This window comes from Panthera leo, chromosome B1 (assembly GCF_018350215.1).
Source record: "Panthera leo isolate Ple1 chromosome B1, P.leo_Ple1_pat1.1, whole genome shotgun sequence".
Classification (NCBI taxonomy): Eukaryota; Metazoa; Chordata; class Mammalia; order Carnivora; family Felidae; genus Panthera; species Panthera leo.
The window spans coordinates 116,889,948-117,021,428 of record NC_056682.1 but is presented as its reverse complement, the minus strand read 5'-3'; the positions used below and the strand labels follow the sequence as shown (position 1 = coordinate 117,021,428).

The window sequence follows — 131,481 nt, the reverse complement described above, 5'->3', positions numbered from 1 at the left end:
TCTGTTCAAGCTTTCTATTTCCTCCTGATAGAGTTTTGGAAGAGTGTGGGTGTTTAGGAATTTGTCCATTTCTTCCAGGTTGTCCAATTTGTTGGCATATAATTTTTCATAGTATTCCCTCATAATTGTTTGTATCTCTGAGGGATTGGTTGTAATAATTCCATTTTCATTCATGATTTTATCTATTTGGGTCATCTCCCTTTTCTTTTTGAGAAGCCTGGCTAGAGGTTTGTCAATTTTGTTTATTTTTTCAAATAACCAACTCTTGGTTTCGTTGATCTGCTCTACAGTTGGTTTAGATTCTATATTGTTTATTTCTGCTCTGATCTTTATTATTTCTCTTCTTCTGCTGGGTTTAGGCTGCCTTTGCTGTTCTGCTTCTATTTCCTTTAGGTGTGCTGTTAGATTTTGTACTTGGGATTTTTCTTGTTTCTTGAGATAGGCCTGGATTGCAATGTATTTTCCTCTCAGGACTGCATTCACTGCGTCCCAAAGCATTTGGATTGTTGTATTTTCATTTTCGTTTGTTTCCATATACTTTTTAATTTCTTCTCTAATTGCCTGGTTGACCCACTCATTCGTTAGTAGGGTGTTCTTTAACCTCCATGCTTTTGGAGGTTTTCCAGACTTTTTCCTGTGGTTGATTTCAAGCTTCATAGCATTGTGGTCTGAAAGTATGCATGGTATGATTTCAATTCTTGTATACTTATGAAGGGCTGTTTTGTGACCCAGTATGTGATCTATCTTGGAGAATGTTCCATGTGCACTCGAGAAGAAAGTATATTCTGTTGCTTTGGGATGCAGAGTTCTAAATATATCTGTCAAGTCCATCTGATCCAATGTGTCATTCAGGGCCCTTGTTTCTTTATTGACCATGTGTCTAGATGATCTATCCATTTCTGTAAGTGGAGTGTTAAAGTCCCCTGCAATTACCACATTCTTATCAATAAGGTTGCTTATGTTTGTGAGTAATTGTTTTATATATTTGGGGGCTCCTGTATTCGGCATATAGACATTTATAATTGTTAGCTCTTCCTGATGGATAGACCCTGTAATTATTATATAATGCCCTTCTTCATCTCTTGTTACAGCCTTTAATTTAAAGTCTAGTTTGTCTGATATATGTATGGCTACTCCAGCTTTCTTTTGGCTTCCAGTAGCATGATAAATAGTTCTCCATCCCTCACTCTCAATCTAAAGGTGTCCTCAGATCTAAAATGAGTCTCTTGTAGACAGCAAATAGATGGGTCTTGTTTTTTTATCCATTCTGATAGCCTACGTCTTTTGGTTGGCGCATTTAATCCATTTACATTCAGTGTTATTATAGAAAGATACAGGTTTAGAGTCATTGTGATGTCTGTATGTTTTATGCTTGTAGTGATGTCTCTGGTACTTTGTCTCACAGGATCCCCCTTAGGATCTCTTGTAGGGCTGGTTTCGTGGTGACAAATTCCTTCAGTTTTTGTTTGTTTGGGAAGACCTTTATCTCTCCTTCTATTCTAAATGACAGACTTGCTGGATAAAGATTCTCGGCTGCATATTTTTTCTGTTCAATACATTGAAGATCTCGTACCAATCCTTTCTGGCCTGCCAAGTTTCAAAAGAGAGATCAGTCACGAGTCTTATAGGTCTCCCTTTATAAGTTAGGGCACGTTTATCCCTTGCTGCTTTCAGAATTTTCTCTTTTTCCTTGTATTTTGCCAGTTTGACTATGATATGTCATGCAGAAGATCGATTCAAGTTACGTCTGAAGGGAGTTCTCTGTGCCTCTTGGATTTCAATGCCTTTTTCCTTCCCCAGATCAGGGAAGTTCTCAGCTATAATTTCTTCAAGTACCCCTTCAGCACCTTTCCCTCTCTCTTCCTCCTCTGGGATACCAATTATGTGTATATTATTTCTTTTTAGTGTGTCACTTAGTTCTCTAATTTTCCCCTCATACTCCTGGATTTTTTTAATCTTTTTCTCAGCTTCCTCTTTTTCCATAACTTTATCTTCTAGTTCACCTATTCTCTCCTCTGCCTCTTCAATCCGAGCCGTCGTCGTTTCCATTTTGTTTTGCATTTCGTTTAAAGTGTTTTTCAGCTCCTCGTGACTGTTCCTTAGTCCCTTGATCTCTGTAGCAAGAGATTCTCTGCTGTCCTCTATACTGTTTTCAAGCCCAGTGATTAATTTTATGACTATTATTCTAAATTCACTTTCTGTTATATTATTTAAATCCTTTTTGATAAGTTCATTAGCTATTGTTATTTCCTGGAGATTCTTCTGAGGGGAATTCTTCCGTTTGGTCATTTTGGATAGTCCCTGGAGTGGTGAGGACCTGCAGGGCACTTCCCCTGTGCTGGGGTGTATAACTGGAATTGGTGGGCGGGGCCGCAGTCAGACCTGATGTCTGCCCCAGCCCACCGCTGGGGCCACAGTCAGACTGGTGTGTGCCTTCTCTTCCCCTCTCCTAGTGGCGGGATTCACTGTGGGGTGGCGTGGCCCATCTGGGCTACTTGCACACTGCCAGTCTTGTGGTGCTGGGGATCTGGCGTATTAGCTGGGGTGGGTAGGCAACGTGCACGGGGGCAGGAGGGGCAGGCTTAGCTCGCTTCTCCTTAGGTGATCCACTTCAGGAGGGGCCCTGTGGCAGCGGGAGGGAGTCAGACCCACTGCTGGAGGGGTGGCTCCGCAGAAGCACGGCGTTGGGGTTTGCGCGGAGCAAGCAAGTTCCCTGGCAGGAACTGGTTCTCTTTGGGATTTTGGCTGGGGGATGGGCAAGGGAGATGGCTCTGGCGAGTGCCTTTGTTCCCCGCCAAACTGAGCTCGGTCGCCCAGGGCTCAGGAAGTCTCCCTCCCTTTGTCCTCCAGGCTTCCCGCTTTCGGAGCATAGCTGTTAACTTATGACCTCCCAGATGCTAAGCAAGTCCCACTTGCTGTCAGAACACACTTGGTCCAGCCCCTCCGCTTTTGTGAGCCAGACTTGGGGTCTCTGCTTGGCCGGCGGGCCGCCCCTCCGCCCCGGCTCCCTCCCGCCAGTCTGTGGAGCGCGCACTGCCTCTCCGCCCTTCCTACCCTCTTCTGTGGGCCTCTCGTCTGTGCTTGGCTCCGGAGACTCCGTTCTGCTAGTTTCTGGTGGTTTTCTGGGTTAGTTAGGCAGGTGTAGGTGGAATCTAAGTGATCAGCAGGATGCGCGGTGAGCCCAGCATCCTCCTAAGCCGCCATCTTCCCACAAGTCTCTATTTCTTTTCAAATGAAAAAAGGCTTGGCCCAGTATCAAGTACTTGGAGTTTGCCTAATAAATTCCTATTTGTTGAATGAGGGTATCACCCCTGCCACTTATTTGTGATGTGTCAGCAACATTACATTTTCATGGCATCATTATAGTAAAATAGAAAAAATGAAATCTAATGAAATAAAAAAGTGTATTTTCCATAATTCCAGGTGTCAGAGGTAGGCAGAATAAACTGAAGAGAATGTTCCCCATTAAAGAAGGAGTCAAACTGATAGGAATAGTTTATGTTTTTCAGAGATCTAAAAATCATTAGAAAGGTCTTTTGTCAGGGGCATGGACATTTAGAAGGAGGCAGAGCCTGACAAGTGAGGTAAGAAAACTGATCAGAGTATGTGATGTGATCTCTCCTAATAGCCCTTCAAGTTTTCAATAGTGCTACTTAATCCACAAAATCATAACATATAGGATTTTTTTCATGGACAATAAAATGAAATGATGAAGATCTTCCTATTGGCTGGTGTAGGCTAGACTATTATGGCAAACATATGCTAGGATTGGTGATAAATAGGAGTGACCATTAGAAATAAATATGGGAAGTAACAGAAATTTTGTGGAAAAGTCTGTATATAGAATAACAGATATTGAGGGTTTGGATCAAACTTCCTAATTCTTCAGGAACCAGAGCCCCAACTGACATCTGGGTTATACATTAATTTCATTTTCCAAATGGGTACAAATGCATCCCTGGTTCTCTATTTAAAAATGTGATGACTTATAAGGAGCTAATATATCAAAAATATATACAAAAGCCATGATGTTGTAATTCTACCAACACCAATTACAATGGAAACAGTTCTATTGAGTAAGGCAGAGTTCCTAATGACAAGCCTCCTCTATCCACTGACTAAAAAAGATGTCGCCTTACCTTGGTAAGTGAGACAGCATTTGCTTTTATACCTACCCCAAAATACTAACTAAAATTTTTTAAAAAATCAACTCTGGATATCCGCCTTTTAAATTTTTATCATACCAATAACAACTGAACCAAAGCTGTCAATAAGAGAAACCATAAAAGAACCGCTTACATAGGTCATCATTATTTTGAGGAGTGGAGAGATTGAAGCAAAAGATGTTCACCCGTCTAATTACTGGGCAGTTTCCAACTTGGACAAGTTCACATTCAAAAGGAGATCTAACATAATTCCCTTTGGTATTAGCCCTGTCTCATACTTCTAACCACTCTTTTTTATCAGGAGCCACTTATCAGAACATCTAAGATTGTCCATCTCAGGATGCACTTGACTTCTCAGTGAAATCACTACTTGAACAAAGTGTAAAATCATAGAAGTGGCTGGGAGGTGACAAGCCAGAATTTTGTTTAACGGACTTATGAGGACATTAGCTTTTAAAACTTTTTTCCCCCTGGAATATAAAAGACAACACATTTACTGTAGAAAGTTAAGCAATGTACAGGAATGAGTAAGAAGGCTTAAATGTCAACCCAAACATACCAGAGATAACCATTGTTGGTATCAGTAAGTGAATACCCTTTTAAGCATCTCTTTATGCAAAGACATAATTGTAAAATTATATATAAATAAGTTCAAATTCATGCGAGCTACTTTCTCCCTTTATTGGTCTGCTCAGGCTACTATGACAAAATATCGCAGACTGGGTGGCTCAAACAACAGAAATTTATTTTCTCACAGGCATGGAAGCTAGTAGAAGTCCAAGATCAAGGGGAGAGCAAGGCCGGCTTCAGGGGAGATCTCGCTTTCTGGATTGTAGCCTACTGCCTTCTCACTGTGCCCTCACATGGCTTTTCCTCTATGCATGCCAAGAGAGCTCTGGTGTGTGTTCCACTTCCTAAAGAACACTAGTCCTATCAGGTTAGGGAGCAACCCTAATTACCTCGTTTAATTTTAATTATCCCCATAAAGGCCCTGTCTCCAAATATAGTCACATTGGGGGGTTAAGGCTTCAACATATGAATTTTGGGAAGACACTATTCAGTCTATAACATGCCCATAGTAATTTTAAAAATGTTTAAATTCACATCAATAAATATAGATTTATATGATCATTTTAATGGTTTCCTAATATTTCCTTTTTTGGATGCACTATCATTCAAACAATTACATATTTGTGTTTGTTCTTTTTGTCGATGTTGTAAAAACTGCTGCAATGAAAACACATGTATGTGTACGTATGTTTGCACCCTTCCAACAATTATCTTACAATAAATTTCAGGTAAAAGTCCCATGGTGGAAATTGAGGCTTAGGAAATCGGTACCGAAGATGCTGCTATTCTGGCTATTGTCATTGGTGTGAATAATACAATCTTCTGTTTCTGACCCAGGTGTTTGTGAAATGTGACAGCCTAACTTGTTGGTTTTGCCAATAATATAAAATCTCAGATGCTTGCCCACTCTTGACCCATTGTTACCACAAGTTTTGAGAGCACCCATTATCCTTGCCAAGGTAGGGTGTTCTCTACCTCAAAAACCTCTTATGGGTAATAGTTTTAAAACAATAGAATCTTGTTTTATTTCTAATTTTTATGGGTTTATTGGGCATTCCTATCACTCTTGGTAAATACTCATTTTTCTATTATGTGTCATGTGTTTGTATAAAATTGAAAGAATTCCTCGCCCATGAGGGATATTGGCATTTTGTCTGAGAGGCTGAGAGAAACTAGTGTATACATATTTAAATGTGTGTTTTATTTTTAAATCAAATCTAAACATCTTTTGTTTGGGGGGTTTTCATCTGTGTCATGTCCTCCCCTCTTCCAAATACGTGAACATTGACTTCTGCCTGTGTAGAAATTCAAGTGAGCCACAGATTAGCAAGAAGTGTGCCCAACACACACGCAGACACACACACACTTTGTGATTTATTCATCAAATTTGGTGAAAGTGAGGTGGCTGTACAAAGCAGAAGCAAAGGTTTCATATCTCAATTATAGGTCGTTGGCCCACACCCCAATATGTTAATGATAGGGAGCCCAGTGACACTATTCTGTCTATGCTGGGGCTACCACGCTATGCCACAGTCCTTTTATACTTGGAACTTACATCCCGATTCAGGAAGACTTACTAAACAATTCCTGAACTTAATTAAATTTACCAAGACCCAGCTCTCTTGCACCAAAATTCAGTTTAGCCACATTTTCATTCATTCTAATCCTCTTTCACAGACTTAAACTAGCCTCATACTTTTACTTGTCCAGGAAATTTTAATTATTTTAAATGCTTATTTATTTTGAGAGTGAGAATGTGGGGTAGGAGCAGAGAGAGAGAGGGAGGGAGAGAGAATCCCAAGCAGACTTCACACAGCCAGAGCACAGCCCAATGTGGGGCTTGAACTCACGAACTGTGAGATCATGACCTGAACCAAAATCAAGAGTCAGACACTTAACCAAAGGAGCCACCCAAGCACTCACATCCAGAAAATTTTAGATTCATTTTTCAAACTTCTCCATTTCACTCCCAACCCCTAATGCCATGAAGATTTTAATTATGATTGCATTAAATATACTATTTTAAGAAAAAAATAGCATCTGAATCAATTGTGTATGGCTATGCATATTTTTTCAAGAATCCTTTCATGCCCCTTACATTTTACAATTTTCTCCATATTATCCTATAAATGTCTGGATAACTTTGATATTTATTTATTTTTTTATTGTTGACTCCTAATTTAAGTGGTTCTGGGTCAAGATGGTAACATAGGAGGCTCCTGAACTTACCTCCTCCCATGAACACACCAAATCTACAGCTATATATAGAACAAATACCTGTAAAAGAAATCTAGAAACTAAATGAAAGACTCCTACATATTGGTAAATAAGCAAACACTCACATTAAAATAGGTTAGGAGAGTGACACACAATCTCTTCATAAACCTCACCTCTAGTGCAGCAACACACATCCAGGAGGAAGGTCACTACTCCCAGCTTCTCCCTGAGGAGTGAAGTGTTTGGACCTCACATCTGGTACCCAGTGTTTCAGACTTTTCATCGAGAGAAGGACCCCCAAAATATCTAGCTTTGAAAGTCAGTGGGACTTGAGTCAATGAGGTCCACAAGGTTACTGTAAAGTAGTCCTTAACAAGCTCACATGGACTCACTCTGGCTATCTCCCCAGGGCACAAGGCAGAGGCAACAGTCTAAAGTGGGCCTAGTCATTCTATGAAAGAGGCCTATTTGCTTACCTCATAAGCTTTGGTCTGAGGGGCCGGCTTCTACTTTAGCACACATTAGGGGCAGCTTTAATAATCTCCACAGACCATGGAGGTTGGCAGTTGCCATTTTCATGCTCTCCCTCTACCTGGTTGCCAGTATCTCCTGAAAATGAACTTGTACACATGACTGGCACCCTGATTTTTGTGGCTGCCACCAAGAGGATGCATCCCTTTGTTGCCTGGATCTGATGGCCAGCAGGGTTTAAGTTCAAAGTTTTAACAGGACAGTAGCAAATAAATAAACCAACAAAGTTTCTAACTGACTATCCCCCCCCCACCCCCCCCACACCCCCAGGGCTCAGTGCAGAAGGAACAGACGGAAACACTCATTCTCCCAGTCTCCCCTGAAAGAGGTATACTTGCTTATTTTAAAAGTCCTGCCTGCGAGTCTGGCTTCCAATCAGCATGAATCTAGGCACTGATCGAGATCCTCCACCTTGGGACACTGACAGGTCTTGGCACACCCTCAGCTACTGGGAGCCACTAAAAACAAAGAAGCCTAGGGGCACCTGGGTGGCTCAGTCAGTTAAGCGTCCAGCTTCAGCAGTCATGATCTCACAGTTTGTGAGTTCAAGGCTTGCATTGGGCTCTGTGCTGGCAGCTCAGGCCTGGAGCCTGCTTCAGATTCTGTGTCTCCCTCTCACTCTGTCCCTCCCCTGTTCATGCTTTCTCTCTGTCTCTCAAAGATAGATAAATATGTAAAAAAAAATTTTAAACAAAGAAGCCTGCTTGGACAGTCAAAATATTTGAGGGACAACTAAGAGCTCGGGCTGGGTTGAACAGTAAGATTCATCTCCTACACAAAATAACTTTTTGAAGACTAGGAGAGGTGATTGCTTTATGAAATGCATAGAGACCAACACAAAGAGTCAAAGAACATGAAGAGATAGAGAAGTATGTTCCAAATAAATGAGCAAGATAAAACTACAGAAAAAGACCTTAATAAAATGGAGAGGAGTGATTTTTCTAAAAAAGGGTTCAAAACAATGTTCACAACGAAGTCAAGAGAACAATGTGTGAACAAAGTGAGAGTTTCAACAAAGAAAACATGAGAAAGTACTAAACAAAAATCACAGATCTAAGAATATAAAGACAACTGAAAAATTTAATAGAGGGGTTCAATAACAGACTAGATGAAGCAGAAGAAAAGACTGGTGAACTCAAAGAAAGGGTAGTGGAATTCATCTAATCAGAGAAGCAAAAAGGAAAAATAATGAAGAAACAAATGAAGATAGCTTAAGAGACTCATGGGATACCATCAAATCAGACCAATATTCACATTATAGAGCTCCCAGAAAAAGAAGAAGAAAGAGTAAAAAACTCATTCGAAGGAAAAATAGAAGAAAACTTCCCTAACCTGTAGGAGGCAGTGACCTCAGTTCTGGGAATCCTAGAGTTCCAAATAACCCGAACCTAAAGAGATCCACACAAAGACACATTTTAATTAAATTGTCAAAAGTTAAAGACAACAAGAGAATCTTAAAAGTGGCAAGGGAAAATCAACTTGTTATGTACAAGGAAACCCTCATAGGACTATCAGCAGATTTTTCTAGCAGAAAAATTATTCAGCAGAACCAAAGTATGGAGAGAAAACAATTACCAACCAAGAATAGTCTACCTGGAAATTTGTTCTATAGAATTGGATAAAGAGTTTTTCATACAAATAGAAGCTGAGAGAATTCATCACCAGTAGACCAGTCTTACAAGAAATGTTAAAGGGATCTCTACAAGATGAAACGATAGGGCACCAATTAATAACAGGAAAATATCTGAAAGTATAAATCTTAACAATAAAGGTAAATATATACTTAAAGTTAGAATACTCTAATGTAATGGTGGTGAGTTAATTACTTATAAATTTAGTATGAAGGGTAAAATACAGAAGTAGTAAGAATAGCAATTTTTTAATGCATAAACAAAATAAAAAGGTAATGAAAATCAAAAACATAAAAAGATGGGAAAGGAGAGAAAAATGTAGAAATTTAGAATGTATTCAAACTTAAGCTGTTATCAACTTCAAATAGACATATAAATATGTTTTATGTAAGTTTCATGATAACCACAAAGCAAAAACTTATGATAGATACACAAAAGATAACAAGTAAGGGATCTAAGCATACCATTAGAGAAAAATCATCAAATCACCAAGGAAGAGAGCAAGAGAAAAAAATGAATTACAAGAAACAAACTGGCAATACTTACATACTTATTAATAATTATGTTAAATTATTAATTCCCTAATCAAAACAGAGTGAATGAATGGGTTAAAAAGCAGGACCCAACTATATGCTGCCTACAAGAGACATTTCAGCTCAAAGGACACAGACTGGAAGTGAAAGGATGAAAAAACATTTTCCATGCAAATGGAAGCCAAAAGAAAGCAGTAAGGGGGTGGTTATGCTTACATCAGACAATATAGGCCTTGAACACTGTAATAAGAGAGAAAAAATAGTATTATATAATGATAAAGGGGTCAATCCCACAATAGAATCAATCCCAGGAGAGGATATAAAAATGTAAATATGTATTTGCCCACCAGAGGAGCACCTATATACATATAAAAAAAATATCAACAGACCTAAAGGAAGAAATAGATAGTAATACAGTAATATAGGGGACTTCAACACACCACTTTCATCAATGGATAGATCATCCAGACTGAAAAGCAATAGGGAAACATCAGACTTAAATGCTACATTAGACTGGGGCGCCCAGGTGGCTCAGTCGGTTGAGCATCCGACTTCGGCTCAGGTCATGATCTCACGGTCCGTGAGTTCGAGCCCCACGTCAGGCTCTGTGCTGACAGCTCAGAGCCTGGAGCCTGCTTCGGATTCTGTGTCTCCCTCTCTCTCTGCCCCTCCCCGACTCATGCTCTGTCTCTCTCTGTCTCAGAAATAAATAAACATTAAAAAAAAAAATTTAAATGCTACATTAGACCAAATGGACTTAATAGACATTTCCAGAACATTCCATCCAAAAGCAGATGAATATACATTCATCTCAAGTGCACATGGAACATTCTCTAAGATATCTTCGGCTCAAAACAAGTCTCAATAAATAAGAAGACTAAAACCATACCAACCATCTTTTCTAATCATGATGGTATAAAACTAGAAATCAATTACAAGGGGAAAAAAAAGGAAAATTCTCACAAATAAATGAACACTACAAAGCATGTTCCTGAACAACCAATGGAGCAAAGAAACCAAAAGAGAAATAAAAAAAAAAAAATCTTGAGATACTTGGAAATATACCAAAATTTGTGGGATTCAGCAAAAGCAGCTCTAAGAGGAAAGTTCATAATAATAAATACCTACACTAAGAAAGAAAAAAAAAGATCTCAAATGAACAATCTAACTTTATACCACAAGGAGGTAGAAAAATAACAAATGAAGCCCAAAGTTAATAGAAAGGAAATCTCAAATAACAGAGGGAAAATAAACAAAGTAGAGACTTAAAAAGACAATAGACAAGATGAAACTAAGAGCTGATTTTTGAAAAACTAAATAAAATGGACAAACCTTTAATTAGACTCACCAAGGAAAAAAGAGGACTCAAATACATATATTACAAAAGGAAAGAGATTACAACTGATACCACAACAAGGGATTGATTGTAAGAGACTACTATAAACAATTTTATGCCAAAAATTGGACAACCTAGAAGTAGATAAATTTCTAGAAACATACACCTACAAAAACAGAATCATAAAGAAATAGAAAATCTGAACAGACCAATTACTAGTAAAGAGATTGAATCCGTAATGAAAAACCTCCCAACAAATAAAAGTCCAAGAACAGATGCCTTCACAGGTGAATTCTACCAAACATGAAGAATTAACACCAATTGTTCCCAAAATCTTAAGGAAAAAAAAAAAAATAGAAAGTCATTTTACAAGGCATTATTCGGATTCCAAAACCAGACAAGGACACTACAAGAAAAGGAAACTGCAGGCCCAAACACTTGAGGCAAAAGTCCTCAACAATGTATTAGCTAGCTGAATTCAATAATATATTGAAAAGATCACACAAGCACGACCACGTGGGATTTCTTCCAGGGATGCAAATTAATCAAGGTGTAGCACAATGTGTATTAACAAATGAAAGATGGTCTCTTCAACAAATGGTGCTGAGAAAACTAGAAAGCTACATGTAAAATAATAAAATTGGACCCCTTTCTTACACTATACACCAAAATAAATTCAATATGGATTAAAAAGACATATATGTGAGACCTGAAATAATGAAATTCCTAGAAGAAAATATAGGCAACAATTTGATATTGGTTATAGAAACATTTTTATAGATGTCTCCTCAACTAGGGGAAACAAAAGCAAAATTAAACTATTGGGACTACACCAAAATGAAAAATTTTTGTATAGTTGAATCCTTCAACAAAACCAAAAGGCAACCCACTGAACAGAAGATATTTGCAAATAATATATCTGATAAGGGCTTAATATTCAAAATACATGTGGAATTGTACTACTCAACACACAAACATACACACACACAACCCCAAATAATCCAATTAAAAAATGGGCAAAAGACCTTAATAGACATGTTCCCAAAGAAGATATACAATGGCAGACACATGAGAAGATTCTCAACGTCATTAATCAACAAGGAAATGTAAATCAAAATCACAATGAGATATCACTTCACATCTGTCAGAATGGCTAAAATAAAAAAAGACAAGAAATACGTGTTGGTGAAGATGTTAAAAAAAAAAAAAAAAAGGAACGCTCATGCACTGTTGGTGGGAATGCAAATTGGTACAGCCACTGTGGAAAACAGTATGGAGGTCCCTCAAAAAATTAAAGAAATACCATATCATCCAGTAATTCCACTACTGGATATAAACCCAAAGAAAATGAACAAACTAATTTGAAAAGATATATTCCCCTCTATATTTATTGCATCATTACGTACAATAGCTAAGATATGGAAACAACCCAGTGTCCATTCATAGATGAATGGTTAAGGAAGGCATGGTAAATATATACAATGGAATATTACTCAGCCATAGAAAAGATTGAGATCTTGCCATTTGCAATAACATAGATAAACCTGGAGGGCATAATGCTAAGTGAAATAAGTCAGACTAAGAAAAGCAAATAGCATATGATTTCACTTATATGTTGAATTTAAGAAAGAAAACAAAGAAAAACAGATTCTTAAATACAGAGAACAAACTGATGATTACCAAAGGGAAGGTATGCTGGGGGGATGGATAAAATAGATAAAAGGGGTTAAGAACACACTCATTGTGAGGTGCCTGGGTGGCTCAGTTGGTTGAGTGTCTGACTTCGGCTCAGGTCATGATCTCGTGGTTGGTGAGTTCGAGCCCTGCACCAGGCTCTGTGCTGGCAGCTCAGAGCCTGGAGCCTGCTTCGGATTCTGTGTCTCCCTCTCTCTGCCCCTTCCCACTCATGCTCTGTCTCTGTTTCTCAAAAGTGAATAAACATTAAATAAATAAATAATTTTTTAAAAAAAGAGTACATTCATTGTGATGAGCACTGAGTAACATATAGAATTATTGAATCATTATATTATATATCTGAAACTAATACACCATTGCATGTTAATTGTACTTTGATTAAAAAACTCAGGCAACTGTCAATCGATGCAGAAAAGGCCTTTGACAAAATCCAGCACGCTTTCTTAATAAAAACCCTCGAGAAAGTCGGGATAGAAGGAACATACTTAAAGATCATAAAAGCCATTTATGAAAAGCCCACAGCTAACATCATCCTCAATGGGGAAAAACTGAGAGCTTTTTCCCTGAGATCAGGAACACGACAGGGATGCCCACTCTCACCGCTATTGTTTAACATAGTGTTGGAAGTTCTAGCATCAGCAATCAGACAACAAAAGGAAGTCAAAGGCATCCAACTTAGCAAAGATGAAGTCAAGCTTTCACTTTTTGCAGATGACATGATATTATACATGGAAAATCCGATAGACTCCACCAAAAGTCTGCTAGAACTGATACATGAATTCAGCAAAGTTGCAGGATACAAAATCAATGTACAGAAATCAGTTGCATTCTTATACACTAACAATGAAGCAACAGGAAGACATATAAAGAAACTGATCCCATTCACAATTGCACCAAGAAGCATAAAATACCTAGGAGTAAACCTAACCAAAGATGCAAAAGATCTGTATGCTGAAAACTATAGAAAGCTTATGAAGGTAATTGAAGAAGATATAAAGAAATGGAAAGACATTCCTGCTCATGGATTGGAAGAATAAATATTGTCAAAATGTCAATACTACCCAAAGCTATCTACACATTCAATGCAATCCCAATCAAAATTGCACCAGCATTCTTCTTGAAACTAGAACAAGCAATTCTAAAATTCATATGGAACCACAAAAGGCCCCGAATAGCCAAAGTAATTCTGAAGAAGAAGACCAAAGCAGGAGGCATCACAATCCCAGACTTTAGCCTCTACTACAAAGCTGTCATCATCAAGACAGCATGGTATTGGCACAAAAACAGACACATAGACCAATGGAATAGAATAGAAACCCCAGAACTAGACCCACAAACGTATGGCCAACTAATCTTTGACAAAGCAGGAAAGAACATCCAATGGAAAAAAGACAGTCTCTTTAACAAATGGTGCTGGGAGAACTGGACAGCAACATGCAGAAGGTTGAAACTAGACCACTTTCTCACACCATTCACAAAAATAAACTCAAAATGGAGAAAGGACCTGAATGTGAGACAGGAAACCATCAAAACCCTCGAGGAGAAAGCAGGAAAAGACCTCTCTGACCTCAGCCGTAGCAATCTCTTACTCGACACATCCCCAAAGGCAAGGGAATTAAAAGCAAAAATGAATTACTGGGACCTTATGAAGATTAAAAGCTTCTGCACAGCAAAGGAAACAACCAACAAAACTAAAAGGCAACCAACGGAATGGGAAAAGATCTTTGCAAATGACATATCGGACAAAGGGCTAGTATCCAAAATCTATAAAGAGCTCACCAAACTCCACACCCGAAAAACAAATAACCCAGTGAAGAAATGGGCAGAAAACATGAATAGACACTTCTCTAAAGAAGACATCCGGATGGCCAACAGGCACATGAAAAGATGCTCAACGTCACTCTTTATCAGGGAAATACAAATCAAAACCACACTCAGATATCACCTCATGTCAGTCAGAGTGGCCAAAATGAACAAATCAGGAGACTATAGATGCTGGAGAGGATGTGGAGAAACGGGAACCCTCTTGCATTGTTGGTGTGAATGCAAACTGGTGCAGCCACTCTGGAAAACAGTGTGGAGGTTCCTCAGAAAATTAAAAATAGACCTACCCTATGACCCAGCAATAGCACTGCTAGGAATTTACCCAAGGGATACAGGAGTACTGATGCATAGGGGCACTTGTACCCCAATGTTTATAGCAGCACTCTCAACAATAGCCAAATTATGGAAAGAGCCTAAATATCCATCAACTGACGAATGGATAAAGAAATTGTGGTTTATATACACAATGGAGTACTACGTGGCAATGAGAAAGAATGAAATATGGCCTTTTGTCGCAACATGGATGGAACTGGAGAGTGTGATGCTAAGTGAAATAAGCCATACAGAGAAAGACAGATACCATATGTTTTCACTCTTATGTGGATCCTGAGAAACTTAACAGAAACCCATGGGGGAGGGGAAGGAAAAAAAAAAAAGAGGTTAGAGTGGGAGAGAGTCAAAGCATAAGAGACTGTTAAAAACTGAGAACAAACTGAGGGTTGATGGGGGGTGGGAGGGGGGGAGGGTGGGTGATGGGTATTGAGGGCACCTTTTGGGATGAGCACTGGGTGCTGTATGGAAACCAATTTGACAATAAATTTCATATATTGGAAAAAAAAGTAAAAAAATAAATAAATAAATGTCATGGACAGAATAAAAAAAAAAAAAACTCAGGCAACAACAGATGTTGGAGAGGATGTGGAGAAAGAGGATCTCTTTTGCGTTGTTGGTGGGAATGCAAGCTGGTGCAGCCACTCTGGAAAACAGTATGAAGGTTCCTCAAAAAACTAAAAATAGAAGTACCCTAGACCCAGCAATTGCACTACTAGGCATTTATCCACAGGATACAGGAGTGCTGTTTCGAAGGGACATATGCACACCCATTTCTATGGCAGCACTATCAACAATAGCCAAAGTATGTCCATTGATGGCTGAATGGATAAAGAAGATGTGGTATATATATACACACACATACAATGAGTATTACTTGGCAATCAAAAAGAATGAAATCTTGCCATTTGCAACTACGTGGATGGAATTAGGTGGTATTATGCTAAATGAAATTAGCCAGTCAGAGAAAGACAAAAATCATATGACTTCACTCATATGAGGACAGGATTTCTCAGTTGGTGAGTTTGAGCCCTACATCAGGCTCTGTGCTGACAGCATGGAGCCTGGAGCCTGGAGCCTGTTTCAGATTCTCTGTCTCCCTCTCTGTCTGCCCCTCCCCTGCTCATGCTCTCACTCTCTCAAAAATAAATAAAACATTAAAAAATTAAAAGTTAAAAAAAAAAGTTGCCAAGAGAGTAGATCTTAAACGTTCTCATCACAAGAAAATAATTGTAACTATGTGTGGTGATGGATGTTAATTAAACTTATTATGGTAATCATATCATAATATATACATATATCAAATCATTATGTTGTATACCTCAAACTAATACAGTGTAATATGCCAATTATATCTCAATTTAACAAATAAGTTAAAAAACGATTATTCATTACATTTTCCAACTAATTATGGTTGATGTAGACAAAAGCTGTTGGCTTTTATATATTTTATAGCCAGTCTTTTAACTTATCTTCTATTGGTACTAATAGTTTTTCAGTTGATTAGTTTCAAATAATAGTCCTACATCTTTAGTCTTCTTACATAACTGCAGTTAGGGCAACCAGATAAAATAAAGGACTAAAAATCATTTGCTCAGTTAAACAACAGATAACTCTCAATTATCTCCCATCCAATATTTTAGAAATATCAATACTAAAAAATTACCTTTGTTTTTCTAAAATTCACATTTAACTGGATACTCTTTACTTTCATTTGCTACATCTAACCAATATAGTTGCATTGCTAGCACAAGAATCATGCCAAATCATAGTGATTATAGCATTGATGGACTTTTTCTGATTTTCCTAGGAATACTCTATAGTATTTCTCTAAGTACTTTAATGATTGCTGATTTTATAAACTCAGCAGGGGTAGGGACCACTCACAAATCTGTAAACTCAGTCCCAGGACAAAGCCTGCCATGTAGTAGCTGTTCAATAGATTCTCGCTCAATGAATGATACGCCTTATTATGTTAGCAAAGTTTGATAAAGACAAAATTAAATAGCTTAAACTTTATTCCTTTGTAAAACTATGTAGGAATGCTTAACTTGAGTGGTAAACAAGATATAAATGCATAATCAGATGTGAAGAAATATAAGAAATCAATAACAATTAGGAGTTTAGGCTCCACAGTCAAACTGTCTATGTTTACATATCACCTCCATTTTTTACTGACTGCCTGATTCTGGGCAAGTTTCCTCTGAACCTCAATTGGCATGTCTATAAAATAAGAACAATAACAGCATCTACGTCATAGAGTTAATAGGAGGACAGGTCAGGCACATTCATAGTAAATAATTAGTACAATGCCTGGCAAAGAGCATTGTAGTAAACGCTACCTACTCACGTAAGCTGTTATAGCTACTCATTATTGAATACTCAGCAAGGGCTAACACTCTTCTAATTTTTTTACATGTTATTTCATTTTAAATAACAAAAATAGCAACTTTCCTTTAGTAATTCATTCTCCGAAAAAAAAAAAAAAAAGGAAATGTTTAAACTTTTTCAGAAGTCTGTAAGTTGGAAATAAGACTTACAAAAGAGAAGCCCAGTGATTTTCCAATTGTGTTTCTGGAACCAGCAGCATCAGTATTACCATGTGTATCTATTTTCTACTCGATTGCCATTATAACAAATTATCACAAATTTAATGGTCAAAATAACAGAAATTTATTATCTCACAGTTTCTGAAGGTCTGGTGTCGACATAGTGTGGCTCAGCTGGTTCTCTGTTTAGTCTCACAAGGCCAAAATCAAGGTGTCATCAGGACGGTACTTCTTTCTAGAAGTTCTGGGAATGAATCCACTTTCCAGCTCATTCAAGTCATTGCCAGAATTCAGTTCCATGTAAGATGGAGGTCTCTGTTTCCTTAGGTGTTTGGGGCTGTTCTCCGTTTCCAGAAGCCAACCACATCCTTGGCTTGCAGCCCCCTTCCTTCTTCCTCAAAGCAAGCAAGGATGGTGCGAATGTTTCTCATGCTTGAACTTTCTCTGACCTCCCCTTTCACTTTTAAGGGCTCATGTGACTACCTTGGGTCCGCCCAGATAAACCAAGATAATCTCCTATTTTACAGTCAGTTGATTAGCAACCTGGATCCCATCTGCAAAGACCATTCCCAGCAGTTCCCAGACTGGTATTTGATTGAATAACCAGGGGATGGGATTCCTGGTGGGACATCTTTAGAGTTGTGCCACCCCACCTGGGAACTTTTAGAAATTCAAATTCTCTGGCTCCAACCCAGCCTTATTGAATCAGGAACTCTCAGAGTGAGATCCACCAATCTGGGTTTTAACAAGCCCTTCAGCTGCTTCTGATTCATGCGCACCAACATTTGAGAACCATTGAGATAAGTGGAAGGGTTAAAGCATATGGTTTGATTTCAAATCTTAAAGCCAAGAAAATCTGTTCTCAATTTTAAAGTGAATCTCTGGAACTTACTTTAATAAATTATTTTAGAATACATGGCCGTATTAATTATATCACCTACTACTGATTCCAGTTTTATTCAATAGTGATGGATCTCAATTTAAGTTTTAATGGATACAAATGAAATTTTTATTTCCCCAAACAAAAAAAATTGTTTGCGTATACCTGCTTATAAGAGTGTGATTTATGGAGGGAAGTCCTTAAGCATGAGGATAATACATAATTAAGAACACATGATGAACCCCATACAGGAGCCTAGCAACCCCTTTACTATTTCTTCTTAACTTCTTCTGAAATATCAGTTCCAATTCTCAGATGAAATGAGATTGATGCAGAAGAAATGGGGTGCAAGGGGCAAAAGGAGGAAAAAACACAAAATGCTCTCTCTAGAAAAATGAGTCTCCAAGTTGGTTTCTCAATTGGCCAGATTGCATGTACAGTTTGCAAATGTAGGCCACAGAGGAATTACTTCCTAGAATATGCTAAACAAACCCTTTTATCCAATATAACTATATTAAAGTTATATTAAATGCTGTAAAGACATTTTTAAATGAAAGAAGAAGAATGTGGCATAAAACATCTTTGCAAATGAAATGGCAAAAGATTGACTCACTGCTCTAGCCTATCATATAATACACTTGCCTAAATTTTAATGACTCATCTTCACTTAATTTTGCTTATTGTCTATAATATTTGGGGTGTGCAGTCACAGTATGTATTAAACTTGACATATAAATCATTATAGAATGTTTCCTTGAACTTCTTTCCGTACACCTTGAAAAATCTACCAAAACTTCAGTGGACTCTAAACATAAAATTGTTTTCTTTTACCATATCTCACACCATAGGTCCAGGTTCTGAATCAAGGTCAAAAGCCACCACATTAGCCTTCTAAGTCCATGATTGTAGTTGAGCTACTCTGTTATACTTGCCGGAGACTGAAGGTTTGTTTAACCCCAAGATTTGTAATATTAATCCCTAATGCCCAATATCATGGTCTTAGAAGGTGGAGACTTTGGGAAGTACTAGGTCACAAGGGTAGAGCCCTCACAAATTGGATTTGTATCCTCATAAAAGAGACCCCCAAACGTGAAAGCACTGAGAAGACAGTCATCTACGAAACAGGACTCTGGCTCTCATCAGACACTGAATTTGCTGGTACCTTGATCTCAGCCTTCCCAGCCTCCAGGTCTCTGAAATAAATTTCTGTTGTTTACAGGCACCCCGTCTGTGGCATTCTGTTAGAACACCCTGAATGGACTAAGACAAAAATGTTTTGTTTTGCTCATGTTTCAGTTTCTTAAATGCCCAAGACAATTCTCCACCACCAGCTCCCAAATCTCAAGAAAGCATTCATGTAAAACTCCCCGCAGAATCAACTCTAACTGAGGGCATACATAGTGAGGACTTTGGGAATGAGGGGTCAGAAATATTATGAAATTGTCTAAACACACAATGGAACTTTTAAAAATATCCCCACTAAAAGCAATCTTCCAGCTGAACTTGTCACTTGGAGGGGGAGATTAGTTAAAATTATATAAAATGGTCGTTCCTGCTAACCTTTTCCTCTCCCTTGTGTGTTTCTGAAGCAGAAACAGTTACAATTCTATTTCAAGCTTAAAAAACTAAAAAGGCTCAACCTCATCCTCCTGGCATTGGACCTGGTTTATCACGTCCCCCCGCAGGCGTTTACGCAGGAGTATTGCCGTTAATGTGGCATGTCAGTAAATTGAGACTCTCAGAGTTAAGGGTTAATCAAAATAATTGAGGTGATAGCAGTTAACCCTCAGGAGAATCGGAGTCCTCATCAGGAACTGGCTGTACATGAGAGGGGAAGAAGAAAAAAAAATGTGAAAGCCACGGCTCTTTGAGTAGAAACCTCCAGGTCCCAGCTGGCGCACGGGCTCAATTATCGGCTTTTAGCTTAGTGGAAAGTCAAGCCTCCCCAAGCCCACTGGTGCTCCAGGCATTTTATTGGCTCATTAAATATAGGATTTTGCTTCTCAGCTCCAGCCAAATGTGATGTGCTATCCAAACAGAAAGTATGAAGACAACTGCAGTAGCTGCCATGTGCCCCTCCTTTTCACTTCTCTGCGCTTCTTTTTTTCCACCCACCTCCCATACACATTATTTGATTTATTTTTTTGGTCATTACTTTTTTAAGTTTATTTATTTATTTATTTTGAGAGAGAGAGAGAGAGAGCCAGTGAGGAAGCCAGGGACAGGTAGAGGGAAAGGAGAGAATCCCAAGCAGACTCATTGCTGTCAGCACAGAGCCCCAGGCGGGGTTCCAACTCACGAACCTTGAGATAATGACCTGGGCTGGAAACCAAGAATCAGACATGTAAGGGACTGAGCCACCCAAGCGCCCCCGAATCACTTTATTACCGTCCCAGGATTCATATACATGTAAACAGCAAGAGGGCTCCACTACAGATTCTGTTCATTCGTAAAGATGCAAACCTCATTCAGTCACTCAGTAGGTATGCTGTCAGGGTGCATGTGCGATTAAGTCACTCAAATATATTCCCTACCCCAAATGGTTCACAAAGTTGAAAAGGACAGTGAGGAAAATAGACACTGGGGACTTCAATGTTACTAAATAAATATCACTGAAGCAAACTCAAATGTCTAAAAGTCAGAAATCATCCATGAACATGAGAAAACTATGGAGAGCTGCTTCATGAGATTTGGAAAAGTCAAAAAAGAGGTTTGCCTCAACTACTCATCCTAATAAAGAATGACATATTCTCTAGATTAATCTCATATATAACGAAAGTTTGGCTCATTTTGGAGTGGTGACCTGTTCTACGCATGCCTAGGGTTGGACTTTTAACGCTCAAAATAAGTCAATATAATGGGAGTGGGGAACACTGAAGAAAAACGTACTGAAATTCCTGGAGACGATCCCAGCCGACCCTGGAGGGTCCTTCTTTGCACACTTCCAGATTCTTCCTTTCTCTTTGTGAAGTAAGCAGCTTAGAAAAACTGAAGAAATATATCTAAAAACAATCTGCCACACCATTTGCCACGCACATAATCCTCCCAGATTATTTTTAAAACTAATAAATATTAAAACCATCCAACGGATATAAATGAAGTTGTGGTAACATTGAATGCATTCATATGGTATGGCTGGCATCCTAAAGTAGTGAAACACTTAACTGATGACACCCCGAGAGCAATCTGGTAACATGTATTAAGAACCAAAAATATGTTTATACCTTTTGGCCGAGGGATCCCACCTCGAAGAATTTATGAAAATGAATAAATAAATAGAAGAAAGAGGCATACACTGAAATTTATGTAAAAAAACAAACTACCAAGCCCTGTCTGGCTCTGTGCAAAATACTCACCCCACAGAGATGAATGGGAAATTGCCTTCAGTTGCAAACATCAACCCCTTCAGGGTCTAGTGGGGGAAGACAGGGACATAAAAACTTGCAATATGATGGAAAAAATAACCTGAGATATGTTCTAGGTATAGTAGTTACACAGAGGAGGTAGGAGAAGAAATAAAGGGGCATTTATTCCACACATATTGTGTTGTGCTAATTCTGAGCATAGGCAGTAAGTGAAACAGATAGTCCTTGCAGTTTTAAAGGTGATTCGGTCGCTAGTGTGGAACATGAGTTGGGTCAGACCAGGTGTGGGCAGTAAGACCAAATGAGAGTTTACTGTAATAGCTCAGATGAGAAATAAAAACTTGAACCAGGTGAGTGTCAGAGGGGACAGAGAGAACACCAATTCAAAAGGTCTAGTACAGGGGCGCTTGGGTGGCTCAGTCAGTTAAGTGTCTGACTTTGGCTCAGGTCATGATCTCATGGTTAGTGAGTTCAAGCCCCCTGTTGGGCTCTATGCTGACAGCTCGGAGCCTGGAGCCTGTTTAGGACTCTGTGTCTCCCTCTCTCTTTGCCCTTCCCCAGCTCACACTCCCTATCTCTCTGTCAAAAATAAATGAACATTAAAAAAAATTTTTTTAAAGGTCTGGTACAGTAGGCCTTTGACATTCACAAGGGATTTGTCCTTATAAATCCCAGATCTGATGATCATGTCAGTGTCTATAGAAGTGCCTGGCTTTCTCCCAAATAACTTTCCATTTCCATTTAGAGCTTCCTATGCTGTACCTGTCTAAAGACCATAAATTTAATAATTTTAATTTTTCATTAAATCTTTCTTTTCCACTTGAGTAGTTTTGCACTTAAACTGGAAAGCCCATTGAAATTCTTTCACAATGATAAAGTTGGTTATGGTGCTGATCTGAACCACTGCCAAATATGACATGCCACTCACTAATCTATCCAAATGATTTTCTTACATTGTCTGCCTTCTCTTCATTTCTGTCATTAGCAATAAGTAGTTAAGTATTAAGTTCTATATGGAATAATGTTTCACAGGAAGTAAAGTTTTGTTTTTGTCACTGTAAATGCTGGGACAAATGACAACCACAAGCAAGAGGCAGGATGGTTTGGAGGAACAGCTCAGAGCAGTTGTTTGCTTCTACATTTTAGCCTGACATTTAATTCGGCTTCAGGATGTAAGGAAATAATGCTTGTAAAGCACTTGGTAGAGTATCTGGTATAGAGGAAGCATTCAGAACGTGTCAGCAATATAATGTAATTCAAGTCATGCAATTGATTAATTTTGCAGCTAATGAATATCAACCCTCCTCCTCAGGCCAAAAGGACTTTAAGTACAATTTCAGAATACATAGAAATCTACAAAAGAAAGGGCTACTCAGGTATCAAAAAGCATATGCTAAAAACTACATATACCGGTACCCTAGGATGCCAAGATCATCACTAAGTGAAAAAAAGTGCAAGCTGGAGATACATATATGGCACGATCTTATCTATGTAATATAAATATACATTTATATATATAATATATATTGTATGTATATATATGTAATATAAATATAAATATAAATATATATATATTCAGGAAAATATCAAATTCTACAACTCAAAGTATTTCTTTTTAAAAAAAAATTTTTTTTAACGTTTTTATTTATTTTTGAGACAGAGAGAGACACAGCATGAACGGGGGAGGGGCGGAGAGAGAGGGGAACACAGAATCGGAAGCAGGCTCCAGGCTCTGAGCCATCAGCCCAGAGCCCGAAGCGGGGCTCGAACTCGTGGACCGCAAGATCGTGACCTGAGCTGAAGTCGGACGCCCAACCGACTAAGCCACCCAGGCGCCCCAAGTATTTCTTTTTATTTTCAAAATAAAGTGATGAAAAACTTCGCAATTGTTATAGGGAAAATACTCATGTGTTACTTCCAGGATAACATGGTTTATATTGCCTGACAACATTTTTGGAGTCTTTGAAGCTCTCACGCTGAGCGTGGCTAAGGACGATGGAAAGTGATGTCTCAGTTGTTGTTGAGGGGTTTTACGTTCATACGCCATGAATACGTGTATTCTCAGAGTGTTGTTTTTCTTCTTTTTTAATCTTTTAAGAGTTCACATGTCTGTAAAATGTCATTTAATGCCACTGAGATTCATGCAAATTGAAGTTTTTACCTCCGGTGTAAAAAATAGAGGTTATCACCTACCATGAAAAAATCTGAATGGGTCATCTCTCTGAGGGACTTCTTCACCAGAGGGAAAGTATCAGCACGGCATCACCAATCTGTAAGAGCCAAGTCTGACCCCCCCACCCCAGTAAGATGGAGAATGATTTGGGGCAAGAATGCCTTGAAATGCAAGTGAATATAACTCACCGTTGACAGACTAAGGTCCTGCTACTGTAAGTGGCTTCTAATCAGCAACACAAGCTTCACTGTGGAGCTTAGACTCAGGCTCTATCCCAGACCAACTAGATCAGAATCTACATTTCATCAAGATCACCGGAGGACTTTAAGTGCATTAGAGTTTGAGAATAATGAAGCTTGATTTGGTGGCTTGTTGGGGCACTGTCATTAAAATTTTTCATTAAAAAAATACTTGATACATTAATTTTTTATTATTTACATTACTACAATATGGCTAGTCTAACTACTTGAATATATACCTCTGATGCTCCTGATTTCCTGACAGAAAATTCATTTGTATTTTTTAAAAATGACTCACTAACCATCACTTAATTGAGGGAAGAGATTACTCTAAATGATTTACTTAAAAAAGAGCCCAAGAATAGTGCAAACCACGAGATCACAGGTTTCCTGGGAGGCAGAATCGATCTAATTGGGTGAAACTAGATATGGAGGCAAATGGAAGAGGAATTACTAGGAGTAACTCCTGGGTTTCTGGCTTAAGCATGTGGGTGGAGGCTGAAACCCAGTCATGAATGGAAGGTGTAAGTTTGGAAGGAAGAAACCATGAGTTCAATTTTGGGATATGCTGATGCCTGTGGATCTTCCAACTGGAGATGCCTATAAAGCAGCTAGATACACAGGTGAGGCTCAGGGAAGAAGTTGGAGTTGACAAGATAGTGGCCCACTGGTGCAAGGCCTAGGGCAGTCTCGTCCAGCATCAGGATTAAGGTCTGGTTCCTTCCCTCCATCTATTCTCAACCCTAGCCATTTAGTAACAAGGGCACCTCTGATGTTCTCCAGAACGTCCATGCAATCCTGAACATGTCGGTGAGATGTGATGTACCCACCATGAAACCCTATGTCTTTACTCCCCAGCGGTGGGTGAGGGTCTTCGAAGTCCACTTGATCAAGGCCATTGAGGCAGGTTTCAGGAAGTCTGCACCAGAGGTGGCCTGGGTCCAAGAAGGACAGATATAGGTTCCCGATATTATCCAGACTGAAGACTGGACTCCTAGCCCAAGTTCTCCAGCCTAAACCCAGAGGTAGCCATAGCCACTTCAGTGACGTGCTCAAGATGTGCATTCCTTTTCATAACTTGTGGGCCATGGTTTTCTATGAGATACTCCCTGACAACTGCACTGGCACCCTTGCTTCTAAAATAAATATTGACCTTAGTGAAACCTAAAGTGACCTAAAGTGGAACTTAGCCTCGCGGGGTCAAGTCTGGAAAGTTGCAAGTGAGAACAGACAGAAATGTATTAGGTAATGTCTCCTGCTATGTACTCATTAAAAAATCTTTCAGAGAAAAATTAACTTTTTGCCTTTACTTACATTTTTTTTTTTTGGTTTTTAAAACCTGACAGTCCAGCAAGTGAAGGCATTTCTTTAATTTGGTACAATAATACACTCAAATCATCTCAAAGAGAAACTACCCAGCGTGTTTGGGTTATTGAATTTTTCAAAAAGTTACCTGCTATAACAGTACCAATTATGGACACAAGTTTATTGGGATACTATTTCTTTTATAGACAGCACCACCTTGAGACAACCCAACTGCTGCATGTGCAGGAGAAAAAGTGCATTCATACCTATTTCATAATGTTTCTTTAATTAAGGGATATTTAAATTCTAAAAATAGACAGTCGATTTAAGCAGGAATGAAACAGCACATCTTGGGTCGTAGTTTGTGTTTGGTTCAGCTGAGCTTGGCTTTTTAGGGGACTGACTGCTTCTTTCTCCTTGGATGATACTTTCTCATAGCCCAAGAAGAGGGGCTTGTAAAGAGTAAATACTATTTCAATGTTAAAACAAGGTGCTTGCATTTGGACCCAATGTCTTGCTTCTGGTATTCTATAATCTCATCAAAATCAATGAAGGAAGAAAATGCTATTTAACAAAAAAACTTAGTCAAGAGTCTCATGTCTTTAATATAAATGTGAGGAAAATGTCCATATAATTTAGTCATTCTGATTGGTAGCTTTTCAAATAGCTATCTACTATCAGTAAACATATATGGGAATTTCAAGTGAGACACAGATGAACGGCAGGATGTGAGTGTTTGCTGGGTTGGCAGAACTTGATCAGAGAAACATCAGCTACTGAGGTAGCTCCTCCTCGTAGTGGCGACTTTGTTCAAGAAAGACATTTTTCATAAACCTCACACGACAATGTTTCTGTGAGCTTCCTTCTCTGATGACAAGTACAGGAAAATATGATTTCAAAGATTAAGTGGATGAGATTTTACGGTGCTTGCCTGTCAGCAGTTATCTCACGGGCTCCATTTATTAAGCTACGTGCCAGGCACTATTCTAGATACTTCACTACATTATCTCATTGGATCCTTACATTATCCCTAGAAAGTTAAGTTTCAGTTATAGAGAAGCCTATCATTTTCTCTTTGCTTCCACACCTTTATTATTATGTTCCAGGAAGGGGTTGACCTTCATATGACAAGATCCTGATCCACCAGGTCACAATTGACTAGACCAGAGGTGGACACCTGACACCAGGTGGTCTGTGCCAATCAAATGCATATTGGTAGGAATTTGCAGTTGTATATGGATAAAACCAGCTTAATCTCCGCTGAACATTAGAACCAATAAATGTCCTACCAGGGAGGCCATGTTGAGTACATTTGCAAGTCTTTGGGGGAAATGAAGAATGATACAAAGACCATTTGGTCTTAATTGACTCAGAAGTCACATTGAAGCCAGACTGCATTTAAGTTCCTAGATTCATTTGCTTATGAAGCACGCCAACTTCCTATCCTTGGGGGTTCATAAGACACCCCATATCCTTACAATTATTTCTCCTTTCTTCTTAAATTACTTTGAGTAGATTTCATTCAATACAACACAGTGGTCTCAAAGAGAGTATTCTTACCCCACTTTGATGATGAGGAAAAAGACTCAGAGAGTTTAAGCACATTGCCCACAATCGTGCAGATGGTAACAAGCAGAATTCAAGCCCAAGTCTGTAGGACTCTTAAGTCTGTGCTTTTCACCACTAGATTAATTCAGATCTCAAAATTTCAGCATACATTGAGGACTGTTAAAGCCGTCTAAATCTACTAAACTAGAGGCTTTGTGATTTTCAGAAGTTATTGCTGTGTCTTCTTGAAGTTTAATATGCAAAACAAATGTTCATTGGAAACAGACAGGCATAGAGTGTCCATATTTTTATCTACATCATTAAGTCAAGGGAAGTGAAACTTCCTGCTTTCTAGCTGAGTTGGCCTTCTTTCAAGGACCCCAATTCTAATTGCTTTTGCAGAATGTGCATACCTCCAGTAAGTTAGACCCATCTTCTCCCATGAACAAATTTCATTTTCTTCTGGTCAATTTTCTATGCACAATTTATCATCACTAGACCATCCTTATTGTTTATCTTCATGGATTGTTTCCCGAAAGAAACTGGCATATATATTTTTTCTCTTTGTAACTAGCCATGAACCCAGTTACTCATATAACTTCTGAACAGCCCAGCTTCAGAATCTAGCTATTAGCCCTCCTTTATGGAGAAAGAAAGCTCACTTAAGTGATCCTATTACCCTTTCTGAGCTCTCTTGGCTCTTATCCTAGGATGTGAGGCCTCACCAATCTATCACCCCATATAACTGCTTGGCTCACAAGAATCTGGACGTGGGCCACTCTGATTCAGTGATTTTGTACATGGTTTAGGTTAAGATGTTTTTATTGTAGTTCAAGCAAAAAACCATCACTTGCTATAAATCCATCAACTTTCGTTACTTTAAATTTGTTACACTCATAATACTATAGCATCAACAAGAATTTTAAAAAAGTATCCAGATGCCCACCATGCTAATAAATCACCTTCCTCAGTTCGTCTACATTCTTTTGTGTTCTGTTTGCATAAATATACACTTTTTGCCCACTTTTAACCATAACAGATGCTTCTTTGTATTTATCTTCCCTTCACCCAACTTGTCAGGAAGCACTTTTCTGTACTGCTAATATTTAAAATTATCATTTGAATGGCCACATCCACCAATGTTAGATGTTAAACACTTCACGCTTCCAGTTACTTCTTTAAATAATTCTAAATCTGGTAACTACCTAGCTTTTTAGGTGACAGGTTCACCGTCATTCTCCTTACCATGAGCATTGTCAGGCATTGACCATATGCGAACAGAAGCCAAAATGGCAACAGGGGAGTTGATCCCAGGATACTCAGTTAATCATTTGCCTGGAAGGGGGTAAATATGGGACTATCACTTCATTGGCAGTAATCTTGGCAGAAGATTTTGAGAGTTTCCTTCATAATTAACTTAGAGTCCAAAAGCAACAGAAAAAGAAGCTGGGGAATCATGGCACTGATGCCTTTTGTCCTAAGGGCAACGCAGTTCAGGAGTGGGTATGCATTTCTAATTGAAATTCATATTTTCCATGAGCATTTAAAGTTGTGTGCCTCCAGCTTCTGTCCAAATACATCCCAAATATGTTACAGAGAAATCTAGGAAGGTTTCTCCCTTCTGATCACAGCTAAGACTCAGAAGGACTTGAGGTGTCTCTAGTACTATCAGTGGACATTTTAGTTTTTTTCATCTAGACCCTCAGTCAGTGCTTCTAGAAAGCCTGTGTGCCTCTTTTGGCTAGTAGAAAAGACACAGTGATTTAGGCCTAGAGAAATGTAAATCTAGGCAAGAAAAAAAACCTAGTGTTTATCCTAAAATACACACACACACACACACACACACACACACACACACACACTTTTCAAAACAAATCAATTCATTTCCTTATCAAACACAAATACTTGGATCCACATAATAATAACAAAAAGGGGTAGGGCAGGGAATAAGAAGTATCCTCTGTTTCTTAATGTGTGTTTGCTGATCATCACTCAGCTTTACCTCCATAAGGGGATTCACTCTCATTTTACATCAAGACTCAGTGTTTAAAAAGCTAAACAATTTGCTACTTTGTTAGTCTGTTGCTGCAAGCTGCAATGTGCTCAATTAACCTGTTCTTTCTTCATCTTCAGAGAAGCTTGTCTCTGATCAGCTCCATTCTTCTGAGTCATACTTCTTTCTGACCTGGAGCCACTACATTCACTGAAGGTCTCCATTCTTGTCTTCCTGAAGCAGCCTGAAATGCCCCTCTTTCCTTGCCTTTTGGTAGTGGCCACGATGATGTCCCTTCCAGCTGTTTCTGAGCTGGTTCCTAAGCTCAAGACTAAGTGACTCAGCCTGGATCAGTAACCTTGCAATTAAAAGATCAGACTATTTGAGCCATAACCAATGTGGATTTAATGCAGTCAATCCCTTTACCCAACAATTCTAATTTAATATAGACACACAGAACATGTGTACTAAGAAGACATAAAGGAGGAGACACTATTTGCCAAGTTCCAAAAAGTTTTAGAAAGACATCTCATTACAAGTGATCTGTTGACAATGGTAGATATGTTTAAAGTTACCAGTGGCAACATCAAAAGGTTAATTTTAATAAAGAGCTTTAATTAAAAGTAAAAACTAAGTTCAGTGGGCTCTCCCCCACCTCATTCTCCCTGACGACTCCAGCATTCGCACGGCTGGCCACCTACCCCTCCAGCCTGGCCACGGGCCCCATGGCACCCACCACACTGGCTTAGTTTTGCTCTCATTCTCACACACGTCTTCTGTTCCCTTCCCGGTTTCTTCCCATTCCTTCAGGAGGTTCAACACTCCAAATACTTGCAATTATCACCGACACATGGCTTCTTGGTATTAGTTGGGAGTTGCAAGTAATCTAACCTGAACCAGCATAAAAATTTTAAAGATATTTAACTAAAGGTTACAAACTGAGCGAACAAGAACGAACTGAGCCTTAGGAACACCTCGGATCAGGGACTTAAAACACATAGCCTTTATTACCTATTTTGTCTTCTTTTTCTGTACGTCATTTTCATTTTCCGCCATGCAGTCTGAATTTACATTTCTTTTGTTACACAGAACAGGAAGACTGGGCTGTAATGTCTTAGTCTCAATTCCAAATCTCTAAGGAAACATAATGATTGGCTCAGCTTGAGGGTAGGTCTTGAATAAATCTATTTTAGCAGGGATTCCATCATAGAAAGGCCTGGGTGCTTGCTTGGATGGGTCAACTATGACTGAGTGGTCATAAGAACATGGTATCTCTAATCGTCACCTCCGGACTTAAGCTCCTACCTGAACACATAAAGAATTGCTGGATATTGTCACGTGCTAACACTTCAAATTTCACAAGCCCGAAAGGGACCTCATCATTCCTCACCCAAACAATATGCCACCCTTGCCCCCACCCTCTCTCTTCATCAGTGAAGAGCACCAGTATTCTTCCCACGTCCGTGGCCAAAACCTTGAATCATCCTGTCCCATCTCTATCTCTTTCCTCTCTGGTACAGACATCTGTCCACATAATAGTAATAGCTAATATTGAGTGGACATTTACTGTGTGCATACATTATTGCATTTAATTCTCAAAGCAACCCACAAGATAGATACTATTGATAAAACTATTTTACAAAGAAAGGAGACTGAGGCTCAAAAGAAAAAAATTAAACAACTTGCCCAAGATCAGACAGCTACTAAGTAATGGTGCTAACAAACAAATTTAAATTAGTTAGACTTCAGAATCAAAGCTTTTAACAACCATGCCATACTATCTCATTGCTTCTGAAACATGCTTGTTACTTAATATTTCTGATATCTCATACCCTACAGATCCCTCTCCAATCACCTTGTGCATCTACACAAATAGCTTTGGCACTTCCATTCCCCTACACCTGGGAGCCTGGAGTCAAATATGAGATGCCCAGACCATCAGCAGTTACAGTGTTCTGTTCCTTGACAGTTGCATGTTAAAATCTCTAATAGCTGTTCAAAGTTTGTTTTAATTTTTTTTAAGCAGTTAAATGTATTACTTGTTCTATCTTCCCTTTAAACCATTTATTCCTCTTATCCTCCATGTTTTTCATGACTTACCAGGAACCTTACAAAAATCCCAAAGCATAAAATGCTTTAGTTGGACATTATTGATTGCTGACCTATGTGACAGATTTTACCTTTTCCTTGACTGGCTGTCCCTCACTTTGAGACTCCTACTACTATTTCTAAGAAAATCTTTTCCCACAATGTGCCTTAATTTTCGAGAATAATACTTTTCTGGAAATTCAACTCAGTCAAACCTCACAAACTCTTTGCCGGAGTCCATTTTCTCTTGGGACGTGGCGGTATTGAACTCCTGTCATGCACAACCTTCTGTGGGCCTATGTTGAACTTCCACTGGTTATGGTCAGTGGTTGTAGTGGTTATGGTAGGCAGACTTTAAAATGGTGCCCAATGATCCTTGCCTCCTAGTATCTACTCTCTTGTTTAATCCTCTTCCTCAAGTGTAGGCTGAACCCAGTGACTTGCTTCTAACCAATAGGATACGGCATGGTGATGTGATGTCACTTCCATGATTAGGTTACAAAAGACTGTGACAACCAGCTTGCTGGAGCACTATGTCCTTCCTGGTTTATACATGGAAGAATTAAGCTGCCATGTTGGAGAGGCCCCCATGGCAGGGGACTGAACGTGGCCTCCAAACAATAGGCAGCAAGCACCTCCTAACAATCACGTGAGCTTAGAAGCAAATCCTTCCCCAGTCCTTAAGATGACCCTGAACTAGAGGACCCAGTTAAGCCCTGTGTGTTCCTGACCCACAGAAGCTGTGAGATGTGTGTTGTTACAGTCTACTAAATGTTGTGATAGTTTATTATGCAGAAACAGATTAGTAAGGTAACAACAGGGCTATTTTTGTTCATTCTCAGAGTGTTTGCAGCCAACGGCTCTCAGTTTGCTTTGCCAGAAACAGAGGAAGAATCAAAATGCAAATCTGAGGCTGTTTTTCCCCTGTCATGCTCCACCATTCAGGAAATGGGAGAAGGCACACCCCGAACACAGTCACGGGACACCTCAATCTAAAAGTAATCTCATGATTGTTATCTCATGTGAGTCTTTCAATATGACTTCTTGCCATGGTCACTCAGCTAACATTCTTTCTCCACCAACTTTTTGATGTAATATTCTTTTGCCGAAGTCCTACACGCTGACAATTTAAATTTCAAAGTGTAAAAATAGAGCATTTACTTCAGAGGTCTTGAATAAGTAAGAGTAGCAGGAAAGATTCTTTTTAAAATATGAAATGATTCTAATATTAATCCCAGAGTTAGTGCAAATCAGGCTGCCACATCACCAAATTACCAGTTGCAGTGAAGAAATTAAAGTTATCAACCCCTTCTTATGATGTTGTCACAACATTGGTGTTAATGACCATATTCTCTGTGACAGTAAAGAGCAAAAAACGGTAGCCCCTCCCTCAGGTAGGGGCTGAACGTGAAGTTATTGTACTCCTCTTTGCACCAAGTACAGGAAGATAATTGTTTTTGTGAATTATTTTCCTGAGAGCAGAATTTTTACGCTGATTCTGTCATCAAAGGTTTATGTCCTATTAAAGCAATAGTCAGATTTCTGTTTGTGGAGAAAATAAACACAGATTCATTGTTTCTCCCTTTTTTAGTCCAAGAGGTACCTACACCACACGTATGGGTACACACACCAAAACAGTCAAATACATGTTGTAATAACATAATAATATGCTATAATAACATATAGCAATATATGTTATAATAATGTTTGCCCATTCAAGTGGAGGAAAGGGGGGTAAGAAGCCAAATTCCATTTGCATGTACAAAGTATCTCCTTTCTCAAAGAAATTGGTACTCATCTAAACTGAAATTGCATTCTAAGCCGGCCACTTTCATATGCATGTCAGTATCAGCAAATAATTGTTTGTCACAGCCCTCTAACTGTCCAACCCTGAGGCTAGCCCTTCACATTCCTCACATAATATGTTTCTTGTAATAAATTGCAAAGAGCTTTCATGGGGTGGACAATTGGTTAGAAGGGATGAATCTGCACCAGAGAGTATTTGGCCAACATCAATTCCAGCTCCCACGCCACCTGTTTTCTCTGGAATTCTGTCTGTTTTAAATCTTTCATTCAACGCACACTGGAAAAAAGCAGGAAGGAGTGGCAAACCTGATTTGTTGCACTTTTTGTTTTAGGCCATGGGAAAACATCCACCCAAACAGATGCTAATATAAAGACAGTATTTTTGGTGGCGCGGCCGGTTACTCTTCCTGCCATTTGCTCAAAGTACTGACACATTGTGAAAAACCTAAGACGGGCCCACAGTTTCATGGCCCAGTGTAAACGTTAAGGGGAAAATAGCCATAGATTTGCATTCACCTCTTTCCTGTTCCTAGTATGGCATACTGGGAGCTACTGGCCAGAAACATGCCAAAGATGAGCAAAGAGCTTATTGTCAGACTCATACAGAAAAATTAAACATAATTTTGCCTGAAAAAGTGGCTGTGAGTCAATCACAAGTGCTATTTTCCAATTTTCAATAACAATTTGGGCCGTGCTAAAAATCAAATTAGGGTTTGAGAGCCAACCAGGAAGTTCTTATTACAAAAAAGAAATCGCCATATGAAGAATAATGGTTTGTATTAAAACCACAAACATTTTATTTATTTATTTATTCTTTATTTTTATTTTTAAAAATTTTTTTTTAACGTTTATTTATTTTTGAGACAGAGAGAGACAGAGCATGAACGGGGGATGGTCAGAGAGAGGGAGACACAGAATCCGAAACAGGTTCCAGGCTCCGAGCTGTCAGCACAGAGCCCGACGTGGGGCTTGAACTCCTGGACCGCGAGATCATGACCTGAGCCGAAGTCGGCCGCTCAACCGACTGAGCCACCCAGGCGCCCCCACAAACATTTTAAATAACCGTTAGCTGGGAACAGATTTACAGCCAAGAGTGGCAAAATGTTGCATATGTTCATTTCCACAGTCATGACGATTATTTTTAAACACATACCTCATGAAGGGGCAAGTGAATACCTTTCTACTTTAAAGGTGGCAAAGTTCACCGGAAACTATGACAAATACTAAAAGCTAAATCAAAACACCAGCTTGGATGCAGAAGTCTAGTTTCGGGTCAGTCTCCCCACCTGGCCAGCTAGATGGCTGCAGGCAACTAACCCCTCTGGACTCTACTTACCTCATCTTACATGCAAGATTCTCTCCAGTTCCAAACTTTCCATGTTGTAAATCCTCCTTTGGATTCAGAAAAGCAACCTAGAGCCAATAGCTGTCATGCTTTTGGCAGATTGCCGAATTACATGAAATCTATCTGTGAGTGGTTAAGTATATTCTAGAGACAATACTAATACTACTGAAACCTCCATGTATAGTACTTGTTTTGAGGGCCAGGAGGATAGAGGCTGGGGTGGGTATTGATGAAAATCAAATTGTGGTTTGAGAACCTACCAGGATCTTCTAAAACCTTCATGAATAAATTAGCAATTTTAAACTGCTTTAAAAAAGTAAAGGAGAAATCAGAGGAGTAACATTTGATATTGGAGAAAGAAAAGGGAAAGCTAAATTTTCTGTGAGAAAATCATTCCCTGAAATACGGTTTAGGGTAAGTGGAGTTTTAAGTGTGACAGATGCCCTTTAAAACCATTTTTCATGAGAGTTCCTCAGTGAAACTATTTATATTAGATCCACATGGATTGCATTTTTCTAATTTCTCACTATATAGTTTTCTCATTTGTTCTATCCCTCTCAAGATTATTCAGATCTTCAACCATTGTATTCCTCACAACACTTCTATTTTGAAAATCAAAATGTGTTACTTCTACGTTCAAGTTTGGGATGTTTCAAACATGGATGCTATCATCAACAATTACACTGAAACCCATGTAGAAAGGAACAAGAAGTTTGGCCTTGGGGCCCTGAGCCTATTTTTATTTTTAAGTGTTTTATGTTTATTTTTGTCTACTCCACAAAAAGAGCAGCAGTAAACATGTGATGATCAGCCTTTAGTATTTCCACAATTAACGTATTGTTTTTATGTAAGTTAAACTTTTCTTCCCAGAGTATTAGAGGAATCTTATGTAAAAATTCTCAAAATGCCTTAAAAAGTAATAATAGGTAAGATCCCTTTCAGAGAATCTTTCTTTCTGGATATCATTTGTTCATTTGGGAGGGAAAAAAATAACACCAGTCGTTGCTTCTGAAACCACAAAATATTCTAGGCTGCATTAAAAATGTATATAGCACCTCACATCAATCAGAATGGCTAAAATTAACAACTCAGGCAACAACAGACATTGGCGAGGATGCAGAAAAAGAGGATTTCTTTTGCACTGCTGGTGGGAATGCAAACTGGTGCAGCCACTCTGGAAAACAGTATGGAGGTTCCTCAAAAATTTTAATACAGAGCTATCCTACAACCCAGCAATTGCACTACAAGGTTTTTATCCAATACAGGTGTGCTCTTTCAGAGGGGCACATGCAACCCAATGATTATAACAGCACAATTGACAACAGCCAAAGTATGGAAAGAGCCCAAATGTCCATCAACTGATGAATGGATAAAGAAGATGTGGTATATATATATACAATGGATTATACTTGGCAATCAAAAAGAATGAAATCTTGCCATTTGCAACAACATGGATGGAACTAGAGGGTATTACGCTAAGCAAAATTAATCAGAGAAAGACAAATATCACATGACTTCACTCATATGTGGAATTTAAGATACAAAACAGATGAACATAGGGGAAGGGAAGCAAAAATAATATAAAAACAGGGAGGGGTACAAAACATAAGAGACTTAAATATAGAGAACTGCGGGTTGCTGGAGGGGTTGTGGGTTGGGGGGATGGCTAAATGGGCACGGGCATTGAGGAAGACACTTGGGATGAGCACTAGGTATTATACGTAGGGGATGAATCACTGGATTGTATTCCTGAAATCATTATTGCACTATATGCTAGCTAACTTGGATAGAAGTTTTTAAAAATTTAGTAAAAAAAAAAGTATATGGAATGCATAAAAACGAAGGATCCATTTTTTTCTTTTTCTTTTCTTTTTTTACACTAGGCAGATGTTTACTATATTCATTTGGGGGCTCCACAGCCAAAAAATAAAAAAAATATATCATACAATTTGGAAAGAATTTCAAGAAAAATCTCAATGAAGAGTACAATTTTAGGAACCAAGAATTGCACAACTTGGAAGAAAAGAAATTTAATACTTAACTTTATACCTGAGATTTATGAGGAGTTCTCAAAGTACAGTGATCAGGACCATATATATCAAAAGTAAAACAAGCTGGGGCACCTGGGTGACTCAGTCGGTTAAGCGTCCGACTTTGACTCAGGTCATGATTTTGCAGTTTTTGAGTTCAAGCCCCAAATGGGTCCAGCTCAGAGACTGGACCCAGTTTTGGATTCTGTGTGTCCCCCCTCCCTCCCCTCTGCTCATTCTCTGTGTGTGTGTGTGTCTCTCTCTCAAAAATAAATAAACATTAAAAAACCTTTTTTTAATAAAAAAAATAAATCAAGCTAAATCAAAAGCACTATTAGGGTAGATATGTTAAATCTCCTCTTTTGGAGATCCCTAAAAGGAATAGATTCTTATATTTCAAAGATATTACGTGGGGTTTCATAACACAGCAGATATATCTCTCAAAATGCTTTCAACTGCAGTAATGGAACACTGAGTGCAGATGCTAAAGGCCTGTGATTTCCAGGCATCCACTTAACCTCTAAATTTACTTAGTGTAATAAGTATAATGGAAAGATGCTGTGTCAATATAATACAACAGACATGAATTGTTAATGTGCAAAACAAAAATGCCAAAATTGTCATGATACGATCTCTGCCCTGAGTTTGTAATCCAGTAGTAGAGACAGTATGAACAATTCTGATAGAAGCTGGAATGACCCAAATACTGGGAAGGAGGAATAAATCAATAGTGCTAGTCTCCCCTCACAGAGGAGAAAATGATTGATTTCAACACGAGGGTTGGGGAAGGTTTCACAGGAAAGGCAGCATTTAAGCTGGGCTGAGAGGGTAAGAGTGGGCTCGAGAAGCATCGCAATACGACGGAAAGGACATCACGCAGTCTCAAAGCCAAGAGCCCAAGTCCTGGTGCACTTGCGCCTGCCCTGGCACCGGAAGCTTGCGGGAATCTCCCGCACAGATGGGGCCCTGAGCAGGTGCCTTTGCCCACGTCCCTGTTGGTGGGGACAGGATGTGGGAACAGCAAAGTCTACTTGCTGATTTAACTGTGGACTCTCTGATTTTTATCCACCTGTACATAGCAAGGCTCCTGATGTATGAGATTCTGCCCTGAATCCTAGTACTTACGTTCTTCTCCCCAGGTGGGGAGAACACTTACTGAAGGATGGTAATCCCTGATCTTGCCAACTGCTAAATTCTGGTCGAGGACCACAGAGGCACGTCTGCCATCAGGTGTTAGCTGCTTTGAGTGGATGAGTCTCGCTGTTTGGCACTTTTTCATGATTTCTTTTAAAACTGTACTGGTCCTACTAGATTTTATCCATTTTTAATGTAGAGTGTTAGTCTTAAAACATTTATTTTACTGGGGTGCCTGGGTGGTTCAGTTGGTTAAGCGGCGGGCTCTTTATTTTGGCTCAGGTCATGATCTCACGGGTTCATGGGTTTGAGCCTCGCATCGGGCTCTGCAGAGAGTGCGGAGCCTGCTTGGGATTCTCTCTCTCCCTGTCTCTGCTTCCCCCCACCCCCCGACCCTGGTTGCTCACCTTCTCTCTCAAAATAAATAAGTTAAAAAAAAACAAATATTTATCTTACTTTTCATTTTTAACTTTGGGTAACAGAGATCAAGAAGCAATAACATAATGAAGATAGTCCGATAGTCCTATAGTTAGTCCTGCTTGAAACAAGGAAAGTTAGTAGATTTCACCCCTGCTTCCCCAGTTCACTCAGCATAAATATTTTTAGGGCCCAGGTTTAGATGTTTTTATCTCTTTAAACTTGGATGCAGTATTCAGGATCCAATTTTTGCACCTAAGACTAAAGACATCATATAAGTTGATAAAAACATTAAGATCCAGTAGATAAAATAGGTAAAGAAAATAAACAGAACGTTGATGACACTATTACTAGTCAATATGTAGGAAAAAATTTAAACCTATTTTGAATAACAACAAATATAACAACAACAAAATATCCTATCATAGGAAGGTAGGAAAAAAGAAATTAGAAATCTCATATATTGCCGGTGGCGATAGAACGTGGAATAACACTTATGAAAATCTATCTGGTCCCAAAATGTTCTTATTCTACGATTCTATCTTATGGAACTTATACGAAGAAAATGATCTCAAACAGGGACAATCTGCTTGCCAGTTTACTGGATTACTGTAGAAACCTAAGTGATCTTCCTGTTTCTATCCTTGCCCTGCACTGCCCCCACCCCCTCACTTCCAGCACAGTCTACTTTCAACACAGTGAGTAGTGACCCACTTCTCTGGAGGACCCTTCATGGCTCCTGATTTTATCAGAGTATGAAGCCAAGTCCTTACGTTGACGTACAAGAGCCTGTATACTCTGTCACCTCTGGGTCCTCATCTCTGCTACTCCTGCTGTCCCTCTTGCAAGCCTGCTGTGCACCTGCACAAGGGCTTTTGTTCTTGGTATTCCCTCTGCCTCAGTGCTCTTCCCCCAGGCCCCACGTGGGCCCACTTCTGCTTCTCCTCAACCTTTTGCCAGGCTGCCACCTTCCCAGTGTGGCCTGCCCTGACCTACTCAATTTAATATTTCAATTCACCCTCCTACCCCCGAACACAAGCTGGATTGCCAATTCCCCTTACCCTGTTCTTTCTCTTCTACATATGATATAAATTACTACAATGTTCCTGATCTGTCTTCCCCACACAAATGCAAGGTCCACAGGGGCAGGGATTTCTGTATTTATGTTTTGCACTGACATATCCTAAGAACTTGAGACAGTATCTGGCCCATATACAGGTAGTCAATAAATAATGGTTGAATTTTAAAATAGCAAAAAATGAGGAAGCAGTTCTAGAAACAGAGGGTTGGCTAATTAAAAAATCATTGTAGTGGGATGCACTCAGGACTGGAGTAATTAACCCCCCTCTAATCTTTCTGTGCGATTCAACCCTTAGGAACCAGGTATTTTACAAGGGGAAACAGCCCTTGATGTATTAGGCATTCTGAAGACAGAAGAGATGCTCTGACAGCTTTCCTCTTGGGGTGTACCAAGATACCTTTGGAGTCACGGCACTCAGGGTCTGACTGATGGATGCATTGTTGGTCCCGACACAAAGAGAGCTCAATAAATATTTTTTGACTGAAGGAAAGAACAGTTACGCCTTCCTCTCTAGCTGCCCTGGGCTGCTAGCTCCTTTTAAGTTGGGAAATAACCTGAGAAGTGGAGTCTGTTCTCAACAGGTCATCCAAATAGGGTAAATGTCAGGTCAGCTGCAGCAGCCCTGACCTCGGCTGGGGCTCACACGTTTTATAAAGCTCTTGTGTCTTGATGCCACCACGGTCTTCTGCTGCTCCTGTCAGAGCACAGCCACCTGTTGACGGTTTCAACTCCTCAGAGGCCGTCCCATCAGAAGCAGTGGCTCATCTCTCACTGTGCCTCAGGAAGACAGACGGCAGGTGTGGGGCTGGTGGGGTGTCCAAGTCTTAGGGCATCGGGCTCTCTGCTGTCAGCACAGAGGCTGCTTGGATCCTCTGTTCCCCCTTTTTCTGCCCCTCCTCTGTTCACACTCACTCTCACTCAAAAATAAACATTAAAAAAAAAAGCACAAGGATGATGAAAAAAGATGCTACTCAGAAATTATAGGTGTGATCCACTGTATAAGATAGTAATAAGTAATAAAGATAAATGAGCAGTCACAAGACATACCTTTATCAGGATGCCTGGGTAGCTCAGTCGGTTAAGCATCTGACTTCAGCTCAGGTTATGATCTCAGTTTGTGGGTTCAAGCCCCATGTTAGGCTCTGACAGCTGAGAGCCTGGAGCCTGCTTCAGATTCTGTGTCTCCCTGTCTCTCTGCCCCTCTTCCACTTGCACTCTCTCTCTCTCAAAAATAAACATTAAAAAAAGACATATCTTTACCCATGACAATGCAATGAGCCCTCTTCCAGGGGCTATTAATGAGTACACAAACTGCTAAAAATACATGTAGTTCTTGATGGAGAAATGGCTTTTATGAAATTCAATGCACTCCTTCTGTAGAACAGTGGTGTGATATTAAATATACCATGTATAAAATAATTCTGTATTTAAAAAAACCTCATAAAAATTTCAATTTCAGACATTTGTAATAACAGTAAGTTTGAGAACAATGAATCGATAGTCTACCCACTTTTTCATAGCCACAGGAACTGGCTGTGGGTGTTACCTAACCCATCCATGGATCACTTTTGGTTTCCTAATTAGTTTTAGGCAATTTTAACAATGATTCACTCTATTTTTTCCCAGGAGTTTTCCTTTGTAACTATACAGTATAACATCTATTCAATTTACTTGTTCTCTGGGAAAGGGCTGGCGAAGATCAGATTAGCTCATTTGGAAGACACTATGAAATAGCCATTCAATTAAATATAACTGTCACCATTATAATGATGTCCATGTAGCAATGCAGACATTTATTAGAGAAAAATTAAAATTTAACATTATGTATTTTTTAAGACCATAACTATGCAAAATCATACACTATGAAGACAATTTTGATCAACCATACTGCAGTGAGCAAGGCTCACTAATCAGGCATCATCTAAGTGTCACGGACTTCCAGGAGGAAAGGAGTAAAGCAGGTGTGAGCTACCTCACTAGACATGGCCTCTCTCTTCCAACTCTTGGGAGATTAATATGCCATATGCCAAGAGCCCAGTAATTTATCCTTTGATAATTTGGCTTATTGTTTACAACTACTGCAGTAACAGTTGTTCCTTATTTTCCCTTTTGGTGTTTTATTATTTCCACAACATAAAAAATCAATGTGTCAATAAATAAAATTAAAAACAACAGGTTCCCTCACATTTTTTGATGTCCTTCGAAGAAGTTTACACATTCCCAAAGATGTCTCAGGTGAACATTACTATGTCACCTGGGCTAATCACTTAAACTGTCCACACCTGTTTCCTCATCTGTGACAGGCATATTCTGGGATTCGCCTACATCCCACAGTGGCTGTATGTGAGAAGCAGCATGCACAGCAGGGTGGGAAAACCAGGATTTAATTTTTTTTTTTTTAACGTTTATTTTTGAGAAGAGAGAGACAGAGCATGAGCGGGGGAGGAGAGAGAAAGAGGGAGCCACAGAATCCGAAGCAGGCTCCAGGCTCTGAGCTGTTAGCACAGAGTCCGACGTGGGGCTCGAACTCACGGACTGCAAGATCATGACCTGAGCCGAAATTGGACGCTTAACCGACTGAGCCACCCAGGTGCCCCGGGAAAACACAGGATTTAGAGCCATGTAGTCAAGAGTTCTAATTCTGGCTGTGAACCTTACTGTGTGACCTCAAGCAAGTTATAGAACTTCTCAGAGCCTTAGTATGAAGTGGGCACTCTCCACCTTACAAGGGCATATGCACACAGGGCCCCTAAAACAGCGCCTGATACACAACAGATGCTTAAGAAATGGTAGCTATTAGAACAGTGCTTTGTAAACCTCAAAGCACATTGTGCAAATACAGCATGCTCATAATGATAACAGAAAGGAAGGGGGAGAAAAGATGTGAACAGGATCAGCAAGGGAAGTACAGAACAGGGAGTGTGTAAACACAGTAGATGTGCTTGGGGAGGAGTGAGTGGCATGGCGTGGTTGGAGGGTGGGACTCCTGAGGAAATCAGTCTGGTTTTTATTCTCCAGAACATGCAAACCCCATTGAAGGCTTTCCGAGAAAAATATAACTGGGCAAGACCTATGCTTTAGGAAAATAACTGGAAATGTGGAGGATGGTATGAAAAGGAGAAAAGCCAGAGGCAGAACAACATGTTGAGGAGACAACAGGGCATGAAGTGGAGCTAGGCCAGTGAGTCTGAGGCAGAGGGCTCGGTCAGGGATGCATGGAGAAGAGCCAGGAAGCTGGTAAATGGAGCCAAGTGACCTGATGGGAAATCCAGCACAGTGTGGGTACAAAGGAATGGAGAGGGAAAAGCAACATTTAGATGATCTTCATCAACAAAGACAGGAGAAGGGAGGTTCAATATGATTCCAAGGGTTTGAGTGGGGGGCTAGGAGAATGTTAATTCCACTGTTGAAGGCCCCGGGAAGATAAGAGTACAGTTCCGGACCAGAGGGGTTGAAGGAATTTGAGGAGACATCCAACAGAGACCCCAGACGACAGACCTGGGCTTCTTTTGTAGATTTGGGTGTCATCACCAGAGGGATGAGAATTGAAACTAAGGGGCCTGAGATTCAGAGAGTTTAGGCCCTCCAAAATATTAAGTTACAGGAAAGAGCTTTCATAAATGTAAACACGTACACAGGACTAGTAAGAGGACACAGGTTGGCTAAAGAAAGTTTCCGCCAGCAACTTGCAAAAAGATAATATGGTGTGAAAATGAGAATAATATCTATACAAATCTATTAACTTACTAAATTTAAAAATTCTACATTAACCCATAGAAATAAAGCTAATAAAATGGTTGGGTTCCTTTGGAACCCAGAAATTAGTATAGTCAAAACTCACTGCTTCTAAATTTCTGCTATGAAATTAAACAAAATCTTCTTTTCATACCAATAAATATCCCAAATAATTCAAAAATTTCAGTTTATTTACATATTGTATATCTCAAAAGAAGTTGGGAAAAAAAATGAAGTTTTAACAGGAAGTCAGTGAATTCTCATAGCTCTGCTGGTCTCTAGCATTTGGGGAGAGGGAGTCGTGGAGTCCTTGGAGATTGGAATCTTGATGACAGAACTTCAAATGTTCCAGTCACTTGCCAAGGAAGTGCCATACTTGCTCTGTGTCTGAAATGGTGGAAGGGGGTGTCAGGGAAGGGGTAAACAGCAAGGGAGAGAGGGAGAGATGGAGGGAAGAGAAATTTCAGTTACACCTTGAGGAAGTATTTAGGCAGATAAAAACAATCATGAGCTTGCTATGACACACTTCCCTATTTAAAGTTACTCCGCTTTAAATCCCAAGTTCTCTCATTTGGCTCAAGCCTTATATAAAACTGGGCTAAACACTCCGGAGCCTTTCCATTTTATTTCCTACATTTTTCTGGATCATTTTAGTCTCTACTGAATAACACAGAAGTTAGTGCCCTAGCGTCAGCATGAAAGGTCTAGGGAAAAAACCCTGTATGGTAAAATTTGACTGCTTGTCAAATATCCAAAAAATGGAATAGTATTGCAGAGAAACAATCTGTTAGTTTCCCATATAAGGAATATAGCTTGCTTTCCCATGAAATGTCTATGGATTTGTTCTTTTCTAAACACCGTAGAACTTGACAGAGTAAACAGTTCTCATTTTTCCTCCAACTTTGCAAGCTGAATGCTCTTCTAATGTTTTATATTAAAACAAAGGGCCAAAAATTTTGCAAAGTTTCAAAGACAAATGATATGTGTCTATGCTTGTATTTTGAAATTTTTACTACAGAACATTTTTACTTGTTTCTCAAAACAGCTTCAAATAATGGCAACAAAAAATAAAGTTATTTTCCATCCTACGATAAACTGTGATTTTAAGATATTTATTTAAAATGAATGATTCATTAAAGTGACAAGATAATTTAAAAAATCTTCCAAATTCAGATTACCTGGAGTCTCATTAAATTTATCAGAATTACCTGAAAATTTTCAGTACTTCACCAAAAGTCGCTAACATAATCAAACTACTGTCTAGCCTAAAAGCAGTAAATGTGCTCCTTCTCATTTTTTGAAATTACAAAATAAATGATTTCATTTGAAAATTTTAGTGACTATTTAAAAAGTTATTTTACTTGGTTTATATAACTTTCATTAATCTATTGTGCTTTTTTGTCTGGTTTCCACCACTATAAACACATCTAGCTCAAGAACCAAAATATACCATACCTTCTTCATTACTTTCCTTATTCGGTGACGAGGACACCTGAAAGATAAAGACAGAGATGAATCCCTGTTATGAATATTTAGATGTGGAAACTACACCCAGAACATTTGTTTTGTTTTGTATTTTTATGGAACTAGACAACAAAGTTTACAAGCAACGGTTCTCTAACCTGAAAAAAGGAAGTACTTCTCTTTGCCTTTAATTATCACTGCTTCTTCTTTTGGATAAACAAACCACAGACTCAGAGTCAAACAGAAAAAGCATGCTTGAAAATATTTCTCTCATTAACCCATGGGAACTACTGAGAATGTGAAGAGAAGAGAGAGAGGTTTCCTTTCAGTTGTTTCTTTGGCCGAGGACTAGGGGACACAAACCCAACACACACATTCATTGATACGTGAGGCACACACACACACATTGTGGAATTCATTTAGCTGTCTTCCAGAGCATTTAAATTAATTTTTCTGTTCATTTCCATGACTGGGCCAAGATTTTTAGAACAGATGCAGTATAATCTGTGATAGACAAGTTTGAAAGAAAAGCTTTTCTGAGATACCAGATTTTTTTTCATAATTAAGAACAATACATTTTTTAGTTTTTTTTTTTTCTTTCATCTTGTTTTATTGAGAGATTCCCTCATCCACACAGAGGAATGCACAAAGCCCAAGGATAAACATCTATGCAGTCACCACCCAAGTCGAGAAATGGAATAGGCCAGGCCCTTCCCCAGTCATAACCTCTTTTCCCCTAGGGATAATCACTACCCAAATTTTGTAACACATTTCAGATTTCAAATTTAACAATCAACTTCTAATTCTAGTTCTCTGAATTTGCTCATCCTAAGTAGGAAAGATCTGCCTCTAACACTTGAGGTCTGGGGCAAAGGTACAAATGGAAGACCACATACCACACATGGTAATACTTAAAAGTTATAAATCAAGCTAACAAAATGATAAATTGAACATAAAGTATGTTCCATTCTATTATCTTGATAAATATACTTTTGTGATGACTTGGAAGCCTTGCTTGGCATTCTAGACACCTCAGAGACTGCCTGAACATAGCCGAGTAAGGAAGAGAGGCACAGGGCCCTCAGCCCACCCCACTTCTCTTCTTTCCTCAGGCTCCAGTCTGTATTGAGGGCCTCATTTGTGCAAGGGCAGAAACTCCAGGCCACAAACCTACACACTCCCTTCCTCCAAACAGCCACCCACTGGCCCCTGCAGAAATGATGCAAGCAAATGATTCACACAGGAATGAGCACAGAGCTGGGGAAATGCCCACAGAGGCTGTAGTAACAGGCTTGTAGCAACCTGGGCAAAGAATTCCAGGGTCTTGAGTAGCTAGTGGGTGGTATGGAACGGGCCGCTTGGCTCCTGGTGAATGCACAACTATGGTCCCCTGGTCTTGTGGGGAGGGATGTAACTGGATGAAGGCCAAAGCAGGACCCTCTACAAAGCAGAATGCAAAGTAGGGCTCTCCTTGCTTAGGTATAAGGGTACTATTAAGATCAAGTCAGTAAGGAAGAAAAACTTAAATTTCAGCAATATTAAAATAGTCCCTGTAATGATTAATGTGTTACCTTGGAGGGTGTTTTTAGCTGAGATTAACATTTAAATTGGTAAACTCTCAGTGAAGCAGACTGCCCTCTGTAATGTGGGTGGGCCTCAACTAATCAGTTGAAGTTATGAAAAGAACAAAAAGACCAGCCTACCAAGCAAGAGGAAATTTTCCAGCGAACTGCCTTTGGACTTCCCCTGCATCACTGGCTCCCCTCTTGTCTCCAGCTTGCTGGCCTACTCAGATTTTGGACTTGTTAAGCCTCCATACTCACTTTTTACATATATCTACATATCCTATTGTTTCTTTGGAGAACCTTAATATATTCTCCTGAATCATAAATGGTTTCAAGTTATTTTTCCCTCTACTCTTTACGAAAAAGGCCAATCAAATATGCTTTATTTTCGGTCACAGAAAAATCAGGTAACAATGTAAATAAATAAAGAAGACCTCTGTATAATGTCATGTAAAACCTCCTTGAGATTTCCAAGTACTTCAAAAAAACAAAAATTCTATTCACCTTCCTAGCACAGAGAAAATGCTTAATCATGGTTGGTTTTGAGGATGATAGAACTTATGTAAAAATTGGGTATGAAAGCACCACCACAGTAATAAAAATTATACTGAGAGTAGGCCCTTGGGATTTGATGGCTCTGTTTTACTACACAGATTATAAAACAGAGTAACCTGTTTATTTCTTGGAAATTGGTATGCTCAATCAACAGTGCAGGACATCTATCACAAAGTTTGTTGGAAAGTTAGCTGTTTAGATTTCCTGTTTAGAATGGGCAGCTGTTTCCTGCTGGAGCTGCCAAACATTTCAGGGGAAGAAAACGTATGGTATACATACGTACATCAGAGACATGGAGAGTTTGGTTCCAAACCACTGCAATAAAGCAAATACTGCAATGAAGTGAGTCAAATGAATTTTTTGATTTCCTACTACGTAAGAAAGTATGTTTGCACTATAGTCTATTAAAATACAGTGTGCAATAGCATATCTAAAATAACAATGTACATACCTTAATTTAAAAATTACTGAGAAAAAATGCTAACTATCACCTAGGCTTTCAGCGAGTCAGTCTTTTTGTTGGTGGAAGGACCTGCCCTCACGTTACTGGCTGCTGACTGATCATGGTGGTGGCTGCCACAGGTTTGGGTGGCTGTAGCAATTTTTAAAACTAAGACAACAACGAAGTTTGCCACATTGATTGACTCCTCCGTTCATGAACAAGTTCTCTGTAGCATGTGATGCTGTTTGATAGCATATTACCTACAGTAGAACTTCTTTCAAAACAGGAGTCAGTATTCTCAAACCCTGCCCCTGGCTTTATCAACTGAATATATGTAATATTCTAAATCCTTTATTGTCATTTCAACCATCTTTAAAGCATCTTCAGCAGGAACAGATTCCATTCCAAGAAAACACTTTCTTGGCTCATCCATAAAAAGCAACTCATCCATTCAACTTTTATCATGAGATTGTAGCAATTCAGTCACATCTTCAAACTCCACTTATAATTCTAGCTCTCTTGCTATTTCTACCACATCTGTAGTTACTTCCTCCACTGAAGTCTTGAGGCCTCAAAGTCATCCATGAGGGTTGGAATCGACTTCTTCCAAATTATGACTTCTTCCTATGAATCATAATGTATTTAATGATGTCTAGAATGGTGAATCCTTTCCAGGTTTTCAATTTACTTTGCCCAGATCCGTCAGAGGAACCACTTATCTATGGCAGCTACAGCCTTACGAAATTTTTTTTTTAAGTTTTATTTTTATTTTGAGAGAGAGACAGCCTGAGTGGAGGAGGGGCAGAAAGACAGAATCCCAAGCAGGTCCCGGGCTGCCAGTGCAGAGCCAGATGTGGGGCTCAAACTCATGAAACTGTGAAATCATGACCCAAGCCGAAACCAAGAGTCGGACACTTAACTGACTGAGCCACCCAGGTCCCGTGAAATGTATTTCTTAAATGTTAAGGCTTGAAAGTCGAAATTACTCCTTTGATCCATGCACTGCAGAGTGCATGTTGTGTCAGCAGACACAAAAACAACATGAATCTCACTGTATAGCTCTGTTGGCACTCTTGGGGGACCAGGTGCATTGTCAATGAGTGATAATATTTTGAAAAGTCTTTTTCTAAACAGTAGGTCTCAACAGTGGGCTAAAATATTCAGCAAACCATATTGTACACAGACGTGCTGTCATTCAGGCTTTGTTGTCCCATTTACAGAACATAGACAGAGTAGATTTAGCCTAATTCTTAAGGGCCGAAGGATGTGGGGGATGGCAATAAAGTCACCAGCTCCATTAGCCTATTCTTTGAAACTCTGAAAGCCAGGCACTGACTTCTCTTCTTTGGCTCTGACAGTTTTAGATGGCAGCACCTTCCAAAAGAAGGCTGTTTAATCCACACTGAAAATCCGTTGTTTAATGTAGCCACTCTCATATTTTAGCTAGACTTTCTGGGTAACATGTTGCAGCTGCCTTTACCTTTAACTTCTGTGTTATGGAGAGGCTTCTTTCCTAAAACCTCATGAAGCCACCCCCGCTAGCTTCCAACTTTTTTTCTGCAGCTTCCTCAGCTCTGAATTTACAAAATTCAGAAAAGTTAGGGCCTTGCCCTAGATCACGCTTTAGCTTAAGGGAATGTTGTGGCTGGTTTGATCTTCTATCCAGACCCCTCAAACTTTCTGTTTCATCAATAAGGCTGTTTTGCTTTATCATTTGGTTGTTCACGGGAGTAGCCTTCAAGAACTTTTCCTTTGTGCTCGCAATTAGGGTAATTTTATGAAGCAAGAGGCCTACCTTTCGGCCTGTCTTGGCTTTCAACATGTGCATTCTCCGTGAAGCTTTATCGTTTTTAACTTCTGATTTAAAATGGAAGATGTGCGACTCTTCCTTTCACTGGAACACCTGGAGGCCACTGTAGGGTTATTAATTGGCCTAATTTCAATATTGTGTTTCAGGCAATAGAAAAGCCTCTCTATGGGCCAGATGGGAACAGCCAGACAGTGGAACAGTCAGAACGCAGATAACATTTATCCATTAAGTTCACCATTTCATATGAGTGTGGTTTGTGGCACCCCAAAACAATTACAAGAGTAATATCAGAGTTCACTAATCACAGATCACCATAACAAATGTAATAATAAAAAAGTCTGAAATATTGTGAGAATTACCAAAATATGACACAGACACAAAGTGAGCAAATGCTTTTAGAAAAACGGCACCAATACACTTGCTCAACACAGTGACCACAAACCTCAATATGAGTACGATGTAGTATCTGTGAAGCACAATAAAGTGAACTGCAATAAAAGGAGGTATGCCTGTACAAAATAGAACACTTGGGCAACTCCTCATTAGCCTCAGGAAAGAAATGGACAAACTACTCTAGCAGAAACATCATCCCATTTTATTTTAAAAATAATTTCTGGAATGTTCTTATAACTTCATTCTTTTTAAAAGATCATTTCTACTTTTAAGTAATCTCCACACCCAACATGGGGCTCGAAATCACAAACCCAAGATCAAGAGCCGCATGCTCTACCGACTGAGCCAGCCAGGTGCCCTCTTATTTCTTCATTCTTAAAATATATTTCTTGGTCCGTAAAAATATTCAGTATGCACAAAGCTTTGTATAAAAGAAAACAATCATCACAAGTCTAGAACTCAGAGATAAGAACTATTATAGTTTCAAGGTCATTTTTTTAACCTTTTTCCATGTTAACTCATGCCAAAAGAGAGATGGATATTTAAATTTGAAAACAACAAGGGGTGCATGATACACAGCCACTACTATTTCATTCTTCACCTAGTCAATGGCCTCCTGATTCATAAACATGACAACAAACTACACCTTCTTACAGGAAGTGGAGTAACTAAGAGAAGCACCTAAAACTGACCCAATCCCAATTCTGTCAGGTGTCCCCATCACTACATCTTCATGGTTAGAAACATACAAAGGATTTTCAGTTACTTACTGGAAAAATGTGGGCACCCTCTAATAATCCAATACAAATTCTCCACAAAAGAGTATTATTTTATACTCTTATTTCAAAATACTATCTTCTCCCCTTTTCCCACTCCAAAAATACTTCCTCATGAATATTAGTATATTTGATTTCTTTCAAACTAATCTACAGTTTGCATTACCAAAGTATGTCTTTTTCTTTGACCCATCAAAGAAAGCTTACTCTAGCCTCTATCCCTATTCATGCATAAACTATATTTTGAGTTGATACGAACCATTAATAAAACTGCTCTGTACTTAGTGTTTCTCCTTCTAAAAAGCCCACTAGGTCCCTACGAGCATCTTTCACTCCAGGTTACATTTGTTCAAACTGACTAACACGATACACTGATTGAAACAATATAAAATTGTGCTTTTACTATATGAGTTGATATTCTTTCACTTTATTATTATAAGGGTTCAAAATTAAAGGGAAAAAAAGTTCCCGGTTTTTCATTCAGGTATAACAGGGTTTTTGGTTGAATTATATTTCCAAAGTTCATAGGGCAGTTGCTCTACATTAATTTTACTTTTATATTCCTTTTCTGATTTTTGCTTTAGAAATCCAGCAAAATATGACCAATTCTTAGTTATCCAGAGACAAAATGTAGAAGTATTTTAAGTCGTGTAAGTTTAATCTACTGCCTCTCCCTTTCAATAATGTATGCAATTGGCTAGAATCTAAGAAAATGGTTGATTTTATTTTAATTTCTCTTGTCCAGGAGCACCTAGGTGGCTCAGTCAGTTGAGCATCCAACCTTGGGATCATGACCTGGGCCGGAATCAAGAGTTGAACACTCAACTGACTGAGCCATCCAAGTGCCCCACTTTTATTTTTTAGAGAGAATATATTTTTAAGTAAAGTAGAAAAATCCCCCTTTTCCTTCTCCTTCCAAGTACTACTCATTGTGCATCCATGAACCATCACCACTGCCATCTCTAAGCTTTGTGTGCTCCAGCTTTACCTGAGACTGCTTTTAGGGGAAACCTGGCCATGTGAAAGCAAAAACAAACACTGCAGCTGCTAAGACTTCTCTGAGAGGCACTCTCTCATCCCAGTTCCAGAAGTTTCTAGTGCCTTCCATCACTCCTATGAGCTAAAGATTCACAGTCTCATGAGATTGGGCCCCTGCAACTGAGCAGGAGTGTGCTTATTCTCCTTGCCCTGAATCCTAGATTCTAAGAATTTTAATCCCCATGGCTACCAGGGTGTAGAGGATCTGAGGCAGGTCTAGGAATTTCTTTAACAAAGAGTGTGGTTCTTTGTCGCCCTACATGTACGGAGTTTGTGTGTGCCACCTCACAAAGTTCTTTTTTTATTCCCCCAGTAAAATGACTAATTTCACCAAATATTTAAAAACCTTACAAATTACCCAATTCAGACATTCCCCAATCCATTTCCTCAGAGAGCAGATTACAAGGAAAGTGCTTAAATAAAAGCATGTGGGAGAATTCTGGGTAAAAATTCCCAGATGGGAAAAGTAAAGTATTAGAATAAGTTGTTATATTGTGGAAACTAATTTCTTCTCTTTCCCTCTCCTCTTCTTCCTGTTTAAGTCTCTGAATATAAGACTAATTCTCACTGAATAATTTATATTAGTCACAATGACTTAACAATACCCAACAATGGAATGGGCTATCCCATGAGGGAGTATAACACTGGAAATACTCAAGAGGCTGGAATAGAAGGGATTTTTCTCTATGTGGTCAATTTAACTCAACAACATTAATGCCAAGTAACAGTAAAATCAACGTTTATTGAATACTGTCTGTTTCACATTTTACCTGGATTATCTCATTCAGTTCTCTACACTAACTCTTGTAAGAAAGATATTATTATTAGCTCCATTTTATAAATAAAGAAACCAGGCATAAACAAGTTAAATAATTTGCTTTAAGTTACAAGTGACAGACCTGGGATTTGGACCTAGACAGCCTGACTCCAGAACAAACCTTTTTTTTTTCCTGTTAAAAATTTCCTTGGACTAACTCTGACATGAAACAAACTGTGCATACTATATTTATAGCATGTAGTTCTGACACATGTACACACTCATAAAGTCATTATCACAATCAAGATAATAAATATATTCACCATCATCCCCAATTTCTTCCTGTCCCTGTAAGAGAAATTGTAAAATCTTTCCTTCCTGGCTCTCTCCCAAACTCTCCAACCAATGATGTTTTGTGTCATCATACATTAGCATTTACATTTCCTAAAATTGTATATAAATGGTATGATATAATATATATATGTATGTCGGCCTTTTTTCACTCAACATTTTTTTTGAAACTCAGCCATGTTATAGCACAGATCAAATATTCATTTCTTTTTATTGCTGAGCAGTATTCCCATGCTTAACATACACTCTGAATATACCACAATTCATCCATCCATTCATCTGTTGATCGACATTTGGGCTGTTTCCAGTTTTTGTCTATTACAAATAAAGCTGATATAAACATTTGTGTATAAGTGTTTTTGTATGGACATATACTTCCATTTCTCTTGGGTAAATATCTAAAAGTGGAATGGCTAGATCATATGGTAGGTAGATATTTAACTTCTCAAGAAAATGCCAAACTGTTTTCCACAGTGGTTGTATCATTTTTCATTCCAACCAGCAGACTATGGAAGTACCTCCACATTCATGTCAACAACTGGGATGGCCAATCTCTTAAATTTTTAGCTATTCTAAAAAGTGTGCATAAGCATGTCACTGTGGTTTTTAATTTGCATTTTCTTAATGATTAGTCAAGTTAAGCATCATCTCATGTGTTTTCAGTATGTCTTCTTTGGTAAAGTGACCATTTGCACATTTCCTTTGGAGGTGAGGGGATGGTTTATTTTCTTATTAATGAATTGTGAGAGTTCTTTATTCTAATACAAGTCCCTTTATCAGGTATATGATTTTCAAATATTTTCTTATACTATGTGGCTTCTTTTCATTCTCTTAAGAGTATTTTTTACAGAACAGAAAACTTTAATTTTGGTGAAATCTAATTTACCATTTTAAAAAATAGGTTATGCTTTTAGTGCCATATCTAAAAAACTTTGCCTAACTACCCAAGATCAAAATAGGTTTATAGTTTTACGTTTTAAATTTTGGTCTAGGATACATTTTAGACAATTATCATATAAAGTGCAAGGTATGGACTGAAGTGAGGTTTCTTTGGTACCCTATGGAATAACCAACTGTTCAAGTCCTACTTATTTAAAAGATTATCATTTTGAAAATCAGTTGTGCACATACATGTAGGTCTATTTCTGTATTTAATTCCATTCATTTCTTTGTCTAGTTTTACCCCATTACTCAGCTCTCTTGATTATTGTAGTTTTATAAAATATCTTGAAAAAAGGAAATTACTATTCCAACTTTCTTCTTCATAAGGTTGTTTATTCAAGGTCTCTGGTATTTATATATATATGAGTTTATTAATTTGTAAAAAAAAGTGTATTAGAATTTGATGTTGCACTGAATTTATAGATCAAAATTTGAGGAGAACTGACACAACAATGTTGCATCTTCCAACCTATATCTTTCCATTTATTTAGTTCTCCGATTTCTGTTGGCAATGCTTTATAGGTCACAGGTTCTTCACATATTTTTTCCAGTGTTTTCCCTAAGTGTTTCATATTTTTGATGCCATTATAAACAATGTATTTATTTTGTTTCCAATTGTGTATTGCCAGCATATACAAATATAATAGTTTGTTGTATAGTGATCTTGTATCCTGTAACAAACTTGCTAAAGTCACTTATTCTAGTAGCTTTCAGGTAGATTTTATTGAACATTCTACAGAGACATTCACCTCATCTTCCTTTACAAGTTGGATGCCTCTTCCTTCTTTTTAATGCACTGGCTAGAACCTATAATGCTGAATAAAAGTAGTGGGAGCTAACTAGGCCAAGCATTATGCTTATGGAAAGGTTTCTTAAGTACCCATTTAATTTGTTTATGCCTATTTCTTCTTCAGGGAATTTTGGTAGTCAGTGTATTTTGAGGAATCTGTCCATTTCATCAAAGTTGTCAAATTTACTGGTGTAAAGTTTTTCACAGTATTTTCCTTTTATTCTCCTAATGACTGTCACAATCAGCAGTGATGTCACTTGTCTCATTCCTGACAATGAAGACTTGTCTTCTCTCTTTTCTTTCCTGATCATTCTGGCCAAAGATGTATCAATTTTACTGATCATTTAAAAAAAAATAGCTTTTAGTTTTATTAATTTTTTCTATTGTTTTCCTAGGCATACAAATTTTTAAAGCTATGAATACCTCAAACATGCAAAAAATGAAGACATAACACATATCTACTCCCTACACTTTTAAAATAGTAACATTATTTCAGAAACTTTACAACTGAAGTCTTTTTCTCCGTACTCATCAGAAATAAAGATATTTATTTTCCTTCTCAGAAGTAATTTCTAACCACCATGCTAACACTGGTGTTTACTATTCTTATTTATGTTTCTAAAATGTGAAGACCATATCTGTCCGTATTCATTAAAAACATACGGTACTGCCTTGGGTGTTTTGCATACTATGAACTATGTATGCCTTGCTGCAAAAGCTTTTCTGCCCAACACCGCACTTTTAGGTTTTATCCATGTAGTCACATGGTTCTAATTTACCTATTTCACCTATGGCATGGTATTGCACCACAGAAATAAACTATAGTTTATTTACCCAGCTTTTATCCATAGACATTTATTCAGTTTCCAATTTTCCCACATCTGATCATATTAGTGTCTCTAAAGAATGTGTACACAGAAGGGTAATTTCTGATGGTGGATTATAAGTATCTTCAACTTCACTTACAATGACTTAATTGCTCTTCAAAGTGGCTGTACCAATTTATATTCCCATCAAACATATCAACAAGTATGAGAGGTCTCCTTTCCTCACTTGCTTAAAAACACTTGGAAAATAAGACTTCTAAACGTTTGCAAACCTGATAACCATGAAATTGTATTGTGTCTTAGCGTCATCTCATTGATTATTGGTGAGATACAGCAAATTTTTACAGGTTTACTGGCCATTTAAGAATCCTCTTTTGTGACCTGTCCATTAATATTGTTTGCCCATTTTTATCTGACTAGGTTATCTTTTTCTTGTTGATCTGAACAAGTTGTTAAATCTTTTGTCATTTATATGCAAAGATCTTCTCCCAATCAATGGCTTATGTTTTAACTTATTTTATGGTCTCTTATAACTGTTTACAGGGTTTTTTTTTTTTAACTTCATTTAAATTTATCAATCCCTTCCACGTTATTGCTGGCCCTTTACTATTCCATATAAATTTCAGTATCATCCTGTCAAATTCAATTAAAAACCCAATTAGGATTCTGATTGAAAATAAACTGACTTCATTAACTAATATGGGAGAAATTGCCATTTTCATAATTAACTATTCTTTATAACTGTTATAAGTATATTCGTTTTCTAGTTTTTAACTCGTTACATATACTTTTCTATTTGCACTTTTCCATTGAATCTTGATTTAATATCGATAATTTATATCTTCAACAAAACTGTCAATTCATCTGTTTAGGAAGGTATTGCCAAAAGCATCTGATAGTATTCCCATCTGATTATTTAAATATCTCCTATGTCCATAATTCTGTCTGTAATTCTTGATATATTTATTTGTGCTTCTCTTTCATCATTCTTCCTATAATAGTTTTGTTTATATTATTATTCTTTTAAAAATGTTTATTTTTGAGAGAGTGCAAGCAAGGGAGGGGCTGAGGTGGGGGGGCAGAGGATCTGAAGCAGGCTCCTCGCCAACAGCAGTGAGCCAATGTGGGGCTTGAACTCATGAACCATGAAATCATGACATGAGCCAAAGTCAGATGCTCAACCAACTGAGCCACCCAGGTGCCCCTATATTATTATTCTTAAAGAAAGAAACCCGGCTTTTAACTGATCCTTGCCATTATCTGTTTTCTTTCATTAAATATTTGCTCTACTCTGTAATTTCCTTTCTTATAATATTAAAAGATAAGAAAAAGAACAGAGTAACTATTGAGTTCAATGTTTAGTCTCTCAATTTTCTTCATTTCTGCTATATCATTTTACTGATCTCAAAAACTATTTTTGCTGCATTGCACAAGCTTTGACATATACTGACCCATTTGTCATTCAACTTTAAGTATTTTATAATTTCTTATAATTCATTTCTTTGAGGCATGACTTATTCAGAAGTGGTTTTAGTTTCCAAACATATGGATTTGGATTTCTTTTCTTTTAATATTTTCATAGCTGATTGGTAACTTTACTGTAGACAGAGAATGTTGTCATTTTTTGCAACTTGCTTTGTGGGCTAATACTCAATTTTTAAAAGTGTCCACATGTACTATATATATGGACTGAGTAATAACATATGTCTGTTAGGTTAAGCTTGTAAACTTTGTTTCAATCTTCTCAACATATTTTCAAAAAATATTTACATAAAGGATCCTAAAAACAGTATCTTAAATCCCAGTAGTCAAATAAGCTGTCATTAATAGCAACTAATATTAGATATGAAAGACAAATTACATCATGTATGCATATACATATACAAACACACATCTGTTCCCTATAAATGTTCTGCACCTTGCTCCTGGAAACGAAACGAAGCCCCAATTGCTAGTCACATGGTCCTCAAGAATTGGGAAGGAATCCCATATTTTTTGGCTGTAAAGTCACATAAATGTTAAAAAACGCTTGACACAATATTCCAAAACACACAACTGGATGGTCTTGTGGTTGAACTGTGACAGGACGTTAGTCCTGTTGTCAGAGACCCACGTTGTGGCCTGGACACCCAGTAAGAGGGCAGTGCTCTCTGCCTCTGAAGATCCCCAGTGCAATGAGATCTGCACAACATCCTCATTCTGACACAGCTTGGCCTTTCATGATTGTAATACATTCAAACATCTATATTCATAAACAACATCCCATAATTCTTCTGATCATTTCTATTCTCATCTTCCTCAGAGCCACTACCCTTAAGATCTCTGCCCTAAGCATGGCAAACGACTGCTGTAGATATTTTCCAAGTTGTTTTTCAAATGCTTCCACATAATACTCATCAGGTTGTTGGCTTTTATTTTTTCTTGCTAATAATGACAATATTTTTTCTAACTGATCTGTACATATTGTCAAGTGACTACTTAATGGTCATTTTTTTTTTTTTTTCCTTTTTCGGTCTCAACGCTACTACATTAAATTGTGCTCAATACATATTCACAAGTATATACTTCCTGCAACAGTTCTGTTAATCACTCAAAAGTTTAATCCATTTTTTTTCTTTTTTGTATTTTAAAACTATCCATTCACCAAAGCAGTTAATTTATCCTAAAATATCACCTAATCAACTGATCCTGAATATTCTATCAACATAGATCTTGTTGATTAAACTTGTTAGAATGAGTTCATTCATTCTGAGCCCGCCAATAAACTCTGGAGTTACAATTTGATTCCACACAATTCCAGGACTGCTGTGGTCAGGATATGATGAAGTTTGATGGGTAACTTGAACATCTTAATTTTTTTGAGCAACCAAAGAAAAACTTGGTTTGACATCAGTGCAATGTTCAGTATATAGCAAAATAGAGATATCTTGGAATATATACCGTAATAATTATGATTCAAACATCTCAGTGTGGTTCTGAAGAGATGAAATGCCAAGTCAAAATGCTTTGACTACAAAGAATTTCATTATTACAAATTAATAAAATCTTCACAAGAAAGTACTATCTAATCTCCTGAATCACTAGATGCTGCTAATAGAGCAATTCTTTGACTTCCACATTTAAAAAAAATTTTTTTAATGTTTACTTATTTTTGACAGAGAGAGAGAGAGAGAGAGACAGAGCATGAGCGGGGGAGGGGCAGAGAGAAATGAAGACACAGAATCCGAAGCAGGATCCAGGCTCTGAGCTGTCAGCACAGAGCCCGATGCGGGGCTTGAACTCATAGACCGCGAGATCATGACCTGAGCCGAAGTTGGACACTCAACCAACTGAGCCACCCAGGCGCCCCGACTTCCATGTTTTTAATGGTGAAATCCCATATATGATACGCTCCATTAGAGGTAGTGAAGAGAGACTGATTTCTTGCATTTTGATTGTCTACTGTGGTGATCTCAGTGAAAAATCAGTATAGCACTCTCTTTCTTCATTATTATGAAGCACAACAAATTTACCAGACCATGTAATTAAAGCTGGATGTTAATGTTTCTGAATTCTAATCTTGTTCCTCACACCTATCTAGATCACATCCATATCCTCCGATTTTTTTTCCCAAAAGGATTGTTTTCCTACTAATATAGGAAACAATTAAAAAACAGGATGTAAGATAGAAACTTTAATCTTGCAGCTAATTTTAAGATAAGAATCTGTTATATCTATTATTTATAAATCCCAAACTAAAATGCAATTGACTTTGTTTTAATGTTCATTTATTTATTTTGAGAGAGAGTGTGCACTTGAGTGTGAGCAGGACAGAGGCAAAGAGCAAGGGAGAGACAGAATCCCAAGCAGGCTCCTAATTGACCTCAGTTGGTCAAGACCTGAGCCCAAATCAAGTCAGATGCTTCCGACTGAGCCACCCAGGTGCCCTAAAATCTGAGATGAGTGAGGGAGACTCCATGGACAAAGATAAAAAGTTTCTTGTTTTCCTTTATTTTTCTCATTAAAGAAGTATACTGATGAGAACTAAGTTCAGAATGCAATCTGCTTATATACAAAATTGAAAACTTGGAGAAAATAAATTGATATTGTGTCCTGCATTACTACAACGGCTTCCCTCATCTTCCCTTCCCTCACTCCAGTCTATTCTCACCCATGCAGCCCAAGTGATCTTGTCAAAATCTAAGTCAGATCCTATTATCCCTCTGCTTAAAACTAGCTAGTGGTTCCGTATGTGATTCAGAATAAGAAACAAATTTCTTAAGATACTCTTTACAGACTATTTTACAAGGTCTTTCATAATAATTTACCACCACTTTCACCCCCAGAAGTAAACATTTCTGATCTCACCTCCTATCTCCCCTGAACTCACTCTATTCCACTAGTCACTGTGGTTCCTTGAGTAGTTCTTAAACATATCAGGCATCCTCTTGTCTCATGACCTTTGGGCCTATGGACTGTGATGCTCTTCCATCGGATGGTAACTCGGCACATTCTCTTACCTTCTACAAATCTTGACTCATGTCTGGCTTCTCCTAGTGAGGCTGTCCCTGTCTCTTTTTAATAACTCCAACTCCAATCGGCTCCTGGAACTTCATCCCCTCTGACCTGCTCATTTCATAATAGCATTTACTACATTCAGACACACTACAGTTGATCCTTGAACAATTAGGGGTTTGAACTGCGCAAGTCCACTTACACATAGATTTTTTTTTCAATAAATTCAGTACAATACTGTAAATGCATATGTATTTTCATTATGATTTTCTTAGTAATATTTTCTTTTCTCTGGCTTACTTTATTCTAAGAATACGGTATACAATTCATATAACATACAAAACGTGTTAACAGACTAATCATGTTATCAGTAAGGCTTCTGGTCAAAAGTAGGCTCTTAGTAGCTAACTTTTTGGGGAGTCAAAAGTTATACATGAATTCTCAAGTATGCAGGGGGGTCAGCACTCCCAATACTCCCATACTGTTCAGGATCATTGTTCAGGATCAATACACAAGTATTTTACTTGTGCATTTATCTATTATCCATTTCCTCAACTAGAATATTAGCTACACAAGGGCAGACATTTTCACATCTTTTCTTTAATGCTGAATCCCCAGTGCCTAGGATCTCACTGCACATAGCAGGTACTAATTAAATAGCTGATGAATTAGTGGGGAAAAAAATTCAAAGCAGCCACAGTAGATAAACGTTTTTTGATGTTCCTGAAGTAAAGATCTAAATTCTCTAGTTTCTAGCTCATAAGTAGTTTAAGATTAAAAAAAGAAAAGCTTAGTTTATAAACCACTCCTGAACACACTTTATACAGCAATATTACTTAATTATCTGAATATGAATTTTCTTATTTAGTGGTCTCTAAATCAAGCCGTTATTTTCCTAATAAATTCAGTTGCCTCCAGGCAGCCTTATCAATGAGACAGACATGTAAAAATCCAAGATATCACCTTAGCTAGAAGGAAAGCTTGTAAGACGGCCTAACTAAATGGAAATAAAGGAAAAACAGTCTTGTTTCATCTTTCTTGAGCCAAAATGCACCTGTACCCACAGCCAGTTGCAATTTAGACACTAGATGGTGGGTAACTCAAGGGAACAGAATGGTACAAGGAGAGCAAATACATATAAGCAATAAATTGGTGATATTAAGAAGAGTAGCATCATTGTAAATTGGTTAAGTGGTTAATGTACTTTAGAAAACAATTTAAAAACTAAGCTGAAAGATTTTCAGGTTTTTTATTTAAATTCCCTGGATTAAAAAAGATGGATTCTAATGTTATTTTTTAATTTTATATTTCCCAAAAGACTTGATACACTTCATTGCTAGAGTTTTCAGAACTTCTGCTAGACTTCCCCATGACATTTGTAAGATTAAAGGATGCTTTGCCCCTTACCAGTTCAACTATTGATCTCGCTTCCTCTTGAGTACAATGGAAAGGGCTGTCGCATATCTGCACGTTTGTGCTGGTGAGGAAAAGACAATGTTATTATCAATCAGGATAAAAAATGAGCAATTACCAAACAAGAAAACCAACTGCAAATATCCCACACTGGCTGTGTAACTCCAGTTATTTATTTCCAGCCAGTGATAAAGGACCTGAATGAATATAAACTGAGATGTTTGTACATTCTTTCAGGCAGAGTTATAAATATAGTGCTCCCAGCACCGCACATTCCAGAATATGTTTTTCGTTTAAATAGTACACAGATCTAAATAATCTCCTTGAATATAAAAGACTATACATCACAACTACACTTTACGTTTTGTGAGGAAAAGAAACTTGACCCATGAAATGATGACTATAAGGAAGAATTTTCCTTTGAGGTGATAAACACTGTTACTGGCTACTGAACGATGCTATGGAATCTCTTTCTCAGACAGGTGAGGAAGGCTAAGCTAAGAGTCATGACAGGAAAGCACATGATATGAAAACTTGGTTTTCGTACAGGGTGGGAAGGTCAGCGGGGCATAAGACAAGGAAAAGCTCTATGAAATCAAAGCCTTCCCACACAACAGGGAATGCATGCTATCTCCACAAGCATGCTGCCCATTGTGTATTTCCTACTTCCTAGATGAAAGCAAAGGCATCATTCCTCTCAAACATATTAAGACTGATTTTTTAAAATTTCATCAAAGAAATCAGATTAAAATGGATATAGAAAGAAGCAGTAGAGAAGGGAGTTAAAGCCAAAGGAAAAAGTAATTAGCAGATCCCTAAAGAAGAGGAAACACATACACACACTTGTCCCCCAAGTGGACCTAAGAGATATATATTATCGGATACATTTTTATAATGGCTTTGTGAAAAATACATTGGGATATATATGATAAAAAGATCTGCCTAGTTATTTATTTATATAATGTCTGTAATCAGACATTGGGTACATAGCAATTACAGGTAAGTGGTTGTTCTCTTTTCTATCCAGACTCAAAATGTGGGATTTATTTTCATTCTTGGCATGAATAAAATTTGATGCAAGTTTGCATTATCTTTAAGGCTATTTTTTATTCTGTTCTCCACAGCCCATATTTAAGTAAGCTAAAAAATGAAAAAGGGAAGGTGTTGTAAGTCAGATATTTCCCTAAAGAATGTCAAAACTAAATTTAAAAGAACAAGGCAAAAAATTAGACACTGTGAAGCCTTAAGTGCTAGTCCTCTGAAGGAAGCATGGTGTATTCTAAACATGCTATATACGATGTTTTTAACGTTAGAACTAAGCCAAAGTAAAACGTACCTTTGGAAATTCTGAAAAATGATGGTAACAGAACAGGGGAGACTTCTCTAAATAGGGCTGCCAGAAAAAATACAGAATCCCCAATTAAATTTGAATTTCAGATAACATCAAACTATTTTTTAGTATGTCTCAAATATTGCATGAGACATTTATATTAAAAAGATGTATTGCTCTGAAATTTAGATTTAACTGGGTGTCTGGTATTTTATGTTAAATTTGATAACCTACTTCTAAAGAAACCCTCTAACTCTTAAATAAAGAGAACAAGCTGAAGGCTGCTGGAGGGGTATTGAGTGGAGGGAAGGGCTAGATGGGTCATGGGCATTAAGGAGAGCACTTGCTGGGATGAGCACTGAGTGTTGTAAGTGATGAGTCACTAAAGTCTACTGCTGAAATCATGACTACACTATATGTTAACTGACTTGGATTTAAATAAAACTGAATCTAGAAAAATACAAAAATAAATAAAGTAACCCTCCACTCAACAAAGCAAATCATCAACAGAAACGGCAAAAACAGACAATATTAAAGCCAACTCTGTAAGTTTTTAAAATTTTGAATAACTTTCTAAATATCTCTCATACAGTATCTTGACAAGTAACCAACGGAGCTGAGGAAAGCCAAGAGGCTCTGCCATTTTCGCCTTGGGCAAATGATTAGTATGACTGTTCAATAATGAAATGGAAGGTATACAAACAGACTTGAGAGATTCGTACGAGACAACATAAAGATGAGAGACCATAAACCCTCTTGTTACTATTTCTCCAACAGGCTCTTAGAGTAGCATTTGGTTAGCTAAAAATAGTGCCAACTTCCTCACCGACACTCTCTTAGTTAAAAAAGTATATAATCTGGGTTGTAATAGATGTCCCCCAGGATTTAAAATACTTTGAATGTTTGAAGGCATGTTATCAAGAAACATTTTTATTTTTATTTCCTCTAAATTGGCCCCTATATAAAAAGAGTTAACACTGATTCATATTTATTGATTGATTCAAAGAATTTTTTTTATACTATGTGTTAGGGACATTTCTAGATGCTGGGGATACAGTATTGAACCAAAGAGCTCCCGTGGAGGTTAGAATATTAAGGGTTCTTTTTAGCCTTAAAACTATGAATGTGGCCTGCAAGAGAAGCAGTGTAACCACTTGAAGGATGACTAAGCTAGAGGTATCTATTACAAATGAGATTTAAAATAATGACTGAGAAAAATGTGCTGCTTTCCTTTTTACAGTAAGATACTAAGTATTTTGTTGTAAATTTACACAAATTGTATAGCCTATATGCAATCTTGCTGACCAAAACAAGCAGACATGACATTAGAAGAAAAGATCAGCAATACCAAAAATGCTGTGGATGACAAATCAAACTGCATTTAAAAATAATAAAAAGATGTACTGATACGTAATCGCGCAAAATAACTGATTACATAAAAAGATACAGAAACAGAAAATTACCTGCACATAATAAGAAGACATATAAAGATGAAATTTACAAGGCCAGAGATATGGAACTTTTTAGTAAAGAGAAAATGATTTTCTTCAAGGCAGACAAAGGCACACACTCATGAGAATCCCCAAAGACAGTGTCCAGGATACAGATCTGTCAAGGCCTTTCATTTTCAAGCAAGGTAGTCAAGAAAAAAAAGAGAAAATTTAATTTAAAGAGATAAGAATGACAATGATTTTGAACCACAACCTCCAGAGTCTATAGAAGAAAACTGACATTGAAGTAAATCTATATACAAAACTATATATATAGCTACCCATATATAGATCAGGTACACCTTCCTCTAGAAAAGTAAAATGAAACAATTTTAAGACCTAAACAATTTGGAAGAACAAATCTATATAAATATTATATATATATATATAATATAGGTTTATATGTTATTTATATATATATAAATACATATTTATAAATAATATATATTTATATATTATTTTTATATACTTATATATAATATATATTTATATAAATTATATATATATAATATATATTTATATAAATTATATATATATAATATATATTTATATAAATTATATATATATTCATATTCATTCATTCATATATATAAATATATATATATATATATATATATATATATATATATATATATATATTCATTCATTCAGTAAGCATGTTTAAATCACCAGTGGCAAGTCCTGACACTAAGTGCCATGATACAAACTCAATTTACAGCATAAAAAGATAATAACACACTCCAGGTGCTACACAGAGGTGTGTACAGCAGTGATGTGAGGGTACAGGTAATCTTGCCCAAAACAAATAACAACTCTTTGTAGAGGTAGCATCTAAACTGCTCCTTGAAGAATGAGCAGGCATTCATGGAGGAAAAACAGGAGACGGGAGGAAACAGAACATGAGGCTGGAAAAGTAGGTCTAGACATATTAATACATAGAAGAGTAGGATTGGATTCTATGATCAAAGGGAGCCACGAGAAGTTTTTGAGCAAAAAATGACAATCACATTTGTATCTTTCAAATATAATTCTGACAGTACCACAAAGATTTTATTAAACAAGAAAGGAGTTGCAATATAAAACAACTGAGTAAATAAATGACAAGTAACTGAATCAAGTAAGTGAAACTGAATTAATTATTAAATTAAAAACTAAATTTAAAAAACCCAGATGCTCTAGAAGAGCATCTGAGAATCAGTCAAAATTTGAAAAATTTAGATGGGTCAGAATAGATAATGGTTAATGAAAAAAAATAAACTGGCAAAATGAATAGTACATTTCTGATTTCTTAAAAATAAGGTAAATAAGCCACGGCTGAAGAAAGAGCAAGAGGGGCTGAAGAGTAAAACTCAAATGGCAAAAACCTTTATTTCTCCTGCAACACACTGGAAAGTGACTTTAGGGGAGAGCAGAAATAATGAACTTCTCTGTGTTAAAAGAATGTGTAGCTTTCAGAGTAAATATTAAGCAATGGGAAAAAAAACCCCAAAATAACAACCAAACCTCTTGTGAAGAAGAGGATTACTCAGAGTATCAATTATAGAATTTAATAAATGCAGGGATCTTGGAAGCAGAAGAGTAGCACTAGATTTGAAAACAACAAACATCTGTTGGTTTTAAAATATTAGTCAACAATTTGCTCCAAGAGGTATTCACTGAGTGGCTAGCACATGTCAGGCATTAGGAATAGAAAGATGAATAAGGTATCCTTCTTCATGTGCTTTTGAGGAAGCTACGTGCTAGAGGAGGAGACAAATTAATAAACCACGCAGTTAAGAACTGGTAAGCGTAATAACAAAAGGACACAGGGAAGCAAGGAATGCACAGTATAATGGCAGCTTGGCTACGAGGGAAAGCTTCCCAGAGAAAGTGAAGTCAAAACTAAATCTTAAAAAGATGAGGAAGTTAGCTAGTTCAAGAAATGAGAAGATAATCATGGCAAAGGTAACAGCATGAGGAATGGCCTAGAGGTCAACCAGAGCATGGTGTCTGTGGAGTGACAAGTGGTTCTAAGTTGTTGGAACATGAAAGTAAGAGGCAAGAAGTGATAGAAAATGAGGCCAGACAGAGAGCAGGGACCAAATCCTAGACTAGGCCTTGTTTGCTCTTCTATGAGAAGTTGAGACTTTATGCTTTTTAAGCAGAGAGGCTTATCAGAAGCACCTAGGTAGGGAGATTTAAAACATTCAGATTCCTAGACACTACTCATCAGAGACCCTAATTTACTAGGTTTAAAGGAGATGAATGCATCTGAATTTTCCAAGTTTTCCTAGTTAATTATTACGCACTATATAGTGACAGAAATGCTGGGATAACAAAATGTGGGCCTACACTCAACTGAGTAGGGAAAATAGGCTGAAAAAGACAGGGGGAGCTTGCTAATCAGTAACAGTGTACATTTTAAGGAATTAAGAGGAAGAAGCAACTCATTAAGACAGGACATAAAAGCTACTATGAATACATTTTTACAATCAAGTGGTGATAAAAATAAGAAAAAAAATGGCCAAAATAAATTAAAATTTGAAGATTTTAACTTTAAATTACCTACATGAATAAAATTTATACCCAGAAATGTACACCCTGAAAATTTTTAAGCTAAAAGAAGATTTATTTTGTTGTATTCTCTGAAAAGACAGAAGTAGAATATAGCTGGCAAGAACATTAAGCCTGGTATCTGGCTTAAATGATGGCTCTCCCACTCAGCGTGACCTTAGATCACTTAATCTCTACGTGGTTTCAATCTCATCATGTATAAAATGGAGACAATGATACACATCTTACAGGATCCTTGTATTAGGTAACACATACTAAACACTTCGAACTTGCAAAATAGTACAAAGTTCAATAAATGTCAACTCCTGTTGTTAACGTAATCCTTATCATCACCTAGGAGGCTACAGCAAAATGACTCCAGAGAGTAGAAATAAAATTACCCTCAGAGAAAAGGTAATTAGTCTCAGCACAGAAGGAATGACATCAAGCTACAGAAAAACTAACCAGAGGTAATCTCTACCTGTGTAGCTGAGGAACCTGGAAAACACACAGGCCCTTAAAGGACTGCAAAAACTTTTCCAAAAGTACCATGAGGAAGAAGATGAAAGCAAACAGTGAGCAAATACTTCTTCGGACAGTGAGAGACCCTTTTTACAGGAGCTCACCACATGAATGTCTGACTTAGAATATCATAAAGAATAGCTCAGTCTACTAATTACTAGGATAGTCACGACTAGAAGACATTCACTTATACCCAGTTTTGTTAATAAATTGTACTACTTAAATTAGAAATAATCACTTGATTTTAAGACTCTGCTAAAAAAAAAAGGAGTGATCTGCCTAAGTGGTTAAGAAGAAAGAAAGGAGAAAATCAAGGAGATGACAATGTTACTCGAGCTTACAAAGAAACACAGCCTGAAGGTTAATGCCTAAGCATTTGTGTCATAGGCAAGATGAGTCTCTTGATGACATAGATAAAATATATCTTGAGACTAATTCTTTACTCCATGTGATTACTGTATTCTAATGATTTCTTTAATGTCTCTCTTGATTCCCAGACTTCATGCTCCGAAAGGGCAGAGACTCTATTTATTGTAGTCACAGTAATAGTCCTGGAACCAGCACACTCCCTGGTCGCAGATCTTCAAATCAGTGTTTGTTGAGTGAATGGCTTCCCAATTTCTCCTGATTTGGAGAAGGGGACAGTGGAGTTGGGTACTCTACAGAATGACACGTGTGTTTGCTTTCTGTAGTTAGGCTTGCCAAAAGTCAGTTGTTTTTGTTTCTAAACCTGTTTATAAGAGCTGTCTTTATTACTATTTCATAATTTAAGCAGTAATTATGCTTACTGAAAAAGAGGATGTGGAAAGAGAACTGATTCTATGAATACTATGCAGGCCCTAAAAACTAGTAAGGCTAAAAAGCCTCAATAAAGGTGACTCACTATAATAACTTGGTGTCAAAGTAGATGTGGGTAAGAAAACTGTAAAAAGGTTAGAAAAAAGAACCTTAAAAACCTATGAAGGTTTTTAACTGTAAGGAGTTTAAGAATTAGAGGATCTTATCTTGGTTTTCTATTCTATATTACACTAGATTATATATATAATCTATATGGAACTTACATAGAAAAGGTCTTCGCCCTATATCCAAAGATGAGTGAGTACACATTTAAATGTTTTAAAATAAAATGTTTGAGTTACATCTGTTACTGTTGTTTGATTCCCTGTAATCAATCAGCTAGTGACCCAGATCATGATGGATAAAAAGGCTTTGTACTATTTCATCAAGAAATGATGTGGTGTTTACACATAAACAACCATGTCTGCACATTGAAAAATCGCTATTTATTCCCTCTTTGCACATATCACAATGTATTATAATTAAATGCCTGTTTACTCAACAATATCCCCCACTAAACTATAAACCTTTTGGGAAAAGGGGCCATGTCAATTCCCAGTTTCATGGTGTCCACCCAGCACTTGGTAATGCTTTCCATATTGGTGTTTCATGAGTATTCTTTAAATGAAAAAAAATTGTAATTCTCTTTTTAAAAAAATCAAATTGAATAGCATTATATGGATGTTTAGTATCAATTAATAATAAAATAACATTACATAGAAAAGACAAATCCTTACCAATTTATAGCCCCTCCATCACACTTCTTCATAAGCAATGCTTTCCAACATTCATGAGTAGATTTAATAACTTCAAGAGCAAAGGCCTAATTCCAAACCAAAAACAGATATAAAGATCACATCACCATACTAACATGGAACTATTATCACTATGACAGCTAATTTCTAAGAACGTGAGCTCTGGAGTCAAGCAAACCTGAATATAAATACTGGCATCCTTATTCACCAGCTGTGTGACTTTTGAGCAAGTTACTTAATCTCACTAAGTCTTAACTTCTTCATTTATAAATGGAAGGTAATAGAGATATTGTAATTTAGGGTTGGCAAACTAGGGCCTATGGGCCAAATTTAGCTCACGAAAACACCATTTTTATAAATGAAGGTGTTTTTTTTTTAAAATGTTTACTTCTGAGACAGAGAAGGAGGGAGGGAAGGAGGGAGGGAGAAAGAGAGAAAGAGAGAGAGAGAGAGCATGCGCAAGTGAGCGAGTGCGGGGAGGGGCAGAAAGAGAGGAAGACACAGAATCCAAAGCAGGCTCCAGGTTCTGAGCTGTCTACACAGATCCTGACATGGGACTCGAACTCACGAACAGCAAGATCATGACCTGAGCTGAAGTCGGAAGCTTAACCGACTGAGCCACCCAGGCGCCCCTGTAAATGAAGTTTTATTGAACACAATCATTCATCTGTGCGTGGTTTAAGACTGCCTTAGCACCACAATGGCAGAGGTTAAGAACTTGTGACAAAGACCATATGGCCTACAAAGTCAAGATGCCACACCTAATCCAAAAGGCCTAGCTATTGAAAGGATAAATAAATTGTATGCAAAGTGCTTAGTCTAGTCCCTTGCTTATAAGGTAACCATACACCTATTAACTTCATCATCATCAAAACTATAGTCTAACTGCATAAACATGTTCTAAAGAACATCCACTGTCTAGAGGTGGTAAACCTCCTTAACATTTTCAATTATTTTTTTCTTAGTATAAACTTAAATGGTGTCCGAAAATGCAAAACCAATGAAACACACACACCTCTTGCTAGATATCTATCTAGCAAAACCATCTAAAGGAACACTTGTTCTGTTATTCCAAAGCAGCAAATTCTTTTGATTTTTTTCTCCTTGCTATTTTTTCTTAAGGAGAGTCCTTAGATATTAACTAATTTTACTAGCTATTTTCTCCTTCAATTACAACTAAACATATTACAGTAAGAAATGAAGAAATTAAAGAATCTTTGGAACCAAGATGTAATAATAATGAGAAATCTTCTGAAAAAGAAAAAAAAAGTTTTCTCAGGTCTATTGTCATGTGACATGAAGGAGAATGGCTAAATGAGGTGATATGGGGAGTCCCCTTTAACATATGGTACAAAAAAGCCAATTTGTTGTCAGGATAACACAAGGAAAGATTTTTAACCAAATCATTTGGGTAATTATGATTATTTAGAATCACTTTTCCAGCACTTGCTTAAAGGAGTCAGAAGGAAAAATCTAGATAGCACAGGAGTCACCTTTTCAAACATGTTAAGGAGATGCAACTTAATTTTCCTGAGTTAGGCACTACATTTTAAACAGAAGTGGTAAAAAGCAATGCCTAAAAATGATTATTTTCTGAAACCAGGTTTATAAATAATCTAGTCTTCATTCAGAAAAGAATTAACATTTATCAAAGTCAAGCAAAAAAACAAAAACAAACAAAATAAAAACCACCCAAACCATACTCTGAGGCAATAAGGAGCCATAAAAAGTTCAAACAAATTATAACATATTATAACAGATTTTTAGAGGAAAAAGACAAAAATTAATTTATCTTATAAATCTTAAATATTTATTTTTAAGAGTATTTAATTGAAAATAATAGTTTTATATCTACATTTAATAAGTCTTAGACAAAGCCCTCAAGATGTTAAGGGTTCTTTCGACGTGCCTTTTAAAAAATACTAGGTTAAGCAATAAATTCTTATATAACAAGATATTTATTATAATTTGTAAGTTTCCATTAACATGGCTTACCTTACTTACAAAACATGTTTTACTTATTAGTATCCACTTAACTGTTGGTGTGTACTGTGTGTAATTTATATGGTGGTAAAAACTTTATTTTTTTTTAATTTTTTTTAATGTTCTTTATTTATTTTTGAGACAGAGAGAGACAGAGCATGAGCAGCGGAGGGGCAGAGAGAGGGAGAGTCACAGAATCTGAAGCAGGCTCCAGGCTCTGAGCTGTCAGCACAAAGCCCGACGTGGGGCTCAAACTCACGGAGTGTGAGATCATGACCGGAGCTGAAGTCGGATGCTCAACTGACTGAGCCACCCAGGCGTCCCAATGGTGGTAAAAACTTAAAAAAAAATATATTCCATGCCTTAGACTTAACATCCTTAGCCTATTTTCTCCATTTGTATCACATGAGAGACACTTCATGGTAACTTTGTGGTATTCCAACAGAAAAACTCTATTACAGTAGGATAATTTAAGTGCTTTCTTAACTGTTAAACAGCTTAAGTCAGTCATGGTAGAATGAACACTTAGAAGAGAAGCCTCTTGGGATTTACATTAATGGTAAGTTAACTTTCTCCTCTCCAAAACAGTAAATGGAAGGTGGTTTGTCATACGTAATATGCAGACTGAGACTGATCATGGAAACCCTTCATTTTCTGAGATGAAGGAGATATCAACAGATAAAGAGATGAATCCAGATATTTATCAAGACTTACTGCTTCACTTAGACACCTCCTGAAAAAAATCCTTTAAAATAAATTTGACAAAATAATGTCCTTAAGTATTCGAGTCAGTATAAAGCATTATCATGTTATATACAAATATTCACATAAGAAACCCCCAAAGGTGAAAGAAGTATTGTACAAGTATCACAAGGCATATTTTAAAATAAAGATTATCATCTTCACCTTGTTTCTGAATTCTCCATTAAAAGCAAACTGGTTTTCTGGTTTTCCTTCTGGCACCTTATAAAATCTGAGCCAATTAAGCGTAGCTTCCAAGTAACCTGGTTTGTACTTCTTAACATCATCAATATCTGCAAGTGAAGAAACAAAATACTTTGTTAAAAACTGAAATTCATTCCTATTAGTGGTAGAGCACTGGACTGAGGGAGTCCACCTTTGTTGCTAGCTAGCAGCATAATCATCATGTATCAAACCGCCTCTGGACTTGAGGGTTTCTTTCATATGTAAAACACTACTCCTTCATTCTACAAACATTTCTTAAGACCTCCAGATGCTATGTTAGGTACAGGGTATAAGGAGATGAAGACAACAAAGTTATTTTCCTCAAGGAGCTCAGAGATTCCAATTAAAGGAAACAGACAACAAATAGCAATGAAGTGAGATTAAGTGAGATATACTTAAGGATTGACGTCATTCTGTGAGCAATGGAGAGTTTAGAGTAAGGTAAGTTACATCAGGATCTGTGTTTTAGAAATATTAAGCTAAAGGAATACGGAAGATAAAGAGAGGGCAGTCCCCAGAAGAAAACATACTAAAGTCACATGAGAAGGGTTTCACACACACACACACACACACACACACACACACACACACCAAATACTGAGTTTTGTTTTGTTTTTTTGAGAGAGCGCAAGCGGGGGAGAAGGGCAGAGGGAGGAGAGAATCTTCAGTAGGTTCCACACTTAGAGTGGAGCCCAACGTGGGGCTCAGTCTCACAAAAGTGAGATCATAACCTGAGCCAAAATAAAGAGGCAGACCCTTAACCAACTGAGCCCCCAGATGCTCCAGTAAGTTTCCCATTATGTGTCAGGCATTGTTCTAAGCAGTGAAATATAACAGTAAACAGAAATAAGCCCTTTCTCTCACAGTTTATACAATAGGAAGAAACAGACAACAAATAAAGAATATACAAAGGTAAGTGGTGAAAAGTCTGATGAAAAATAAAGTAGAATATGAAAGAGAATGCAAACAGGGCAATTTTAAACAAAGTGATATCTAGATGGTTCAGTTTTTACATTCATTTTCTATAATGATTTTCAGAATTTATTTTCAGTTCTACTGAAAACAGCTTAAAAATTGGAATGATAAGAAAAGATTAACATGGGCCCTGCACAAGGATGTGACACAAATTCGTGAAGCATTCTATATTTAAAAAACAAACAAACAAACTTAACCATCACATTCTGAGCATATTTAGTATATTCATTTAAATATAACTGAAAACAGTACCATATTAATAACAGACTCCCCCCCAAAAGAGGTCTCCAAGAAATGTATCCGTTCCAATAAATACCAATTCAAAAAATATGGGAAATAACTAAATGAAAGAAGTCTTTACTCACCACCAGACTGTGACTTACGGGAAACAATATAAAATGACATGGTAGCACTCGAGAAATTAGAAAGGTATAACTAAAAGTAGAAGATGACACCATGCATTCGGATAATTTAAAGATCACTTAGTTTCAGACTAGCTCATCCAACCTTGTGGGAATCCCCAAGCACTAGGCATGATAGGGAAAAGTAAGCATTTTGCAGGCATGAGGTAGACAGGACGCCTGCCTTTTGCCTGTTCTGAAAAGGTTTGGTAAGAGTTACATATGCCTCCAGAAGCCAGATGTTTTGCTTAAGTGAAGTAAGTGTGGTAAGGCATGTAAAAATGGCAGAAACCATGGCAAACAAAAGACTGCGTATATTGCCTAAGGCATTCAAATTTAAAATTTTATAACACGTCAATGGGCCACACATCTATCTAGGGTAATTCTGGGACAAACAGCAGAAATATTGTAACTAAGGGAACAAATAATCACTTGAAACTGAACACAGGGCACACCTGCTCTATTAATCACAGTAAATACATATTTATTAAGTGGTGTAAGATGTTTAGGGTAACGAAGTCTAAAGATTAAGATATTTTTAGTAGTATACATTGTATCCTGAGTCATAGAGTTCTTTGTCATGCCCAAAATAGAACACTCAATACTTATTTCACCTAATGCACATTGATTCCTCTTTAAATTCTGACTTTCTACTTATCTAATTAAAAGTGCTTCTTTCTAAAGTGAGCTTTCTATTGATCATTTTCCTACATTCTATATTTTTGCAAAATCTCTCCTAAATTAACTACTACTACTGAGTTCTTCCAATGCATTGTCTTCTTAAAGGGAAAGGAAATCTTTTAGTTCACTGAAGGTGAACAACCAGAAATGTAATTTAATCAATGTCCAAAATAAATCATTTTCTATTACTTAAATTTGATTTATGACTTTATCATTGTACCTTACCAAATCTACCGTTCTCTGTCCCAATGCATAGACTTTTTTGTTTTTTTTTTTTAAGGTAAATGTTTTTAACTCAGTGACTTTAAAGGAAAAGCTTAAGGAGAAGCCAGTATCTATCTTGGCTTAGGTGGCTTTCTCTTCAGATATTATGAAGCGAACTTGGTAAAGACACCAATAACAAAAACCCCAACAATTTAATAACGCCCAATAAAACTCTGCAGACATAAGCGAAATGTTTCTATTCTCAATTAGAACCTGGAATAAAAGCTGTATTCTCTCTCTCTCTCTCTCTCTCTCTCTCTCTCTCTTTCTCTCTCTCTCTCTCTCTCTCTCACACACACACACACACACACACACACAAATCAAAATGAGCAACATTCAGAAAATCTATCAACAGCAAATACCTCAAGCCAAAAATCTTATATCAATACCAATAGTCAATTCAATTACTCTTCTGAAAATATGAAAAATTACACCTATAATCTAGAAACTGATTTACAGTCTATAAAAAACTCAGTTGTTCTTTATAAAACTGAGAAGAGTAAGTATATTCATATTAAACATAAGAAAACTACAACTAAGAAAATGTACAAGATTTCCCAAAATTTATCCAACACATTCATGGTAGAATTAATATTATAAATATAAGTCTTCCATGAATTCTTTTCTTCTATACTGTACAGCTATATTGTCACTGGTTTTATTTATATTAAAAGAAAAGGAAGCAAACCCTGAGAAACTTAACAACAGAAAACAAACTGAGGGTTGTTGGAGGGGAGATGAGTGGGAGATGGGCTAAATGGGTGATGGATATTTTTTTTTTAATTTTTTAACATTTATTCATTTTTGAGAGACAAAGTGCAAACAGAAGAGGGTCGGAGAGAGAGGGAGACACAGAATCTGAAGCAGGCTCCAGGCTCCAAGCTGTCAGCAAAGAGCCCGATGCGGGGCTCGAACGCACAAACCACGAGATCATGACCTGAGCAGAAGTCGGAAGCCTAACCGACTGAGCCACCCAGGCACCCCTGGGTGATGGATATTAAGGGGGACACTTGTGATGAGTACTTCGTGTTATATGTAAGTGATGAATCACTAAATTCAATTCCTGAAACCAATTTTACCATATATGTTAACTAGACTCTAAATAAAAATTTGAAATGTATTAAATAAGTAAATAAATGAATGAATGAATGAATGAAAGTGTAGATGTATTTTTTAGTTTTCTTTTTTTTTAATTTTTTTAATGTTTATTTATTTTTGAGAGAGAGACGGCAGGGAGGGGGGAGGGAAGGACAGAGAGACATGGAGACAGAGAATTGGAAGCAAGCTCCAGGCTCTGAGCTGTTGCACAGAGCCCTATGCAGGTCTCCAACCCACAAACCGTGAGATCATGACCTGAGCCAAAGTCGGAGGCTCAACTGACTGAGCCACCCAGGTGCCCCTTTAGTTTTCCTTTATTGTGGTAAAATATACATAAGGTAAAACTTGCCGTTTAATGTACAATTCAGTGGCATTAAGTACATCCACAATATTGTATAACCATTACTATTCTCCATTTCCAGATTCCATTTTCATTAGATATATTTTTTTAGAATATATTAAGAAAAGGAATTCTCTAGTAATGATTTATACCCATTCTTGGAATTAACTTCTTATGGAAGTTTCTACTATAGTTATACAATGCATTTTCTTTTAATATTTATTTATTTGAACGAGAGAGCACATGCACGCAGGTGCACGTGAGTGGGGGAGGGGCAGAGAGCAAGAATCCCTGATAGCGAGAAGCCCTACACCAGGCCTGAAGTCAGGAACCTGAGTTCATGACGTAAGTCAAAACCAAGAAGAGTCAAACACTTAACCAACAGAGCCACCCAGGTGCCCCACAGTGTATTTTCAAGATGAACTAACCCAACAATAAAATCAGAATAATCTAAAAGAGTTCTATTATATAGTCAATTAATTTATTTCAGTTTGTTTTTAACTACAAATCAAGCTCTTTTAAAAAACTGAGATCTACCGTATCAACTCCCTGAATGATTAACAAAGACTTTCCACTTCCGTAAAATATTTTAACTGCTGTCCATAGTGGTCTGTATGTTGAGTCTGGCAGAAAACTCTGGAAAGAAGTCCACACTTTGCTTCTACCAGTTAAGTTTTAGCTTTATCATGAATCAGGTATGTTTATTCCCAAAGCACTTATGCCAACCGTATCGGTGGTTGTAATTATGAGATTTATAAAATATTATATAAGGCAATGATTTTACCAGTATAAAAAAATTATTTCTATAAAACTGACTTGAATGTTTTGAAAGAATTCAATAAAACAGTTTGCTAAACATATCTGCTGTCAAATTAGGCCTGAGTAAAAAAATAGTTAAAGATGAGGAAAAAAAAACATACAAATCTACAATTATGCATGTAGATTGCTCTGCATAGTGAGGAAAGAGGATTTTAGATATGAAAGGTCAGGGACAGCCTCTGATAAAACTTTAGTAAATTGTTATTTTTTTAATGTTTGTTTACTTATTTTGAGAGAGAGAGAGAGAGAGAGAGAGAGAGAGAGAGAGAGAGAGAACACAAGCAGGGACAGAGGCAGAGAGAGAGGGAGAGAAAACCCCAACCAGGCTCCATGCTCATTGTGGAGCCCAATGCAGGGCTCGATCTCACAACTGTGAAATCATGACCTGAGCGCAAATCAAGAGAAGGATGCTTAACCGATTGAGCCACCCAGGCACCCCAAGTTTTAGTAAATTCTGGGATGAAGTGTGGGAGCAACTCATTCAAATATCTAGAAGAGGAGAAGTCCTGGGAAGAAGATAGGAAGTGCCAATAATCTGAGGTATGATTGTGCTTAAAATGGTTAAGGAAGACAGTAAGAAAGCCCTGTGTTTAGAGCAGAGTGAAGAAAGACTGTTAGGAGATGAGATTAGAGAAGCAAGCAGCCACAGGCCAGTCACAAGGGACTCTAAGGGCCATCCTTTTACTTTGAGATAAGAAGCCATTAGAGGGTTCTGGACCAAACAGTACAGATTAGGAAGATTGCTCTTTCTGCTGTGTAGGGAAAAGATCATAAAGGAAGAAGTGGAGTCAGGAAATCCAGTCTTTGTAGATGAAATACAATGAGGGCCAAGATAAATGGTAGCTGTATGGAGGTAGTGACAAATGGTCAATTTTGGATATTTTTAGAAAGCAGAACTAAAAGGAATTACCAAAGAAAAAAGTTAAAAACAAAACCCAGTAAAGATCAGACCTATATAAAATTTAAAGTATCAAAGAATGAAAAAGGAATAGCTGGCAATATTAAGTAACAATTTAAATTATAGTACAATCAATTAAGCAGTCACCTAAATATTTATCACTGTAGTTTTTTTTTTTAAGTTTCATAAAAAGGTGTCAAATGGCCGACTAATAGTGTACAGCCATTATTTACTTTATAACAAAGTGGTTTCCAAACTTGAAAATTTAATTAGAAAAGATTAAATCGAGTTTCCTTAAGAGAATTTTTATGTTAAAACTGGAGATATAAAATTTATAAACAATCATAGTTCTATATAAATTCACTAGAAAATTTATAATTTCTTTATTAAATATTAGCTTTAAGGAAAAACAGAGAATAATGATAAAATATAATGACAAATTTTAAAGTTCAATTTGGCTTCTCCAAATCTAGTACTCTCCAGTTTAATTTAGTTTTCCTTGACTAATTTTGATTTAGGAATTTACAAAAGCAAAGAAATTAATCTAAAAATATCTTAGTCAAAGCCTATCATTCCATCTCTGTAAACATTAGAGGATCATAATAACACTTTACATTTTTTAAAAGCAATCTTTGTGACTTAGCTTTTCCTTCATCGGAGACAGTGGTATACCTTCCATGTAATTAGGTTTCTTCTCCATATAAACCAATTCATTTGTTTTTAAAACCTAAAAGAATGTCACAAATTGTGATCTATTAAGCAAAAAAGAAAAAGAAAGTGGTTTGTGAATTAAAGTTTCTCCTGTTCTTTTTTAATTAAAGATACACTCTTACAGCAGGGGGAGATTCTAGTCACTTCTATTTTACCCAGACTTCAGAAATAAATGATATAAAAGAGGTGAAAACTCAAACTGGTAAGGTTCATTTTATACATACCGCCCATCAAGAATGAAAAAGAAATACCTAAGGTATGAGATCTTTTTAATCTAGAGATACATTAAAGCACTAATGGGCCTAAAAAATGATTGTGAATTTAAAAAAACCAAAATATCAAGAAATTTTAAGCATGAGAAAATTATGACAACACACTTGGTAAGCAAATACAATAAATCTACAGATTAACAATAAAACATTTTAAATAACTCTCTTGTCTTCCAAGAAAGAACCATACCCAGTCCCTTCAACTTTTTGTATAATTAAAAATAGAATATTGAAAAAAAAAAGAAAAATATACTCTTTTGTTATTTATTTAACAAAAAACTTTTTGGTCCAAAAGAAAATAAAAACTCTAAGAATATTCAGAGAACAATGAAAATAAGAACACTCAAAATTTATAAGAAGAAATTAGGTAAATTAGGAAAAACATCCCATTTGGAATCAGCACTAAGTTCAAATTCCAGTTTTGGAATTCATATACTGCATCACCTTGGGAAAGGACATTATTTTGTATATTTTCTTCCATAAAATGTAGAAAATCTAAGCTGTTGTAAGGATTAAATAAAGCAATATATTAAAAATCATTTAATAAAAATAAGGGATCATTCTTAAGAAATATTAATTGTCATCCCTCCACTCCCCTAAAACCTTTTCCATGGAATGTAGACAAAGTTATATTCACAGGCAAACCTAGGTCCTTACATGCTTTCATCTCTCAAAAATAAATAAATAAACATGAATTAATAATTTAGAAAATTACTGAACATTCTTACATTAATACTGACAGTTATTTTATGTTTAACGTGTATGACTCTACTGAGAAATCAATGCAGCCAGGCACAGATATACACAATATAAAATGCACTAAAAATAACATGAAAGGGATGTGGATATACATGCACACACATACACATGCATACTTAATCCTAACAGTTTTCTATAAACACATCTATTCTTATGGTAAAGATGGGGCCTCAAATGCATTTGTAATTAATTTCTTTTTTTTATTTATTTTTTATTTTTTATTTTATTTTTTTTTAACGTTTATTTATTTTTGAGACAAAGAGAGACAAAGCATGAACGGGGGAGGGGCAGAGAGAGAGGGAGACACAGAATCGGAAGCAGGCTCCGAGCCATCAGCCCAGAGCCCGACGCGGGGCTCGAACTCACGGACCGCGAGATCATGACCTGAGCTGAAGGCGGATGCTCAACCGACTGAGCCACCCAGGCGCCCCTGTAATTAATTTCTTATGACAAATGCATTTACCTTTCTTTCTAGTTCTCATAAAGCGTTTTCACTTCTATTGTGTTTAAATTAAACTTAAATAACCATTTTTTAAAAACATTTGGAACAGAAAGGAAGCAAATACATAAATAAAATTCCTTTATTTCTGAAATGAGACTCACTCAATTCAAGTATATTAACCAAATTATCAATAATTAAAAACAATGCCCAACTTTATGAAGAATTTCTCTTCACAGAAAACAGAAACCTCGGTCAAAGATAAGCACTGATTTCATGTTTCAACATACAGGTTAACCAATACCAAGACAAAGAACATAAAAAGAGAAAACCAAAAATACTCAAAAACAAGATAAGCACCCTGTAGACTCAATATGGGACAAAAATGCCTGTTAGGCAAAAGCAAGATGGCCATATGATTTATTGCACATACTAGAATATTTCTGAGACTCCTAATCAAGAGGAAAAACAGCCAACAGAAATCAATCCTGAGACAACCCATGCAAATGAGGGTTTTAAAGTAGTTGTTACAAATATGTTCAAGGACTTTTAAAAAATATGGTTATGATTCATGAACATGTGGAAATCTCAGTTAAGGAAGAAAAAAAAAGCCTAAAAAACTATCAGAACAAAAGAACCAAATGAGGAAGTAAATGAAAAGTCAGATGGGTTTAATAGCAGCATTTGGATATGGCAAAAAAAAAAAAAAAATCACAGTAGAAAATAAAACAACAGAAATTATCCTGTCTGAAGAACAATAAAGAATAAAGACTGAAAAGACATAAAGAGAGCTTTAGTGAACTGTGAGACAATAAAAAGTGGTTAAAAATATGTATTAGGAGTCTCAAAAGGAAGGTGAGAGAGAATGGGATGAAAAAAAATGGCAAATAATTATGCAAATGTGTAAAAACATGAACGTACAGGTCTACAAAGTTCAGTATATTCTAAGCAGGATAAATATAAAAGAAAGGATACTACTTAGTATATCAGAGAAAAATTGCTGAAAATCAAAAATGAGAAAATCTTTAAAATAGTCTGAGAAAAACAACATATACTCTGGGTAACAACACATTAACTGCTGACTTCTCTTCAGAAACAGTGGAGACCAAAACAAAATGGAACATCTTTGTAAAGATCCCTTTAACTCAAAATTCTATATCCAGTGAAACTATACTTCCAAAAAACAGGTCAGAAAAGACAATATCAGATCAATGAAATGGAGAGAATTCATCACCAGCAGAACTACACTGCAAAAAAATGCTGAAGTCGGGGAGCCTGGGTGGCTTAGTTGGTTGAGGTCTTGATTTTGGCTCAGGTCATGATCCCAGGGTTGTGGGACTGAGCCCCGCATTGGGGCTCAGCACAGAGCCTCCTTAAAATTCTCTCCCTCTGTCTCTCTCTCTAAAAATTTTTAAAAAATAATAAGCTATAAAAAAATGCTAAAGCATTCAAGTTGAAGGTAAAGGACACCAAATGACAACTACAGATCTTCTGTTTCTGTTTTCTGTAATAAAATATATGGGTATGGACAAGGCAAATATGTGGGTAAATGTAAATGAATACGTGTGTGTGCGCGCACGCTTCTCCTAATTTCTTAAAAAAAAATTTTTTTAATGTTTTTATTTATTTTTGACAGAAAGAGAGAGAGAAAGAGAGAGAGAGAGCGAGCATGAGCGGGGGAGGAGCAGAGAGAGAGGAAGACACAGAATCCCAAGCAGGCTCCAGGCTCTGAGCTGTCAGCATAGAGCCCCACGCGGGGCTCGAACTCACGGACTGTGAGATCATGACCTGAGCTGAAGTTGGATGCTTAACCGACTGAGCCACCCAGGTGCCCCACTTCTCGTAATTTCTTTAGAAGACATTTTATTATTTAAGACAATACGAAACAAAAGCACAAAGAATGGATGGAGGTTCTGGGAGCAACGGGCTCTCTCCTACAACTGCGGGTGGAAGCGCAAAGTGACACAGCCACTTTGGTAAACAGTGTCACAGGTTCTCATGGTATTAAGCATACAATTACCATCTGACTCAGTAACCCTATTCCTAGATATATCCCTAAGAGAAATGAAAACCTATGTTCACACAAGAACTTGTATATAACTGTTCACAGCAACTTTATTTGTATCAGCCCGACTGGAAGGAAACCCAAATTTTCATTCAGTACATCAATAAACTGTGGTGTTATCTATACAACGGAACACTATTCAGCAATCAAATGAAACAAAGCATACTGATTACACACAATATGCAGGAATCTCCAAAGCATTACGCAAAGAATAGATATGTACACATAACAGAAATGTACACACGACTCTAAAGAAACAGAATAGCAGTTGTTGAAAAACTCCAGAATTTTAAGTATAAATATTTTCTCCCTCTAAAATAAGCTATTGTAATGGAAAAATTAGTATTAAAAACTTAGACACGAACCTAACATAGAATATAACAAGATCTTCTTAGTAATCTGTAGAAAAAAATTAAAATGCTGTTGTTATCTGGATTATTTCCACCAGGCTACAACACAAAGGGAGGGTAGCATATCATCAGCTGTGGATTTTTTGTTTTTATTTTTAGATAAAAACCAGTAACATAAATGTAATGCCGTATCTCTTTGCTCATATTATTTAAAAGGAAGAAGATACTAGAAAATGGCCACATGCTTGAAATTTTGTCCAAAGGCGGCAAAAAGAAAAAGGAAAAGGTAAAAAAAAAAAAAGAGTTTCCAATTCTATGGGATTTAACCAAAGGAAATAATGCACAAAGCTCTCACTCCAGCACTATAGCTGCTGCTCTCACAGAGCTAAATATGTGCACAACGGGCCTCAAACAAAATCTGTGGGAAGCAAGAACATAACGTTTTTAACGATATCTTACAAGCATTCACAAGAAACAACAGCTCCATTCCACAACACTCATTATATTTTCTGCATCACAAATAGAGGCTCTAGCTCAGAATTAATAGTTTGAATACTTTCAGTTTACTCAGATCTCTAAAAGATTTTGTTTTCCACACTGGTCTGCACATCCATGCTTCATAGTACACAGTCTGATGAACTTAGTAACCCTCATTTTATTGACCTTTCCTTCTCCATTACCCTTTTCTACTAATTCTACTCTTATCAACACCTGTACTAAAAATATACATTAATATCATGAAAAATAATGGAAATTAACACACAACAAATAAGAAATACCAAACAAGGTAATTCTACACAGAGGCCTATTTGAAACCTCCTGGAAAAGACCTTGGTAGATTTTCTTCCCCCAAAATACAAATATTCATTGCCATTTCACAAGAAACTTTATGACCAGTAAAGTGAAAATCATTCGGGTGCCTTAAACACAGCAGAAATTCAAATAATGTTTCTAACCTGATCTTAACTGGAAGCATTTAACAGAATGGCTAAAAACTCAGGTTTGGGGTCAGACAGACAGACCTCCAATGAAGTTCCAGCTCCATCATCTAAGAGCTACCCTAGAAAACTTAAAAATGTGCCATGTCCCCAAGAAATCTACTTAGTAATCCTTTAATTTAAACTGTGTTTCCTTCAGCACTATCTTTGAAGACAATTTATTCAGGTCTTTCCACTTTAAAGGAAAGCTGAAAATAATGAATTAAAAATATTTCCGGGGCACCTGGGTGGCTCGGTCGGTTAAGAGTCTGGCTTGGTTTCTGCTCAGGACGTGATCACACGACATGATCTCAGATTTGTAAGGTTAAACCCCGCATCAGGCTCTGCACTGACAGTGTGGAGCCTGCTTGGAATTCTCTCTCCCTCTCTCTCTTTGCTCCTTCCTCTCATTCTCTCTCAAAATAAATAAACATTTAAAGCAAAAATAAAAATATTTCCTAGAACAACCAAAATTTATGAGATGGGAAAAATGCTAGGGATCATTTACCGATTAGAGGATAAATTCTGCACCTTTAGAGTTGGGGACAGTAAAGCTTCCAGAGCTTATAAGACTTTCCCAAGGTCAGCTAACTAACAAACACAAGAGAGGATTTTAGAATTTAGGCCTCCCGTACCCTTCACCATACCACAAGAGTATCACTGAAACCTAAAAAACACTGGAAGAGGTCAAGGTTTAAAAAAGAAGCAAAATATTCCCAGTGATGTAATTCTATTCTTAATTATAGTACATTTTACTCAATTTGTCCCTGTTCCTCAAACTACCTCTTCCCACACCCCATCCCTACACACCCATGCCTATTGAAGTACCTATTAGTGAAATCAAAGGAATGAAGATCAAAAAAACCATCCTTTTACTGGGACCTCTAATCATAATTAACTCACTGATGCCTACATTATTTAAGAGCAAAGGGTCAGCACTCCCAGAAAGTAACACTGTCCAAGGCCACAGATACATTCAACTACCCCAGTATTTTTCAGAGGAGTGGTGGGATGCAGTGAACAGCACAGGCTCTGGAGACCAACTGGATTCCAGTGGCTCCATGTATGACTTTAGACAAGTTACTAACCAAGAATCCCCCCTCCCCAGTGCCTCAGTTCCTTAATCTGAAAAAAAGGTAGGGGAGACACTATCACATTTTGCCTGAGCTTATGTAAATAAGCTAAACAGATATCCCAAAAGAAACACTCAGCATAATTACTAAACATGCAGTAGTTGTTACAGAAATGTGAGAGCATTTAGGATGACAGTGATGATATACCAGCCCCCTTCCGGGCCAACGAGCCCGTGCACAGAAAAGCAAACTGAACTCTATTCTCGCTGGTTCTAAAGGAAAACACACATATTTTCCTTTAAGATTTCTATGCTATTCTCTATTTTTTTCTCCCTAAATAACAGTATTAAATTGTGTTTTAAAAAGTAAGGAAATCAAACACCATGTAAATTTCCTTATTTTTAAGATCATAATTGTATGGACACTAGGTGTCCATTCAGCAAATGAAAATTTGAGTCAAAGAGATTTGGTTTTCACATGTTTATAACTGCCTTGAAAGACATTGAAGAACTATACAGTTTTATATGACTTTTAAATTTCTCTAAAAGTAAGCTGAAATTCTACATATATGAAATACAGATAAATTCTGATACTTCTAAGATCAGTACAGTGCTGGCCTTTGAAAAAGTCCCCAAAAGTCCTCATTTTCAATAATTCCCTTTTTACTCATGTAATTTATTCATCCCAGAATGTATCTAAACCAATAATTGTTCTGATTTCAATTTTTGTTTTCTAATTTTTTGTTTTTAAAAACTGCAAAATCACTGCATAAGCAACAGTTTAAAAATAGAACAGACAATTGTTTTCATTTATTTAAAGATCAAACAAAAAAATCTTTAACAGTCTGCAAGTTGAAGTAGCTTGTAGGCCTAAATTACCTCCTATGAGGTTACTTCACCTGACATAAGGTCCTCAGGCATCACTGGCATTCTGAAGAGGTTCAAACATCTGTCTGGTGAGTATGTGAAGCTCTACATTATAGAAGGTGGTTAATTTAACCCAAGGAGAAATTACACATGCCCTCGCATTTCAATTTTCTTAAAAAGCTCTGAACTTGGTTATTTCATAACCAAGCACTATTATCCCTAATGGCCAAGGCATTCTCTAGTAACAATTTAGGAGCCCTGGGAGTCTTATTAACTCTTTCAGGCCATTAAGGTACCATTAAGAGCATTAGAGCCTGGAACCTAATTACAGGGTATTAAAAGGTCTTAGTGCTCTCCAGGTGTTAATGAGCCAGCCAAAGTGACTGATTTTCTACCAGGGAACACAAGAAATTTGTTTTTAAATGTTATTTAGACTTTTCTTTTTGGAGTTTCACCATGGCTATTTCTGTTTCAGAAGAAAAAACTGGAAGATTTAAATAATAAGATTAAAATTACAGAAATACAGCCAGCAATCACAGTTTCTAACTGAAATACATTCTCTGATGCAATGGCTAGTTTTAGTTCAGTCATGTCAAAGTTAAAACTACAAAATATTAGAACAGGTCATTACAGTCTGCACATATGTTCATCTGGATCAAAGAAGTGATTTCGTAATACAACAACCCTAAAACCTCCTTGTAGAATTGTAATAATTCTCCAAAAAATTTTAAAAATATGTATGGAAATAAAGAAGAACATACTGTCAGTAAATTAAACCAGACTTCTTTTTTTCAAAAAAGAAAACATAGGTACTGATCATGTCAAAAAACAGCTTCTTTTTTCTTAAGGTAGTGGAAATTAATGAGGGATTATTTTTTAAATGTCTAAACAACACTGAAAATGACAAAAATTTCTTTATAAATTTCTGTATTACACACATCCTCAGAAAACTACCGAATTGATAAAAATTATAGATAGCTATCCCTTCCCCTACATGATTTTAACCTTTCTTCCTATTGATCTAATAAAAATTCCAAGTAAAGACAACAAATATTTACACTTTATTTACAAGTTATATATTTTACAATAAATATTTACACTTTATTTACAAGTTATAAAATCACTTACTCCTTTGTGATAAAATCCCAACTTATACACAGTAATTTTTTTAAGTTATTGCATTAGGTATTTTAAAGTTATTTAAGTAGAAAGTGACCCCCAAAAAGACCTTTCTGACATGTATGGACTCAGAATCAATCTCCCAACCACTTCATGTAAAAATTTTTGGAAAATGTACACCAGCCAACAATGAAAACAAAAAAGAGGACATGAAAGAATCTAAGAAAAAACAGAACTATTAACCCAGGGCAATGAAAAGAAACCCCGTGATGATTGCTGTGCAGCAAGCTATTCTCTTGTGTCCATAATTAATATGATAAAGGAGGTGAATAATAGTATTATTCACATAAACACTATGAATGTTATTTGTTATTTTTCAATTTTCAGACTCAAGAGACAAAATATGAGAAACAGTTAAAGAACAGAATTCAAATATGATAAAATTAGCCACTGTGGAGCTACTGTACAGGCCAGAGAAACTGGTCTGAAAAGGACAGAGAAGTAGTGCAGAAACTTCCATGTCCTGGTTTTGTACTGGGCAACCACAATTTATTGTTCAAAAGTAATGAAGTGATAAATAATGCCCAAAGTATAATAATTAGAGCTATTAACATAATTGAAGAAGAAATACAGTAACATAATTTAAAAATGTATAAGAAATTAAATTCCTAAGTTTTTGAAGCAGCAACTTGAGTCAAAAGGAAAGACAAAATTAAGAAATACAATGCTTGAGTAGAGAAGCGACTGTGCAGGGGAACTAAAAACATACAAGGAAGAAGATACGAGAAGTCAGACTGGCGTGAGAAGTGGGAAGGAGAATTGTACTTTTTATTTTGTATTTTTACATTTCTGAGTTTTTATTTCCAAGCATATGATTATTTTTATAATTAAAAATGCCATCCAAAACACTGTGTTTGTGATTCTGGAAGGTTAGATGTGGAAGGGACACATAATGAAATGTTTAAATGTTGCTTAATTTATGATTAAATATTGTTAATTTTCAAAGATGTAGAGAGAGAACAGCAACAAACTTGATTATCTGTTAGCTAATATTTATTTAATCATATGGGTCCAAATACACATTTTTATCTTACTGAAATAAAATCACAAGTTGTTATAATAGGTATTTCATCTAATCTAGAAATCAAGAAATTGATTCCTTTATTTGTTTGTAAGGTCTCCTCTCTCCTGCCAAAGGTCAATTTTTAATCTGGAACATATAAAATAAGCCACATGCTTACAATACTTAGGCTCTTACTGAACTACACAGTAGGTACCTTGAGAAGATAAATTATTATAATAGAAGACTATTAAATATCATAATCAAATCATATGAACTGTTTTTGTTTTGTTTTTTTTTTTTTTTTAAATTCCTTCACAAATTTAGGAAGTTTTCCACCCCTGCAATTACGGAGCATCTCTCAGTTCTCATCCCCTCTAATGCCCCACTTTAGTAGGTGGTAATGAAAACACAAACAACAAACACACCAGGCTAAATAATGAAGAAAAAAAAGTAAAATTAAGAATGACTTCTGTCAGGGGCACCTGAGTGGCTCAGTTGGTTGAGCATCCAACTCTTGGTTTTGGATCAGGTCATGATCTCTAGTTCATGGGTTCGAGCACCACATCGGGCTCCATGCTGACCATGTGGAGCCTACTTGGGATTCTCTATGTCCCTTCCCCCCGCTTCTCTTTCTCTCTAATAAATAAATAAAACTTAAAAAAAAAAAAAGAATGATTTCTGTCAATTAACATTTGCTCAAGCAGCAGGACAACAAAATCTGTCTTTTGTCTGAAATAGTTGAGAGAACAGCTGGATCATGTTTGAGAGATACAACAAGTATAAATAAAAACTTGAGCTTAAATTTAAAATAATTAATTAATAATTATTATGACTCTGCCACATAGAGTCATCTAGTATTCCATGATTTATAATTTAAAAAAGTTCTACTATGATTTCTTCAGCCTTTGTGCCTGTATCTATTTTTTTCTTGGGTCACTATAAAAAGAAGAGAGAAAAGAAAATTCAATACAGATACGTAGAATATATCACAATAAGGTGAAGGCAAAAGGAATTAAGAATAAAACATTTCAAACTCTTAAAACTATAGAATAACTTACTCTACAAAATCTACATATATGATTACTTAAGGTACTACCCAGAGTGAACAATATGCAAATATCCTTAAAGTAAATAATATCCATTTCCCCCCATATTCCTTACTCATTCAGGAAATAAATACAAAACACAATGTCAGCACATCATTTCAGAGCAAAATATGTCAATAGTACTCAACAAGTTCTTGTAATTATTCTGGTCTGATGTCACCCAACCTAAATAAGCTTCAGTATTCCTTCCGGTGTGTCTTTTTGTACAAACATACACAAAAAGAATTTAGAAGATGCCAAAGTGCAAAGTCATCTCCATTCAGGAAACAAATAGAATTAAAGTAAAGAAAGAGAACTTTTCATTCTAACCCTTAGCAAACTCAAGAGAAACATGAGGTACTTATTAGCCTTATGTAATCTTGTTTCAGTAATACTGCTAGTTACAAAAACCACGAATTACTACAATCAAGTATTAACTGCTTAGTACGATATTATAGATAGACAATGGACTTTATAATCAGACAGAAATGAGTTCAAATCATAGTTCTACTATGTAATGGATGTGCAAACTTGAGCAAATTATTTAAATCCCTAGAGCACCTTTTAAATTAAGAATAATAATATGTACTAGAACAGGTACAAGTGCTTGGCATATGATGAGAGTTCACAAAGTTAAATCACTTCTGGAACAGAACTGGGCTAAAGAATAGTTTATTCCACCTAACACATAGTTTCATTCAGGCACTCAGCCTCTCCAGTGTATAGGGGGCATCCCTTAGCAGAGATTCATAACTTCAGTATGTCATTTCACCAATCAGTTAGTTACATGATTTGTTTTGACTGGCTGTTGCACCATTATTTTATCAGTTCTCATTTGAGGAGCAGTTAATGCATTAAAGAATGTTTAACAGTGTATTTTGCTTCTCTTACATACATATATATGAGAAATATACTAAAGAAACCCAGGACAAAATAAAAGACAGACAAGAAATATATATAGTTATGAACTAAAGCCTCATTTTTAATTGTAGTTTTAGGTTTTAGTTTTGCCTCTGAGGTTATTTGTACTTCACCTTATCAGATCCTTTCCTTTCTCAATTACACTCAAGAATGGCATAAAATCTCTTGCTGTTCCATGTGCAAGAAAAGGTTTTAAATGCACATAAAATAAGAGAGGTTAACACTTAAGTGTTAATGAGTTCCCATCCATTCAGAAATGGCATATTTTCTAACTGAGGCCTAGAAGAAACCGGGAACGCGGAAAGAATGAAACTGAAAGAAAAAAGGCTAGAAAAATAGGGGGAAAAATAGAGAATAATAACAATGGCCATATATTCAACACTTGATATGACAGCCAGATGCTTTAAGTGAATCATCTCTTACTGTGGACAAGCTCACAAGTAGATATAATTATCTCCCTTAATGGGTGACCAAACTGAAATTCACAAAGGTTAGATAATCTACCCCAAATCACTCAGAAAGTAGCACAGCCAGAACTCAAACTGAGGTGTGTCTGACTCCAAAGAAAGTCCACTCTTTATCATAGCAAGCTATTTCTAGAACTTAAATTTCTAGGACATCAAAATTTTGTCAAAGGACAGTTATCTTTCCCTCCATTTTTGCAACGCAGGACAAAAACTAGATACAGAAACAGCGTATGTCCTTGATGAACATGCCTTCCTTAGGTTTCTACTTACTCAGATGAACAAGAGAAATTTAAGCAAAAAAAAAGGAAGGAAGGAGGGAGGGAACCTACAGACTGTATTTCTTAGTCTGAGGTACCACCTGTCTATCTAGCCTTTTCTCTTTCTTGTTCTTCCTAGCAATATGACACAACTCAGATATAATCATAATAGATTCTCCTTTATAATCTGTGGATGAAGGGAATAAAAAAATAAAACACATAGATTTAACTTTCAAATATACACATTCTGTTTTACATGAGCCCCCTTTAGATGCTAAGAATTTGAATGACATACTGATTTACTTCTGATTCTGGAAAGTTACAGACTTACCATGAAACTTTGAGGCTTCAGGGTCATTCACATTGATAGCAATTATTTTCCAGTCTGTTTCACCCTGGTCAATAAGAGCCAAAATTCCAAGGATCTTCACACGAATAACCTCTCCACAAGAAAGAACCTTTAAAGAGAAAAGAAATTCAGCATTTTCAAGGCTTTGGAGAAATCTACTCATATATCAGAAAATACATATGAAAGGTTAAAAGCATTACAGAATGAAAATTAATAAAGCTTTAATAATTAAAGATAATATAAAAATAGTCTATAAAGCCTATTATGATATCCCTTTTAAAATTAAGTATCTTGATTCCTTTTTAGAAACTAAAGTTATTTATAGATCTTGAAATTTAATGTACTAGGCCTAGAAACTCCTACTAAACAGAAAATAAACCCATGCATATCATTACATAGTATAAACCTGGATTTTGCTGCTTGGGGATAAAATAGAGAGCTGAGAATCCTCTTAAAATGCTGTTTTGCAAAACACACTTATCAGTTACAAGTGAAAAGTAAATTTTTAACATATTAGAATACAGCCTTAAGATAATGAATGACACTGGAAGAATTAATATGTTAAAAATACAGATAAAACAGGTTTCATAAAATGCCTTAACAAGATTTTAAAGGAAACCAAGAAATTGCATGATGTTGAAGCAGATGTTCCATGCATTAAAGAAAGTTATTTCAGTGGTTCCTTCAAAGTTGCCAATGCCAAGTTTATATGCATGCATCCTTCCTATATCCTGTTGGCCCTACAGAATTTCACTGCAAGCTAAAATTTGAACACATGCTTCAGAACAAATTCCTGCATGATTCAAAATGCAGCTTTACATTTGGAAAGCAAGGTACGCAAAAGAAAGTCACTTTTGTGTCTTGAAATTTGAGAAGGAAAAAAACCCAGATCTGAAACCATAAAGTCAAATAAGTCCTTTCAGAACATTTGCAAAATGAATCTAAAATCTTAATATAAATCTACAGGAATTTGTAATTAGTTACAACCTAATTACACACAACAGATTAGTACGATTTTATAAAGTAAACTGAAATCTCACTTGTAGGGCAATATGCACAATTATATTAACCAGACTCTCATATGTCTACGCTCTATTAAGTACCCATCACTATGTTAAACACTATGTATCTAAAAAAACCCCTGTTCTCAAAGTTTTCCGATCTTGCTGGGGAGACTTACACACCTCATGCCAGGAGATCCTTTATAAAACAAAAGTGTTCAAATTTGAAGTTATCACATAATTACTAGTGTAAGGCTGGCCACACTGGTTAGCTCAGTTATAAATTAGATTATTGATTCTTGACCAGAGGTAATTTTGCCCTCTTGAGACTATCTGACATTGTCTGGAGACAATTTTCGTTGTCAAAAACAGGGAGGTATTACTAGCATCTAATGGGAAGAAGCCAGGGATACTGAACAGGACAGTCCACTGTAACAGAATTATCCATCCAAAATGTCAATGGTGCCAATAGAGGACCCTGCAGAAGCTGTTGGTGGCAGGGGGAATTCCGAGGAATCATATAGTTTTAAAAAGCACCTTGTAGGGGAGGAGTCAAGATGGTGGAGGAGTAGGGATACCAGAATTTCCCTCATCCCTCAAAGGCAGTACTATTGAGGTCAGAATACTTGGAATTCCAGGAATCCAGGCTACAAACTGACAGAGGCATCTCCAGGGGTATACGGAGACAGCTTGGTGGGACAGAGCCTTATAGTTTCTGATTTGATTTTTGGTCAATTCTTATTGTGTATATATATAAATATATATATATATATATATATATATATATATATATATATATATATATATTCTTTTTCTTTTTTTCTCTGTTCTGGTTGTTTGTTTAATCAGGCATTTTTACTCTGTTCTTTTTACACCTTTTCTGTATCTCCTTCTTCTTTATTTTCCTCTTTCTCTTTGTGGATTAAACCCTATAGTTTCTTTGATTCTCTGCCTGGTCTTTTTCTCCACTCCTATCATCTCTCTCTGTTTGGGATACGGTTTCTCTTCCCCCCATCCTTCTCATTTCCAAGTTTACTTCAACAAACCAATCAAAGCACACCTGGTGGATGATCCAATCCACCACTACAAGGAGTGAGATAAAGCAGCCAAGACACAGGAACAGAGTGCACGTAACACACTCCAAAAACCCCTTCTGAACTGCCAGGCCCTGAACAGTGTATGACCCCTTTTTAATACATTAGTACTCACAGGTACAGGACACATAACAAGCTATTAAAACATGTAAAGGACATAAAACTAGCTAAAATGACAAAATCAAAGAATTCTCAAAAGAAATTCCAGGAAGAACTGACAGCCAGAGAATTGCTCAAAACAGATACAATATATCTGATCAAGAATTTATAATAATAGTCGTAAAACTAATAGCTGGGCTTGAAAAAAGCACAAGAGACAGGAGAGAATCTATTGCTGCAGGGATCAAGGACCTAAGAAATAGTCACGATGAATACACAGGGACAGCAAGGATGGGACAAGCAGAGGAAAGAATAGGTGAAATAGAAGATAAAATTATGGAAAATGGGGAAGCTGACAAAAGGAAAGGAAGGAAATTACTAGACCACGAGAAGAGAATTAGAGACCTAAGAGATTCAATGCAATGAAATAATATCCATATTACAGGAGTTCCAGAAGAAGAAGAAGAAGAAAGAGAAAGGGACAGAAGGTTTATTTGAACAAATTATAGCTGATGGGGCGCCTGGGTGGCTCAGTCGGTTAAGCGTCTGACTTTAACTCAGGTCACGATCTCGTGGTCCATGAGTTCGAGCCCTGCGTTGGGCTCTGGGCTGATGGCTCAGAGCCTGGAGCCTGCTTCAGATTCTGTGTCTCCCTCTCTCTCTGCCCCTCCCCCGTTCATGCTCTGTCCCTCTCTGTCTCAAAAATAAATAAACGTTAAAAAATAAAAAAAAAAAAAAATGAACAAATTATAGCTGAGAACTTCCCTAATCTGGGGAGGGAAACAGGCATCCAAGTCCAGGAGGCACAGAGAACTCCCTTTAAAATCAATAAAAACAGGTCAACACCATGACATATCATAGTGAAACTGGCAAAACAAGGATAAAGAGAGAATTCTGAAAGCAGTTAAGGAGAAATGGGCCTTAACCTATAAGCGTAGACACATAAGGGTAGTAGCAGATCTGTCCAATGAAACATGACAGGCCAGAAAGGAAAGGCAGGGAATGTTCAATGAGCTGAACAGGAAAAATATGCAGCCAAGAATCCTTCATCCAGAGGTGCCTGGGTGGCTCACTCAGTTAAGCATCTGACCTCAGCTTAGGTCATGATCTCACAGCTCGTGGTTCAAGCCCCACATCGGGCTCTGTGCTGACAGCTCAGAGCCTGGAGCTTGCTTCGGACTCTGCGTCTCCCTCTCTCTCTTTCTGCTCCTCCCCCACTCACACACTGTCTCATTCTCCCTCAAAAATAAATAAAAACATTTTTAAAAATGTTTAAAAAAAGAATCCTTTATCAAGCAAGGCTGTCATTCAGAATAGAAGGAGAGATAAAGGCTTTCCCATACAAACAAAAACTAAAGGAGTTCATGACCATTAAGCCAGCCCTGAAAGTGATCCGAAGGGGTGCCCTGCGAGTGGAAAGCAGCAAAGCAACAAAGACTACAAAGCAGCAGAAACATAATCACAAGCATGAAACCTACAAATAGAATAATGACACTAAATCCATATCTTTCAATAATCACTCTGAATGTAAATGGACTAAATGCTCAATCAAAAGACAGAGGGTATCAGAATGGATAAAAAACCAAGATCCATCTATATGCTGCCTATAAAAGACTCATTTTAGACCTGAGGACACCTGCGGATTGAAAGTGAAGGGATGGAAAACCATCTATCATGTTACGGGATGTCAAAAGAAAGCCAGAGTAGCCATACTTATATTAGACAAACTAGATTTCAAAACAAAGACTGTAACAAGAGATGAAGAATTATATTAATTATATTTAATTATATATTAAATATATAACTATATTTTATCATAATTAAGGTGTCTATCCATAAAGAAGAGGATCAATTATAAATGTTTATGCCCCCAATGTGAAAGCACCCAAATATATGAATCCACTAATCACAAACATAAATAAATTTACAGATAACAATACTGTGATTATTGGGGACTATTTACTATATTTGCTCTATTTACGTCAATGGATAGATCATCCAGGCAGAAAATCAGTTAAAAAACAATGGCTCTGAATGACACACTGGAACAGATGGACTTAGCAGATATATTCAGATCTTTTCATCCAAAAGCAGCAGAATACACATTCTTCTCAAGTGCACATGGAACATTCTCCAAAACAGATCACATATTGGGTCACAAAACAGCCCTCAACAAATATAAAAGGACTGAGATCATACCATGCATATTTTCCAATCACAATGCTATGAAACTTGAAATCAACAAAACACAAAATTTGGAAAGCCTCCAAATACACAGAGGTTAAAGAGCATCCTACTAAATAATCAATGGGTCAACCAGGAATTTAAGAAGAACTTAAAAAATATATGGAAGCAAATGAAAATGAAAACACAACAGTCCAAACCCTTTGGGATGCAGCAAAAGAAGTCCTAAGAGGAAAATACATCACAATCCAGGCCCATCTCAAGAAGCAAGAAAAATCCCCAATACAGAATCTAACCTCACACCTAAGGGAACTAGAAACAGAGCAGCAGAGAAACCCCAAAGCCAGCAGAAGAAGAGAAATAATGATTAGAGCAGAAATAAACAATATAGAATCCAAAAAAACAGTACAACACATCAATGAATCTAAAAGCTGGTTTTCTGAAAGAATAAACAAAACTGATAAACCCCTGGCCAGACTTCTCAAAAAGAAAAGAGAGAGGACCCAAATAGATAAACTCACAAATGAAAGAGGAGAGATCACAACCAATACCACAGAAATACAAACAATTATTAGAGAATACTATGAAAAATTATATGCCAACAAACTGGACAATCTGGAAGAAATGGACAAACTCCTAGATATCCACACACTACCACAACTTAAATGGGAAGAAACAGAAAACTTGAACAGACCCATAACCGGTGAAGAAATCGAATCCATTATCAAAAATTTCCCAACAAAATAAGGGTCCTGCACCAGACGGCTTTCCAGGGGAATTCTACCAGACATTTAAAGCAGAGTTAAGTTCTCGCAAGCTGTTCCAAAAATAGAAACGGAAGGAACACTTCCAGACTCATTCTACGAAGCCAGCATTACCCTGATTCCCAAACTGCACAAAGACCCCACTAAAAAGGAGAATTACAGGCCAATATCTCTGATGAACATGAATATGAAAATTCTCAACAAGATACTAGAAAATCAAATTCAACACTATATTAAAAGAATTATTCACTATGATCAAGTGGGATTCATTCCTGGGCTGCATGGCTGGTTCAATATTCACAAATCAATCAATGTGATACATCACATTAACAGAAGAAAAGGATAAGAACCATATGATCCTGTCAACAGATGCAGAAAAGCATTTGACAAAATACAGCATCCTTTCTTAATAAAACCCTCAAGAAATTTGAGATAGAAGGAACATACCTTAATACCATAAAAGCCATATATGAAAAGGCCCACAGCGAATATCATCCTCAATGGGGAAAAACTGAGAGCTTTCCCTCTGAGATCAGGAGCACAATAGGGATATCCACTCTCACCACTGTTGTTTAACATAGTGTTGGAAGTTCTAGCATCAGCAATCAGACAACAAAATGAAATAAAAGGCATCCAAACTGGCAAAGAAGTCAAACTTTCACTTTTCATAGATGACATAATACCCTATATGGAAAACCCAAAAGGCTCCACCAAAAACTGCTAGAACTGATACCTGAATTCAGCAAAGTCACATATACAATTGCACAAAGAACCATAAAATACTTAGGAATAAACCTAACCAAAGAGATAAAAGATCTGCACGCTGAAAACTATAGACACCTTAGTGAAGAAATTGAAGACGACAAAGAAATGGAAAAGCATTCCATGCTCATGGACTAGAATAACAAATACTGCTAAAATGTCGATACCACCCAAAGCAGTCTATACATTCAATGCAATCCCAATCAGAATAGCACCAGCATTCTTCTCAGAGCTAGAACAAACAATCCTAAAATTTGTATGGAACCAAAAAGACCACATGAATAGCTAAAGTAATGTTGAAAAACAAAACCAAAGCTGGAGGCATCACAATCCGAGACTTTAGCCTCTACTACAAAGCTGTAATCATCAAGACAGTGTGGTATCAAGACAGACACATAGAGCAACGTAATAGAATAGAGAACCCAGAATTGGACCCATAAATGTATGGATAACTAATCTTCGACAAAGTAGGAAAGAGTATCCAATGGAAAAAAGACAGTCTCTTTAGTAAATGGTGCTGAGAGAGCTGGACAGCAACACACAGAAGAATGAACCTGAACCACTTTCTTACACCATACACAAAAACAAACTCAAAATGGATGAAAGACCTAAATGTGAGACAGGAAACCATCAAAATCTTGGAAGAGAAAAAAGGCAACAACCTCTTTGACCTCACCTGCAGCAACTTCTTACTTGACATGTCTCCGAAGGCAAAGGAAATAAAAGCAAAAACAAACTATTAGGACCTCATCAAGATAAAAAGCTTCTGCACTGCAAAGGAAACAATCAACAAAACTAAAAGGTAACCAATGGAATAGGAAAAGATATTTACAAATGACGTATCAGATAAAGGGTTAGTATCCAAAATCTATAAAGAATTTACCAAACTCAACACCAGAAAAACAAATAATCTAGTAAAGAAATGGGCAGAAGACCTGAATAGACGCTTTTCCAAAGACATACAGATGGCCAACAGACACATGAAAAAATGCTCAACATCACTCATCATCAGGGAAATACAAATCAAAACCACACCGAGATACCACCCCACACAGGTCAGAATGGTTAAAAGTAACAACTCAGGAAACAACAGATGTTGGCAAGGATGTGGAGAAATGGGAACCCTCTTGCATTGTTGGTGGGAATGGAAACTGGTACAGCCACTTTGGAAAACAGTGTGGATGTTCCTCAAAAAAAAAAAATAGAATTACCCTATGACCCAGTAATAGCACTACTTCAAATTTACCCAAAGGATACAGGAGTGCTGATTCATAGGGGCATATGTACCCCAAATGTTTATAGCAGCGCTATCAACAATAGCCAAATTATGAAAAGAGCCGAAATGTCCATCGACTGATGAATGGATAAGGAAGATGTGGTTTTATATATACAATGGAATACTACTCGGCAATGAGAAAGAATGAAATCTTGCCATTCACAACAATGTGGATGGAACTGGAGGGTATTATGTTAAGTGAAATAAGTCAATCAGAGAAAAGACAGATAGCATATGTTTTCACTCTTATGTGGGATTTGAGAAACAACAGAAAACCATGGGGGAAGGGAAGGGGAAAAAATAATTTCAAACAGAGAGGAAGGCAAACCATAAATGACTCTTAAATACAGAGAACTGAGGGTTGATGGGGGGTGTGTAAGGGGGAAGGGGAAAATGGGTGATGGACATTGAGAAGGGCACTTGTTGGGATGAGCACTGGGTGTTGTATATAAATGATGAATCACAGGAATCTACCCCCAAAACCAAGAGCACAATATATACACTGTACGTTAGCTAACTTGGCAATAAATTCTCTTGAAAGAAAGAAAGAAAGAAAGAAAGAAAGAAAGAAAGAAAGAAAGAAGGAAAGAAAGAAAGAAAGAAAGAAAGAAAGAAAGAAAGAAAGAAAGAAAATAAAAGAAGCTTGATTGATTAGGAAAAAAATTTAAAGATAGCACATTGTAAACTGTTTTATTTTTATTCACAAAAATTAATCTACTTTGAAATTTCATATAATGTAAGAGCAGATCTGAGATGTTTCTGGTTACACCAGCAAACAGGAAACATGTCTTGGGATTATCAAGTTTCATCAGAATGATACATGCTCTCTAATCTCATAAGCAACAGAAAGGGATTGGACAAACCACTGCCTTGCTATAATACCTTTAAAGACTAGAAAGGAAACTGTCAATCAAACCAAAAACTGAGAATAAGATATTTAAGAACAAATGGTAAAATTCTTATGAATCCTCCATAACTCAATTCATTCTAAATCAATTCAACAAATTTATGCAGTAGTGTTAGACACCAAATGAATAATACATGATCTCTCAAGGAACTGCAACAGCCTTAAAATTTTCTGTATCCTGTGGCTCTAACTCTATTATCAACTTCCAGGACTCTGCTCCCTTTCCTTTTGTCCATTTACAGTGTGGTGTTCAAAGATGCTTTCCACTATGATGTTCCTTACAGATGATTTAAGGACTCTTTGCATACCCAGACACAAAAGAAAGGAGCACCATACCGACATAGACTTAGTCTTCATTTTTTGTAAGTGTTTATTTATTTATTTTGAGAGAGGGAGAAACAGCATGGGTGGGGAGGGGCAGAAAGAGAGGGATAGAGAGAATTCCAAGCAGGCTGCATGCTGTCAGTGCAGAGCCTGATGCAGGGTTTAAACTCACAAACCATGAGATCAGGACCTGAGCCAAAATCAAGAGTCAGATGTTTAACTGACTGAGCCACCCAGATGCCCCAAGACCTATTCTTTAGATGGTGATTAACACTTACTTCATATTTACTATTGTTTCAGGTCTCATTAACTAAAGGAATACACTGCACTGGCTGTAAGATAAAACCTATTTTCCCAGTTCCATTATAAAACTATCAGTCTACCCTTCCAAGGAAATCAATGTCTCCAGCAGAGCCTGTTACTAATTCTTGCAGTTCTTGTAGTTCATTCTTGGAAAATGAGTTGAGATTCTCAAACAATGTAGGTGTGCCACAAAGCTTTTAGGAAGAATCAGATGGGAATTATTATCAACCTTTCTAGCTCTTATGGAAAGATTTCAAAACATAGGATTTTTAAGTCATAAATACTATGAAGCTGAATTCTTTCTCCATCATTCGTAAAGGTGTTTGGCAAATTACTTCACACGATGTTTTAGGACTTGGTTTCTCAACAGTGAAATGGAGATCCTATCACTTATTCCTTGAAGTAAAGAGCAAAAGATATAACACATTCATGAACTAGAATGTAAGAGTCTTCTACAGATAATATTTTTTCTCTCTGGGCTCTACCTGTATTTATCAGCTCACACTTGTCAACTGCTAACTTCTCAAGGGCCTGGTATGAGCAGAATATAACAGTGGTCTACCACAAAAGTTCTGTGCTGATTCCAAATTTGAAGGAGGTAAAACTTCAGCTGGACCCAATCAATACAAGAAAACCATGGCAAGTAAAACGGCTTAAAGCCTGTTATCCTGTGTTTCTACTGTAGTATAATGAATTATGACAAACCTAAAGGTTTAAAACAGTTTAAATTTATTATCTCACAGTACTCATGAGTTAGAAGTCCAAGCACAACATGGCTAGATTCTCTGCTTACTGCCTGACAAAGACGAAATCAAGGTGCTGCACAGGCTGAGCTCCGATCTGAAGGTTCTAAAACTGAATCCACATAAAGTTGGTTCCTTGTAGTTGTACAAATGAGGACCCCATTAACTTGTTGGATGTCAACTAGGGACCACTCACTGCAACTAGAAGCCAACTGCATTCCTTTTCATGTGCCCCCTTCTCCATGTTCAAACCCACAATGGCACATCAGTACTTCTCACACTTTGAACCTCTGAGTTCTTCTCCCACCAGTAAGAGAAAGCTCCTTACTTTTAAGGGCTCATTTAATTACACTGGGTCTGCACGGGAAATCCAGGATAATCCTACTTGAAAGTAAACTGTGCTATATAAAATAATATTATCAAGGGAGTGCTATATTACCATATTCACAGATTCTAGGGATTAGGGCAGACAGCTTTGAGAGGCCAGTCTAAAAACCCTGCCCCCCATATCCAGTTGTCCCAAAAGAAATGAAAAAAGGAAAAGCTATAGTCAGGAAAGCCTTTAACTTTATTAACTGTATAACAGAAAATAAACTGGAAAAAATGTCTAACAAAATCAAAATGTTTATATGTTTATCCCAAGAGGAAGAAAACATGGAAAAGATAAAAAAAACAAAATGAATTATTGGGACAGCAGGATTGTGAGGGAAGGTTTATGCTTGATTTCATTTCCATTAACATAACTACAATTTTCTTGAACAATAAATATTACCAAAGGAAAAAAAAAAAGTCCTATATGTTGAAGGAATTTGGGTCAAAGATAAAAACAAAACCAGGCAAAAACAAAGATTCTGTTCCCTTGGAAGGAAAATAAAGGTAGATCCAATTAAAGGAAAAGAGCTGGACAAAGGCATGACCCTCAGGCCAACCAATACCTAAGAATTAAGGAGCCTGAAAAAGAAATCAAGAAGAAAACAGAATTAGAGCACAACCAAGATATTATGACACAAAGTCCAGTGAGGAGACTGTTTCAAGAAGAAAGACAAAGTTAACAGTATAAAATGCTAAGGGAAATTCAAGACAGACAAAACCTATGAAACAGGCCTGCTAGATTTGGCTAAAAGAAAGTTAGCAGGGAACTTTGTGAGAGTAGTTTCACAGAAATAACGGGGGATGGAAACAATTCTGAAGCAGGCTAAAGATTAAGTGGAAAGTAGCAGATGAAGATGAGTGTTGAAAACTCTTTTTATGAGTCTTCATGTGAGGGGGAAGAAGCCAATAAAGAAAGAGAAGTTGTGAATACAGAACAGAGAAGGGATAAGAAAACTGTCACTCAAGAGGCAGGAAGGGGCAGGATCTAGAGCACAGGTAGAAGCCCAGGTCTCACATAAGAAAGACAGTTCTCACAGTAAGAGAAGAAAGGGAAGAAATAATGTGTGTGGACCCAGGTAGTTTGGCTGTCTAAGAAGGGTAAGGGAGCTCTTATATGCTGGTTTCTAGGGGCTCTACAAAATTTAAAGACAAAATGTTCTGCCTTTAAGTGAGAACGAAGTGTAAGCTGTTGAATGTCCGCAGAGAACAACAAATATTAGCAAGAAATGCGATAGAAGAATAGACCCAAAACACACAGAATTCTAGAAGTAGCAGCAACCTATGAAACTGTAGGTTTTATTCTCCTTCAGTAGGTCTTGGCAACCTGGAAGCAGACACAAAAACAAGAGTACCAGCTGGCTTTACTCAGTATTACATTTCCTGTCTGGATAATGGTAAGGAAGCTAAAGACAAGACTCAGCAAACATTTTCTGTAAAAACTCAGATAGTCGTTATTTTTAGACTTTGTGGATGGCACGATCTCTGCTACCACTCCCCAACTTTGGTGCAAAAGCAGCCATACACAATGCGTAAGTGAATGGGCATAATGTGTTACTAATAAAAACAGGTGGTGCCCTATATTTGACTTGCCATGGCTGCACAGTTGACAAACCCCTAGTGTAGGAGAAAGAAATAAAGATACAAAAAGGGACTCGTATCAGAGGGATCAATAGGCTAGAACTTAGAAGAGCTGAAGAACTAAAGAGAACTGAAATTCTACAGCAGGAATAAACTAGAACATATATTAGAATAGCATTGTCTAGAAAACAAACCTTTGAGCCTATTTCACAAACATCAATAGGGTCATTATCTCCACAACAGTCTGTACTATTATCCTTTCGACAGGGATCTTCCCAAGTCTAAAAAAAAAAAGGGAGAAGTGAGGCAAAAATATAGGTTAATACTCATTAAAATGTATCTCAATTTTTCCACATGATCAAAGTTTTGCAGTCGTAATCCAAAGGAAACATTTTCAGAAACTACACAAGCTCCATGCCAACATGCCAGTAAAACCTTAAACATCATAATAATTAAGACATTTACAGTATTTCCTCCCTCCTGCCTCTCATTTTTCTGTGTAATCACATCTGAAAATACAAACATACTCTTCTTCCAAGTTGAGTCAGCATGTAAATTCATGCTCACTTTTCAAGTTTCAGTTCAGAGATTTCCACCGTCTATGCCATTTCCACTGGCTGCCTAAACTGTTGCTTCCATCATTCACTGCTTCCTTTGAGATGGTAACAGCACTGAGTCTAGCTTTCCGTGTTTGAAAATACACTTCCTATTCTTTAAATGACTTCTACTAGGAAAAAAAAAAACCAAAAACCAGCTTTGCCTTCATAAACTAAAGAACAAGATAGTATCTACACCAAATAAAAGAAAAATCTATTTTTGTCTCATTTCATTTCAGTTAAAAAAAATCCTCTATTTTGCCATCAAATCTCAAGACCTTGACAAAAACACAAAAAACTGTCAACTCTATAGTTTACTTAGAAGATATACCTTGTTGGTTACAAAATATACACATGGGCATTTTTATAAATGCACACCACTAACAGAAATTTGTTATCAAATTTAAGTATCTCCTAGGCACAATCCTTCCCAAAGAGCCTCACAATTACCTAATTCTAAATGGAAATGTGGAAGCTCCCCAAAATTATTTTCCTCAGATTTACATTACAAGATACGCAGAGACTGTGTTACCTCAGGACTGTTATCTAGAGATAATTTCAGATTATCCAAGCTTGGTTCTTCTAATTTTATAAAGATAATTTTAAAAATATACCCTTATTTATAGCTAAACCCTAGATAAACTCCAATATTTTCCTTCTGGTGCTAATTATATTTAGGAATAAATTGAACCCACCCTTACCAAAAAAAAAAAAAAAAATCAGTAAACCAAGATGTCACTACCCCAAATACTAATATTACTAGCAAAATATAAGAAGAACTGACATAAACACACTGGTTCTAGGTGAGAGGCACTTTCTGCATGATACACACAACCCCCCCCCCCCCCCCACACACACATGTTAACTTCATTTTACAGATAAGTAAACTGAAGCATAAAGAATTTAAGTTTGCCCAAGCTCACATTTTCTAAATGGTGGCAATGGGATGAGACTCAAGGTATTAATTATTAGGCTATGATGCCCAAGTTTCAATGGCAACTGATCGGCAATTACTTTCAGATAAAACCTTATTCTATTTCATGGTTCTCTTCTTTTAAATACCTGTTCTTACTCTCAGAATCTCCCAAGCAGGCATCCATTCACACAGTCAATATTTACTGAGTACCTACTCTGGGCCAGGAGTTAGGAACAGAGATGAATAGGACACAGTCAATATCCTGAAGAATGTCACGTTAATAAATGGTACAGCATTTGTCATAAATGCTATAAAATTAATCTTAATGTGCCGGAGAAACCAAGATGGGACTGAACTATAACTGAAATCAGAAAAGCCAGAAGCAGAAGCAGAAAAATATCTGAAAGGTTCTTCCTTCCTAATGCAGGAATCCTCTCTTGAACCTCCTTTAACTTCACTCCCACTCTCAGGCAACAAATGTGATAAGCTAAAGTCACTCTGACCTAGATTCTAGTCCTACTTCAGTCACATACTACCTTGGCCAGAACATCCAGACCTGTTTCCTCACCTATTAAAAAAATGGCTAGAGACAACTGCTAGATACATCTCAGTCCTGAGTTCTATGATTGTTAGTTTAGTGGTCATTCATAATCTACATGAATACTACCAGTGAATAGGAAGTTCACAAATTCATGAGATAACTTAGCTCATTTTGATCAGCTTTAATTTTAAGAAATTCTCTCCATGAACTGAGACAAAAATAGTCTTCACATAAGTTTGTACTCTATATGGTTTTAGTAAGTCTTTCCATTTGTTAATTGGTTGGTCTATATTCCTCTCAGAACTCAACTTTCCATATTATCTATCAATTTATTCCTCCTGTTGAGGAAATAAGTACATAAGTGCAAGCTCTACAATCTTGTCACTTCTAAGGCAAGTTCTTCATGATTTCGTTTACAGCAAAACACCAGACTGGTTCATTCTATTTCCAGTCCTGTCTTTAATGCTTTATATGCACAGGCCTCAGTTTTTATTACAAAAAGAGATTCACACTAAATGGTTTCTAACTTAACTTTAATATATAGTATAATTTTAAGTAATCACCAGGAGAAGAAATCTTGACAAATTTAAAACTTTGATGACGCCCTCTTGTGGAGTCCTAACTGTATAACTAGGCAGAGAAACAACTAAAAAAACCCTCAATATCCACAAGAGGAAATTCCAAATCTTAGTATTTGCTTCCCAAAAGTTAAGATTAGCATTCAGAACGTAGAAATAACTTCCACAACTAAATAAGAAAAAGGGTAACTCAATACAAAATGGGTTAAAGACAAGAATAGGTAATTTAAAGAGAAAACATGAATGACTTATAAATATATGAAAAGATACCTAGTCTGATCAGAAAAATAAAAATTAAAACCATTAACAAGACACTGTGTCAAAAACCTAAAAATCAAATAATGCAAAATATAGTTGACCCTTGAACAACATAGGGGTTAGGGATGCTAAACCCCTGCACAGCTGGAAATCTGACTGTAACCTTTGTCTTCCCCAAAACTTAACTACTAACAATCTACTACTGATCAGAAACCTTACCAATTACATAAACAATTAATACATTTTATATTTTATATGAATTATATACCATATTCTTAAAGTAAGCTAGAGAAAAGAAAGTGTTATCAAGAAAATCATAATAAAGAGAAAATACATTTATAACACTGTACTATAAAAACTCTGTACATAAGTGGATTCAAACCCATGCAGTTCAAACTCATGTCGTTTAAGGGTCAACTGTACTGGTAAGAATGTAAGGCACCTGGAACCCCATATACTGCTAACAGGTGTGTACACTGTAACAATGTCTTTTGTAAACAGTTGACAATACCTAGTAAAATAAGTGTGCAACGCATAGTAGGCAATCTGACTTATAGGTATATACCTACCAGTACATACGTATGTATACCACCTATATAGAAAAATGTTAGCATGGACCCAAGAAAAACATTAAAAAAATGAGAAACTATCAGCAGAAATATAAATAATGTTAATCTCATAAAAAAGATGACTATAAAGCTATGAAAATAAATAAATCAAAATACAAAGATTATTGATCTAGCCTAAAATAAACCTTTCTCAACCTTGTGCAGGTGTTTGGTATCATTACTTACAATCTATAAATATTAATCAATACATCTGTAGTCACCATGCTCTGGGCCTTAGGTCGAAACATAACTGACTTGTACAGAGCTGTACATACAGGTGCTTCTTGAGAGCTACTTCCTGGTTAATCAGGATTCCTATAACCAGATCAAAGGAAGTAGGATCTACCTAGCCACTATCTATTTTAATAGATTCGATCTGAAGCAAAAGCCTCTATGAGATGTTTTACTATTAGCAGCTACTATCAGCAGCAACAGTGTCGACATTGAAATAATATTCTTGAAAACTAACTATGGAACTAAAACATTTGCTTTGATTATCCCATTCAATACTGACAATAACCTTCTGGGGTGGGTGGTATGATGACAGAGATGTACAAATAGGCCTAAAGAGATTGAGTCACTGGTTCCAGGTTATAAAACTAATAGGTGGTACTAATCGATACTTGGGGTCAATAAACCACATTCATAATGAAATATGAATAATAAACATAACAGCATTACATTAATACTGAAGAAATCTTGGGGATGAGGGAAGGGGTGGGCAAAACGGGTGAAGGGGAATGGGAGGTACAGGCTTCCAGTTATGCAATGAGTAAGTCACAGAGATGAAAGGTAGAGCACAGGGATAGATCAGTGGTATTGTAACTGCATTATATGGTGACAGACGGTAGCTGCACTTGTGGTGAGCACAGCATAACCTACAGAGTTGTCCAATCACTATGCTGTACAGCGGAAAGTAACATAACAGTGTGTATCAACTATACTTCAACTAAAAAATATTGTTGTTTATTTAAAAAAATTACAGAAAGCTAAAATTTCATGATTCTAGTCCTTTAACATTACCCAGTCCACTAACATTAACAGGTCTTCTAAATATTCACTCAGAAGATATAAAATTGGAATAATCCATTATACATGGAAATATAACTGGGAGAAAACAAAGCAAGCTTCTGCTCAGGCCAAACTCAACCTTTGGGGACGGCACTACTGCCAGCGAGGGAGAAGTTATCAAGGTTCAACAGATCTGAACTAACCACAGCACACTGATGAATCACCAGTAAGTAAGAGAGACTCCTACTTAAACAATACTCTACAGCTTAATGTTCTTCCAAGCACGGTTGGCTTGGTAACTGCTCTTAACACACATCCTGCTGTTACAAGACAAAGCATAAGAAAACGGCAAAATCCAATACCATACAAGCTTATGAAACAAATGCAACACACACAATGAATTCATTACCCTTTCTCAAATATTTATTAATCACCTACTCTGTGCCAGGCACTAAGCTAAGCAGTTAGTTGGAAAATGTCAATGTACAACACAGAAAGAATCCCTATCCTCCTGGAGTCTGCATTCTAGCTGGAAGAAATTAACAACAAATATAATAAATAACTAAATCATGGAACGTGTTAGAAGTTGGTAGGTTCTATAGAAAAGGGAAAAAATAAAGTATGAAGCAGAACAAAAATTCAGGAGGCAGGGTTAAAATTCTAAAGGATCATCAGGGCAGACATCATGAAGAAGGTCATTTATGAGCAAACGTTTAAGGAGGTAAGCCATGTGGGGTGCCTGGGTGGCTCAGTCGGTTGAGCGTCTGACTTCAGCTCAGGTCATGATCTCATGGTTCATGGGTTCGAGCCCCACGTCGGGCTCTGTGCCGACAGTTTGGAGCCTGGAGCCTGCTTCAGATTCTGTGTCTTCCTCTCTCTCTGCCTCTCCCCTGCTCACACTCTGTCAATCTCTCGCTCAAAAAAATAAACATAAAAAAAAAAAAAAAAAAAGCCATGTGTGTACCTGAGAAAGAGTGTTCCAAGCCAGAGGACACAATAAATGTGAAGGCCTGAGGCACAAGTGTGCCTGGGGAACAAGAGGAATTGTGCAAAGGCCAGTGTAAGAGTGAGGGAGCTGGAGGAGAAGGATGGGAAGCTGGAGATGAAATAAAAAATGTAAACGGGATCAGGGGCTGGCTATCATTTTAAAAGATTAATTCTGTCTTGGCACTGACAATGAAGCAAAAAGATATTAGATACAATTATCCCGTCCCATCAACACTTGGTCTAATTTCAATTTTGTATAAACATTAATCAATTTAGGGGTGCCTCCATGGCTCAGTCAATTAAGTGTCTCACTCTTCATTTCAGCTCAGGACGAGATCCCATAGTTAGTGAGTTCGAGCCCTCCATTGGGCTCTGTGCTGACAATGTGGAGCCTGCTTGGGATTCTCTCTCTCTCTCCCCCTCTGTCTGCCCCTCTCCTGCTCACACTCTCTCTGAAAAATAAACTTAAAAAAAAAAAAACATTAATCAACTTAGTTATTTTTGTTTGGTAAGTAACTTCAATGCAATAGACAGTATATTCTTTTGCTAAAGACTAACACACTCTTTTGGATTTGGGTTTAAAAAGATAGTAAAAATTTCCAGTTAAAAACGGCAGAGAGTGTAATACAGGTCTATTCTTCCTTACTTCCATTCTAGCCACACTGGCCTTTTTTCCTGTTATTCAACACAGTAGGCCTACTCCTACCTTGGGACCTTTACAACTTGCTGCTTCTTGCTGGATTCCCCTAGGGGTCCATACTACTTGTCCCCTTACTTCCTTGAGGTCTTCACTCAACACCTACTCACTGAGGCCTTCCCCCTATCTAACACTGCAACAATCCCAATATATTATAGCCCCATTCCCTGCTTTATCGTTCTCCAACACACTTATCACCATCTGACACACTGTACATTTTATTACTTTTTTTTGCCTTGTCACTCTGTCCAGAATAAAAGACCCAGAAGGATCTTTGTCATTCTGATTACTACTTTAACTCCAGTACTGACAACACTGCCTCGCAACATCAGGCGCTCAAAAAACATGTACCGAATGAATGAACAGCTCTGTGAAGGCTTGGTGTAGAAACAAGAGAAATTGGAAACACTGAAGGAGTCGCTGTGGTAAAATGGAAGCAAGAAAAGACAACTGTTGCAAAACGAGGCTGGAGCACAAAGCAGAGGCCAGATTGATTAGGCAGGGTGGAAGAGCCATGTTAAGAATATCATGTTTTATCCTTTTGGCAATATGAAACCACCAAAAAGGTTCTTAGAGGAGGAAAACATTAGCAGATTTAAGTTTTAAAATGTTATCTTGGATGCTGGATGGAGTATTAAGTTTCAGTAGGCAATAGTTCAGGATGCATTAAGAGACTGCCACAGTCTAATTCTGTTATAATTAAAGTAGAGCTACTGTACCTAACAGACTAACATAATCGAAGGTAGAAGCATCTTGAAAATTCAAACATATCTGGAGGAGTAAAAAAATTTGTCAGGACTTTAGATAAACTACAAAAGCTCATAATTAGTAGATGATTAGTAGCAGTTATTATGCTCTATGGGGAACCAGTGGTTCAGTTGCTGATTACCCCCATGAGATTGAATTCCTTCAGAAGAAAGATCATATAATAAAAGTACCAGTAGATGTAATAATGTGATCCCTATCCATCTGGCACTCTTCTAAGATGAACGTGCGATAACTCACTTAACCTCAACATGACCATACGCAATAGGTATTTTATCATCTCTATTTAACAGGTAAAGAAAGTGAGGCACAGAACGACACAGTAAGTTACCCAAAATCATATTACTATTACATGGCAATATGGCTCCAAAACCCACATCCTCAGTCACGTATTTTGCTGCCTTCATTAATATATATTTGCTGCCTTATATTAATATATCATTTTTCTTTGTATACCCAACACCCATACACTGCTTAGCACATAAATACTTAATAAATGTTTAATGAAACATTAACATGTTTCTTTGTTAATGCCTACTTTGTCTCTGTTTTTGTCTTTCTCTAATTCAAATGCTTCTCTGGCCTTCCCCTCATCCATATATCCTCTCCCACAGACAGTATCCCCTAAGCTTAACAAATTTTTTTTTTTTTACCCTTTTACTGCTAGGTCAAACCGAATGTCTACTTAGGCACCTGGGGAGTCAGAACACCTGCCTTCATGGTTTCAACAGGCCAGACGTTCTTTTTCTTAGTACATCGTTTTAGAAAGGCTTGTTTTAACCAAGAACGTATCCATGTGGGTGGTCTAAATGCATCAAAGGCAGGCTGACTCTTTAGAAAACAATTTTCTTTTTTCTTCCCCTGTAAATATTTATTCTACAAGGGCAGCTGGTTTTTTGAGTTGGGTAAAGCAAGTCTCCCTTTTTTCAGACTCCCTTTTTTCCCTATTTCTCCAAAATAATTTGTAATTTCATGTAAAGTATTAAAATTAATAGATAAAATAAAAATAGAAAGCTTAAATATCCAGATAGATGGTCTAATATAGATGGCTCTTATAATCATACAGACAAATACTTCCCTATATCCACTAAGCCTAGACAAAATTTTCATTCTATATACTCCGAGTTTCACTCACTAAATAATTTGGAAGGAGATATCATTTTCCAGGAGTGAGGAAACACGAAAAGAAAACAAAATGGGAAAAGAAAGGATGCTATCACATATGAAGGTATATAAAAGCATAACTTGTCACATTCAAAGAAATGACTGAAGATAAAGCATATAAAACATTTTTCACTGACTCTTAATAGCCAAGCCCAGCAAAGGAAATATGTTCAAAATGCCAAATATGAGTGTTCTATATCCCTAACTCCAAGAACTTGAGTATAGACATATATATAGTTTGAAAAAAATTTATAGATACAATGAAACTCCCCATTAAAAAATTTTAAATTTACAAATCTGTCAAACTGACACGTCCTCAGAACCAATTTAACTTCAAGTAGTCCACAGGATTTACAAGAAAATTTTTTCAGAAGACAGAGAAGTTTTATTACAAGAATGTTACCTGAGGGAGGGCACCATAATTCCATATATAACCCTTGTGAGGGAAGACATTCGCCACATAGCGTAGCTTGCCATCCTTTGTATCTTGTTTAATGGGATTCAATGGCTCCTTCGTGGCAATCTACACACATCATGGAAAAAAGGGGGAAGGAGAATGAGAAATGATTAATCCTATATTCAAATTGTATGTTTTAAATCTGGTATTATCAGGTTAAATATTTATATTCTAACTTACTGGTCAAAGACACTGTAAAATAAGCTAAGCCAGCTCTTATTTCTAATTTACAGTGTTGTGTAAGAAAAAACATCTGGAAAGGAAACATCCCATTATAGACTTAGGTATTCTATTATTTATGCATTCATTTCTAATACAAATAACAGAATGACTGAAATGGCAAGAGGATAAAGATTAACCTACTTGCTGTTTTGTTTTTGTTTTTTTAATTACTAAAAATTAGTGAAAATACTAATTTTGGGCATCTTATCATCAATCTTATGATAAAAAGGTTAACCTAAAGTAATTTTCACCAAGTAATTTCATTTGTTTTCTTTCTATCAAGCATACTCAAACTGCCTTGTAAAAAAAAAAAAATCTATCCTATAAAGAATAACTGAAGCCATTTTTTGGTGAATAAACACTGCTTAAATTAGGTAGATTCTCAGATTCTTGATCCTATACCTGAAGTAGAAAATAGCCAGAATTCTGAAACATTCTGAAGGAAGACCAAAAAAGAACCTATTATTTTTACTTTTCCCTATCAAAATATTAACCAAAGCAATGCTAGTAATTAGTGACAATTCTCTAAATATAAATTCTGAAAAATACATACCTACATAATAATCTTTAATTAAAATACTTTAAATAGTATTTGCCATTGCATCCAAAGCTATAGGAAAAGACTTAAATAATGAAAGAAACTAAGGGCCACAAATTAAATTTCACTCAGAACTTTAAGGGATCTTACCTAACTGAAGATGGAACAATAAAATTCTGAAAAGCAAAAGGGAAGTTCTTGATAGGTTCATGCCTCATGAAAAGATAGAAAAGAAAAAAAAAAAAAAAAGGTAACCAGGGGAATAGCAGACACTCTTAGTGCTCATTGATCAAGAGTTGGCCAATAAAATGTTTTCGTTCCTGGTAGAGTAAAATCTAAAGGACAATTAAGTCCTTACAAACTAAACTTGCCATGATTCCCAAATAAGTATACTTCAACTGTATCTATGAACAAAAATATATCTCAGAATCTGTTTAAATAAACCTTGAAAAGATTTGTTATTTTCAAAGACAGAAGAGTCAAAGAAAATTAAATAAATATGTGTATAACAAACTAGAATGGCAAAAATAGAAAACACGTGCTTCAAAGTAAAAATTCAGCTCTATTTTGCTTTTAGAAATGAGATTCAAAGTTCACAAAAGTGTTTTCAATTGTTTGTATCATAAAGTAGTTTGTCAACCATGCGAAATTCAAAAATATTATGCCAAACGACTTGAAACAAAGTTTTTATATCATTATTACTTATAATTTCCATTTGATATTAATAGAAAATATTCATACCTCCATTTTAGCATTTGTCCACCGAGGTACTTCTACAACCATATTAAACAAAGTCTGCAGTTAAAAAAAAACAACAACAAAAAACAAAGAGAGATTGTTTTTTAAATTTTACCTATCCTTTATCACTCACCTCTTGTGTGATGATGCTTTAGTTTCTTTCCCTACAAAAATGTGTGCAGACTGTATCATACATCTGCATATGCCGTAAATTTCTTCTGAAAAATTAGAGAAGCTGTCTAAAACACAGCAGAATTTAAGCCATCATGTCACTTGAACACTGCTGCAGTGTCAGAAGTTGCTATATTTCTGGAAATACCTTCACAGTATAGTGACACAACTAGAATGGGGTCAGGAAACCAGTTTCAAGTTTTATTTTCCCACTAAAACAGGAGTGATAGACAGGGTCCATCATGTGAGTTGAATGTCTCACTTTTCCAATCTGCAAAGTAAGTGTAAATACTCTGTCCTACTCACCACCTACGTAAGGTTGTTATAAAGTTCAATTATGTAATTTAAATGAAAATACAAAAAAATTATAAAATATTTTGAAAATCACAAAGCACTATTTAAATTCAAATTACAATGATCATAATGTGAAATTAAGGATATCTGCGTAGGTAGGTATCAAGTTTACAAGGAGAAACGCCTTTCTACACTTAGTTTGCTTATCTAGTGATCTCTGGTTCCCTAAAGTTACAAAAGGACTACTACTTCTTTTTATCATGTTTGAATTTTGCACTGTTTAAAGCAAAGCAGATTATAGGTCAATGGTTAGCAAAAATAATTTCCCACAATACTTAGGAATACAAGGCTATAATTTCCTGCAGTTTGGGCCTTATAAAGAGAAAGTCTCAAGGGTAAGGTTGCCTTGCATGCCATTTTGATATCAGTAACTAACAGCTTACCATAGCACAGTATTGGTTTAAAACAGTGTTACACCAACTGTGGCCAAGAACCAGAGCTAACTGCAAGCTGACTGTTATAGGTTCATTTAGAAACATTTACAGCAATTTGATGCAGTAATTTTTAGGTCTGTTGAACCCTGAATTACACTTTTCTTTAATTACACTTTTCTAATAATAATTGTATTTTTTAAAAGTATCGGTTCACAACAGATTAGAAATAAACCAAAAAACTAACCCTTTAGTATAGATCATTTGAGAAAGCAGTGATTAAATATACTTCCTCTCAATTGTGCCACACATCAAAATCACCAGGAGAGATTTTATCAATTAAAAAAAAAAAGCTTCCTAGAGCCCCACCCCCCACATACCCACTTATTTGAATTCAATGGTTTTGAGGCAGGGCACTGCTTATTTTTCAAAGCTCTCCAAGCAATTTTAATATGTAGTCAGAGTGGAGAACTTCTGGTTTGCAGCATTGCTAAACAGTATCTGAGGGCTTTCCAAGTGAAACACAAATGCTATTATTAATTCAAAGGATGCCATTTACACACCTAAGTATAAATTTAAATTGAGCCGCAAAAAACAATGATGGTTGTTCAATTTTTCTAGGTAAGACTAAAGTTTACCAATGACAGAGCTGCATATCCATAATGAGATGAAGAACAAAGCCAAGAATGAATTCTCAACAATTGCTCCTTAGAAGTATGTCTCATACCTATCTTAGCAACCTCATACACAGTCTTGCTGTTCTGTTTCATTTTCTATGCTCTTTCATGAGGTATCCCAGCACCTGTTTAAATATGTCTCAAGTAGCTGTTAAAAAGAAAAACCTAAGTAAATGGCAGATGTTCACATAATTTATTCATCCTTGAAAGCCTGGCTATAAGAGGACAAAGGCATACAGATGAATACTCAGAGGTGATAGAGAAGACCAGGCTAGTGGCAATTGTTTTACACAATGACACTTACCAAAACCACTCAGAGACTTGAATTAGGCCAAAAGAACAAAAGATAAGGTTTGAATCTTAAGCCTGCAAACCATCTCCCCTCATCATTTGTTCTGATCTCTAAAGAACAAATTTCCAGTCTGTTTTTCTTCTTTCCAGATAAAATGCATATAATCTATAATTTTTCAAAGCCAGTGTTAGTTGGGTTATCCTAAGACTACTGTTAATTATAAACCAGTAACAGTCTACTGACATCTAGTACAAAATCACAAAGACACAAGGGGACACATTTCCACCGAGAAAGTTGGGTATGAGCTAGGACCATTTACCTCCTTCAGTTATCTCCTCCATTTTTCCCTGCTATTTTTGTTGCAAAAACCAAAAAGATAACTAATAAGATATGAAAAAAGTCAGTAAATTTTATATGCCTTTGGGAAAAATGGGAGGAAATCACCCTTCTTTTCTCTTTCCAACTCTTAAAAGATCAAATAAATTTTCGTTTTGATACTAAAAGCAAAGGCAACAAAAGCAAAAATAAACAAGTGATACCATCAGACTAATAAACTTCTTCATAGCAAAGAAAGCCATTAACAACATAAAAAGACAATCTAGAAATGGGAAAATACGTATTTGTAAACCATGTATCTGATAAGGATTAATATCTGAAACATAACTCCTGCAACACAACAGGAAAAGACCAATCTGATTAAAAGATGCGCAGAGGAATTGGACAGTTTTCCAAGAGACACACAGTCAACAGGGACATGAAAAGGTGCTCAACATCACAATTATCAGAGAATGAGATATCACCTCACACCTGCTGGAATGGCTGTCACCAAAAAGGTAAGAAATAACAAGTGTTGGTGAGAATGTGGAAAAAGGGGAACACTCTGCACTGTTGGTGGGATGTAAATTGCTGCAGCCACTACAGAAAACAGTATGGCAGTTTTCCAAAAAATTAAAACAGAGCTATTGTATGATCCAGCAATCCCACTTCTGGGTATTTATCCGAGAAAAAAAAGAAAACAGGATATTAGAAAGATACCTGCACCCCCATATTCACTGCAGCATTACTTACAATAGCCAAGATAAGGAAACAACCTAAGTGTCCATCAATGAATGAACAGATAAAGAAGATGTGCTTAATATATACAGTGGAATATTATCCAGCCATGGGAAAGAAGGAAACCTGCCATTTGCGACAACAATGGGTAGACTGTTAGGGCATTATGCTCATTGACATAAGCCAGACAGAGAAAGACAAATACTGCATTTTACCACTTATATGGAATTCTTATATATGGAACCTTATATATGGAATTCTTTAAAAAAAAAAGGGGGGGGCAGCCTAATTCATAGAAACAGAGAGTAGAAAAGTGGCTGCCAAGGGCTTGGGGTTGGGAAAAATCGTTCAGAATTATAAATAAATAAACACACAAACCACAAACAGACTCAAATCAGGCAGTCTCTGACAAATGAACCATGTTCTAAGAATTAAATTTTAAGTTGGCTATATGCTCTCAGAATACATTTTCCCCAATGAGAAAACTATTTCCAGGTTGATACATAAAGTCTCTAGGAAACTATAAAGCCTCGAACCCCTCAATGTCTATTCACCCAACATCTAGGGCAGTGGTTCTCAAACTTCAGTACGTGTAAAATGCCCTGAAACACTGGTTAAATATGTGGACTAACTAGTCTCCATCAAGCAGAGATTCTGGTGTAGTAGATATGTAATTAAGGCCTGGATCTGAAGTTTTAACAAGTGTTCTACATTATTCCAATGTATGTGGTTTAAGGACCATTTTAACAAACACCAGTTTAAGAGAATACAAGATGGACGGCAGGCAATGGTGGTGGGGACTGAACAACACCCAGAGCTATTTGTGGAAGTAGATTCAAAGGCTGGGGTCATGAGTTTCAGTTGAAATAGAGAAAAAAAAGATGGAAATAAAGTTGAAGGGAAAAGAAGGCTGAGGAAGGTGATAGGAAAGGCTGTCTGGCATCAGTAAGATAAAAAGGCATCAACAACATGAGATGAGATGACAGACATCAGTCAGACGTTCTGGGCCTAAGTCAACAACTATTGAAGGTTTGACAGTCACATATTTAAAAGATATATTTAGAACATGTTTATTCTAGCATATAGGTGGTCTTTTTTCCTCCTCTATCCCCAAAAAGATTTGTCCCTGCATTCTAAAACAGCCTCTCAAACCACCTTTTTCCTTATAATAAAAAAAATGACAAAGTGACCAATTTTCATAAAGTACCTTTACTTTAGACTATCTACCATGATAAGTAACTTGCTACTAAAACCTGGGTTCTGTTCCTGACTCTCTCTGGTTTTTCACTTATAAGATGAAATGTTAAGGGGATTCCTAGAATAGTCAGATTCATAAATAGAAAATGGAATAGTAGTTACCAGGGGCTGGGTGAAGGAGGGAACGGAGAGTCACTGTTCAGTGGGCAGAGTTTCAGTTTGAGAAGAAATTCTGGAGATGAACAGTGGTGATGACTGCACATGCGGAAGTACCTAATTACACTGAACTGTACACTTTAAAAAGTGTGCAATAAAGAAAACGGTAAATTTGATTTTATAAACAAGAAAAAGAAATGAAATGGTAAGATCATCCCTAGCTGCCATACACACATATTGGAAGAATAAAAACATCAGAACGCACACAAAAATCTTCATAGAGGGGAAAAGTTTAGAAGCACTTTACAAATGCAAACAATCATCGAGGTCTTTAACGGACAACAGAAGTGATTCACAAAAATAAAAACCTTTAGATATACCTCATATTCATCATTTCGTGCTCTCTTTGTAGGAATGCCATTTTCCTATAAAAGAAAAGATGGTATTTGTGATTGTAATATCTCATCAAAGAATACAACTGCACTGCAAAGCAATCCAAGTAAGCCTACTACAGAAATATTCCACTACAGAAGCTGTCCAGACACCGGGTTCGAGAACTACCGAATGCCCAGTTTCTTTTCTCTCAGCATTTGCATCCCCAGTGCATGAGCATCAAGGTGTTTCATAAAATAAATTATTAGAAAAGCTAAATCTCTTTCAAGTATATTTTCCTAGTTTTTATAAAAATAAGCAAAGGCTCTGTTCGGTCTTAAAGGAAAGACTGTCAGTCTCCCGTGATTACACTTAAAACAGTCATTTCATTATTGAAATGAAACTCTAGGGAGCATGACTAACAAGCCATGAAAGTACTCAGCTACATCTCCTGCCTGTAAATTCCACAAAGGTGTGATTACTACGCCTCCATCAAGCACTTTTAAATTAAAAAAGACTATATGATGAGTTGGGAAGAAAAATTACTCCATTCACAAATGCTCACACTTACATGTAACCTTTACACACCAAAAAAACAAAAACAAACAAAAAACACCAAAGAAGGAAACAAAACAGAAAAATGACTATCCCAAGTAGGCCCTGAAACATTATTTCTGTTCCTAAAACAACCACCTCCCAAAGTACAAGGTGCAACAGTTCTAATCATTAGAGGGTGATCTAATCAATAACTATCTAATATTGATCTAATCAATAACTATCTAATCAATAGTTGAGGATGGGAGAAACTTATGTACACAACCACTGTGTGTACCAATCCCCACGTGCCCAGAATTCACAGGCGTATCCTGTTCTATGTTAGTCCTGCCCTATTCTCAACTTTCTCATATTCCCCAAAACCCATTCTCCTTAGGCAGAATATCATGCCGACTGGAATGTTTCTAGTCCACTCTTTGTTCCACCTCCACCCCTACCTACTGCCTGATTCCACAAAATATTATCATTTTGTTAGGTGAATAGATTTTGTCATGGTACACCCACACATGAAGCAGCACCCACCAATCACTCCTTTCATTATCCTGTTCTAGTTTTACAGCACTTAACATTCTCTGATTGACTTGTTTCCTGGTTGTCCACCTCCTTCCATCGAGTGGGAACTATATCTCCTATCTATCTTACTCACTGCTGCAACCCTAGTGCCTGGAATGCCGTCTAGCTCATAATAAGCCTGCAAGAACTATTTACTGAAAGAAGAAATTAGTAAGTGAATAAATAAATGCATGCACTTTTGGCCAAAAGCAAGCAGTGGTGTTGGGAGACAGGAGATATTTGGGTTGGACTGTTCACCGGCCAAAACAAAACACATGGACACACATAAAGTAAAATGGAGTTCTTTCTGCCCTCTCTTTGCCTTCTTTCTCTCTCCAGATTATATGACCTCCTGTCCTGCAGCTGAATACTACTTAGAAGTAATGAGCTGGAATGATTGCACAAGAGCAATTAAGAATACAACCTTTGGAGTTAGAGCACCTAAATTCATATCCCACTTCCCACAACAGATGATAGATTTGTGACCAGGGGCAAGGTACTGAACCTCATTAGCAAAATAAGGGTAATAACAGTAGCCCTAGCTGTACTCAGATAATGCAACTCAAGCTCTGAGCACAGTGCTTGGATAAGCACTATGAGCATTCAATAAATCTTCACTATTATCCTCCCTGCAGCCATCTTATTGACAGTCCAGTCCTCTGAAGGGCTGGAAGGCAGCACCAATCCCACATCAGTGTTCCATAACCTTCCTCCTGGAATGATCCTATTCTCACACTAATTCTAATTCATGAAGGAGGCTTACAATCCTGTTGTGATAACTCTGTTATCCTTCTTGACTTCCAACCCACATTCTTTCCTTTCAAAATGCTTCTAAAAAGTATTTTGTGGTGATACTAGAAGTACATGTTGTCACCCCCAAAACAAATTAAAAACTATACCTCTGTAGAGTCCACCCTCAGAGGAATATCATGAAAGGGGGAAATGTAGTCACCAGCTACATTCTCTGCAAAGGAAAAACAAAAAACAAAAATAAAAATACAGAATTAAAGCAATGGACTATCCTGTTCTTCAGAGCAATTATATCCTTATCCACTTTTAAACCTAAAAGGAGTTTTTAAAGTTTTTTCGAAATTAACTTTAACTCCCAATTTAAAGTTTAATTCAACTTTTAAAACTTGCCCCAATATGATGACCACAGAGAATACATACCAAGTAATCCACATTTGGTTTACTGAAATAATTTACAGTTGACCCTTGAACAACATGTTTGAACTGCTTAGGTACAGATTTTTTTTGATATAATACTGTAAATATATTTTCTCTCCTTTATGATTTTCTTAGTAACATTTTTTCTCTAGCTTACTTTATTGTAAGAATACAGTGTATGATACATGTAACATACAAAATGTGTGTTAATCTACTACTTGTGTTATGAGTAAGGCTACCAGTCAATATAAGCTATTAGAAGTTAAGTTTTTGAGGGGCGCCTGGGTGGTTCAGTCGGTTAAGCGTACGACTTCGGCTCAGGTCATGATCTCGCGGTCTGTGGGCCCGAGCCCCGCGTCAGGCTCTGGGCTGATGGCTCAGAGTCTGGAGCCTGCTTCCGATTCTGTGTCTCCCTCTCTCTCTGCCCCTCCCCCCTTCATGCTCTGTCTCTGTCTCAAAAATAAATCAACGTTAAAAAAAAAAAAAAGTCAAATTTTTGAAGAGTCAAAAGTTATACATGGATTTTCAACTGTGAAGTGGGCAGGTGCCCCTAACCCTGCATTGTTCAAGGATCAACTGTACTTCTCTCTCTAGCTTAACACATCCAAAGCAGAAAATGTCTAAAATTGACTAAAGCCCCAAATATGAAATATCTCACTTGTGAACAGATACTCATTAATAAGTGACTGGATAAAAACTGATGTCACTTTTCCAAAGAGTAATCTAACAGAATTCCCAATTTCTGTCTATTATCCTATGAACAGGATGTAAAGATCCTACCCAATTAAAAGAAAAGAACAAATCATTTGTTTCCACTCAGTGATAAGAATGTTTATATTAAGGTAAGCTTAAAACAAAAACAAACTTTAATAATAGAAACTGTCTTATCTTCATTGCATATAAAAATGCATATTTTAAAAGCTGGGCTTAATACAGCCATAAAAATTTTTCAGTTTATAATTACCTAAGTCAGGGTATGTTTTATTTCTGCCTTGCTACCTCTTTGGCATAATTTTCAAATTTAGACTTTAAAAAAAAAATTTAACAAAATAAAACATGAACTGGCTGACAGCCTAATAGCAATGAGTATACTCAGCTCCCAAATCTTGGGTTTCCAAGTACTATTCTCCAGTAAAAAGAACTAGGACTTCTTAAAGAAGAGGCGGATTCTAAGGCTGGGACAAAAACTATACAAGATGAACCCAATGGATCCTGTAGGACCAGAAATCAACCAAGTGCTCAAAGAAACAAAAGCTTGGCTGTATGTCGAAAGGAAATGGAGCCAATCTACAAGAGCTCCCAAAGGTCAAAGGTGGAACAAACTGAGGAACAAATAACAGAGTATTCGATCACAAACCAAATTATTAAGTAAATAATACAAGAGACCCACTAATGCAAATAAATGATTGTTTAAATAAATAAATGAGGGAGAACAGACAAACATTTCTTACAAAAAATTCCAAGAAATATATACATATAGACGTCGCCCCTCCAAGAAGGAAAGCTTACCCTGCTCTCCCAGAGTGCAGACTAAACTTAATGACTGACTCACTTCAACATAGAAAGGGAAAAACAATAACATTACAGTAGAGAACTCTGGCAAGAAGTACCCTTAACCGAGTGATCAAAGTTGACATCACCAGGGAAAAGTCATGTTAATAACATGTACCTCCGGATACGCTGTGATGAGAAGGGTATGTACTTCACTTGTATTTTTCCCCCCAAACCCATAACCCCACTCTCATCACAAGAACGACAGCAGATACATCCAAACTGAGGGACGTTTTACACAATATTAACCAATACTGTTTAAGAGTCTCAAACTCATAAAACAAATAAGGAAATACTGAGAAATTGTTAGATTGGGGAGAATATAAGGAAGTACAATAACTAAGTATAATGTGTACCCTGAACTGGATTCTGTAAGAAAAAAATGACATTAGTGGGAAAACTAGTCATATCCAAATAAAATCTGGAGTTCACAGTTGGTACCAATGTTGGTTTCTTAGTTTTAAAAAATGTACACTGTTAATGAAAGATATTAACATTTGGGGAAAGTTGGTAAGAGATATACTGGAATTCTGTACTATCTTTGCAACTCTGCCAAATCTGAAATTATTTCACAATAAAATTTAAATAAACAAAAACAAGCTGTGGCGTCAGCCCACTAAAGTGAGAAGCATAGAATTTAACAATGGCCCTCACTCCACCAAAACTGCATTTCTTCTTCTCATGCTTCACAGGCTTTCCTTAGCACTTATTACTAAAGTTCTTGCAGGAAGGAGTTTCTGTTGTTTGTTTTCATTTGTTCTGTTATGCTCTCTCCTCAGTCCCCAGCATCCAGAAAGTACCCAGCACTTAGTAGGCATTCAATAAATACATCTCTATTACGATTTCATTTTTCCCTCCAAAAAGTTCACGTAATTTTTCTTTTCCCACTCTAGGAACAAGGGAGTTGTGCATGAAAGATCATGTACAAGGTAGGATAAAGTTGACTAAGAGTACATAAGTGACAAAGTATATGAAAAGCTTGCCATGACCTATAAAGCTCTTTTCATTAGTTAAAAAAGATGCATCTTAAAAAAATTCTTTTCCATACCAGATCAAACGTCAAATTCTCTGCCTGAATTTAAAATCCTCTATGAGTAACACAAGAAACGAAATTATCAGTTTGCTGCATGATTATTTACTTTTCTATAAGTAACACAGATACTTAAATGGGTCACCTTTATTTTCTATTAAAATAAATTATGGCAGTGAAAACTGAAAATGATACAGACACTTTGGAAAACAGTGTGGCAATTTCTTATAAAGTTAAATATTTGACCCAGAAATCCTACTGTTAAGCACTTGACCGAGAGAAATGAAAACTTATGTTCACATGAAAACCTGTAAGTGAATGTTTATAGGTGGCTTTATTCAAAATCAAAACTGGAAGCAAACTAAATGTACAAATAGTAAACAGATAAACTCTGCTACACCCATATAATGGGTGTTTTACTCAATGATATATTAGTCCCAAATAAAAAAGAATGAACTATTGCCAAGTGAAAGAAGCTAGACTCAAACCATTCCATTTAGATGACATTCTGGAAAAGGCAAAACTATAGGGATAAAGAGCAGATCAGTGACTGCCAGGGCTTGAGGGTGCAGGGTAAGGGGGCTAAAGAGAGACCACAAGGAAACTATTTCGGGGTAACGAACTGTTCTATGCCTTGACTATGACAGTGTTTAAATGAATCTATATTTTATCAAAACTCAGAACTGTTCACACAAAAAAAGTGAACTAATGTATGCAATTTAAAAAATACGGAGCAAAAAAAATCGGTTAAGGAAAGTATGTATTAAAGTATAAATAAAGGGCGCCTGGGTGGCTCAGTCAGTTAAGCATCCAACTTCAGCTCAGGTCTGATCCCACCATTCGTGAGTTTGAGCCACGCATCTGTGCTGACAGCTCAGAGCCTGGAGCCTGCTTCAGATTCTGTGTCTCCCTCTCTCTCTGCCCCTCTCCTGCTCATGTGCGCGCTCACTGTCTCTCTCTCTCAAAAATAAATAATCATTAAAAAAATTATTTTTTTAATTTAAAAAAAGTATAAATGGAAGCTCTTGTTCCAATGAGCAATCAGTCTGTAATTCTTCGCTTTAAGTCACAAAGATAAGACAGTTTTGAGAAAAATGCAATCCTTTAGCAGATTATATCAATAATTACTTTTGAGACCTATCACTGTGATGGGAATTAACAATAATCCCAGCTCTAAGAATTCAGGATGTTGCACAGACCAGGGAACTTCATTATTAAAATTAAGGAAGTATAGGAAATTTGACAAAATAGCTGGGCTGCCTTTGTAATTAAGAGTGAAAAATACCTCTAGCACACTGATTTGGTGTTAAATTTCTCTAGAGCTCCAATGCTCTTGTTAACTGGGGACAAGCCCCAACAAACTAAGATTTAAGATGAATGCATGTTACTCAAGTCTGAGCGAAAAATGGGACTAGCCTAAGCTGTGATTGCTAAAAGCTAAAGATTTGTGAAGTGTGCTTAGGTACCTATCTCTTTAAATTGCAATCTAAATGTTATATTCAGGGGTGCCTGAGTGGCTCAGTCGGTTAAGCATCCAACTCTGGATTCCGCTCAGGTCATGCATGATCTCACAGTTCGAGAGATCAAGTCCTGCACTATCAGCACAGAGCCTGGTTGGGATTTTCTCTCTCCTTCTCTCTCTGTCCCTCTCCTGCACAAGCACACGTGTGTGCTGTCAAAAAATAAAAAAATACGGATGCCTGGATGGGTCAGTTGGTTAAGCATCCGACTTCAGCTCAGGTTATGATCTCACAGCTTGTGAGTTCAAGCCTCACATCAGGCTCTGTGCTGACAGCTCAGAGCCTAGAGCCTGCTTTGGATTCTATTTCCCTCTCTCTTTACCCCTCTCCCACTCATTCTCTCTCTCTCTCTCTCTCTCTCTCTCTCAAAAATAAGCATTAAAAATTTTTAAAAAAATAAACCTTTAAAAACAAACATCATATTCAAACACTATGGTAATGCCAATACATATGTTTAAGTGGTATCTAATTGGCATCTTGGAAGGTAAAAAGAGTTATTAGTGAATGAGTGGTCTCAGATAACCATACCTACTGGAAGCCATTTGGATCACGAAACAGTATAAATAAAAATGTACTAATGAAGAAAAAGAATAAAAGAATTACACACACTAAAATAAAAATAAAATATGGCTTTAAATGTCAGATAATGATAATGCTTTGATGAGCAATACACCAGTAAATTCACACAGAGCAATGAATACAGAGATCAAGATCCTGACTTCTAGTTAGTGAGCTTGATAAAGTCACTCAATTTCTCTGAAACTTAATTTTCTCAATTTTTTCAATTGAGCAATGTACAATTTGTACGTAAAAGGTAATGTACTAGATGCTGGAATACAAACGTGCTAAAAGTGAGCTATATCCACAGCCAAGAAAGGGAATGCACTAAATCATCTACATAAGCATTATCCAGTAAGTGCAAAGACAAAGGTCCTCTTGGCATCATTATCAGAAAGCTAATCACTGACCTAATGCACAAAGGAACGAGAACCCATTAAAAGTTTTCTAAGGTCAGTGCTATGTTAGTATGCTCCATATAAAGAGTATGAAGAATCTCTAAAGGTAGATTTATTTTTTTTAAGCTTATTTATTTATTTTTGAGAGGGCAAGAGAGCAAAGTGGAGAAGAGGCAGAGACAGAGAGACACCTAAAGCAGGCTCCAGGTTCTGAGCTGTCAGCACAGAGCCCGATGCAAGCCTCAAACCCATGACCTGAGCCGAAGTCAGAAGCTCAACTGACTGAGCCACCCAGGAGCCCCTAAAAGTAGACTTAAAGATAGGTAGAATCTATCCTGATCCTCTCTATACAACAAAAAGGGTAATCTATATTATACATACGAGCCATAGAGAGATGTGGTATATGCAGCAAGCACTGTGGCAATGTATGGCACTTTGTAAAGGTAACAGAACTGAGGCACAGTACAGACAGCCCTTTCTCAGAGCCTCAGAATAATAAATTAGTAATAAATCTTGAGTGAGAACTTCATTATATGAAGTTCAGACTGGTTGTTTCTTTAGATTTAAAACCAAGTTGTTGCTATCAGTTTGCTTTTTAAATACCTATTTTGTTGTTTAAACAAAGCAATGCATGTACATGGTTAAAAAAATGACATCAGGGGGCGCTGGGTGGCTCAGTCGGTTGAGCATCGGACTTCAGCTCGGGTCATGATCTCGCGGTTTGTGAGTTCGAGCCCCGCGTCAGGCTCTGTGCTGACAGCTCAGAACCTGGAGCCTGCTTCCGATTCTGTGTCCCCCCTCTCTCCACCCCACCCCTGCTTGTGCTCTGTCTCTGTCTTTCAAAAAATGAATAAACATGAAAAAATTAAAATTAAAAAAAAAATGACATCAGTACCCACCTCTCTCTAATTCAGATCCACTTTTAGAACAACCTACTTTCACCTCTTTAACTTACCTTAGGTCTAGTGATTATCTACATCTCCCCAAATAATATATTTGTATGATAATTTTTTACTTTACCAATTTTAGAGATTATCTACTGTTTCCAATGCTAAGAGAAAATTTTGTTTCATTTGACCCCAACATATTCCTCTTAAATTCTCTACTGACCAATCTTAACACACTATAGCTTGATTCCAATGTTCCACCAAACACAGTATTTCTTGACCCTACTAACTGGCTTTTTACCTCATTCTCCTCATTCTTCTTTCTCTCTCCTAATTTCTATCTTCTGCATTTTCATTTTTTCTTCATTTCAAGGTGGTAAATGTTCTACAATCACACTGAATTTTCTGTGCTTTTCCTATTAGTGTATTTCCAAAATTTTTCTAATCATAGGAAAAACTTGGGAGTGCTTGTTTAAAAAAAAAAAGTCTTTGGACCCCCCATACCTAGGGAAGCAGAATCTTTTTTCAAAAAAATTTTTAATGTTTTATTTATTTCTTTTGAGAGAGAGAAAGACAGAGAGCAAGCAAGGGGCGGGCAGAGAGAGAGGGAGACACAGAATCCAAAGCAGGCTCCAGGCTCTGAGCCGTCAACACAGTGCCAGATGCGGAGCAGCTTGAATCCACGTACTGTGAGATCATGACCTGAGCTGAAGTCAGAGGCTTAACTGACTGAGCCACCCAGGAGACCCGGGAATCAGAATCTTTTTTTTTTTTTTTAACGTTTATTCATATTTTGAGAGACAGAGCGTGAGTGGGGGAGGGGCAGAGAGAGAGAGGGAGACAGAATCTAAAGAAGGCTCCAGGCTCTGAACTGACAGCACAGAGCCCGACGCGGGGATGGAACTCATAGACCGTTAGATCATGACCTGAGCTGAAGTCAAACGCTTAACCGACTGAGCCAACCAGGCGGCCCCCGGGGAATCAGAATCTTAAGAAGAGATCTGGATATCTAGATTTTTAGCAAGCACCCGCAAATAATTCTTACACTGAAGTAAGTTTGAGAAGCATTGTCTATGTGCTGATTTTTGGCCAAGTATAGTGTTACAGTTAAATTTCCTTTCCTGTTTGGCTTCTATTTTGACTTGTGCTTCTAATTATGTTTCTCCCATTGTCAGTCATAATCATATCTATAAATTATTCAAATGCCTCACAGATTCCACAGAGACTATGGAATTCTCTCTTTACACAGTTCCCTTTGAAATCGCTATCCTCTTGGTGCAACACGGACTGAATGCTTTTTTTGGCACCCTAAGATTTTGCTTCTTTGGTCTCCAGCTCAGCTCTGTTTTCTGGACCCCATGCACTCATCCATCTTTTTTGGTTTACTTACTTGTTTTGCTGGAGCTTATCCCTAATTTGTGTTCTGTAAGAAAGGATGCATACAAGGTAAATTTCCCAAGTCCTTAAATGTCTGAAATATCTTTATTTGGTCTTCAGTCTAGATTAATGTTGTCTGGATAAATTGTAGGGGGAAAATTCTTCTCTCTCAGAATTTTTAAGGCACTACTCCAGTCTTTAAGCATTCATTTATGCTGGTAAGTCACATACCAGTTTGATTATCATTCCTTTGCAGGTGACCTGTTCTCCCTCCCTCCTCTGTCCCCAGCCCCAGGACTTTCAGAATCTTCTTTATAAAAGCCTCAGTTTTCTGAGATTTTATAATGCGTCTGGGACTAGGAATGCTTAGGTCCTTAAATTCTTAGATCTCTTCTGTTATCTATCCCTTTGTAATTACCCCTCCATTCCTTCTGACACTTGTCAGAAGTGTTGGTTGGGGTCGGTAGGAGCCTAAGTGCTAGAATGTAGAAGGCTCTGCTGGGGCAATACCATCAGGTTGTTCTACTTCCCTCCAAACACTTTCTTCAATTTCTGTAGAGGAAGCCAGCCAATCCCACAAGTCCTAAACCTGCATGGTAAGCATCTGTGTGCTATTCCATAATAAAACTTATATCGACCCCTCGATAAGTGCCACATCCCACCCACAACCACTCTGAGGTTCTGCAAGGAGCCTGGCTTCTTCTTAAACTACAGACCCTTGACACATATACTTAAGCTGGGATTTCATACACGCTGTTTCATCAATAACCACAGTTACATCTATTTTTCATGTTCCATAAATATTTTGAAATCTCCCGCTCTGATGAGTCCTTCTTATTTGTTGTTTTAGGGTTATCCTTTTTTATTCACTTACTATCAATTCAATAGGAAATTTATTAGAGGGAAAATCCAACAAACAACTGTAGTCACCCTACCATCCTGTCTTGATATTTCACTTTGTCAAAAATCAGACAGCATCCCTGAGCATAAACTAATGAATTCTTTCAGGCCCATCAATATACATACACTTGACATCGCCAATGTCAAAACTTTCCCTTCAACTAGACTGAATTGAGATTTTATTCTATTATTTTGTAAATTACCTATGTTTTTCTCTCATAACACCAAGTTGTATCAGGATCAAAGTTTATTAATGGTATTAGTAAGTTTATTAATGGTATTAGTAAATGAGAAAATGGAATGGAATGCAAAACCAGTATTTGGTTACATGTACATATACAAAATAGCTACATGGATGCCAAGTACCAACAAACTATTACATATTATTACTAAAAGCATTTCTAGAGACTTACTGGAAGCTTTAACAATGAAGAATACCAAGTACAAATAATTCTTCAATATTCACACAATAACCATAATGTTCTACATGTTCTACACAGAATTCCAATTCCATGGTATGAGCCAACTTAAAAAAAAAGGTTACAAAACTCATATATTTAAGACTCAAACACACATTGTGTGGATTATTCACAGAAAATTTTAGTAAGTTCAAATGTATGGTACATTCAACTGCAGATTCTATCACCTACCACTCAAATGATGTACTTAAAAGAAAACCAGTAGTAATTTTAACTTAAGCACATAGTTACTATAAATGATAAAATAAATTCATTCATTGTTAAAGAACTGCATGATTCATTCTCATGCTAAATAAAGCAATGTGAATTACCTACAGCATTGTTTCTCTAAATAAACCAGTCACTTGCTCCCTACTATCCCATAGTAACAAAAGTGCAAACTATGAAAAGCATAGCTTCTACTCATCTTTTGAGAAAATGTAAAAAACCTGAAATATTGAATTTTCAAGTTATTAGCAAAACAAAAACATACAGACTATCAAAGGAACACTGACATGCAGTGCTTATCTTTGGTCCCATATAAACAAGTCTAACTTCATCATGATTTCACAATTAATTCAAAAGACTGCAGGGCAGTATCCATTAAAACTGAGGCCTAGGAATTAATACATCGAGACATATTCAAAAGATTCAATTTTATCCGCATCCTGTTGTTTTCACCCTTCACAGATTATGACAAGAATTTTGGTCTTATATCTTGAACTCAAAAAAAAAAAAAAGGAAATAACATAAGTTAAATATTTACCATATGCCATGTGTGCAACACTGATCATATTTACACATTTAACTACCACAGCAGTTCTATAATATTATTAGCATTATCCCCATTTTGCTGATGGAGAAATTGAGCTGAGGCCCAAGACCATTAAGACATGCCTATTGGTGTAGAATTGTTTCTTTGATACACACATGCTTTGGGAAGTTTCAGAAATCATCTCACCCAGTGCTTCCCCAACTTAATTCCATAAAACTCTGGAGTCACTATGATATTAACAAATGTGATGAGAAATAAGGGCTCTAGGAGTCAAAATTTTAGGACAAGTTACTTCACATCAGAACTTCCCAGAACTTTAATACGCACACTGTGACTCTCCAAGATGGTGATAAAATGGGAAGTGTTCTGCTCATTTATTAAACCATGAAGCCCTCTGTTTAAAGAAACCTAATAATAAACTATGGTACATCTGTGCTCAACTCAGCACAGTTTGGGAAATGATCATCTAGTCCAATTTCCTCTTTCTATAGTTTAAAAAAATGAATTACAGATAAGTTAAATGACTCACTCAAGGCCACACAGAAAGTTAATAAAGGGACAGGGCTGGCACCAAAGGGGCCTGGTGATTCCCTGCAAGATCCCTTTTCCTCTACATCATTCTGTCTCACTTCACTACTGTTTCTAAAAAGTCCACACTAATTAAAAAGGAAAAAACAAAGAAAGTATTAAAGTTATCATTTATTCTGATTCTTCTGAATAGCAGTAAAGAGAAAGCATTTGCAGATATGAAGCTCAAAAATGGTCTACCTTCCAATGCAGTAGTATTTCAGGGAATTGGGATATATTTGGAAATGTGGGAAATGATTCCACTGTAATAATGCTGAATAACACTTTTCAGCCAAGTGTTTATTTTTTTTAATGCTTTTTTTTTTTTTTTTTTGAGAGAGAGAGACAGAGCATGAGTTGGGGAGGGGCAGAGAGAGAGAGAGGGAGACACAGAATCCCAAGCAGGCTCCAGGTTCTGAGCTGTCAGCTCATAGTCTGACATGGGGCTTGAACCCACGAACCACGAGATCATGACCTGAGCCGAAGTAAGACGCTTAACAGAATGAGCCACCCAGGCGCCCCTCATATTTTTCTTTGAAGTCACGTACAACTACACTCTACTACTGCATATAGACACTGCCAGAGTTCAAAATACCCAATCTGAGACCATCCTTAAAAGGAGCAATGTGTTCACTGTTTTCCTCGTACTCCCTCACACTGAAGGGGTTTCCTTTCACTATTCCTACCCCTGCCAGCAAGCAGTACACAGTCCTGGGCCAAGGATGCCATCTGGTGTTTTGGTTCAGGAACTGTTTAACCCCACATAACCTTCCAATTACAACCTCACCACCTGGCCCCTCCCCCAAACCACCCTTCCTTCCAATTCTTGCACATTTACCTCAGGAAACCTTTTTTCTTGTTTTCTGTCATTTATCCTAACTGGGTAAAAAAGATATCTCTGGCGTTCTAGTTAAGGACAACTCATGAGTCTGAAATACACTTGTAGCTAGAGAAACCAACCATGGTGAGTGGCCAATTCCGCCCTGGAGATGGCCTAATAGAGGCCCTGTCCAAGAGAGAATGTCAGAATATCTAATATTGATCCAACACCTTCAATCAATGAATGGCAGCACCAACAAGGACCTTGAAGATCAAACGCTAGGTCAACTGCATTATTTTACAACTAAAGACACTGGCCCTGTATGAAATGAAGCAATCACCTGCCCAAATAACAGGAAGTGAGAGCTCATACCGCAAAGTCAGGATTAAGGACTCTCTATTCCAAAGCCAGGAGTCAGTCAACTATGTCATATACTCTAGGCTCCTCAAGATATTTTTTCTCAGCCAACATGCAAGTAAAATATTTTTCAGTGTCTTTATATTTTCCTTAATTACTATATAATATAATAATGTAATATATTGGTATTATGACTCTCATGAAAGCAGGGCCCATAATGAAAATCTCCCCAGTGCCATGTCTAACAGTGTCTAGCACACTTCATAAATACATACTGACGTTTTTGGTCTACTATTAACTGTACTTCTTGCAAATCTAGAATAATTTTACCATGCCATGTATGTTAGACAAGCTTTTATCTACTCAAAAACCTAAATGCCATTTCATAACACTCTTTCAATAGAAAACGGTGCCCAAAGTCATCACATCATACATAACCTTTGGGAACACATCCATTCAGAAACTTGGGACTTCTTGTTAAGGGTTCCTCTCCACCTGATCAGTCTTGACTAAACAAGGATGTAAAAAAAATATGTACCAAAGAGGAAAAAAGCAACCAATTTTGAAGAATATGGGTATTTCACTATCAGTTGCATCATAATCCTAAGAGTATACAAATTCAGTTTCCTTTTCCATAAAATACCCTTCGACGCTAAGTTCAGTTAAGGATACGTGTAAACATTTTATAAATTACATGTATCAATGAGACAAGTATTATTAATAATAATTTATATTCTATACACTCTGACTAATCACTACATACACTTCACCATGTAATCTTTACAGTCCTGTTTCACAGATAAGACAAAAAACAAGGCGTAGCAAAGTCAGAAACTCATCAGAGGTCACAGAGCCAAGAGCTGAAAAATCCAGGATTCGGGCTTAAATCTGAAAGCCTCCAAAGCTGGTACTCCTACGAGATGCGCGGTCAGGCAAGGCCGACTTCACAGAAAGAGTACTCCTACCCTTAGGGCTCTGAAATCAATGAGGCATGAAAGCAACTCGACCAACCTCGCTATTTTCACGTTATTGCTAACCTACACGGTGCAACGTGGGGCTGCAAAGAAAAATGAGAATAACGGGAACCGGGGTCATTTTCCGACTTGGCCGGCCAGCTCAGCGCCCCGCAATTCGTGTCGCCCTCTGGGGCTTGTTCAATGTGAGGAGGACACTGGCTACCCTGAGGCCCACTAGGCTCTTGACGCAGCACAGCATTCAAAGTGCCAACCTGTGAGTATAAATTCATGCTTCTGAGACAAGATCCTTGGCCAGAGTCGCCCCAGAAAAAGACCCACGGGACGAGACACTTCCAAAGTTCTGCCTGCCTCTCCAACTGCAGGCGGCCCTCCCCGGGAGGAGGAGCTTGATTACGCGCCCGAGAAAGTCGTCCAGAGGGCGGATTCTGCGCTTCCCTCCCACGACTAAATTACGTTGAGCCCGGAATGGCGGCAGGGACTCGCCTAAGGCTGCGCGGCCGCAGCGGGGTACCGCGGGCGCCCCTGCGCGCTCCGCGCCCGGCTCGGAGAGGGCGGTTGGCCGCGCCCAGGGCGACTCGGCGCGGCGCCGCCGGCTGCCCTGCGTCTCTGCGCTCCGCCTTTGGGGGTTGGGTTCGCCGTCCCCTTCGCTGGCTGCTCCGTGGCTCTGCGCGGGCCCCCGCGTGCGGGCAGGCGGCCTGGGCCGCTCGGCCACCCAAAGGAAGGAGGGAGGAGGCCGCGCGGACCATACAGGCTCCAGCCCGAGCCTCCTCTAGGCGCGCCGTCCGCGGGAGTCCCCGCGAGCTACTTACTGAAGAAGAGGCGGTAATCGGGGGTGTAGGGCTGGCCGCGCTCCTCCGTGCGGTAGAGGGCCATGGCGCGGTGCGGCCCGGACCCTGTACTCGTAACCGGGGGCAAGCGGGCAGCAGCTGGGGCCCACGCGCGCCAGCCCCAACCCGTGCGCAGGAGTGGCAGCAGCACGCGCATGGCGTAGACGGCGGTCCGGCTCTGCGCTGGGCGGTGCTGGGGTCCTGGCAGAGCCTCGCGCCGGCGTCCCCTACTGGCCGGAGTCAACACTCTGGCCCCGGGTCTGGATCTGGATCCCCCACCCCAGCCAATCTCTGGTTGGAGAAACGGGAGAAATGGGAGTGCCCAGTAAATTGCAGTAAGGTACACTGTATATGAGCAGTGAGGTCAGGGTTCAAAGGTAAACAAGACAGCGTCCAGCACCCCTGAGGAGCTCATGGTCACTTATTAATGTGTATATGCGTTCGTGCCTTCACCAATCCAGTCAATATTTACTGTCATAATATTATCTTTATTATAATGATATATTGAGTGATAATTATGTGCCAGGTGCTGCTCTAGATGATGTCCAATGTAGGGGACAAGCATCACACACACAAAAACATCGTAAGAATGATCAGACCTCCTTGTGAAGATTTGACCTTGACACTGACTTCTAGAGCAAAAAAAAAACATTAACTTCTGTGCAAAGATGTTTGTATCATCAATGCTATCTCCTGCATGAAGCCTTTCCTATTTAACCAAACTAAAGGTGATTTAGCCTTTCTTTTTCTTATATTTTCACTTCTACAGTGGCACTTGGTACTGTACCCAGGTCTTTGTAAACATATTTCACCCTGACCAACCCACTGGATTGTTAATGTGCTAAACACTTAGGAATTAAGATTTAGCATCCTTGCTGGTTGTGGCAGCATGCCCTGCATAAAATAATGGCTCCTCTGTCGTGGCGGTAAATTGCTCCTGGAAGTCCCTTTTTACCAAATTTTTCTATTAGCATATGAAATTCTAGTTATTCACTTTCCAGAAAAACTTGTGAAAACAGTTGTTGCTAAGTAGTATCTCCACTTCACATTCTTTCCCCATCTCAATTCAGATGAGCTTCCTCCACCTTCTTAAGATCATCAATGTCCTCCTTGTCAATATAAAGTTCAATTCTCACAAATCAAAGAGAGAATCCAGAAGAAAGCAGTAAAAAAGTTTTTTTCATTAGAAATTAAAACTTAATGTTAAATATCTGTTATTCAGTTAAAAGTGAAAGCAAAAAGTAGCAATTTTACAGAAAGAGGCAAAAAAATGCATTTAA

At 37.2% G+C, this 131,481-nt stretch overlaps 1 protein-coding gene and 1 non-coding gene across 3 annotated transcripts; one reads left to right on the top strand and one right to left on the bottom strand.

Moving 5' to 3' along the window:
• Positions 1-42,691: 42,691 nt before the first annotated feature.
• Positions 42,692-130,446, bottom strand: PPA2 (inorganic pyrophosphatase 2). Of its 2 annotated transcripts, XM_042935776.1 has the most exons (12): positions 130,184-130,440; positions 116,932-116,996; positions 114,934-114,978; positions 110,286-110,339; positions 108,731-108,850; positions 100,401-100,487; positions 88,782-88,908; positions 70,494-70,621; positions 67,587-67,672; positions 60,133-60,202; positions 43,977-44,013; positions 42,692-42,908 (listed from the first exon to the last, which is right to left on the bottom strand). In XM_042935776.1, exons 1-12 carry the CDS (start codon positions 130,356-130,358, stop codon positions 42,874-42,876), a joined length of 1,029 nt encoding a protein of 342 aa, XP_042791710.1. In that variant the 5' UTR covers positions 130,359-130,440; the 3' UTR covers positions 42,692-42,873. The 2 variants fall into 2 exon arrangements, with proteins under 2 accessions (XP_042791710.1, XP_042791711.1); XM_042935777.1 differs by lacking the exon at positions 67,587-67,672 and having other exon boundaries at positions 130,184-130,446.
• On the top strand, positions 71,600-71,703 carry LOC122218796. Its single transcript, XR_006202124.1, has one exon. It is a non-coding gene; the product is annotated as a U6 spliceosomal RNA (small nuclear RNA).
• Positions 130,447-131,481: the final 1,035 nt, after the last annotated feature.

What these genes read in the sequence shown, in the direction of transcription:
- PPA2 (XM_042935776.1), bottom strand. Translation starts at nt 130,358, where the DNA reads ATGCGCGTGCTGCTGCCACTCCTGCGCACGGGTTGGGGCTGGCGCGCG. An exon ending in GGACAAATGCTAAAATGGAG is followed by an intron (nt 108,851 to 110,285) that starts GTATGAATATTT and finishes TGATGTGTGTAG; the next exon opens with ATTGCCACGAAGGAGCCATT. An exon ending in ATTATGGTGCCCTCCCTCAG is followed by an intron (nt 100,488 to 108,730) that starts GTAACATTCTTG and finishes TTTTTTTTTTAG; the next exon opens with ACTTGGGAAGATCCCTGTCG.